At 46.5% G+C, this 106,793-nt stretch overlaps 2 protein-coding genes across 3 annotated transcripts; both read right to left on the reverse strand.

Annotated features, from left to right (window-relative positions):
* Positions 1-6,669: 6,669 nt before the first annotated feature.
* LOC117060948 (caM kinase-like vesicle-associated protein) lies at positions 6,670-61,470 on the reverse strand. Of its 2 annotated transcripts, none has more exons than XM_033173563.1 (11): positions 61,286-61,470; positions 20,447-20,542; positions 18,451-18,582; positions 14,967-15,041; positions 13,975-14,113; positions 13,657-13,777; positions 13,233-13,308; positions 12,586-12,722; positions 11,275-11,353; positions 8,817-8,904; positions 6,670-7,820 (listed from the first exon to the last, which is right to left on the reverse strand). In XM_033173563.1, the coding sequence occupies exons 2-11, from the start codon at positions 20,539-20,541 to the stop codon at positions 7,632-7,634; spliced, it is 1,131 nt and encodes a 376-aa protein (XP_033029454.1). In that variant the 5' UTR covers position 20,542; positions 61,286-61,470; the 3' UTR covers positions 6,670-7,631. The 2 variants fall into 2 exon arrangements, with proteins under 2 accessions (XP_033029454.1, XP_033029456.1); XM_033173565.1 differs by lacking the exon at positions 61,286-61,470 and adding an exon at positions 24,970-25,071.
* Positions 61,471-68,256: 6,786 nt separating this feature from the next.
* On the reverse strand, positions 68,257-105,708 carry NDUFB11 (NADH:ubiquinone oxidoreductase subunit B11). Its single transcript, XM_033173298.1, has 3 exons — positions 105,476-105,708; positions 80,963-81,093; positions 68,257-68,448 (listed from the first exon to the last, which is right to left on the reverse strand). Exons 1-3 carry the CDS (start codon positions 105,671-105,673, stop codon positions 68,319-68,321), a joined length of 459 nt encoding a protein of 152 aa, XP_033029189.1. The 5' UTR covers positions 105,674-105,708; the 3' UTR covers positions 68,257-68,318.
* Between the last annotated feature and the right edge of the window lie 1,085 nt (positions 105,709-106,793).

A 106,793-nucleotide genomic window follows, 5' to 3' on the forward strand; every position in this document is an offset into this window, starting at 1 on the left:
TCAATACGAATCCAAGGCAGACCTTTTAACATCACAATAATCCAAATTTATGCACCAACTACCGGTGCTGAAGAAACTGAAATTGACCAGTTCTATGAAGAATTACAACACCTTATAGCAATGACACCAAAGAAGGATGTTCTTCTCATTATAGGGGATTGGAATGCTAAAGTAGGGAGTCAAGAGATAAAAGGAACAACTGGCAAGTTTGGCCTTGGAGTTCAAAACGAAGAAGGGCAAAGGCTAATAGAGTTCTGTCAAGAGAACAAACACTCTTTTCCAACAGCACAGGAAATGACTCTACACATGGACATCACCAGATGGGCAGCATCAAAATCAGATTGATTATATTCTCTGCAGCCAAAGATGGAGAAGTTCTATACAGTCAGCAAAAACAAGACCTGGAGCTGACTGTGGCTCAGATCATCAGCTTCTTATAGCAAAATTCCAGCTTAAACTGAAGAAAGTAGGAAAAACCACTGGGCCAGTAAGACACAATCTAAATCAAATCCCTTATGAATACACAGTTGAAGTGAGAAACAGGTTTAAGGATTTAGATTTCGTGGACAGAGTGCCTGAAGAGCTATGGATGGAGGCTCGTAACATTATACAGGAGGCAGCAACGAAAACCATCCCAAAGAAAAGGAAATGCAAGAAAGCAAAATGGCTGTCCAATGAGGCCTTACAAATTGCGGGGGAGAAAAGGCAAGCAAAATGCGAGGGAGATAGTGAAAGATACAGGAAATTAAATGCAGATTTCCAAAATATAGCAAGGAGAGACAAGAGGGCCTTCTTAAACGAGCAATGCTAAGAAATAGAGGAAAACAACAGAATGGGAAAAACCAGAGATCTGTTCAAGAAAATTGGAGATATGAAAGGAACATTTCATACAAAGATTACCATAACAAAGGACAAAAGTGGGAAGGACCTAACAGAAGCAGAAGACATCAAGAAGAGGTGGCAAGAATACACAGAGGAATCATACCAGAAAGATATGGAGGTCTCATACACCCCAGGTAGTGTGGTTGCTGACCTTGAGCCAGACATCCTGGAGAGTGAAGTCAAATGGGCCTTAGAAAGCACTGCTAATAACAAGGCCAGTGGAAATGATGATATTCCAGCTGATATTTTTAAAATTTTAAAGGATGATGCTGTTAAGGTGCTACACTCAATATGCGTCTTGAGATTTCTGAATTAACTCTACGTTGGCCATCAGGCACTGCCCGTTTTTAAATGTGGTGTCATTTTCTGCCTTTTCTGGAGGTATTTGAATTTCCGGGTATTGGTTTCCCTGAGTACAGGTTTTGGCAGTGTCCAGCTGGGTTGGCTTGGGGATTTCTGCCTCACTGTGCTTTGTGAATCTAAATTTGCATCTGTCCGTCTTGCATTTCTCTAGAAGTGGAGGGGGGGTTCCAATGTTTTCAAAGAGGCGAAATGTCCGTAGCCCAGTTCTCCACAGTTTGTCTTTATTTGCCAGTACTTGCTTTACTGCCCTCCAGTCCTTAAAGGTCACCACCACCCTGTTGTATATCTTGTCATATGGGAGAAATGTTATATTGCTGATGTTTTCTGCTCGTACGAGGTCTCTAATAGCGTGGTCAATTTTCATCCGAATATTGCCTTCCTTTTGTCTCTGCCTTGAATGGTATCCGTAATTATCAAAGGTTATAAAAACCAGTTTGTATTTATTTAAAGTTAGATTCCATCCATTCTGCAGAGATTTAGCGGGCGTCTTTTTGGATTGTATAGAATATTCACTAAATCCCACAGCCCTCTTGTGTAAGGTTGACCGCTTGGGCACCAAGAGATCCTTTCGCTTTTCCGGGGCTTTGCTTGGCGTTAACGTACATTCTGTCATATTTTGGAGCACTGAGGGAGTCTTTAGCTTTTCCGCGGCTTCATTTGGAGGCAGTATGAGTTCTGCTGTATTTTGGGACACAGCCGCAGATTGATTTATTGGGGTACTTGGTTTTTGGATTTTTTCCTTTATTATTGTGGAAGAATTCTTTGTCATGGAGTCCTCCAGCAATTTGAAGAGTTTTGAGAAGTTCATTTTCCTGCACTGAGAGTACAGATTGCCAGAGCGGCGGCCCATTTTAATGTTTTTGGTCTTTTTCTTTTTTTGTGTTTGACGTTTCCTCCTTAAGAATGATTTCCTGGCTACGTGGGTACTTTTCGTCTGACCTGTTATGGGGAGATTTAATTCCCTAAATTCAGTGTCTGGTTGTAACTTATCGCTGTTAGGGGCATTGCTGCTTGTTTCATGAGGTAGAAACATTTCTTGACTCTTAATTAGTTCAACTAAGGTGGAGAGGAGGCCCAGGCTCTCTGACAGAAAGTCTTTGACTGACTCAAGGTCTTTGCTTATCTGTGCAGAGTAGTTGCTGAGCAAATCTTCAAACATCCCAACTATGATATAACGAAGATTGTCCATAAATTGTAGCCCGGTGCTGCCTTGTCGTTCTTCTGAATCAGACGAATGAAAACCCCTTAAGTTCTCTCCAGAAGGGGAGGGTATAATGGCTGTGTTTGACTCATTTTCGGAGCTCCCAAGTGGCAATCCCTGCTCCTGGGCTGGATCTTGATCTGAGCAGGCAGCTTGATCCTCGTACCCCTCGTTAGCCAGCTCCGCTTGTTGCAACTCAGTTGCCAGGTCTATTGCAGCCCCTCTATCATCTATTTTATCCTCTCTCCTATCCCAGAGGTGGTCTACAGACCATTCGTGTGGGTGGGGGAGGGGATTTTCTAAATTTCCACATCCTTTTTTTTCCAACTGGAAAAAAGAGGGGATCTTGGTCTGCTTTTTATTTGGAGGGATATCCTTGTCACATAAGGGTAATATGCCCAGTTCTTTATAGCATTGCCTTGTCAGAACCATGACTAATTTCAAGGTGGTCAGAGCGACTTTAACGAGTTCACGGTTAATCTGACGGGCTGCAAGGAGGGGGAAAGATTTAAAGTTCCTTCTAACAGCGTCCTCCTAGCAACTCCCGGAATTTTTTGCTGATAAGACTGCTGGTTTATAGTTATTATTTCTGAATTGAGACTCTTCTCAGTCTCTTTATCAGCGTATTATTGTTATAAACGCTCTTACTCACGCAGACAAAGCGGAGGGATAGCTTGCCTTGACGCCATTATCCCGGAAGTTAATGCCACACTCAATATGCCAGCAAGTTTGGAAAACTCAGCAGTGGCCAGAGAATTGGAGAAGATCAGTCTACATCGCAATCCCAAAGAAGGGCAGTGCCAAAGAATGCTCCAACTACCGCACAATTGCGCTCATTTCACATGCTAGCAAGGTTATGCTTAAAATTCTGCAAGGCAGGCTTAAGCGGTATGTGGACCGAGAACTCCCAGAAGTGCAAGCTGGATTTCGAAGGGGCAGAGGAACCAGAGACCAAATTGCGAACATGCGCTGGATTATGGAGAAAGCTAGAGAGTTCCAGAAAAACATCTACTTCTGCTTCATTGACAACGCAAAAGCATTTGACTGTGTTGACAACAGCAAGCTATTGCAAGTTCTTAAAGAAATGGGAGTGCCAGATCACCTCATTTGTCTGCTGAGAAATCTCTATGTGGGATAAGAAGCTACAGTTAGAACTGGATATGGAACAACTGATTGGTTCAAAATTGGGAAAGGAGTACTACAAGGCTGTATATTGTCTCCCTGCTTATTTAACATATGCAAAATTCATCATGCGAAAGGCTGGACTGGATGAATCCCAAGCCGGAATTAAGATTGTGGGAAGAAATATCAACAACCTCAGATATGCTGATGACACAACCTTGATGGCAGAAAGTGAGGAGGAATTAAAGAACCTTTTAATGAGGGTGAAAGAGGAGAGTGCAAAATATGGTCTGAAGCTCAACATCAAAAAAACTAAGATCATGGCCATTGGTCCCATCACCTCCTGGCAAATAGAAGGGGAAGAAATGGAGGCAGTGAGAGATTTTACTTTCTTGGGCTCCATGATCACTGCAGATGGTGACAGCAGTCATGAAATTAGAAGACGCCTGCTTCCTGGGAGGAAAGCAGTGACAAACCTAGACAGCATCTTAAAAAGCAGAGACATCACCTTGCCGACAAAGGTCTGTATAGTTAAAGCTATGTTTTCCCCAGTAGCGATGTATGGAAGTGAGAGCTGGAACATAAAGAAGGATGATCGCCGAAGAATTGATGCTTTTGAATTCTGGTGCTGGAGGAGACTCTTGAGAGTCCCGTGGACTGCAAAAAAATCAAACCTATCCATTCTTAAGGAAATCAGCCCTGAGTGCTCACTAGAAGGACAGATCCCGGAGCTGAGGCTCCAATACTTTGGCCACCCTCATGAGAAGAGAAGACTCCCTGGAAAAGACCCTGACGTTGGGAAAGATGGAGGGCACAAGGAGAAGAGGACGACAGAGGATGAGATGGTTGGACAGTGTTCTTGAAGCTACCAACATGAGTCTGACCAAACTGCAGGAGGCAGTGGAAGACAGGTGTGCCTTCCATGCTCTGGTCCATGGGGTCACGAAGAGTCGGACACAACTGAACAACTGAACAACAACATGATATATAAGGTGAGCGGATGATGGTGGCTGATGTGTTTACTCACCACTTATAGATAAAGGTAAATGACCCCTGGGAAGTTAAGTCCAGTCAAACTTGACTATGGGGTGCAGCACTGGATCTCGCTTCAGGCTGAGGGAGCCAGTGTTTGTCCACAAACAGCTTTTCCAGAAATGCAATGAAACACCATGAAGGAAACCAGAGCTCACAGAAATGCCGTTTACCTTCCTAATGCAGTGGTACCTATTTATCTACTTGCACTGGTGTGCTTTTGAACTGCTAGGTTGGCAGGAGTTGGGACAAAGCAACGGGAGCTCCCCAGTTTAAATCACAGTGCCACCTGCTCCCTCACCACTTCCACAACATCTACCAGAGCTTGGATCGGGGCCTGGATGTGTTCATGCAACTACCTGCGCTCTGGATCTTTGCCCCTCTTGGCTAATAAAATCCAGCAGGGAGCAGATCTATGTGGGCCCAGGGGGTGGTCAGTGCCTTTTTATGAGAGGGGTGGTTCCTGCCAAGCTGAAGGCGGCAGTGAAAGGAGCGCTTCTTGAGACACCATCCCTAGATCCTGAGAACTTAAGCACCAGTAATTACCAGCCAGTTGCCAATGTCCCTTTCTTAGGCAGTGTTCTTGGGTGGGTGGTCGCTGACCAGATCCAGGAGCTCTAGATCCATTTTGATCAGGGTTTAGGCCTGGTTTTGGCACAAAGTGCCCTGGTCACTTTATATGATTACCTCTGTCAGGAGAAAACTAATCCTCCTTGATTTCTTGGTGGCTTTCCATACCATCGACCACTGTATTCCCCTGGAGAGGCTATCTGAGTTGGGATGCTTGGGGACTGATTTTCAGCAGTATGGGACCTTCAATATGAGGTCCCTCGAGGCTCAATTCTATCCTCCATGTTGTTTAATATCTATATGAAGCTGCTGAGTGTAGTACTCTGGAGTTTCAGAGTGTGTTGTCAGCAGTTTGACACACATAATGCTGTTTCTTTCCCCTGCGACCATAGCCAACCACAATCTATCTGGGATTTCTAAAACCAGCCCTCATAGTAGAAGAGGCAGCTTCAGTTGGTCCCAACCATTTTGTTTAGGGAATTTGTGTTTCAGATAAGAGACTGAAGTGGCAGGGAGACAGCTTAATTTGAGTCAAGAGTCTCTGGCTGTCCATTTTCAATTACTGAGTTTTACTGTATAACATAAGGAGAAAGTGCCCAGGAGCACACATAGGTGTGCTAGTCAGACCTCATACATTTGAGAAGAGAAGAAAGAGCAAGAGAAGATGCCTGCTGGATCAGGCCAGGGACCATCCAATCCAGCTTCCCGTTCTCACAGGAGCTAAGCAGGTGCCTGGGGGGAGCCCCCAAGCAGGACCTGAGTATCACAGCCGCCTCCCCATATGTGATTCCCAGCAGCTGATCTTTAGAGGCAATACTGCCTCCGACAATGGAGACAGAACGTCATTGACATGACCAGTAACCGTTGTCCTCCATGAATTGGTCACATCCTCTTTTGAAGCCACTCAGATTGGTGACTCCCACTGTGCCTTAGGAGAGCAAAGGTCATAGTTTACCAGTGCCCTGTGTGAAGGACTTTCTTCCAACATTCAGCTTCATTGGATGGCTCTAGTATTATGAGAAAAAACTTCTCCCTATCTGCTTTCTCCACACCAAGCATCTTCTCCACACATCTTCTGTACCTCTGTTGTGGCCCAACCCTGGCTTCTTCTTTTTCTGAACTAAAAAACTTAAAATGTTGCACCCCAGAGTGGCTGGGGAAATCCAGCCAGATGGGTGGGGTACAAATAATAAATATTATTATTATTATTATTAACCCTGTCTGCGTGGGAGAGTTGCTCTTGAGAACTTCATCTGGACCTTTTCCAGCTCTACAATATCCTTTTTGAGGTCAGGTGATATACCAAGTGTGGTTGCAGCATAGTTTTGTATAACTGCATTATGATATTGACAGTTTTATTTTCCATTCCTTTCTTAAGGTTAGAATTCAAATTAGGCCCTTCTCCCACACTTTGTTTAAGGTTTCCAATACCAACAACCTCAATAATAACACTCACCATCAACAAAAAGAGATCATCAGTAACCAGAGACTCCGTTCATTTTTTTATTTCCCAGAGCTGCCCTGGGAGAGGGGAAAGACAGCACCAGGGAAAGGGCAGCTGGGAGGTTTCTGTATTAAAATAGCATCTTCATAAAACATGCAGCTGACTTAGACATGCACCTCTCTTGCCCCTCCCCTGCACAGTCCAGTTGAGGTTGGGGATCCAAACCAGGAGGGCAGCAGCCATCTGTAGCAAGTTTCCCACCTGGCTGCTGTTGCTGCCCCTGCTAAAAGTGAAATGCAAGACTGGGCAAATAGAACAGGGGGAGGCTGGGAAACAGATCCTTTCTCCATGTAATGGATTCTTCTCCAACACTTGCTTCACTAGCCTGAAACTGCTTCCCATTCCATTATTGGCTGATGTTTGCAAATGCTTGGCATATCCCAAGGCCCTGCAAATAGGAGGACAAGGTTTCCCCTTCTTCCAGCTTCTTTGTGGAGGAAGGGAACTTCTCTGAAGCCCCTGTGACATCGCAAAGGCAAGGATGTGGATGTGTGGGATGTGGATCCGTGAGGCCTGGGAGAGACGGTCACCCTGCAAGGCGTTCCGCATTTGCGTCGGGGTGGTGGATGCAATATGGCAAGGGGCACAGCTGGCACCCACTACTGGGGAAGGCCTAGGAAGAAGTCTCCCCCCTTCTGCTCAGACAGGTGCATTTTCCAGGGAGCTGGGGGTGGGGTAGCCGACCACCCCCCTGTCCTACCATACTTCTTATGCTCAGTCCTCCCTTCCCATACACATCTCTGTGGGGTCGGTCCATCTCTCCTTCTGGTTGCCTGTCCAAATACCGGTAGCTCCTGCTCCTGACCAATGGCAGGGGTGCGGGGAGGGAATAACACTGCTAAGGGTCTCCCAAGGTCCTTGCCCCATAACTACCCTAACTACCGTCCCACAGACCCCACCCACCCCTTCCAAGAGCAAAGAAGGCATCAGAATATGGGATTGGGGAAGCAGGGGCCATTATTCCTCCACCTCCGTGACTTCCTCTGTCTTGTTCTGCTGCTCCTGCTCCAAACGTTCGGGCAGCCTGGGTGCCTCAATGGTGACCTCATGAGCAACGCTCATGGAGGAACGGGGAGTCACGGGCAGACGGCCTCCAGCATCAGGAGCCCGGAGACGTTGCATGAATGTAGTAACACGAATGGCTTTCTGCAAAGAGAAGAGCAATGTCAAAGATTGGCCCCCCAGTTTTTCCTGAGTGTCCTGGTGACAAGGGGTACGACAGGCAGAGATATTGCTAGCCTAGGCTGCCAAAACTGGTAAGCAGGACAAAGCACAGCGCCAACTCTGACCCGCTTGCAATGGTTGCAGGGAAGCTGTCTACAGATTTCCTGGAACCATTGGCTTTGAAAAACACATCACGTCACATTGAATGGGGTTGCTGATGCCTAGGGAAAGACTGAAGAGCCTCAGACTCAGCTAGCTCATCCTTCTCCTTTCACCCTGAGCTTGAGGCCGGAGCCACAACAGCGTGCTCTGAAATGGAAAGGTCCGTCCCATAGGCCTGGCCAGCACTTCATGTCAACTTAGTCTGTGCCCCAGAACACTTCCTGGTTCCCTAGACTCCCCTGCAGTATCTGCTGCCTGCAACATCATAATTCCTATTACTGCCTAGATCAGAGGACTTCAGCCTGTGGGTCATGAGGCAGCACCAAGTGGGTCATGGTAAAATTGTTGCTGCCCAGTTGAATTCCAGCTAAGACTGACTGGACCAAAGAAGCACCACATGCAGTGTCTGGGCCAGGACACATTCTTCACACGGGACACTAATCTTGTCGATTTCCACAAGTGCTGTACTATTTCAGGAGAAAGGCATGAGCTGTTTTAATTATTATTATTATTTATTTATTTATTTATACCCCGCCCATCTCGCTGGGTCTCCCCGGCCACTCTGGGCGGCCTCCAACAAATATTAAAATACAATACAAAGTCACAATAAGATACATATTTCTGACTGATCCCACACCCTTCTTCCTCCAACTCTGCCTCTGGTGAGGGAGCTGCATTTGGAGGCAGGGGACTCTGATCAAAATTGCTGGATTTCAATAGCTTCTCAGCCTTTTGGCTAAGATAAAGTGGCTGACCACTGCTCTCTACTCCCCTTCCTTCCCCACAGCACCACCATGTGACATGCGACTCACTCACCCTCCATTTGGCCTTGGCAAAGTTCTTTTCAATCTGGGCGCAGACCCCTTCCTTGAGGTTCTTTTCAGAGGCAATGTTTCCAGATATCCTGACAGGTAAAGAAGGTAGAATTGCAGGTGAGAGAGTGTAGGTTTTCAATAATACAGGGACAATGCGGTTTTTTTTACCACCTGGTTTTCCTAGTGTTCTTACACAAGAACCAGAAAGAAGAAAAGGGCTTTGGGGACACCTGCAAGGTTGTGGAAGGCATGTTTAGTTAGTATCCTGCCTCTCTACCAAATGGAATACTGTAGTAAAAAAACAAACAGACAGACAGTGAACACCAATGACTACATACAGCTTATGGGCCAAAGGCCTATCTAAATGAAAATGTATTTGCTAGCAGAACCTGGGAGCAGCCATTGAGGAATCCCTCTCCCTCCCAAGGTCTTGCCAAATTCAGATGTTAGCAGGTCAGAAAAAAGCCTCTCCCAAGGATCTGTACACCTGAACATACCTTATGGAGCCCCAGAGAGAGGCTGGATTGGATGGAGGCTGGATGCACTGATTGAAAGTCCTAGGCAGGAAACCAGATTCATATCCATTGCACAAGTCTGTCACTTCCAGAGAGTGGTATGTACTTGGGTATGTTATTTGAGATCAGAACATAACTGCAGCGACAAGGAGCACCTTGATAGGTCTCAAAATAGTGGGCCCTTGTCCAGGCTGTACAATGGGCATGCCAGGCTGAGCTTGAATGATACAACAAAGTGGGTTGCTCTCTCAGAAGAAGCATTCCCAAACATGGGAATGCCTCACATGCAGAATAATCCCAGGCATGCCTACTCAGAAGTATGCCCTGTTCAGTTCAACAGGGCTTACTCCCAGGTTTGTGTGCCTTGGACTGCAGTACTAAGGCAGTGTTTTGTTTGACTATGGCCCCATTATTTTATTATTATTATTATTATTATTATTATTATTATTATTATTATTATTATTAACATTTGTTAGTCCCACTTTGGTCTTCTCTTCCTAGAGCAGGAACACACACAGAGTGGCTAGTTCACCGCCATGTGCAAACCAGCACTTGCAGTTTGTTTCTCTCTCAAAAACAAAAAACACCACCAGGAGTGGAAGCCACTGATTTTTCTTGGCTTCCTGCTTGCCAGGGCAAACCCAAGTCATTTGGCTGCCTCAAATGGACAAAATAACACCCTTCCATGTTCAGAGGTCAGCTAGTCTTACTTCAATGCTAGTATTGGGATAATATGCTCTGCCATACCTGCAGGGAGAAGGGTAGTTATGAGGGTAGGCCTCCTGGCACACTCAGTTCACAAAAGAAGGGTATGTCCAGGGGGCTCAGGGGGAAGAGCTGCAGGGCCGTTCCCATTGCTCCTCAGAACCTGCTGCCTGAAGCCATTGTCTCACTCTTCCTAATGGTAGAACTGGCCTTGTGGCTCATAGTTCTTTCAGCAGAAACAGCTTATAGGTGCTGGTTCACACATAGTACTAAGCCAGTCACTCCAGTTTGTTAATGAAAGGCAGGAGGAAAATACGGATGGGGAAGAAATGGGGCAGATTATAGGCATGTTTTCCACACACATCCTGCTAGTATTGATAGAATTTAGTTTCATTCATAGTCATCTAATAAATGCTGCAATATGTAACAAGCAAACAGGGGCGTTGCTGGGGAGGGGCGGTGGGGGCGGTACGCCCCCAGTGACAGGGTGAGCAGCGGCGGGTGGGGGTGACAAGCGGCGGCCCCTCCCGCCACTCCCACGCGCCGCCGCTCCCTCCGTCACCCCGGGAGCAGCAGCACACGGATGGGGTGCTTCTGCCGCTTTTTTTCGGCGGGGGGGGGCCGACCAGCGAGGTGGGGGTCACGCTTGTCACCCCCTCCTCGCTGGTCACCACCCCCGCCGAAAAAACCGCGGGGGGGCGGGGAAAGCCTGGAAAGGAAGCAGAGCAGGCGCGTTTAAGCGTCACTCTGCTTCTTTTTCCGCTTTCCGTCGCTTTTTTTCGGCGGGGGGGGCCCGACCAGCGGGGGGGGGTCACGCTTGTCACCCCCTCCTCGCTGGTCACCACCCCCGCCGAAAAAACCGCGGGGGGGGGGGGCGGGGAAAGCCTGGAAAGGAAGCAGAGCAGGCGCGTTTAAGCGTCACTCTGCTTCTTTTTCCGCTTTCCGCCGCTTTTTTTCGGCGGGGGGGGGGGGCCCGACCAGCGGGGGGGGGTCACGCTTGTCACCCCCTCCTCGCTGGTCACCACCCCCCGCCGAAAAAAAGCCTCGGAAAGGGGGAAATCCCCCCTTTCTGTATACACGTGCGTCGTGACGTCATGCCCCTCCCCCAGGGGGTGCCTCTGCGCTGCCGCCGCCCCCAGCAGCGCAGAGGCTAGCGACGCCACTGCAAGCAAACAATTTCCCCCCATGCACATGTATGTTCAGGGCCTGGGGAGGGCCTCATGAATGGTGAATTCTCACCAGATATGTCCCAGTGCCTCCTGGGCAGTGATTCGTTGGTCCTGGTCAACTTCCATAAGCTGTGACACCAACTTTTTGGCTGCAAGGGAAGAAAGGAAAAGGGTGTTTGGTGGGAAACATTAAAGAAAGTGAACAATTGTCTTCTCTGTCCCCCGTCCCCTGTCCCCCGTGACCCAGAGCAAAGCTGGAATACACGTTCCATGGTAGAATGGACTTTTTGTTGTTGTTGTTGTTGTTGTTGTTGTTGTTGTTGTTGAGTCGTTCAGTCGTGTCCGACTCTTCGTGACCCTCTGGACCAGAGCACGCCAGGCACGCCTGTCTTTCACTGCCTCCCGCAGTTTGGTCAGACTCATGTTGGTAGCCTTGAGAACACCATCCAACCATCTTGTCTTCTGTCGTCCCCTTCTCCTTGTGCCCTCAATCTTTCCCAGCATCAGGGTCTTTTCCAGGGAGTCTTCTTTTCTCATACACATTCCATGGTAGAATGGACTTTACCATTTCAAGTAAGAAGAGGAGCATACATTTTGAATTCTCCCTTATGTATTTTTTGTGGGTGGATAGAAGACCAGCACTGTGAGGAGCGTGTGAGATACCCAGCCTCATATAACCAACATGCTTAAGTCTAATTAATGCATGAAGGGGTTAAGACCATAGAGTAAGCTGTCCTGCCAGGCTTACCGGTATATTAGTCTTGCACGTTTTGTGATTTAAAATCTGCTGAGGCTCTCTTGCCAAAGAGTACGGTCATACCTTAGCTCCCGAATGCCTTGGGAGTCGAACGTTTCGGCTCCCGAGCGAACGAAAATTGGAAGTGAGCGTTCCGGTTTTTGAATGTTCTTTCAGAAGCCAAAAGTCCGACAGGGCTTCCACAATCCTGCAGCCAATCAGAAGCCATGCTTTGGAAGTCGAACATTTCAGAAGTCGAACAGATTCTGTTCAACTTCTGAGGTATGACTGTACTTGCCCCAAACCTGGATCTTGGCATCCAGGGAATTCTCCTTTTATTATACCATATCTCTTTTCCTTTTAACCAAATCAAACCACACAGAAGATTGTGCTAGAAGTTGCTCTCCCCGTGTGTGCTTTCTTCGTTCGTTCGTTCGTTCGTTCGTTTGTTCATTCATTCATTTAAACAAACAGGCAGAGTTTTATATTAACAACCAATGTCCTTCCCACTTGAAGCCTGAAGTCACCCACTTTTCCATCTTGGGATTCTACTGTCTCATTCATTTGCATGCCTAGACCAGGCTAGAGGAGTCGGGTCAGAATCCAGTCAGTTCCCAGAGTCCTGGCCAGGCCTCCTTCTCTTACCGGCAAGAGAGATGTCATCCCAATAGGGGGAGTCAAAGTCGTAGTCCCCAGCCAGAATTTTGCGGAATATCCGGCGGTTGTGGCTGTTGCTGTTCTCATCGTCTGTGTCGTCGTAGAACGGGGGGTTCCCAGACAGCCTGTTTGGGGGGGGCAGGGAATGGGGGAGAATCAAAGCATTGCAAGGCAACAGAAGACTTGGACCCAAGCAATTCTGAATCCAGCACATCATGGAAATAATAATGTATTCCACCTCTCAGGGAATAGCCTCACAAGGCAGCATATAACTAAAGGAGACCCAGTGGGGGTAGAGTTGAGTGGTTAAAAAAATTAAATAAGAATACAGGATCATAAGGAAGCACCTAGTCTCAGGAATCAGTGGTAAAAAATGTGGCCCAAAAAAGGCAGACGGGAAGAAATGAGTCTTCAAGGAACATCTGAAGACCAGCCCTGAAGGCCCTGTGCTTTGTGTCTGCCAATCTCAGAGGCTGTACCTGTGGGTTGTACCAGTATGGCTAACCATGTCTGTCAGGCTTGTGAGACTGCCACTTTGGCCATTCCAAGGTTCCTTTCTGCTTGCCTTTTCACACACACACACACACACACACACACACACACACACACACACACACAATGCTAGTGGAACTCACAGAATAAACATGATAACTCCAACAGCCCAGCAGTCAACAGGACGTCCATAGCGTTGCCGAGCAACCACTTCAGGAGCTGTGGGGAGAGAGACATGGGTCAGAGGGGGGAAAACATTTAAGAGCTGGTTAAGATAAAACTAGTGGCATGAGGAGGCAGGGGCTGCTTTTCACCTTCCCAGCCACCCCCACCCAGCCAAGGCAGAAATGCAAAAGGCAATGTCTTCTTTGTCATTGTGTCTCTGTTCCAGAAGGACAGCGCTATCTGTTGAATTTTTGCCTGCGAGGGGAAAAGTGTTGGGCAGCCTACAAAGCTCCTAGTTTCTGTGGATGTGCCACGAAGGCCAGTTAGAGCTGTGCAGGGGAGGAGAAATCATGCCTCTTAGCTTTTAATCCAGCTCTGGGAAAGGGAAAGACATATCCATACCCAAATATTCAGGGGTCCCGCACGGTTCTGTGATGGCCCCGTTCTCGAAGCGTGAGAGGTAAAAATCCCGCAGTACCACCTTGGAGCGATTGTTCTGGTTGTAGTACATGAGATTCTCCAGCTGGAGGCAGCAGAGACACAGGTGAACAAAGTTAGCCATCATCTCTCCCCAGCCCTAAAACAGCACAGTGCAGTACAAATGTATTCAGGGCATTTTCTGGGCATTTTCCTTTTGTTGGAAGAGTGAAAGGACCATCAGAGGAAGGGAGGTCACTCTGAGCATGTCACGCCTCCTGGGATCCAGGAATCTTTCCTTACCTTGAGATTGCGATGAACAATGTGCAGGTTATGTAAATAGGCCAATGCCTCCAGCACCTGCCGGACAACATTGCTGGCATCCTTTTCCGTGTAGTAGCCCTGGTCCAGGATCCAGTCAAAAACATCCCCACCAGTGGCCCTGCAGGCAACACACAGAATCCAGCGTGACTTGTGGAATCAACGGAAATAAGGCAACACACCCCATTCCCTGCTGGGCACTGCTGGATTCGGAGTAGCCAAATAACAGCATGGATTGCAGAAAGGTGACAGCCCAAGTAATTCTTACTTTGCTCTTCCAAAGACTAGGACCCTGGGAGATCAGAGTTCAAATGCTGCTCACTCAGCCACAATGCTCACCTTAAGCGAGGCAGCCAACCTGACCTACTTCACAGGGTTGTTGTGAGGGTAAAGTGGACAAGGGGAGGACCATGTTTGCTACCTTGAGTTCCTTGGAGTCAAGGTGGGATATACAAGTATTAGAGATGTGCAAACATTCAGAGGCAAAAGTGGGCAAAGCAGCTAATGCAGATGTTACTTTTGCAGTTAAAAGCAGATTAGGCATGATTCCTGCTTGGCAGGGGGTTGGACTGGATGGCCCTTGGGGTCTCTTCCAACTCTATGATTCTATTATTCTAAATATGCCCCTGTCTAGCCTCCACTTGGGCAAGTGAGAGGCATTATCAGAGTTCAAAGACACAGCCCAACCAAGCAATTCTCAATACCCAGTCAAGTGCACACAAACGCCTAGCATGGTATAATCAGCTTTACCCAAATCAAAATGGCACTGGCATTATTTCTGTGATGGTAAGTTGTTTTTAACTGCTTTTAACATTGTACTTTAATTGTTCTAACCTGCCCCAAGCCCTTCAGGTGGGATGAGGGTGATGATGATGTTCAGGGCAGGTAGAAGGGCTCCTTGCCCTCTCAACCAGCTGCTTCTTGGGCACATTTGTGCCTGACATAGTACGTCTCCACCTCCCAGTGAAACTTACAGTTCCTGGATGATGTAGAATTCCTTCCTTGTCTCAAAGGTGTCAATCAGTTGCAAGATGTTGGGGTGACTCACCCTGGAAGAAAAATGCAGAGATGCATGAGCTCCTGTCCTGCTTCCTCCATGAGTATCCACTCCCCACCCCTCCAAACTGCTTCAGCACCAGCCCAGTCCTCAGTCTCCTCTCTCTCCTGATCTGACTCCTTCCACCATTCTCGCTGCCTGTCCCCTGCCAGTTTGTCTTTGTTGTTTGCATCAGAGGGACATTTGTGCAAAGACCAAGTCAGCAGAAATCCCAGCCAGCCCCCAAGGCCCTAGTCAATAATGCATGCCTGGCCTTTAGATGTCTAAAGAGGCTAAAACTAGCTCTGATGATGTGAGCTTGAGCAGGGAATCAAGTGCACGGCTTTGAGGGTGGCAAACAGAGATGCAGTGAGGGGTTGGCTGCTTGCAATTTGGGATGGAGACAGGTGAGGGGCTGCCACCTTTTCCTTTTGGCTCCCTCTGCCTTAGGCTTCTTTCTTTCTTTCTTTCTTTCTTTCTTTCTTTCTTTCTTTCTTTCTTTCTTTCTTTCTTTCTTTCTTTCTCTTTACATCAACCTGCCTTGCAGAAACACTTAAAGAGAAATATTAATATTCCTCCTTTTCCCCCTGGCAAATGCTAGCACAAAATGAGGGTGAGTGTTGTGTGAGTGCTCACCTGGGTTGGGCTGTGCAACTACAAAGCAGAAACAGGGATATTTTCCAAATGATTTGGCAGTTAACCAAGTTAAGGTGGTTGTTATGTACTGAGTTGAATAGGATTCAGAATGCAGCAGTCTGATTGGTCCGCAGGAGCCACCCAATCCAGCTCCAGGTAGAAGTGAATCCGCAACCCAATTGGCATACAGGAGTATCCCGGAATTAGCCAATCACGTGGAGCCCATTGTGTAAATAGTATATAAAGCAGATGTTTTGGGGAAACTGCATTCCTCGCCAGGGCCGTCTCGTCATAGATGCTGGGTGGCGCGGCGCGCCAGGGCGCCGGGCACCCCAGGGGCGCCCCCGCGAGCCCGCCGGAATACCGGGCGCCCCCTCCCCAACCCGTCCCCATGGGCGGGCGGGCGGGCTCCGGCAGGCTGGAGCGCTGGGAAGGGTGCGCAAAGCCCCGTGCCGCTCCAGCACCACGCCCCTCATAACCCTTCCTTCTCTGCTCTGAATTTTAGCTTCCTTGCTTGACCCTTACCAGGTAAAGGTAAAGGTAAAGGGACTCCTGACCATTAGGTCCAGTCGTGTCCGACTGGGGTTGCAGTGCTCATCTCACGTTACTGGTTGAGGGAGCCAGCGTACAGCTTCTGGGTCATGTGGCCAGCATTACAAAGCTGCTTCTGTCGAACCAGAGCAGCGCACGGAAATGCCGTTTACCTTCCCGCCGGTGTGGTACCTATTTATCTACTTACACTTCAACGTGCTTTCGAACTGCTAGGTGGGCAGGAGCTGGGAGTCACAGGGATTCAAACTGCCGACCTTCCGATTGGCAAGCCCTAGGCTCTGTGGTTTAACCCACAGCACCACCCATGTCCCGCCCTTACTAGGTAGGATAGATATATTTCCACCATCACCCCACCTGCTGCAGTTTTCAGAAAGTGGTGATTTTCTCAGCATGCAGAACTGGTGAAGGGAAAGCTTTATCTGTGGAATTTCTGCCTCATCGTGCAGCAGTGTGTATACACACCCATATACTGTATATAATTTCTTAATTAGAAAATGTTTCTTAAACCGATCAGCCTTCAAACCATATATCATAAGAGAGATGTTAAAGACCAGAGGAGCCTTCCCAGTGGAAAACCGCCGCCCCCAAACAAAGGGCAACCTTTTTGTACTGATGCATCTGCTTTCATGAATATTTTTATTCTCCTTTCATGTCTCCCAGTCTCCCTGTCTCATTTCCTCACAATCCTGGAGCTCCCCAGCCCTGACGCCTCACTTCCGTTGCTATAACTGAACATTTAGCTGCAAGCTTAACTTTGGCTCGGTGGCCATGAACTCGCTCCGCAGCCTGTCAACTTGGCAGTTTGCTGAAAAGAAGCTACAGGGAGTGTTATGATTTACAGAAGCACGGCTTCTTTTCCCCAGAACAGATAGATAGATAGATAGATAGATAGATAGATTGTCATTGTCCGTATATACACAGTATACACAACAACAAAAATCAAACACCCAAAGACCGGATTTACCATACACATTTGCACATATCTCCAACACTCTCATCCTTATTAAAACATAATCTATTAAAACATAACATAATCCAGAGTATAACATAACCTATTAAAAGCATAGCATAACCTAAAAGCCTGTCTCATTCCTTACTACTCACTACTTACTATTACTTACTACTGACCCTGAGATCATTATTAAGTGCAATCAAAGCTCTTGGATAGAAACTATTCAGAAGGCGTGTGGTTCGAGTTTTCATTATCATGTATCTTCTGCCCGAAGGCAACAGTTCAAAAAGGTTGTGAGCAGGATGGGTGGGATCTCTCAGGATGTTGTGTGACTTCTTCAAACAGCGAGACGTGAAGATCTCGTCCAGGGTTGGTAGTTGGAGCCCAATAACATTCTGGGCAATTTTAATTATTCTCTGTAAAGCTTTTTTATCCGTTACAGAGCTGCTCCCATACCACGATAGTATACTATAGGTTAAGACACTCTCAATGGTACTGTGATAATAGGACAGGAGTAGGTGCTGAGATAGATTCAATCCCCTGAGCATTCTCAGGAAATACAACCTCCCCTGCACCTTCCTCACAGCCATATTAATATTTACAGTCCATGAGAGGTCCTCGGAGATGTAAATGCCCAGGTATTTAAAACTGCCAACCCTCTCCACCTCCTCGCCATTTATGTGCAATGGTAAAAATACACTTTTCTTTCTCCTAAAGTCAATTATAAGTTCTTTGGTTTTTTTGGTGTTAAGCATAAGATTATTTTCTTTACACCATTGAATTAACCCCTGTACTTCTTTCCTATAAGCAGACTCATCATTCTCACTAATGAGCCCCACCACTGTTGTATCATCCGCAAATTTGATGATTGTGTTGGAATTATACAGTGGGGTGCAATCACATGTGTACAGGGAATAAAGAAAGGGGCTTAAGAGCAGAGAAAACACACGAGCTTTATACACAGATGAGGGCCAGGGAGCACCCAGGAGTTCCCTGGCACAGGCTTGCCAACTGGGGCTGCCTGCAGGATGGAGGGACCCTTGGCAAAGGGACTTTGGGGAGGTATTATTATTATTATTATTATTATTATTATTATTATTATCATATTTCTACCCCACCCATTCTGCTTACCCTGCCACTTTCCCTGGGAAAATCCACATTCAGATTTCCTTGGGGGAAAGCGGCAGGGTGAGGGCAAGTGTGGATGACTCCCAGCACACACACACACACACACACACACACACACACACACCACTCCTAAACCCCCATCTCAGGCACGTACATCTTCAGGATGAGGATTTCATTCTTGGCCGCCCTTCGCACCTTGCGCCCGTCTTTCTTGAGAAACTTCTTGCAGATATACAGTCGGTCTGTCTGGCGTTCACGGGCCACACAAATCTCACAGAACTCCTTCCTGTGGGACAATGGAGGGCAAAAAAGAAACCCACTTTCGCTGTGAGAACTGCTCTGTTGCTGCTAGATGAGCCGCCCAGGCTGCCTCGTTCAGCATCTTGCTTTCTCTAGTGGCTGGCCAGATCATGTCTTGGGGAAGCAAGCAAGTGGGGCAGAAAGGTGATAGTCTGTGCCCTGTTGCCTCAGACTTTACAGGGCCCTTTCAGCTGTCATGGCTGATAAACATTAATAAATCAGTTCTCCATGCTTTGGGTTGGGGACCACTTTTTGGAGTGTAGCATAGCGATTAGGGGAGGGATGGGGAACCTGTGACCCACCTGATATTGCTGGACTACAAGTCCCATCATCCTTGACCTTTGGCCATGCTGGGTGGGGTTGATGGAACTTTTGGAAGATACCCCATTCCTACTCTCAAGTGGTGGACTGGGACCTGGGAGACCAGGGTTCAAATCCTCATCAGCCATGAAACTCACTTGGTAACCTTGGGCTATCACTATCTCAACCCATCCTACCTCACAAGGTTGTTGTGAGGAGAAAGTGAGGACATGGGCTGCCTTTAGCTCCTTGGAGGGAAGGCATGAAGTAAATGCAATGACCAAACCAAGTCCAGAGGCACCCAGGCAAGTTTGAAAAATGGTTGTGGTGCATTGAAGATGCCAAATAGGCTGGTTGGACATTTGCTGCCTGTGCTGTCCTGAAGGGACTATCCTCTGGCCTTCAGCTGGTTTCTCCCAGCAGCCAGTTCATGGATCCTTCCCAGCCTAGGAGGCCATTTTGGAAAAGCCTTGCTCTTCTTCTTGTTGCTCACTTGTGGCAAAATGGCAGCCAGGGCATGGGCTAAAATGAGAGCAACGACTGCTGGAGCTGCTAACCGTCCCTAGCTCACCGGCTGTATATGTGCCATGCATTTAGAGCACACCCTACATCCCAGGGAATCTTGGGAACTGCCTTTGTTAAGGGTGCTGGGAATTATAGCTTTGTGAAGGATAAGCTACACTTCCCAGCATTCTTTGGGGGGAAATGTGCTTTAAAAGTACATAGCCATTATGTGCATCAGGGGTGCTGAAGGCCAATTTGAGCAGAGCATAGGGAAGGAAGGAGCTAACGGCTAAAGGGGTGGGCAGCCACAAAGCAGTGGCGTGAGAGACATGAGGCCAAGAGCTCTGTCCTACTGCCAAGTGCCAACTTCCACGTGCGCCAAGCAAGGGTGAGAAGATGCTGCAGCTGCTCTGAGGATGGCAGTGCAAAAGAGAAGAAAGGATGCAGCAGCTGTGCCAGAAATGCCAAAGGGCGCCTGGCTGGCTGCTGTGACAGGACATTCCAAATAATCACTAGGGGGGGCAGACCGCCCCAGGTTCCAGGGGAGGGGGGTGACTCTCAGCATGCCCACCCCACAACTCATAAGTTGCTCAGTGCAGCAGCTGGATTACACAGCAGCACACTTTGCTTTTTCCTTCCTGCTGGGAAGAGCCACAGAAGCACAGCTCTGCCCAGCCAGGGCTCCACCCAGCAGCCTGGCACATTTCACCAGGGCACTGCCCTCTCAGGGGGCACAAAGGTGCCATCTTCAAGGGGTGGCATTTGGCACCTCCACCTAGAGCCTCAAGCACAAGCCAGAGCAAATCCAGTGGCCTTCAGCTTAAAACTCACCACAGCATTGCAAAAGCATTAGCTGTGCGTGGTTTACTCGGTCCACCTGGACCTGGGGTACCATCCGCCCACACCCCTTCAAGTCACAGTGAGCGTTGTGCGTTCTCCCCCCCCCAATGCTTTGTGGCACCTCATTTGCATGAGGCTCATTTGCACGCCTCATTTGCATGAGGCTCATTTGCATGAGGGGCTCTTCATCCTGCTACCCTACTTACGCCCGCAGCAGCTGCCCAATCTCATACTTGTCCGTGATGTCAGCCAGGCTGTTGTAGTTCTTGTCATCCCGAAGTCCGATGCAGCCAAACGGCATCCTGAGGAAAAGCAAAGTAGGCTGAAATGATTCCCGGTGTAATCTGGGGACAGAGGGAGGAGGGTGCCACCATGCCAGGCCACTGGCACGTGATCTAGCCCCAAATCTTCCTTCCTTAGATTTCTTACCCACCCTTCACCACAAAGTCTCACATACCCTCCAACATTTCTCTGATGAAAATAGGGGTGTCATATTCCATAATAATATAACGATAATTTGCCACAGCCACTCTGGGTGGCTTCCAACATATATAAAAACATAAGAAAATATTTTTAAAAACTTCCCTATCCAGAGCTGCCTTCTGATGTCTTCTAAAGGTCTCCTTGGCTCAGGAGTCCCCTAACTCCCTACCCGCTAACATTTCTCCAATGAAAATAGGGACATCCTAAGGGAAATAGGAACATTCTGGGATCAAATCAGAAACTGGGTTGGCTTCCATAAAACTGGGACTGTCCCTGGAAAATAGGGACACTTGGAGGGTCTGGTCTCAGGGCAGGTTGCCACAATCTAATTGTACAGTTCCAAACAAGAGCAGAGCAGCCTGGATGAAAGAAAAGAGGTGGGTCTCACAAATCAAAAGGCCAAGCTAAAGAGGAGCATCTTGAGCGTAAGCTGTAGAGTGAAGATGCTAGCTGCACTTCCGTGGGAAGTCACTTCTGCAATGTAGGAGCTGCCACAGAGAACTAGCCCCCTCCCAGGCCAAGCTTCCCCAAGCTTCTGAGGGTAGTAGAAATACCGAGGGAATCTGCGTAACATTAAATAAGAATTAAGGAAACTTTTTGTTCTTGCAGCTGTTCGAATTCTCTGCAGCCCCTAAATATTGGAGTCCGAACATAAACAGGTCAGTAGGTTTTGTTTTAAGTCAACAACTTGAGTTTTGTGTGTGCAGAATTTAGCACAATGTTTTAACATGTGTTCTTTAACTTCCTAGGCTCCCTTCTAAAGAACTGCAAAGTGCCTATCACCCCATGACTGGCATACACACACCCCACGCCAGATCCATTCAACCAGAACCCCTCTTGCAACCCTCTTCACAGCATGGGTGGCTGTCCGGGGCCCCTAAACCTGCTCCTAACTGGAACCATTGCCCCTTTGTAAGGGAGGAATAGGGGTGGCGACACACAGAGGCACCTCCTGTTTCCATGACCCTTTCTCCTGTCAACGTTCCCTTCATGCTTCGTTAGCATGGCCTTCACACTCCAGAGGCAAGGAGCAGCTAGAGCGGAAGAGCACGCACATCTCCTTTCAGAGCTGGGGACAAAACCCTTGAGTTCTCTCTCACACACACACCAGCCCAAATACACCTGTCTACATGCTGTGTGCACATTTCTGGCTTAAGAGGCAGCTACGTTCTTTTTCTCAATCCAGATCAAAGCCGGTTTGAGAGGGAAATGCATAAAAAGGCAGAATTTCATAAGAAGCAACAGGATAGATATAGATTGTGCCTAACATGGTGTGTCCACCGCTCCCCAAACCAGAGGTGGGAGTGCATAGGATGCAAAGCACATAGGAAGCACATAGCCTCCATCCCATGCCTCTCCCAAGGCTAAAGAGAGAACCAGGGGTCCTGGTTCCCTCAGCACCATGGAAAGCATGGTGACACATCAGACAGCACAAACAGCACCCATTCCAGGGATGATATGTGGGGGACATGTTCAAATGATGCTCTACTGTAACTCCCATCATTCCTGGCCATTGGCCACATTTGCTGGCACTCATGGAAGTTCTAGTTCAGCAACATCTGGAAGGCCAAAAGTTCCCCATCCCTGACATGACATCTCCCTTCCCCAAGGATCCCAATCCAGAGAAGACGAATTGTGCAGAAGCCTTGTGGAAATTAATGAGACTTAAAGTAACATAAGAATAGACCTACTTGATCAAGCCAGTGGCCCATCTAGTCCCACACCCCAGTCTCACAATGTCCAACCAGATGCCGATGGGAAGCTCACCAGCAGGACCTCAGCGCAGCAACCATCTCCTCACCTGGGATTCCCAGCAACCAGAATTCCAAGACAAATGGCCTCCAGCGGAAACAGAAGATGGCCATTCTGGCTAGTAGCTATTAATAGCTGTCATGGACTGGCTGGATGCAGAGCTTGTTATTCCTAAAATCCCAAGTTCTTTTTCGTAAATGTGGTTGTGTGTTAAAGCACATTGTACAAAAGCAACACTTTTGAACAGAGAGATAGCTCTGGGGCATTTCAAAAGGGGGCGCTATCTTTTTCTTTGGTGATCCCTCGTAGCCGAGTAAGATTGTCTTCCATGAACACGGTCTTAACAGTGAGTCCATAAGTGACTGTGGAGGCCAATTCTGGATCCACACGTCCTTCCACAGTGGGTACATTGGTTTCCGGGCGCGAGTTGATCACAGTGTGGATTTGCCAAGCGTGCCTTCCTCTTAGCACATTTCTCCCTTGCGTTCTGAGTTCGAGTGCCTTCAAACCCAAGACACCTTTGGTAAAGGCTGTTCTCCAACTGGAGCGTTTGCAGGCCAGTGTTTTCCAGTTGTCGGTGTTTATACTACATTTTTTAAAGATTTCATTGAGAGAGTCTTTAAACCTCTTTTGTTGACCACCAGCATTACGCTTTCCATTTTAAAGTTCTGAATAGAGTAGTTCCTTTGGAAGACAATAATCAGGCATCCAAACAACATGACCAGTCCAATGAAGTTGATGTTGAAGAATCATTGCTTCAACACTGGTGATCTTTGCTTCCCTAAAAGGGAGGCTTTTAATGTTTAATAGATTATTGCATTTTAATGTTCTGTTGGAAGCCGCCCAGAGTGGCTGGGGAAACCCAGCCAGATGGGCGGGGTATAAATAATAAATTATTATTATTATTCCAGTACACTGGCACAAGTTTACCTGTATTCCCAAGTCATGTGTAAAAAATTTCAGTGACACCATTGATGGAATCTTTTGAGAAGTTGGAGATGGCGTTTAAAAGTGGTCCATGTTTCACAAGCATACAGTAAGGCTGGCAGTACACTAGCTTTGTAAACAAGAATTTTGGTTCCCCTGTGAATGTCCTGGTCCTCAAACACACTGCACTTCAATTGGGAAAAAGCTGCAGAGCTCAGGCAATGCTGGATTTCAGCATCAATGTTGGCCCTTGTGGAAAGATAACTGCGCAGGTAGGAAAAGTGATCGCCATTTTCCAATATAAAAAAATTCCTTCTAGTAGCACCTTAGAGACCAACTTAGTTGGTGCTACTGGAAGGATTTTTTTTTATTTTTTATTTTTTTTATTTTGTTTCGACTATGGCAGACCAACACGGCTACCTACCTGTAACTAGAACATTTTCCAATGTTACAACATTAAGTTGGATTTGAGGTGCTGCCAATGGGTTGTTTGTGCTTGTTGGTGCAACACTTTGATTTTTGGATATTGAGCAATAGCCCAAGCTTTCCGTAAGCTTCTTCGAAGATATTTAGGGTGGTTTGGAGAGTGTGCACACACAACGTTGTCATCTGCATACTGAAGTTCTATGACTTAAGTTATGGTAACCTTACTCTTTGCTTTCAGCCTACCCAGATTAAAGAGCTTTCCATTTGTTTGATACAGTATATGATTTCTACCCCGGTGGGGAGTTTCCCTTTGACAAAGTGTAGGATCATGACAATGAAAATAATAAATAGAGTTGGGGTGATAACACAACCCTGTGAATGGTTCACTTAGGGAGCCATTGCTATCTGCAATTGTTGCTGTCATATTATCATGTTCACAAATTTATCTGGGCAGCCAATTTTCAGAAGGACAGTCCACAGGGCATTGCAATTTACAGTGTTGAAGGCCTTAGTCAGGTCAATATACAGGGGTTGGTTTTGCTCTCTGCATTATTCTTGAAGCTGTCAAGAGATGAAAATCATATCCACTGTCCCTCTAGAAGGTCAAAAACCATTTTGGGATTCAGGAAGGGTCACCTCAGATATTGTTAAGAGACAGTTTGCTAAGATCCTTGCAATAATTTTGCCGGCCATGGCTAGTAAAGAGATGCCTTGATAGTTTCTGCAATCCGTTCTGTCACCTTTTTCATGATCATGATAATTTTGGCATCCCTAAAGTCTTCTGGGATCTCCAATCTCTCCAAGATATTTTTGATGAGCTTGTGAAGTTGTTGTGTAAGTTCAATTCTGCCCACTTTGAAGACTTTGGCAGGTATCCCATCAGGTCCCCTGGCTTTGTTGTTTTTCATTTGGTTAATAGCTGTATACAGCTCTACCAGATTTGGAGATAGTGCAAGCTCATCTCTAATTTGTTTTTGTGGAATTTGTGAGAGCAGCTACGGGGGAGTTGTGGTTAAGGAGATGCTGGTATATATAAACCTCCCTGTTATAAGTGGCCATGATGGCGGGAAAGGGAGACTCTGGGATGCCATGGCCCTTAGGCATGGTTATTATGGGGTGCCAGCTGTATGATTTTACTCACCCTTTTAGTCCACCCTTATGCTCTGCTCTCTGGGCACCACACTTACGACTCAGATACTTTCACCCCTGAGTTCTTTATCACTTTCCAAACACAAGAAGACACTAACTTCTGGAAAGATGCATGGCATTGTGCCTCTGCTTCAAACCCTGCAGAGGGAGGGAGAGAATGTAAGAGGGAGACCTTGCCCGGGCCTCTGGGAGCAATGACAAACTATAACTTGGAGGCATAGACATGGATCACAAGGGCAGTACTATGTCCCATGACAATAACAGGGCACAGCCTCCCCCCCCCCCGCCGGGTCTTCCTGCATCTTTGCTGTCGGTCTAGGAGAGCTCCCTCTCTCAAACGCTTGCTGTTAAGTCTAGACAACGCTAAGCTGGATGGGCAGTAGAATAGCATTGATTCAGGGAACTTGCAGACCACAGAGCTATTTTTTTTTGTTGAGATTCATTCACACACCTGCAAATTCAAAAGATACAATTAAAGGTGATTTTTGAACTCTTGCACAACAAACTTGCTTCCCCAAAAGATCAGACTTTTCCTGACAAAGTAATGGAGAAATGCATTAGAAAATGGGGTGAAACACTTGCTTTGATGGAACTGTAATCTAACCTCCCCACAAACAAATCAGAACAAATGTTCATTAAAGAGCCAACATCATCTAATATCCCTGTAAAAAAATCAGGTTGAATGCTCAATAATCAGGTTGTCTGGAAGCACTCTCAGTATAAGGCCGCATCCTGCACACCTATGCTTTTCAAATTGCCTCTCAGGACCAATGTTTATTAGTTGGACTGTGTGGCTGAGCTTAATTGTGTTTTCTTCTGGCCTTCTTAATATTGGGAGGAGAATGGATAAGTTTCCTTTTTCCTTTTTTTGTTTGGGGTTTTCAGAAATGGAAGAAACAACCTAAATATATTTTCCAATATATGAGTGAGTAAAATCTCCAGTGCTCTTTCTCCAAAAGGTGGTCAGACTACCAGTTGTAGATCTGGCAGCCAGTGGGCTCTGTTTACAAACTCCTTTCCTAGCATGGGCCCCTTGCTCTCCAGCAAAGATTATCAGGGTGTCATCGGTGATTGGCATGGCCTTCCTTTCCGAGCAGAGGGGCAACAGATATGATCCATCTCTTTCTTCCCCCACTCCCTTGCTGGAAGTCAGCCAGGCTGCATTCCTGCATCAGTTCTCGGTGAGTCATCAAGAACCTGAGGAACAGATCCATATAATTTCTGACTCCAAACTTATATAGTTGGATATAATATCTGGAGGCAGTTGCTTCTTACACAGGAATAAAATGTCCCAGTTTTCCAAATTCCTCACAAGCAAACCAACTCCTGCCTCAGGCTTGTTTTTTGACCCATAACCCCTTTTCCTTTTCAGTAAATCTATTCTTTTGACAACAGCATTGCTAAATACCTTGTAAGGGGTGACATAACTGCCAGAAATAGTTGCAGAAGCAGCCTGCATCAAAGGAGGGACCTGCTTGCCACTCTTAGCAGCAACTCATCTGTCAGCCACCAGGCTCAATTCTTTTTGTTCCAAATGGCTACTCGGCACTTTGAATTTTGTATTCTTGGATTTGTAGTTTATTTCTTCTGAGCAGGGTGACCAATGCAGGAGGGCCACAACTCCATCATCCTTGACCACTGGCCATGCTGACTGGGGCTGATGTGAGTTGGAGGAGGAAATTATGGAGACGGGTGCTTTTCTCACATAAGGGCACCAATGAAAAAGATGCTTGAAATGATCAGGGTGGACAGTAATCTGTGCAACACCCACATCTCTTCTGTTGTAATATACAGTTACTGACTCACACTTGCGTACATGAAAGGCTTAACCTGAGCTCAGGTTGCAAGTGGGTGTGGCATAGCAGGCTCTCAGCAGCTTCTGCTCCCCACTCTCACCCTTTTCCTTTTGTGCTTCCTAGAACAAGGAAGAAGGAGCCGTGCACCTGCTCACTGCCTGAACAAACGGAGCAATGCATCACATGAGTGGTGCACACATGTGACCCATGCTGGAGTCCATGGTCTCAGCAGGACTCACCAAGCCAGGAACCTTCCCCAAGGGCACAGCCAGCAACCACCAAGCGTCAGCACTGCCAGATAATGGCTAGATGGCTCAAGGGGAATGTCTGCTGAGAGAGCTGCCTCACTTTACCTAATAGTAGAGTCATCTCATTGACAAGTAAGGCATGCACAAGAAATAGAGTTTGCAGAGAGGTCATTTAGAACAGAGCAAAAATGAGTGTCAGATCTTAATTTGAATTATGCGCTGGCAATAGAATGTTGAGAAACAGTACAACTTGGGGTCAAACTGGACAGCATGTTAAATTTGTATTTGCATTTAAGATGTGCATTTAAAAGCTGCAAACAGAAGCTGCTTTGCGGGGGGGGGGGGCTAACCAATAATTAGCAGGGTTGCAGTGTGCAGGGGAGCACTTTCCTCCCCTGCTGGAGGCCTGACAAAAAACCCTCTGCAGAAACCGCTATTTGCATTGGAATGAGATCCAAGAGATGGGAGAAGGTATGCATTGCTGAAAGGAAGCAGAAACAGAGCCCAGGGATGATGGGCAGGAGGACTGAGAGGGGGCAGAATAGGCAGAGTACTTGAAAAACAGAGACCTTGTGGGGTTGGGAGGAGAAATGAGTGGGGGAGCTGGAAGCCTGAGAAAGAAAGAAGGGCAAATAAGAAAGGAGCAGAGAGAATGGAAATAAGCCCTCAGATGGGATTGGACCAGAGTAGAATTTCCAGCTTTTTCATCCCCTCATGTGTCTCTCTCTCTCTATCTTTAGCAGCAGCTTAACCTGCAGTCAAAGCTTATCACCTTATTTATTGATTTATTGTTATATTTATATTCCACTGGTCTTCCAATGAGCTCAGAATGACACACATAGGAGACTTCCGGTTGGCCGCACCTCCATTTCGGACGGGGGTTTATTTGAAGGCATGGGGAACCGCAAAACTCAGATCGGGCGTTCTGAGGACTTAGTGATCTGGCGGTTGCCCAGGGGGACTCTCCCCCTCCCTCCCTTTAAAGAGCCCTGAGAGTGAGGGTGATCGGAGACGTGGGCACTGTGGATTCAATGCTTCAGTCTCTGCGCAAGGCTTCGTGTCCGGGGGATGCTAGTGACCAATTCTCAGAAAAAATAGAAAAGCCTTTTTGAGGCTGTGAGTATCTATGATTTGGACATTAATTGGAAAAGAAATTGGCTACGAAAGGGATTTAAATTAACAGAGGTCAATCCCTTTCCGCAGAAGTATTTAAGTGGCAGCCTCCATTGAGCTGAAGCAACAGACTTTAAAACTGCTCTTTAACCATCCCAAAGGCACTTTTGCTGCCCCCCCCTTTTTGGCAGGGAAAGGGGAGGTGGTGTTTGACTGCATTTATGATCCTGCAAAGCCTGAGAATTTAATTTAATCAGCCGCTCTCCTTCCAAAAGTGGGCAACCCGGTCCGGAGGCGAGATCCCTTTGTTATACTGCAGCCTGATTGCTACAAAGTACTTTCATTTTCCACTCTGGGGATACAGTGTTTCTGCAACAGTCTAAAAGATTAAATTACAGCACAATAGTTATTTAAATTTCTTCCTGGACTTTCTTGCATGACTTTGGAGAGGTTTGGGGACATGCTTTTGAAGAGGAAGTTATTCTGAAAATTTTAAATGCTCTAGCAAGGGCAGAAATCTTTGCCTTGATGCTTGTTTGTGTCAAGAGACTTTGTTTATCTTTCCATTTCCTGTCTTGCAAAGAGCCTCGGCAGTGACCTTGGAGGCTGACTGTTGGTGGTGGCATCAGGAACAAGAAGTGAAAAGGGGGGCAGAGAGAAGAGGATCTAAAGCAGCCCCTGCTGAAGAGTCAGTAGTGCAATTATTATTGGACATCAAACAGGAAATCTTAGGACTTAAACAAGAGTCCAAAGCCAATAGAGAAGGAGTAGGCAAGATTAATGCCAGATTGGATGATTTCCACAAGGAATTTGGAAGCCTGAAAAAAGAGGTCAATGAGGTGAGAATAGAGGCTAAAAACTTGGATGTAAGGGTAAAGGCTCTTGAAGAAGGTGACCCTAAAGTGGATGTCAGATTAACGGATGTGGAAAGAACTCAGGAAGCCACTTTAGACTCAATTGCATTTTTGCAGATGAAAGAAAAAGAGACACATCTGAGACTGAGAGCGGTGCCTGAGAAAGAGGGAGACAATCTAAGGGATTGGCTAATTAAATAATTGGCTTCTTTTGGGGATTTGGAGAAGTTGGAGCTTGATTCCTGGATCCTGAAGGCCTTCAGATTTGGAGCTAGAAGGAAGAAGGAAGATAAAATTCCGAACGATCGTTTGATAATTATCAGTACAAAGGAACAAAGAGATAAGATCCTCGAGCTTCATTATACCAATAATCTTAAAATTCAACATCAACCAATAATCCTTTACAAAGAGATCCCCAAACGCTTCTTGGACTTGAGACGTCAATATTCAGATCTTGCTGGTGCTCTTAGACAGAAGAAGATTCCCTTTTATTGGGAATTCACTCAAGGACTCTCCTTTAGTTATTTGGGGAGGAAACAAAGAGGAAAAGAAGAGGTTCTTAGACAAAAACGTCAAAGATTTTGAAAGTGAGCGATAACTGACAGGAGCAGGAGTAGCAGAGTAAACTTCCAATTTTTTCCTCTTTTCCAGGACTTTAATCCAAGATGGCACTGAGGGTGTTTTCTTGGAACGTTAGTGGACTTAATTTACGCACAAAGAGGAACCAGGTACAGCATGCTATGTTAAAGCAGAAGCTGGATGTTATCCATCTACAACAGGGGTGGCCAACTCCCAAGAGACTGTGATCTACTTTCAGAATTAAAGTCTGGCAGTGATCTGCTCAAAGTTGTTGACCTTTTCTGGGATGAGGAATGCCCGGTTTTTTTATGGGAATCAGTTCGTTTTTAGTTGTTGAGCATTTTTTAGGGAGAAGGAAAGGGGGGTGACCAGATTTGGTAACCTTTTTGGGGGTAGCACTGCCCAAATACTTTTCTTACGGGGGACAACAGAAACTTTTAGAGATTTATTGGAAGAGAGTTGCATAAAAGAACTCACAAAACTGTATGCCGCACTTTACCCACTACTTTAACCTACCTATCAAGATTTCCTTTAAAAATATAGGCCTTCATCCATTGTTAGTGTGACACCTACGTCACTATTTCGGTAACCAACTGTTCGATATCAGGTGAGTACTGTGTCAGGGCCAGTTTCAGGGAATCCTTAAGGTGCTCATCTGTCATGTTTGAACGTAGCTTACTCTTCGTCATTTTAAAATATGAAAATGCAGATTCACACAAATGTTGTCTCTTCTCAGGAGGTGGCCAAAGTATTGGAGCCTCAGCTTCAGGATCTGTCCTTCTAGTGAGCACTCTGGGCTGATTTCTTTAAGAATGGATAGGTTTGATCTTCTTGCAGTCCATGGGACTCTCAATAGTCTCCTCCAGCACCAGAATTCAAAAGCATCAATTCTTCGGCGATCGGTCTTCTTTATGGTCCAGCTCTCACTTCCATACATCACTACTGGGAAAAACATAGCTTTAACTATACAGACCTTGGTAAGGTGATGTCTCTGCTTTTTAAGATGCTGTCTAGGTTTGTCATTGCTTTCCTCCCAAGAAGCAGGTGTCTTTTAATTTTGTGACTGCTGTCACCATCTGCAGTGATCATGGAACCCAAGAAAGCAAAATCTCTCACTGCCTCCATTTCTTCCCCTTCTATTTGCCAGGAGGTGATGGGACCAATGGCCATGATCTTAGTTTTTTTTTATGTTGAGCTTCAGACCATATTTTGCACTCTCCTCTTTCACCCTCATTAAAAGGTTCTTTAATTCCTCCTCACTTTCTGCCATCAAGGTTGTGTCATCAGCATATCTGAGGTTGTTCATATTTCTTCCCGCAATCTTAATTCCGGCTTGGGATTCGTCCAGTCCAGCCTTTCGCATGATGAATTCTGCATATAAGTTAAATAAGCAGGGAGACAATATACAGCCTTGTCGTACTCCTTTCCCAATTTTGAACCAATCAGTTGTTCCATATCCAGTTCTAATTGTAGCTTCTTGTACCACATAGGGATTTCTCAGGAGACAAATGAGGTGATCTGGCACTCCCATTTCTTTAAGAACTTGCCATAGTTTGCTGTGGTCAACACAGTCAAATGCTTTTGCGTAGTCAATGAAGCAGAAGTAGATGTTTTTCTGGAACTCTCTAAGCTTTCTCCATAATCCAGCGCTTGTTCGCAAATTGCTCTCTGGTTCCTCTGCCCCTTCGAAATCCAGCTTACACTTCTGGGAGTTCTCGGTCCACATACTGCTGAAGCCTGCCTTGTAGAATTTTAAGCATAACCTTGCTAGTGTGTGAAATGAGCGCAATTGTGTCGTAGTTGGAGCATTCTTTGGCACTGCCCTTCTTTGGGATTGCGATGTAGACTGATCTTCTCCAATTCTCTGGCCACTGCTGAGTTTTCCAAACTTGCTGGCATATTGAGTGTAGCACCTTGACAGCACCATCTTTTAAAATTTTAAATAGTTCAGCTGGAATATCCTCACTTCCACTGGCCTTGTTATTAGCAGTGCTTTCTAAGGCCCATTTGACTTCACTCTCCAGGATGTCTGGCTCAAGGTCAGCAACCACACTACCTGGGGTGTACGAGACCTCCATATCTTTCTGGTAAAATTCCTCTGTGTATTCTTGCCACCTCTTCTTGATGTCTTCTGCTTCTGTTAGATCCTTTCCACTTTTTGTCCTTTATTATGGTAATCTTTGTATGAAATGTTCCTTTCATATCACACAAATAAGTAGAACCAAAACGTGAGTGGAACATTTCGCTGCATCTTTTCAAATTTGGAAATTTCTGTCTAGGCACAAACTTCCAAAATGATTCTTCTTCTACATGGGCCCTCAGAAAAATGTCATTTTTCAGAGTTAATATCTCATTTCCAAGAGATGTTTTGCACAATGAGTAATTTGTACTGATAATGACTGCATTTTTTTAAATGTCCAAATCAGATTTGAATGGAAATGACATGTACTCTACAATTCAATTTTTTTGGAAGTCACCAAATCTTTTTTCTAACTCCAGAATAACAGAATCAATTTCAGCCACATACTTCTCTGTTTGAAAAACAAAGTCAGGATTTTTTTCCAGAAGGTCCTGCATATTAGGACCACGTTATGTAAACAGCAAACAAAAACAGCTTCGAAAAACAGCTTTTCCGCCAACAGAAAAGCTTTTCCCCACACAAACACAGAAAGCCCCAAATGGCTGAAAAACTCAGTTTCCCAGGATCCTCAGCCCATGCAAGGGAACTCAGTTTCCCAAGCTCCCTTGCAACAATGAAGCCTGGCAAATGCAGAAACTGGGACAGACGACTGTTCCTCTCTTGCCAGCACTATGCAGCGTGGATACAAAAAAGCGGGCAGACGAGGAAGGATGAGATCCAAGGCAAGGTCTAAGACCTTCCTAGTCACAATGCAGGAGGCCTACAGATCTCCACACTGGAAAGCAGGGTGGCAGGCTAGGATCCGGTCTCTGATAGGCACACCAGCTCTTTGTCGGCATGAGGGAAGGAGCTCATTGTTATTTTCAGATTTTGGGAGGGGGAGAAAGATGAGTCATTGAGCTTTTTTTAGGGGGAGAGCTTTTTTCCCTTTTAGGCTGCTGATCACTAAGGAAACCACGATCTACCAGCGATCAACCAGAAACTTCCTGGCGATCTACAGGTAGATCATGATTGACCTGTTGGACATGCCTGGTCTACAAGAAACACATGTTATGAGAAGCCACAGGAAAATTTTGCAAAGCAAAAGATTAGGCCAAGAGTTTATTTCATCAGATACAGTTAAGAAAAGAGGCATCGTGATCTACGCCAAAGAGAGACTTGAACTTAAACTGATTTTTAAGGATGAAGAAGGAAGATGGATCACAGTGGAAATCACGGCACAAGGCAAAAAACTTTTAATGGTGGGAATTTATGCTCCAAATGATGGTAAAGCTGAATTTTATAAGAACCTGGAAGCAAGGTTACTGGAATATTTGGATTACAAAATAATTTTGATGGGGGACCTAAATGGAGTAGTCTCCACGTTGATGGACAGATCACAGAGACAAAAGATTTCAAATGATGGAAGGCTACCAAAAACATTCTTTGATTTAGTGGACAATTTTGATCTGTTAGATATAAGGAGATTGAAAAACATGCACTACTTAATACAGATTATAAAATATTCACTGATATATTGGCGCAAAGATTTAAAGTAGTGCTTCAGGACATAATACACAAAAATCAAACTGGGTTATTGCCCTGGCGTTATTTACATAATAACATACAGCACATTATCGATATAATTGAGAATTATCGATATTATTGAGTACCTGGATTACAAAATAGATAAACCGGCTGCATTTATGCTCCTTGACGCCGAAAAGGCGTTCAACAAAATCTCATGGACATTTATGAAAGAATTAATGACGCAGATGGAATTTGGAGACACCTTTTGTAAAGGAATCAGTGCCACCTATAAACATCAAAGAGCAAATCTAATAATCAACAGGACTATAACCAGAAGCTTCCCAATATGTAAAGGCACTCGACAGGGGTACCCTCTCTCCCCACTAATTTTTATATTTGTAATTGAAGTTCTTAACAATCAACTTCCGCTTGAGCACGGATGGGTGATGGCCGACTATAACATCGCTCCAATTCTCACGGGGTAATTGAAGGCTGCGATGGGAGTAAGCAGCCTCCTCAATCTTCCCAGGGGCTGTGGGAAGACACTGCCTCACCCGCAGATGCCCATTAACCCTGCTCTGAATTCCGAGGAAGAAGGAGTGGGGGGGCCCTTTTGGGTGGAAAGCCCCTGAGAGAATTTTTGGCACTCCTGGAAGCTACCCCGCCTGTGCTTGAGTTCCAATACTTAAAATGAATACCGGTAATTTGATAATAAGTTTGGACATGCTTCGGACAAGAAGGAGAAAAAGTATTTTGCTAAAAAAATCCAGCCACTGAGAAGACAAGAAACATCAAGAGGAAGAAGATTTCAACACCCTATCGGTATGTGGGAGCGGAACGAAAGGGGGAGGGGAGCCTTTCTCTTTGTGATTGTACTCTGTTATATATATTAATATATTAATGGGTAAAAAAAAAAACCTAGAAGAGCTGTTTTCACTATTTAGAACAAGCGAGATCTGAAAGTTTGAAAGTGTGATATATGTGGACATAATATGGCTCCTAAAATATAAACTGTGTGGAAATGAAAATATGATATAATAACACCATTCCTACAAATAAGACATTACATTTCAGAGTAGTTTGGAAGAGGATAAAAGGTGCTTTAATCTGTTAATTGGCAGAGCATCCCCTTGCCACTGGATGTTTTCTTTTTTCTATAAGAATTTAGGACGGTTTCCTGGAAGGGTCTGGCTTTGATTTATGTCTAATTAGGAACCACCATGTTGAAGAGAATGGGCCGTGAATCATCAAAGTCAGAGGGGGAGAGAAGCCAATAAATTACCCCTTATATATATGAACTCATAGTTTGACAGGTGAACCTCCCCTGGAAAGACTTTGATATAGTCGGTTTGAAAAGATATTGAGCAGAACGCACTGTTTGGATTATATCAGGACTAAGTGAAGATGGCGGCTGCTGCAGTATGGACTTTTGGATTTGGACTTGAGAAACACCAGTGTGTCAGGGGGAGCTGCAATTTATGGTAGAAGATTACAGACATAAAATCCACACAGAAATGTCATTTTTTAGCTGTTTTATCTCACTTGTGTGGCGTGAAAGAAGAATGAAGGACAACATCAGAAAGGGTATGGAAAACATTGGAGGACTATAGAAGGCAACGGAAATTCGATGTTGATTAAGACTCTTAAAACTTTGAAGCATGGGAAGTCATATAAAATTAATAATTTGGCAGTTTATTTGGACTTATTTTGATTATTTGGATTATTCGATATTCATATGTAAAATTGGAATATTTGATGTGATTATTATAATTGAAAAATTTAATAAATATAATTGGAAAAAGGCAGTTCTTAACAATCAATTAAGAGAAGACCGAGATATTAAGGGAATGAAAAAAGAAGGAAGAAGCTACAAAATAAAAGCTTTCGCAGATTATTTAATTATCACCACAGAAAATCCTGGGGGAAGACTTCCGGCGAGGACGCCATCGCGGGCGGTCGTGGGTCGCTTCGGCAGCGAAGCGACTCAGGCCGGCCCGGGGGTAGGAGCCCCGCTACCGCAAAGCGGGGCTCCGCTAAACCGCGGGTCGAGCGTCCCGCGGCATGGGCTCTCCGGCGAGCCCGCTATGGTTCTGAACCCTTCCCTCGTTCCCCCTGTAAAGGGGGAGTGGGGGTGAAGGGACCACGGAGCCGGGCTGTGGAGGCATGCCCCAACTGGACCGGCGAAGCGGCGGCCGCCGCTCGCGATGAGCGAGATCGTTCTACCTGGCAGAAGCAAAAAAAAAAAAAAAAAAAAAAGAAGCCCGTTGGCTGTGAGTACGAGAACAATGAATTTATCTTTGACATTTGGCGCTCCGGGAGATACGACGGAAAGGAAGCCCGTTTTTCTCCCTTTGGTGGAAAGAAAGTAACTGTTTTGATGGTGACTGCTGTTGCAGTGATGGATATATTGTTTCAAATTTGACAAGTGAGACTGATTGAATCCCTTTTGGGGGACTTAAGTTCATGAGAATATTTCTTCTTGAAGTGGGCAGAATGTGGTCTTTTCGCCCTGACTTCAGGGAAAATGGCTGCGGAGTTTTGTGACTGAGATGGAAAAGTACTGTGATTAAGATGGAAAAATACTGAAACCTGATACCCTATGCCCACTTCTACCATGTTGGGTTTCGCTTTCAAGCTGGCTTTGGACTCTGGTTTGACTTACGAACAAAGGATTATTTTTCTGAAATTAGAATTGTTGAACCAGAAATTAACTTTGTTGAACCAGGATGTCGCAAGACAGTTATATCCCACAAAACAGACCTTTCTGAACATGGCTAAAATGGAAGAGAACCTTGGCAGGGAGCTTAAGGGAATTATTGAAGTACAAAGTACAATGTTTTTGCAACTCTGAGAAGGTGAAAGGTCCTGTGGGGGTGAGAGACCCAGGATCGGAAGACAAATTATATCCAATTTCTGGGGTGAGAGCCCAGGAATGATGGGGAAAAGATTTATTTATCTACAATCAAAAGATGAACGGAATTTTGAAGCGGAGATGCTGGAATGTGATGATTTGTGTACCCTGATGCTCCCTGCAAGGACTGTTGTAGACTACGTCTGGAACTGTGGACTTATAAGAAAAGAGGACACTCTGAAAAATGGTTTTGGTGTAAGATGGAGGAATGTCTGGGGGGAAACCCCGAGATGGCGAGAGAAAATGGTCAGAAAAGGGATAGGGTGAAATATACTAAGGATAAAATTAGGATGGTTTATTATGGTACCCTGAAGCCGGTGTGTTAAGATTTTAAGTTTTTTGAACTAGAGAAGAGATATTTGAATTTTTTTTATTAGCAGCAGTTTGAGTGAAAGAAGATGTTTGATATGATTTGATACAAGAAGTAATATGTTGTGTTATGAAGCTGTATTATTAATTATTATGAAGTAATATTTGGAATAGATTTGATAAGATAAGAAGTGATGGATTATTTTGGAGTAAAAATTAGATTTTAAGAAGTATGTTTAGTTTAGTTTTGATTTTTGAATGATTTAATTTTAGAGATGAGAAGTTATTAAAGTAAAATTAGAATTGGAACCAAAGGAGAGAAAGCGGGGGAAGTCACCGAGTAATGATTCGAACAAGAAAAGTTTTTTTTTTGTGCAAACAAGAAAAAGAATTATTGGTGTGATTTGTTTTATTATGTTTAATTGTGGGGTTTGTGTTAATGTATGTGTTATGTGTTATGCTGTTCTTTGTTTTGTAAAAATCAATAAATTCATTACAAAAAAAGAAAAAGAAAATCCTGGGGGAAGTATCTTACGGGCCATGGAGATAATAGAGGACTATGGGAGTTTGGCGGGATTTAAGCTAAACAAAATAAAAACAAAACTTATAGTCAAAAATATGATGGAAAAAGATATAGAGTCACTTGGAAAAAGCACAGGTCTAAAGGTCTGCCAAAAAGTAAGATATTTAGGAGTGAGGATTAGCCCGAAAAATATAAACCTATATCAGGACAACTATGTCCCAATTTGGAACGACATCAAACGTAGCTTGGATAAATGGAACAATATCAAACTTTCCCTATTGGGGAGGGTGGCAACAATCAAAATGATGGTACTTCCAAAACTTCTATTCTTATTCCAAATGATACCAATACTGGATGGAGAGGATAGACTGAGGGAATGGCAGAAACATCTATCAAGGTATATATGGCAAGGACATCATATTATGAGGTTCTTTATTAAATAATAATAATAATCATATTATGAGGTTCTTTATTAAAAGTTTGGTTTAAACATCTAATTGAGCAACGTGTGCCATGGTGGAACTCCCCCTTGGAAGCTCTTGCAGCTAGACATGGAAACACTGGAACTAGTTGGCCCACATATTGAGCATTGCTGAAAGAAAAAATAAATAAATTTCAATTAAAATCCTACGAACAATTGAAAAATAAAGTAAATGATTGGTTTCAATACTATCAGCTCTTTGAAAGATTCAAATCTGATATTAAGATAGGTTTTGAAAAAGAAGCAGCAAAATTGAGTTGGAAGTGATAAACTCAAAAGTTAAAACCCCCTTGAAGGCCTACCGTCTTTTATTAGACTGGAAGGCAATGGAGGAGGAAGTTAAGTCCGCAATGACTCGTTGGGCGCAAGATATAGGGCATAATATATTGATGTTAAGGTGGGAAAATCTTTGGAGAACGAGCTGGAATTTCATCTCCTGCAGTGCAATTAGAGAGAACCTAATAAAAATGTTTTATAGATGGTACATTACTCCACATAAGCTCTCTAAGATGTACAAGAATGTGTGAAACACCTGTTGGAGATGTGAGGAGGTGGGAGATCTATACCATATCTGGTGGAAATGTAAAAAAATTGAAACATTCTGGAACGAAATCCACCCAGAGTTGGAAGTAATTCTGTCAATCCAATTTTCTAAGACACCAGAAGCATACTTGTTAGGGATTACAACTTCCGACATACCCAACAAAATAAAGAACTTTTTCTTATATACCTCTGCGGCAGCAAGAATTCTGGTGGCATCTCACTGGAAGAGTGATAAAATCCCTAGCAAAAAAGAATGGCTGAACAAAACTGTAGAATACATTGAGTTGGCCTTTCTTTCAGAGAAAAGAAAAGAAAATCCGAGAAGCAATTTTATTCAAGAATGGAATAGTTTCTTATGTTATTTAAAAAGGAGGTGAAACCTAAACATGGTTCACGTGCTGGAATAACTCTTGTATAAGTTGAAAAGAAATAGTGATAAAATAATTTGTGAGGTTACATGATTTATGAATAGGGGTACAATAAGGGGTGCCAGTGTTATGTGTTCTTTTTTCAATTTTTTTATATGGAATCAGTGGAGAGTTGGATATATAATTTAGTTCCTTTTTCTGTGATGAATGGAATGACTAAAATGAATTGGATATAATTTTGACATAAATGTTATTACTATAATTTTATTTTTCTTGTTATTGTTTATTGATAGAAATGGAAAAAGACTCTATGTTCTTCTCAGATGCAAACCAATCATTCAGTCATTTGGACTACATTTGGCTAACCAGAGACCAGAGATATTCTTCCTAAGACCTGTTCAGACCATAATGCAGTTATGTTGGAATTAAAATTACATCTGAAGGGACCCTTTAGATGAAGAATGAATGATGCTTTATTTAGGAACCACCAGATTGTTAAGAAGGCCCAAAAGACCCTAAAGGAATATTTTGATCTAAATATAAATGCTGACACAGATTTGAGGGTCATCTGGGATGCAAGCAAAGCTGTTATGAGAGGGTTCCTAATTCAGCAAAATGCAATTAGAAAGACGACCCAGAATGAGAAAAAGGAAAATATTCTGTCTCAACTGAAGGAGAAAGAGAGGAAACTCAGAGGCAACCCTAAAAACCAACAAGTCCAAAAAGAGATTAAAGCTCTACAGGTGCAATTTTCACAGATTATCAATCAGGAGATAGAATGGAAAATTAAAATGATGAAACAAAGGACTTTTGAATTAGCTAATAAATGTGGAAAGTTGCTGGCATGGCAATTGAAGAAGAGACAGAAGCAAAATACAATTATTATATTGTGGTTGATGGAAAATCTATTGAGAACCCAGCAGAGATTAGAATTTCCCCCCCAGAAATATTAGAAACAATTATATAAAATAGAAAAAGAAGATGATGAAAAAATACAGCAGTTTTTGAACTCAAAAGGATTGCAGAAAATTCCCACAGGTAAAAAGACCCTACTCAATGATATGATATTGAGGCAAGAAGTGGAGATGGCAATAGGTCAAATGGAAATTGGTAAGGCCCCAGGACCAGATGGTCTTACAGGCAAATATTACAAAACATTGAAGGATGTCTACAATAAAATATTGAAGGGGGCGAGCACCTGAGACCTGGAAGGATGCTTTTATTACCCTGATTCCTAGACCGGATTAGGATAGAGCTCAAGTGAAGAATTATCGACCAATCTCATTATTGAATGTGGATTACAAAATCTTTGCTAATATTTTGGCGAGAAGGCTGAAGATGGTTTTGAGTGAATATATAAATAAAGACCAGGCAGGGTTTCTGCCTGGGAGGCATATGAAAGATAATGTTAGAAATGTTATTGATATATTGGAAATGTTAGAAGTTAAAAAGGATTGTAAAGCTATTCTAATGTTTATTGACACGGAGAAGGCCTTCGATAATGTCTCTTGGAGTTTTATGAAAAGATCTTTAAATAATATAGAGGTTGACCTTTTTTTTTTTAATGGTATCAATGCGATCCATTCAAACAAAAAGCTAAAATTATTGTTAGCAATGTGGTTTCAGAAGAACTTAGAATTGAAAAAGGAACCAGGCAAGGATGTCCTCTCTCCCCTCTACTATTTATTTCTGTCCTGGAGGTATTACTGAATATGTTAAGAAGAAATGAGGAAGTAAAAGGTATTGCTGTAGGGTCGAAACAATATAAATGAAAGGCCTTTGCCGATGATTTGGTGCTGACATTGCAGGAACCAGAATCCGGTGCTAGTAAAGCACTGGATTTGATACAAGAATTTGGACAAATTGCAGGTTTAAAATTGAATTAGAGTAAAACCAAAGTTTTGTGTAAAAATCTTTCAATGGAGGAGATTAAGAGATTAGAGGAAACCACTTGTTTGAATTTTGTTAAAAAGGTGAAGTATCTGGGTGTGAATTTGACGGTTAAAAATTTGAATTTATATAAAGATGATTATGATAAGCTGTGGAATGAAATTAAGAGAGATTTAGATATTTGGTGAAATTTGAAGTTATCTTTGTTAGGCCGAATTTCTGCTGTAAAGATGAATGTATTGCCAAAAATGTTGTTTTTATTCCAACTGATCTCAATTATTGATAATATGAAATGCTTCAAAGAATGGCAAAAAGTATTGTCCAAGTTTATCTGGCAGGGGAAGAAACCCAGAATCAAGTCTAAATTAATGATGGATGTGAAAGAAAGAGGTGTCTTTGCTCTTCCAGATTTATTTTGAAGCGGTGGTATTCTGTTGGTTGAAGGAATGGTTTTTGTTGGAGAATACTGATCTTCTAGACATGGAAGGTTTTGCTAATGTATTTGGATGGCATGCTTATTTATGGTATGACAAGATAAAGGCTCACAGAGGATTTAAAAATCATATAATTAGAAAATCATTGTTTAATGTTTGGATTAGGTATAAAGATTTAGTAGAAAGAAAAACACCCAGGTGGATTTCACCACTAGAGGCTAAGGCCCATAAAAGGTTAAATATGGAAACCAAGTGGTTGAAATATAGTGATTTGCTGTTGGAAGATGATAATAAATTCAAATTGAAATCTTATGACAAACTTAAAGATAAATTGAATGATTGGTTACAATATCATAAGATTAATGAAATGTTTAAGGTAGATAATAGAAATGCAGGTTTTCAAACAGAAATCCAGATTGGAAGTGGAATTGTTGGAAACAAAGAGTAAAAATCTTTCTGAGATGTATAATTTGTTATTGGAGTAGCATACGAAAGATGAACAAGTGAAATCAGTTAAGAGCTAGAGATGTGGGGCATATCATGCTTAAAGACTAGGAGAGATTGTGGGGAAAAGGTTATAAGTTTAGGGCATGTACAGCTTTGAGAGAAAGAAAATATGATGAAAATGATGTACAGATGGTAGTTAACACCTGTTAAACTTGTGAAAATGTACCGTACTTCTGATAATAAATGCTGGAAATGTAAAGAAAAAGAAGGAACCTTTTACCACGTGGTGGACCTGCCCCAAAGTAAAAGACTTCTGGGAACAGATTTATAATGAGATGAAAAAAGTGTTGAAATAAAGAAACCAGAAACCTTTTTACTGGGAATAATAGGGGAAGAAATTCCCAAGAAATTCCCAAATTACTTTATTTCTGTATGCCACAGCTGCTATGTTATTATTAGCCAAGAACTCAAGATATTAGAATCATAGAGTTAGAAGAGACCACAAGGACCATCTAGTCCAACCCCCTGCCAAGCAGGAAACACCATCAAAGCATTCCCGACAGATGGCTGTCAAGCCTCCGCTTAAAGACCTCCAAAGAAGGAGACTCCACCACACTCCTTGGCAGCAAATTCCACTGTCGAACAGCTCTTACTGTCAGGAAGTTCTTCCTAATGTTTAGGTGGAATCTTCTTTCTTGTAGTTTTTTTTTAAATAAAATTTATTGGTATTTCCACATAAAACAACAAATAAAAAACATACATTCTACATATAAAAACAAACACAACACAAAATACAAATAACAATCAAATAAAAACTAATACATACCTCTCACCCTACAAAAACACAGGAACACACCAATCTACTTATTATAATCTTATTTCAAATCTTATTTAAGGGACTTCTTCCGTTCTCTCTTCTGCGTTCAATTCTAATTTACTTTAGTAACTTTGTAACTATTTTAACCCCCTTCATGGATCACTGCCTTGTCGTGGCGAAGGGGCTTGAATTACTCAGGCAAGCTATGGACAGGTCAAGATGGACAGGTCATAGCGGAGAGTTTGGACCAAACGTGATCCACCTGGAGAAGGAACTGGCAAGCCGCTCCAGTATCCCTGCCAAGAAAACTCCATGGACAAAGACAACAGGCATATAAAAGATATGACGCTGGAAGATGAGCCCCTCAGGTCGGAAGGTGTCCAACTTGCTACTGGGGAAGAGCGGAGGACAAGTACAAGTAGACCCAGAGCTGATGAAGCGGCTGGGCCAAAGCCGAAAGGACGCTCAGTTGCGGATATGCCTGGAAGCGAAAGGAAAGTCCAATGCTGTAAAGAAAAGTATTGCATAGGAACCTGGAATGTAAGAACCATGAACCTTGGTAAGCTGGATGTGGTAAAAAATGAGATGGCAAGAATAAACATTGACATCCTAGGCATCAGTGAACTAAAATGGACAGGAATGGGCGAATTCAGTTCGGATGACTATCATATCTACTACTGTGGGCAGGAATCCCGTAAAAGAAATGGAGTGGCCCTCATAGTCAACAAAAGAGTGGCGAAAGCTGTACTGGGATGCAACTTCAAAAATGATAGAATGATCTCGATACGAATCCAAGGCAGTCCTTTTAACATCACAGTAATCCAAGTTTATGCACCAACTACCAGTGCTGAAGAAACCGAAATTGATCAATTCTATGAAGACTTACAACACCTTATAGAAATGACACCAAAGAAGGATGTTCTTCTCATTATAGGGGATTGGAATGCTAAAGTAGGAAGTCAAGAGATAAAAGGAACAACTGGCAAGTTTGGCCTTGGAGATCAAAATGAAGCAGGGCAAAGGCTAATAGAATTCTGTCAAGAGAACAAGCTGGTCATCACAAACACTCTTTTCCAACAACACAAGAGACGACTCTACACATGGACATCACCAGATGGGCAACATCGAAATCAGATTGATTATATTCTCTGCAGCCAAAGATGGAGAAGCTCTATACACTCAGCAAAAACAAGACCTGGAGCTGACTGTGGCTCAGATCATCAGCTTCTTATAGCAAAATTCCAGCTTAAACTGAAGAAAGTAGGAAAAACCACTGGGCCAGTAAGATTCAATCTAAATCAAATTCCTTATGAATACACAGTTGAAGTGAAGAACAGGTTCAAGGATTTAGATTTGGTGGATAGAGTACCTGAAGAACTGTGGATGGAGGCTCGTAACATTATACAGGAGACAGCAACGAAAACCATCCCAATGAAAAAGAAATGCAAGAAAGCAAAGTGGCTGACCAATGAGGCCTTACAAATAGCGGGGGAGAGAAGACAAGCAAAATGCGAAGGAGATCGTGAAAGATACAGGAAATTGAATGCAGATTTCCAAAGAATAGCAAGGAGAGACAAGAGGGCCTTTCTAAACGAGCAATGCAAAGAAATAGAGGAAAATAACAGAATGGGAAAAACCAGAGATTTATTCAAGAAAATTGGAGATACGAAAGGAACATTTCGTACAAAGATTACCACAATTAAGGACAAAAGTGGAAAGGACCTAACAGAAGCAGAAGACATCAAGAAGAGGTGGCAAGAATACACAGAGGAATTATACCAGAAAGATATGGAGGTCTCATACACCCCAGGAAATGTGGTTGCTGACCTTGAGCCAGACATCCTGGAGAGTGAAGTCAAATGGGCCTTAGAAAGCCTTGCTAACAACAAGGCCAGTGGAAGTGATGATATTCCAGCTGAACTATTTAAAATTTTAAAAGAGGATGCTGTTAAGGTGCTGCACTCAATATGCCAGCAAGTTTGGAAAACTCAGCAGTGGCCAGAGGATTGGAGAAGATCAGTCTACATCCCAATCCCAAAGAAGGGCAGTGCCAAAGAATGCTCCAACTACCGCACAATTGCACTCATTTCACACGCTAGCAAGGTTATGCTTAAAATTCTACAAGGCAGGCTTAAGCAGTATGTGGACCGAGAACTCCCAGAAGTGCAAGCTGGATTTCGAAGGGGCAGAGGAACCAGAGACCAAATTGCAAACATGTGCTGGATTATGGAGAAAGCCAGAGAGTTCCAGAAAAACATCTACTTCTGCTTCATTTATTATGCAAAAGCATTTGACTGTGTCGACCACAGCAAACTATGGCAAGTTCTTAAAGAAATGGGAGTGCCGGATCACCTCATTTGCCTCCTGAGAAATCTCTATGTGGGACAAGAAGCTACAGTTAGAACTGGATATGGAACAACTGATTGGTTCAAAATTGGGAAAGGAGTACGACAAGGCTGTATATTGTCTCCCTGCTTATTTAACTTATATGCAGAATACATCATGCGAAAGGCTGGACTGGATGAATCCCCAACCGGAATTAAGATTGCCGGAAAAAATATCAACAACCTCAGATATGCTGATGATACTACCTTGATGGCAGAAAGTGAGGAAGAATTGAAGAACCTTTTAATGAGGGTGAAAGAGGAGAGCGCAAAATATGGTCTGAAGCTCAACATCAAAAAAACTAAGATCATGGCCACTGGTCCCATCACCTCCTGGCAAATAGAAGGGGAAGAAATGGAGGCAGTGAGAGATTTCACTTTCTTGGGTTCCATGATCACTGCAGATGGTGACAGCAGTCACGAAATCAGAAGACGCCTGCTTCTTGGGAGAAAAGCAATGACAAACCTAGACAGCATCTTAAAAAGCAAAGACATCACCTTGCCGACAAAAGTCCGTATAGTTAAAGCTATGGTTTTCCCAGTAGTAATGTACGGAAGTGAGAGCTGGACCATAAAGAAGGCTGATCGCCGTAGAATTGATGCTTTTGAATTATGGTGCTGGAGGAGACTCTTGAGAGTCCCGTGGACTGCAAGAAGATCAAACCTATCCATTCTCAAAGAAATCAGCCCTGAGTACTCACTAGAAGGACAGATCCTGAAGTTGAGGCTCCAGTACTTTGGCCACCTCATGAGAAGAGAAGAATCCCTAGAAAAGACCCTGATGTTGGGAAAGATGGAGGGCACAAGGAGAAGGGGACGACAGAGGATGAGATGGTTGGACAGTGTTCTTGAAGCTACTAACATGAGTTTGGCCAAACTGCGAGAGGCAGTGAAGGATAGGCGTGCCTGGCGTACTCTGGTCCATGGGGTCACGAAGAGTCGGACACGACTGAACGACTGAACAAACTATTTTAACAATCATTCACCATTATTCTTAATCTTCAAATAACATCTTGTAGTTTGAATCCATTGCCCCGTGTCCGCTTCTCTGGAGCAGCAGAAAACCACCTTTCTCCCTCCTCTATATGACATCCTTTTATATATTTGAACATGGCTATCATATCACCCCCTAACCTTCTCTTCTCCAGGCTAAACATACCCAGCTCCCTAAGCCGTTCCTCATAAGGCATTGTTTCCAGGCATTTGACCATTTTGGTTGCCCTCCTCTGGACACGTTCCAGCTTGTCAGTATCCTTCTTGAACTGTGGTGCCCAGAACTGGACACAGTATTCCAGGTGAGGTCTGACCAGAGCTGAATACAGTGGTACCATTACTTCACTTGATCTAGATGAATTGCATTGGCTTTTTTAGCTGCTGCATCACACTGTTGACTCATGTCAAGTTTATGGTCTACCAAGACTCCTAGATCCTTTTCACATGTACTGCTCTCAAGCCAGGTGTCACCCATCCTGTATTTGAGCCTTTCAATTTTTTTTGCCCAAGTGTAGTACTCTACATTTCTCTCTGTTAAAATTCATCTTGTTTGCTTTGGCCCAGTTCTCTAATCTGTTACAGTCATTTTGAAGTGTGATGCTGTCCTCTGGGGTATTAGCCACCCCTTCCAATTTGGTGTCATCTGCAAACTTGATCAGGATGCCCTCAAGCCCATCATCCAAGTCATTGATAAAGATGTTGAATAAGACTGGGCCCAAGACAGAACCCTGTGGCACCCCACTAGTCACATCTCTCCAGGATGAAGAGGAACCGTTCATGAGTACCCTTTGGGTTCGGTCAGTCAGCCAGTTACAAATCCACTGAATGGTAGCATTGTCTAGCCCGCATTTTACCAGCTTCTTTACAAGAATATCATGGGGCACCTTTTATTTCTACTATATAGTATTCCTACTATAGATGAATGGCAAATGAAGATGATGGACTTTATGGAACTTGCTGAACTGACTGGAAGACTCCACGATCGGGATGAAGTGACGGTGGAAGAAGATTGGAAGAAATTTAAATTATATTTCAATAAGTATTGTTGTATTTAATATGCCTTAGGGAAGATGTTATAGGCTTTTGGTGTAGATCTAGATTTTAGGTTAAGTTTTTTCTTTAAAATATTTAGGATTAGTTTTAAGCTAAGCTTGTAATGCTTTTTTATTTAGAAACTGTCAAAGATGATTAGAAATGGAATTCAGATAGGGGGGGGACCGGGGGAAGTCACCCATGGTGTTAAGAAAAAGGTATGGTTGGATAAGAGATATTTGTGTTTTGTATGTTGCTTTGTATGTTTTTTTTCCTTATAAAATGAATAAAAAGATTTAAAAAACAAAAAAACAAAATGACACACATAGCATAGAATCATACACTCCAACATTTCTCTGATAAAAATAGGAATGTCCTATTATTATTATTATTATTATTATTATTATTATTATTATTATTATCAGAAACTACAATTAATCCAGAATGCGGTAGCTAGACTGGTGACTGGGAGTGGCCGCTGAGACCACATAACACTGGTCTTGAAAGACCTACATTTGCTCCGAGTACATTTCTGAGCACAATTCAAAGTGTTGGTGCTGACCTAAACGGCCTCAGTCCAGTATACCTGAAGGAGCGTCTCCACCCCCATCATTCTGCCCGGACACTGAGGTCCAGCGCCAAGGGCCTTCTGGCAGTTCCCTCACTGCGAGAAGCTGCGTGGTGCCTGCCCTGTGGAACACCCTCCCATCAGATGTCAAAGAGAAAAAACAACTACTGGACTTTTAGAAGACATCTGAAGGCAGACTTGTTTAGGGAAGCTTTTAATGTTTAATAGATTATTGTATTTTAACATTCTGTTGGAAGCCACCCAGAGTGGCTGGGGAAAACTATCCAGATGGGTGGGGTATAAATAAATTATTATTATTATTATTATTATTATTATTATTATTATTATTATTACCCACCCATCTGATTCGGTTTCCCTAAGACATATTCACAAACTGGCAATAATCTACCAAAAACAACAATATAGAACAATATAGAACTACAGTATTTTCACAAGCAGTGTTGCAAAATAAACAAAGCAGGAGGGAAATGAACACAGTAATCATACATTTTAAAAGTCTGACAGGAGGTCAGAGGAAGAGGTCACGGGGGCACTTTTATCAACTCTCTGTGGTAGCTTACAGCTCACTCCTATGCATGGTTACTCAGCAGTAAGTCCCACTGGGTTCAGGTGGATTATTTATATTAAATATGTCCAGGGCTGCAGCCAGCACTCCTGGTGCAGCAAAAGTGAGCTGCAAATAAACCAGCCTTCACCAACCTGGCCCTTTCCAGATGTTTTGGAACACAACTCTCATCAGTGCATGCTTGCTAGAGCTGATGGGAGTTGTGGGTGAAAACATCTGGAGGGCACCAGGTTGGTGAAGGCTGCTCTAAACACTTTCATGTGAGTAGACCCTCTGTAGACACCTAAGGATTGCACTGTAATGCCCATTAAAAGCAGTGGGATTTAAGTCAATTGCAATCACTTGCTCAATTGCTTTCAATAGGACTTATCTTGGGGGGAAACATGCTTAAGATTACGGTGTAGGGACTTTCCCCCTATAGTTCCTGCCTTGATCATGGCTTACTTTGGCTGGATCACACACCCTTCCACATTGCACAGGCAGAAACAACTGCACATCTGTAGAGACAGCATTTTTAATACCACAAATGCATACCTGAACTCCCCCCACTGGGCAGCACACACAATTGCACATCACAGAAGGCTCTACTGTGCCTAATACAGTCATCTGTTCTGCAAACAGTTTTAAAGCCTAGCCAGTGTCTGTGCTTTGAGTTAAAGACATACCAGAAACCATGAGCCCAGCCCCACAATATGTCATTCACAGTTCAAAATACGATTTTGGCAGGTGCAGTGTGTGAAACAGAAGAATGTACTGTGCATGGTACCCTGTTGCAGTGGTTTTCAACCAGTGTGCCATAGCACCCTTGGGTGCCTTGAATGATGGTCAGGGGTGCAACACTGGTCTCTGTCCCTCTTTCCTCCCCTCTGATGCCCTCTCTTGTCTCTGCCTCCCAAAGGCTTGCACAGCTGTTTGTTGCGGCAGCCCTGGCTACAAGCTCCCCAGGCAAAGGGTGCCTCTGGGGCTGGCCAGGGGGTGCTTCCCAGGCCCCTGTCGGGCAGTGTAAGGAGGCACCTCTGTTTTGGGCAGGGGGGCAGCTCAGGAAAGGGGAGAGGAGGCTGAGGTAACACTCCGCAAGGGAGGGTGTTTGAAAAAGAGTGAGGGGCTGCCGGCTTTGCAGGCAAGGGGTGGCAAAACTGGGCTCCTGAGCCCCACAGGGGTGCTGCAGAAAGACTGTAGTTGGTCAAGGGAGCCGTGGACCCAAGAAGGCTGAGAATCTCAGCCCTAATGTATAGGCATGCATGTTCACTGGAGATCGGGTACATTATCCCCTCCTCCATACAAGCCCTGGAAAGGGAACTGAAGCCTGAAGATGAAGGACAACTGCAGACCCTCCAAGTGTCCCTGATTTAGCAAAGCCACCCCGATTTCTGATTTGATCCCAGAATCAGAGGGGTAGCAAGCCCAGAGGGTACCGGCCGGGGGGCGACAATTTTTTTGTCACGCCCCGGGATCCAGGGCGGCGTCTTACAGCACCCGGTACAGAGTGCACATGTGTGGAATTCTGCGCATGCGCACTCCGTACGGTGCGGCTCCGCCCAGCCGAGCGCTGAAAAAAGCTCTTAAAAAGAAAAAGGAAAAAAGAAAGGAAAGCAGCTGCCGGCCAAGTGAGCAAGCGGCTGCTTTCCTTTCCTTTTTTTTAAGGGCTTTTTTCAGCGCTGGCCCAGGCGGAGCCGCAGAAGCGAGGGGTGGGCCAGCGAGGAGGGCCCGCCCCCCCCCGCCCCTGCTCAGAATGTCCCGCTTTTCCTTGGGACTTCCCTATTTTCATCAGATAAATGTTGGAGGGTTTGGAGTTATCCAACTCCCGAGCCGTCTGAAGGCAGTACTATTTAGGGAATTTCTTAATGTTTTTTAAAATGTTTTATATATGTTGGAAGCTGCCCAGAGTGACTAGGGCAACACAGTAAGATGTGTGGGGTATAAATAGTAAAATTATCATTATTGAATTGGATGTCCCTATTTTCATCGGAGAAATGTTGCATGCAGCTGTTGCGTCTCATGCAAGCAATTTTCCATCTCCCATTTTAGGTTACAAACCTTCCACATTTGGCAAGGAAATACAGTATGTTCAGCTCTCAAGCCCAGCCTCAGGCAGCAAATTTGGAGCACAGTTACTCCAAAGTTTCAGTCAGGGCTGGCCCTACCATTGGGCAGAGTGAGGCAGCAACCTCAGGCAGCAGGTGCTTTGGAGCAAGGACTGGTAGTTGTGGTGTTGAAGGCTGGAGCTCCATCTGCCATTGCTTGCCCTTCTCTACACTGCTGCTCTTGGGACCAGGGCCGGCGCGTCCATTTAGGCGAACTAGGCAGTTGCCTAGGGCGCCAAAATGGAGGGGGCACTGGCCAGCCTGCCCCTCGCCCCCGCCCGGTGCCACTCCGCCAGCGACAGAGTGGCGGGGGAGAGGGAGCAGCCCAAAATTGGGTTTCTCCGCCCCCTCCGCCAGCGGCAGAGTGACGGGGAGGGGGGAGCAGCCTGAAATCGGGCTTCTCCGCAAGGCCGGTGCTAGGGATTGGCTGGGGGGGGGGCGCCAGAAGGTGATCTCGCCTAGGGCGCAAAAAACCCTAGCACCGGCCCTGCTTGGGACAATGCTTTCCTGTAGCCAGCATTGCAGTAATTCACAACAGCCTGTCTGTCATCTTCTGCGTGTGCAATGACTGGGCTTCTCGAGATGGCAACACGCATGGATGCACTAAGAGTGCTTTAGGGGTGGGCATATTGGACCACCTACATATCACTCCGCCCAATTTATTGTTCCATGATCTTTCCCAAATGATACCATCTTATTGCCCTCTGGAGGGGCACAAGGAAAGAAAGACAAAGTACGGTATAAACCAGAACTTTTGTGGTATGAAAAGCCACAGGATTTCCGCAGGATGTTCCAGCACTTGCCCTGGTTGGAAGAGAAGCAGGATGCCTGCCCCATAGAAACACTGAAAGTGGCCTCATGTATAACCTCCCAGATATTACCACAAGCACATAACATCGTGAATGCACAATAAAAAGGTTGTCCGGGGTGGCTGTGAATGTGTGTGTGAGAGACACGTCCCTTACCCAAGGCAGCAAAACGTTAGGCTGTGTCTACCACAAATTGCTGTTTATTTTTTAACTGCAGAATGTGCCAGGGAATTGAGGAGAAGCTGTTTGGATTTTCATCTTTTGATGTTGAAATGTCCAGGGACAATCCTGGCAGATCTAGTACTGGAAGATGTGTCTTCTCCTGGCCCCCTGCGTTTTGCTTTTTGAGGCAATCTTGGGGAAAGCGAGGACACCGGCGGCTTGTTCGGATACACTTCACTGTTAAGTTTGATGGGCTACAATAGAGTGCAGATTCCATTGTCCCCTGTTACGGGCAGCCACAGAAGCCCAGGGCGGAAATCAGGAGCAAAAGAGATATAATGGAAAGGAATAGGGTTTTTTTTTTTAATGAAGCTCAAATGAGGAGCTTCGGAGAGATGCCGCTCTTCCCCTCTTTCTGCCAAACCAAGGCACAGTTTCTCCTCCATTGCTTGCTAGCGAGACATCGCATCACCGTCTGCAGCTGCATGTGCAGAATCTCTTCCGCGCACTTCACCATATTTGGGACGCTGAAGCAGAAAGCATTTCTCTGTTTCCATCGCTCTGCTGTCACAACGATTACACAACGCTCTCCTCTCTACAAAGTTCCTAGGGGTGGCTGTGGAGTTGCTCACATGCCACTAGGGGGCAGTGCCACACTTGGAAGACAATTAGCTGTGGGTTTTATTTGGGGGCGGTGTGATCACCGTGTGGGCTTGGGATCGAGGGAGTGTGCATGGCTGCTTGCGGTGTATGCGCGCATCTGGGGACTGATAGCTTCATCACTTTATGACTAGAAGAAGCAGAGGAGAAGGTACCCTCTTAAAAAATAATGAAGGAACCTGGAGAAAGCTGCCAGGGATGAATTTGCAGAAGAGGGAGCGCAGGAGAGAGAATAAGGAGGGGAAGGAAGAGAGGAGATCAGAGGAGCTTTTGATGTGATGATCCCCACAGGGCAGCCAGAGTCTGCATACGATGCTGAGGGTGAACTGCTGTCTGCTGCTTAGATGGAGACAAAAGATTGTGCAGCCACGCCTGCCCTCTATTCTGCTCCCCCGTCCCATCAGACAACCTCCTTCAACGTTTCCTGCTGAAGGCCCCCTCCCTCCTTTGGGTTTCTCAGCCTCAGCTGCTCAGAACCTGTTGCTGCCAGAGAGAGAGAGCCTGTGGGAAGTTCTTGTAACCCTGTTATCCAGGCTGTAACCTCCAAGAAAGCAGGCATTGCCATGGCAACCCAGCAAAGCAACGTTAGTGTCAGGTAACTTAACAGGCGAGGATGGAAGGAAGGCTCAGGCACACCCAGCAGGAGACACACGCAGTCAGCCGAGAGTGGCAGGCATATGCTCACACCCTACCTATGGGGCAACCATGTGTTGTTTACACAGCTGTGTAAGTATGTGCAACAGGAGGTGCAAAACCAGTGGTGGCCCACCTGACACACAGATAGGGAACCAAGGAATGCCTGTGAGTTTTTTCAGTCAAAGTGCCAAGGTGCGGGGGGGGGGGCCCTCAGGCACACAAATGCCCACACACAGCCACACAGCGTGAACGTCTATGGCAAGACTGGCATCTGTGCCAGTGCCACATTCACATGCACCACAAAGTGCACACACACCACTGAAGGCATCACATGCCACTGCGCACATACCAGGCTTCGTCCCGTCTCAGGCAGCGCGAGGGTCTCACGGACAAAAAAGCAATTTACAAGCAGATAGGCATAAGCAAACATGCTCAGCTGCACAAACCTGCCACGTCACAAACCCAAGGGAGGGTGCACTGAGGCACCAAGCCGTGAACATTTTCCGGATCTCAAAATGAACACACATAATGTGGTGCATCTGTATATAGATATATTGCACACACAAACACACACACCCCCACTGGAGACAGAAATGCAAGTCTGCAAACTGGCACAACCAGCAAGTATATTGTAAGCAGATGGCTGCATTTTGTGACTAAGCAGGGGGACCTCTTCATTAGGCATGTTATGACTCCATTGGAAAACATAAACCCTGGGATACAAAGGTGGCAAAGGCACACCATGGCACGGGGGATCCCTTCCAAACCTGGGCTCCCTTACTATCCACCCTCCTGCAACTTTATGCATGCACACACATACAGAGGCACCTCCTTGACCACCTTCTGCTGGGGCCACAGAGGAGACAGCGTGCAAACCCTTCTGTGAGGGATGATGAGTGGCACGTCCCATTCATGAATCTGGGAGACAATGGACAGGAAATCTCCCAAAGCTGCTCAAGTTCATACAAAGAAGCTGTATCTAACCAACTGGAATTCTAAAGCCTTTTCTCTCTCCTTTGAAACAGCTGACCCTCTTGCACCCTCTTTCGAAAGCGGTTTGACATATCACAAGGAGGGGTTGCAGGCACTGCTGCTGCTGCTCTTGGAGGAAAACAAAACAAAGATCACGTGGTAGGCCCCCCCCCCCCCGAACATCGATGGTGCTAAGTAAACAAGCAGGGACCTTGGCCTTTGACTTCATATGGTTTGAAGTCGGGCTGTACATGTTTCTTGGCTTGTATTATCTTTTTGTAAAATACTTTGTGGGTTGATTTTCTTTCTTTTCTTACAATCAAGCAACATATAAATTTTATGTAATAAATAATAAATAAAATGTACATTTAATCGCCAAATATTACAAAATTTCAAGTTCTCTATATTGTAGGGGGTGGGTGGGGGTGGAATCTAGTACCAGAACACTGTATTGAGTGGATGTATTCACCACAATTATAGCAGACAACAACTAATATGCAGAAACAGAAAATAAGATTTTCTATTTATATGCCAGCTTTCTCCTAATGCATCCCCTGATTCTCTCATTCTCTCTCTCTCTCTCTCTCTCTCTCTCTCTCTCTCTCTTTCTCACATGCCTTTTCACATCTATATGATTGGGAGAGATCATCAGGGGGTTTGGGCTGGGTGTTCATGAGTATGCGGATGATAGCCAGAAATCGGAACCAGTGAAGGCAGTGAAGATCCTGTCTGGAGGCGGTTGGAGGATGGAGAGTGGCTAACAGATTGAGGTAGAATCCTGACAAGACAGAAGTACTGTTTTTGGGGGACAGGGGCCGGCGTGTGTGGGGGACTCCCTGGTCCTGAATGGGGTAACTGTGCCCCTGAAGGACCAGGTGTGCAGCCTGGGAGTCATTTTGGACTCACAGCTGTCCATGGAGGCGCAGGTTAATTCTGTGTCCAGGACAGCTGTCTACCAGCTTCATCTGGTACGCAGGCTGAGACCCTACCTGCCCACGGACTGTCTTGCCAGAGTGGTGCATGCTGTGGTTATCTCCTGCTTGGACAGGATCAATAGGAGTATTAATGCCATGGCTTCTTCCAACTCCTGCTCAGCCTATATGTCTATGTGTAGAAAACCCTTCCTAATGCAGCAGGAAACACCAGATGCCTATAGTGACCTTTGTTCCAAGAGAGCCAAACCCAAGGGGGATGCTGAGACCCCTTGGATCTCTTACTGCTCCAAAATTGAGGTGCTTATTTTCCTTTCTAGCCTTCTTAGCCAAGCTAGCCAAATCTTTAGTTTCAAATCCTGCCTTTTGTCATAAGTTCACCAGATAACCTTAAAGAAACCACCTTCTCTAAGATGGGACAGTCAGAAGTTTTGAAGAGACTTAATAGTGGGATTCTGGTTAGTTTTACTTCTTGTGGTGCACTCATACATTTCCTTTGTCCTTTTGGTTTAAACAGGTGTTGCAAGCTTTTCAAACAATGCCAGAAACCTCCCAGACCTGTTCAACAGAAGCAGAAGTGGGGGAAATGCACACACTATGAATAGTGATCCCTCTTTCTTTTCTTTTCTTTTCTGATAACAAAATAAAACTTCATGAGACAAACACATAAAAACTAAACCAAACCAAGGCTGACATGAAGAAATGATAAAGCTGCTTATTTGGATATTTGCAATAAGATGCAGACATATAAGTGGAGAGTACAGTCATAAGAAATGAGAGAGCAAGAAGTGTGGCGCATATTAATTTTAAAATATTCAGAAATATAGACCTATAGCTGAAACTATCAGAGGCATAAGGCATACCAATAATAAAAGGCTCTATATTACATCAAGAAACTTTTTCAAGCAATTAGGTGTCCTTATCCCAAATTTATTGAGAGGCTTGTAAAGGTAAAGGGACCCCTGACAGTTAAGTCCAGTCATGAACGACTCTGGGGTTGCAGCGCTAATATCGCTCTATGGGCCGAGGGAGCTGGCGTTTGTCCGCAGACAGTTTTTCTGGGTCATGTGGCCAGCATGATTAAGCCGCTTCTGGCAAACCAGAGCAGCGCATGGAAACGCCGTTTACCTTCCCACCAGAGTGGTACCTGTTTATCTACTTGCACTTTGATGTGCTTTCGAACTGCTAAGTTGGCAGGAGCAGGGACCGAGCAATGGGAGCTCACCCCATTGCGGGGATTCGAACCGCTGACCTTCCAATTGGCAAGCCCTAGGCTCTGTGGTTTAGACCACAGTGCCACCCATGTCAAGAAGAGACAAATGTAATTTTTCTTTTTTAATGTATTCATTTAAATCCCACCAAACTGAGACAAAATATTTTTCCTTTCAAAAAATGGTTGTACCATGTAAGTTTTTAATGTCCTGCAATTTTCCATATATTACTCCACCACAATGAGGTGTTGATTTCAGAATATGTTTTCCATATTTTGGCAGTTGGTGGACATGCAGCAATAAGAAAGTAGTTTAACAAATCTTTCAATTTTATATTTTTATTCTCTTCTTTAAAAAGATAATAGTGATCTCTCAAACTGCCTTCAGCTCTCTGGAAAAACAATAACAGGCTGTTGTTTATTTCTGGCCTTAACCTCATTCTGTTCCTTGTTCAGAGTGGGGATTATAATATTGACCTATCTTACAGAATAGTTGTAAGGATAATGTCTGTGAAATATTTTTCATTTTCTAAGTGCAATGAGTGCCTATTGCTACAACCAGAACTACTTTCTACGACTATATTCTGTTCAAATTCCCATCTGAGTCCTAGATCCTAAAAGAGAAATTGAATAATTTGTTTGTTAGACAAAGTCAAATCCACACCATACATTTAAAGCCCATTTATACCACTTTAACAGTCATGGCTCTCCCCAAAAGCATCCTGGGAACAGTAGTTTACCCTGCACAGAGCTATAATTCCCAGCACCCTTAAGCCACTACCTTAAGCCCAGGATTATTGGGAGCAGGGAAGCCAAGTGCTTTACATACAGGTATATGATGGGAGTGTGCCTTGAAGACCACGCTTTCCCTCAAATATGAAGCCCAAGATGACTTACAACAGGCATGAAAATGTGTGTGTGTGTGTGTGTGTGTGTGTGTGTGGAAAACAAAAAAAGAAACATAAATAAACCCACTATAAAATCAATAAAATTCCATGAGCTACAGAGTAGACAAGAGAGTAGCAGATCAGTTAAATACAATAGTAAAAACTCTTCAACCAAATGCCTGGTGAAATAAAACAATCTTTACTTGTTTCAATCCACATTGGAGGCCATGGTATTTCCCCAAGGAAGAAGTTTCAGAATTGGGGAGCCACCACAGAAAATGCCCTCATGGGACAGGGGTGAACAGGATAGGGACAGACACCCAATTAGGTACCTGGGTCCCAAGTCATTCAAGGCTTTATAGGCTAATAGCAATATCTTAAATAATGCAAGTTAATTCATAGGCAGCCAGTGAATAGATTTTGGAATTGGTGTTACATAAATCCCTACAGGTTGCTCCACTGGCCGCCCGGTAGCAGAATTCTGTACAGTTGAAGTTTCCAGACCATCTTCAAGGAAAGCCCTGCATAGACTGCTTTGCAGTAATCTATCCCAGATAGGTCACTGAGGCCAGACTAGCTCAGTCCAGGAACAGCCCTAGTTGGTGCACCAACCGGAAGTGAGCTAAGGCACTCCTTGCTACTTGGGCTTCCAATGGTAAGTTGGAATGAGGGATACCTCAAACCAGACACTTGCTCCTTTGGGTGCTGGCAGGTATGCTGCCCTCCCAGCCCTGGACAAATAGATCTCCTCAGTTCTCTCATCAGGATTCATCTTCAATTCATTTGCCCTCATCCAGACACTGACTTCCAGGCATTGATCCAAACACTGAACAGCCGCTCTGGATTAGAGTGGAAAAGCTGAGTTGGGTGTGATCCTCACTTTTCCTCAAAACTCCAGAATACAGTTCCCAGCAGTTTCATTTATCATCATCATCATCAGCTTGTGACCATGGATTTAATTTGCTTTGCCATTTAACCTAGTATCACATCCATAAGCCAGGGTTGGCCCTCCAGATTTTGCGCCTATCACCCCCGGCCATTGGCCATGCTGGCGATAATGAGACTTGGAGTCCAACAAGGTCTGGAGAGCCGCTCAAATTCCCCACCACTACCATAAGAGAACATTGATATCTAAAATGCATACTCGGCCCTTCAGGCATTCTCAGGATGGCTTATAAAATAATCATAGAATTGCAGTGTTGGAAGGGACCCCAAGGGTCATCTAGTCCAACACCCTGCAATGCAGAAATCTTTTGTTCAACATGGGGCTTGAACCCACGACCCTGAGAGTATGAGTCTCATGCTCTACTGACTGAGCTATCCCGGTATAAATTTTACAGATACTAAAAATAAAATTTACAGGTACTACAGAACAATAACAGAACAACAGCACAGCCAGGCCCAGCAGCAAGATCCACCATAGTGCGCATTTGCCAGGGCCAAGCACCTTGGCCTGGTCCAGCAGAATGGACACTGCCACTCCCCCCAAGAGTTGTCTGGCTCCAGCCCCCAGCTTCCCTGCATGTTCCAGCTTGCTCCTGGCCTTACCTGCTAACAGCACTTGAATGGGTGATGGGCTGAGGGGATGCTCAGTTCTCTGCTCCATTACAACAAGGCTGCTGGGCAAAGCTTTTCCCTTGCAAAGGGGAGGCTGAGGTTGGCAACTGCAGCAGTGGCAGCCCTAGGAGGGGGACGCTGTGGGGGGCACAGTGTGGGGCAGGGGTGACTGCTTGGTGCTGGAGGGGGCTTGCTAGCACACCCACACCCACACATAAAATTGGGGGCTAGGTGTGCTCACGGGATAATTCTGCATTATGTGAACATGTTTTTCCATTTGGTTTGGCCTGAATTCCAGCAGATGGACTGGTTCGCACATGTGTCTCCATTTCTCAACACTTGGTTCCTCTGCACTTGCTGACTGGCAGCAGTAAATGTGAGAATTGACTCAGCCCGAAAAGCACAGTAGCCTTGGAGGAGACAGGAAAGTTCTCCTCTGTGGATGTTAGATCTGTGGTGGCCAAGGCATGCGAGCATGTTGTGCTTGGGGTGCCTATGGGGAGCAGTGCCTGGTGCTCTGAGAGAGAGAAAGTAACTCATTCACTCCTAATTTTATAAATGGCTATAAACCCCTCAGCTGGTTGTCTTCCCACCCACCTCCAACCTAAAAATCCCTGACCTCTTAAGCCTTTTCCCCTAAGAAAGAGGCCTCATTGGGAATATTATCCGCACGCCATATGTGTGAGGTATGTTCCTGGTCCCAGAGAAGGAGCCTTGGGGTCTGGCTCCTCTCTTGCTGACTCTGCAGGACCACTTGCTCATGGCTGAAGTGTGAACGCATCTTCCTCATGGCGATTCATGCCCAACCTTTCTCTGCTTTGAGCCTGGACCAGATTGTCACAGTTGCAACACCAGTTAGGATACATTATCTGTGTGGGTTATTCTGCCCCGAAGAAGATCTAGCAGGAACAGGGATGGCTGAATCTGGAGGGCACCAAGGCTGCTGCTGTGGACAAGAGAATCAGGCTCATCGGAAATCCCTCCAAGGGGAAGAGAGGCAGAACATCCTCAGGCTCAGTGCAGTTGGCACCTCCAGGCAGGGCTAAGAGGGATTCCTACAGAAACCCTGTAGAATCACACCAGTCAGTGCACAATGTGACTGGGAAACACTTCAGTGAGGTCGAGAAGGAAACCATGATCCAGGGTGGAAGGCGAAGCAAAATTAATTTTCACCTAGAGTGACTAAATAGGTTGTGCTGGCTCTGAGTGTGAATGCGCTCACAGCCTACTGTCTAAAAACCAGAGAGTTTAACTTCCTTTCACCCCTCAGAAAGAAAGAGAGAAAAAGAAAGAGAGAACAAGCATTATCCCATGAAGGACAGAAGGTGCAAATAGGATTGTTCAAGAGAGTTGGAGACCATTCCGAGAATTATTGGGGATTTCCCAAGTTTAAGGAGGTCCATTCTTATTCTACCACCCAGGTGAACCCAGGTAAGTGATCTGCTGAGCATTTGGTGCATCAACTTGATATAAGGGGTTTCAAGGAAAGATCCCCAGACTGCATAACTCTGACTTTGGGGGAAGGGATGGGGGAGATATAAGGATGTTTCCGCTTGGATGAGATTAGTTTTGACATTTCCATACATGGAGCACAGGACTGAGCAGGTGATGCTTCATGAGAGCCTAATGGAAGCCCTGGCCAAAAGTCCACTTAGTCCTGCATCCTATTTTCCATAGTGGTCAGGCATAGAGGAGGCATGAGCCCCCTCCTGATTCTGCCTCCCAGCAACTGACCTTGCGTGGTGCACTGCCTCTGAACATGGAGGTTTTGTGGAGCGTTTTCTGTCATGGCCACTAGCCTTTGATAGATCTATCCTCCCTGAATTCATCTGATCTCCCTTCAAAGCTACCTGTGACAGTGAACCATCACGTTATCCTCCAGCAATGAATTCTGTAAATTAATAATGTGACAAGTGCTTTCTTTTGTCTGTCCTGAATCTACTGTCAATCAATTTCATTGGGTGATCCTGAGCAGTCACAGCATTATGGCGAGGGAGAGAATATATATTCAAAAGTCCCCCATCATCTTATCCTCTTTCAGAGCCGAGTTAGTTTAATCCATGCGCTTACAACATGCAGTTGTGCAGCACACTCACAAGTCTAAGCGCACACGCACACAACAGGGCACATGCTCAAGATCTCCTAACAAGGAATAGAAGGCATTACAACCGCCCTTATTTTTAGTATATGTGCTGCCGAAGCGAGCACTACAACCACCCTTATGTGCCAGAAGGGTTACAGAACAGGATTTTCCTATTCTCCATGCATGTTTAGTCCTGATATAACTCTACAAGCAGAATTGTGTGAGAACAGAGGGGTTAGGGAATTGGAGACCTCAGTTTGTTGCACATCCAAGCTTCACAATTGACAACTGAGAATTATTGGAACAGAATGTGCAATGCAGTTTAGACATAGGCACACACACGATATTGCAAATATTATTTGATCTAATGAATCAATCAGATGTTATTTATGCTACACAGATCCCATGGGCTATCAGCAGAAGCGCTAACAGCTTCTTAGGAGACAAGGTCAACTAGGTAGTCTGCCCTATTTTCAAAATAGTGCAACAGAAGTCAATGTAGAAATGGGACTCATAGGAGGTGGAAGGAAGAGGATCTCAAACCCTTGAAGGAAAGGGCAGGGAGTGTCAGGGAGGAAGCCGATCACTCACTCTGGCCACTGAGATCATGTCCCAGGTCTCCTGGAAGCATCTTTCCACAACCATGAGGATTACTGATTCTCAGAAGCCCACTAGACTTCCCATATACAACGCTGACTCCACCACCACAACTGAATTTGGTGGTCCTTATTCTGTAATAAACTGTAGTAGCTGAGGACTGTTATTTTGAATCCAATAGTTTGTAGTAAAAAACTATGCTTATGGGGTGTGGGTGTGTGTGTTTGTGTGTGTGTGGAGGGGGGGGGGAGAGAGAGAGAGAGAGAGAGAGAGAGAGAGAGAGACCCTGTGAGCAATGCAGCACACACACACTTGTAAAGTTCCTGCCAGGAAAGAACCCTGTGACTTGCATGCACATGCCACCTAAACACACATGTAGCTTGGTGAGAACAACGGCCTATTGATTCACACATGCGCTTGCTCAAAGACACATAGGTGGCCATATACCAACCAATAGCAAAAGCATACAAACAGGAGATACGTATGCATTAGTGCACATGAATGCATTTGCAGAGATCGCTGGATGCATTATCTTTCACAGAAACAAAAGATTCAATATAATGTGGATACATACACACACACACACACGTTTGAACCCACTTCTACTGTGTAAATTATATGTAATTACAAACACACCAATAAAGCTATATTGTAGTCCATTTCCGCCTGTGTGTGTGTGTTTGAGAGAGAAACGTTCAAATGTAGAATGAGCTTTTACAAAGCTCCCACTGCCCCTGCCAGGCATTTGAGAGCCTAAAAAACCCCTTTCTTCTGATTGTGTGCACGTGTGCTCTCTTATACGGTGCTGCCGGTGCCTTTTATTCACCGCTTTCCCTCAGCAGCACCCAAAGCGCCTCTGCTCTCTCTCCTTTACTGTGCAGCCCTCTTCTCACAGCCCTGTCCTCAATCCAGAGGGAACTTCTGCCCCGTCCCAAAGATGCTCCTAAACTTTCTGGGTGTCTAAAAAAATATAATCACTTGGGCAGTGGCCAGGTCAGAATCCTAGCTGACCCTTGTATCCCAACTTCTGGTCCCTGCGCTTCTGCACCCGTCTCCAGTCACAATCTTAGCTCCGTGCACGCCCTGCGCGCCACCTCCGGTCCATCCATTCATGCATCCTTCTCCCGCATACTTGCGCGAAATGCAAACTCCTCCACCCCCCCCAGCCCTCCTGCTGCCCCTCCCGCTTCCTACCTGGGGGGAGCTGCGTGTCCCTCCCCCACCTGGGGCTGGCAGGATGAGTTCCCACGTTACAGCTTGCCACGGGGCACAGGGTCGGCAGCTTGGGATGGCTCAGCCATGGCACGGAACTGCCTGCCTCTGCGCTCCCTGGCAGAGTGTGTGAGCACTGCCTGCCTGGCAGAGAGCCCAAGGAGAAGAAAGCAGGGGCGGGAGCGGCTGCTGGGGGGGGGGGCGCCGAGGGAGGCGAGACCCAGGAACACATGGAGAGCCCGAGGCTGGGGACATGTGATTTAGGCAGAGAGAGGGCAAGAGGGAGGGTGGACGTGTGTGTGTGTTTAAGAGGCAGTGTGCCTGCCCTGTGTAATATTGCATGTTTTGTGTGTGTGTGTGTGTGTGTGTGTGTGAGCGCGTGCGTGCGTGCAAATGCACGCACATCAGCACATGTGAGAATGGTCCCCCAGTTGCTGCGCATCTTCGTTGCTCTGCCTGCCTCTGGGGCCCTGTACTTACCTGTGTCACATCCTTTACATCTGCTTCTCTCTGACGTTTGCACAGCAGGTGGTTGTGGCTGCCGTGGGGGGGAGGGGAGTTTGGTACGTTGGCAAGTATTTGCAGAGCTGCCCGGGCGTGAAGCGAAGCGCCACGTTGCTCCTCTCCGACCACCGCAGCTGTGGAAAATGAGGGCCAACGGGTGCAAGTTTGTGTTTGAGAGCCGGTCGCTGATGCATTTGTGCCTTTTCACCACAAAGGAGGGGTGGGGCTGCGTGTGTGTGTGTGTGTAAGAGAGAGTTATAGTCCTGTTATCCCAGCTGGGATCTGCAAAGTGCATTGCCTTCCTTTAGACTAGTACCTGTATATCAGAGACGCCCCCCCCGTGTGTGGGTAGTAAGTTTTGGGGTGCATCAATGTATGCTCCTGCGAATTGTCAATTCTGAGGACTCAATAGATTGCTTTTGTTTTGTGATCAGCGTTTGCCTCTCATATTTGGGATTAGCAAGCAGGTTTTCTCCAGATCAGAAGAGTGATCATGTTGTTGTGCTGCTCTTTATCTTCTCCACCCACCCACCCCGCCACCTCCATTTCTGCTTCTTTTGTAACAGACTTCTTGGTTTGCCAGCATTTCTCCTCGTTTTTGCTTCCCATCTGGCATATTGGTCACACAGGTCAAGCGACATGCTGGGGGCTGCCTGACACCTGAAGGTTCCCCTCTTGGACTCAGCACACTGTAAAAAGGAAGTCTCCGCAAGCCCTTCCTCCCCGTGGCAGCAAAGGAAAGGGAACAGGACACAGCCAGGATAGGATGGTGGGCTGTGAACATCATACCAGAGAACCCTGCTTATGGAGGCAGCTTGGAAACAAATAAACAAATGTGTGTGTCTGTATACATGCAGTGACGGGTGAATCAAGTACAACTGGATAGCAAGATACAGGGATGGATGGAAGGGGCTTGGAATGGAAGTCAGGAGGCTGGAGCAGGGGGAAGTGATGGGAGCTGGGAGACAGAGACAAAATGACCAGGGACTGCAGTGATGCAACTGTTCCCAAGAAATTCGGTGCCTTCCCATATCTTCTCTGTATACAACTGTGCATTTTTATGTAGCTGATTATTTGCATGGAGCTGCAGAGCTGGAAAATTCTAGAACCGAATGCATTTCCTTTAGGTGTGTGCATATATGCAATGGCCTGTTTGCAGTTCATTCTATTGCTGCAGTTGCATAAACCTCTGGTCTGTTATGGAGCCTGGGTTTATAAAATCACCAGGGGGGAGTTTAACTCTGTGCACTTGTGGGTTTTTTTTTTGCAGAGTTTCTTCCAGAAAGAGCAGTATGTGTGCATGTGCAGAATATTTCCTAAGGGGTGTGCAGACCTTTGTGATGGTGCCCCACCCCATGCACAAGTGCATCAAAAGTGCCAGTGGCCCCACAGAGGGCAACGTCTGTCTGAATGTGTAATCTGCAAATCTATTTGCTGCAGCAGAAACCTCTGTGGGTGTGAGATACACCATTTCCACCGTGGAAGGAGGGGGGTGGCAGGATGCTTGGGTTCTGCTCAAAGCCCTAGGCCACACAGGTTGGGCACGCAGCCTTATTTGGTAGTGGCAATTAGGAAATGTCAAAACTCTGGACTTAAAATGGACTTCCCCCATGGCAATGCACTTCACTTGCTTCAAAAAGTGGTAAGCCAGCCCTGTGGCATGCCGAGTGCAGCTTGGCCTTCTGACCCCAAACCCTGCCAACTGCTATTAAGGAAACCCATTTCCTGGAAGAATGGAGGCGGAAGCAAGAGAAGCAACCGATAGCTATGTCCTACTCATTTTGCCACCGAGGAGCCATCCCTGGGAACTGCCCAGTGGGGAGTGCGCTGCTGCGCTCAGGTCCTGCTTGGGAGCTTCTCCTGGGCAACTGGTTGGACAGTGAGACCAAGATGCAAGACTGCATGGGCCTTTGGCCAAATCCTGCAGGTCTCTTCTTACAAGGAAGAGGAACGGGAAGGAGGAGCAGAGGCTAAGGTTAAGGGAGGTCACAAGCTGGAAATCCAAGGGAGGGAATAGCAGGAGCCAAGCATTGGGATACATTAAGAGAGAGCAAACAGTGGCCTTGTTCCAGCAGGAGAGCAGACAGGGCAGGTCCCTTTCCCTTTGTGGCTTTAAGTGGGGCATAATCTACATCTGATCCTATTTGTGGCTCCTCATGTAGCCAAACTGGTATAATCCAGGCCAAAGAGGAATGTATCAGCAGGCTCAAGGGAAACTCCATGGCTTTGTTGTTTACTGAATTCTGATCCTGCCCTTCCTCCTGAAGAAGCACAGGGAGCAAACACTGCGGTGCAAGTCCTTCTCTTCCGCTGATGCCAGGCAGCCAATGCCGATCTCTGTTTGGACCCCCTTCTCTCTGCTGGACAGGGGACAGGGGACCTGTGGTCCTCCAGCTCTTGCTGAACTAGCCAGCACGGCCAATGGTCACAGCTGTACAGGGCAATATTTGGAGGGTGCATATTCCCCCGTCCTGCTCCCTGCATTCTCAGACCTGGCATTGTGCCCTCACACCCCACGGCTCTTACATGTCAAACTAGCACCAGGGAGACTCAGGTTCAATTCCTGCTCAGCTATGAAGCTCACCGGGTGGCTGTGAGCCAGTCAACCTATCTCAGCCTAACCTACCTTGCAAGGTCGTTGTGAGGATACACATAGATGGTGGTGGGAGGACCTTGTAAGCTCCTTGGGGGTAAGAGAAGGATAACCAGTGTTTCTTCAAAATATTAATAATAGTTTCATCTCCCGAGGGGCTCACACTCCTCTGCCCCTCCCTCCAGCCAGCATCTCACTTGGCTTTACTTCACCAGTGGCAGCTTAGAGCTTTCTAATCCCTTTACTGGGCCCTCCTAACATGGACACCAAATTTTAACAAAGAATACAGGGATGAACTCCCCACCCCAAAGTTGGGGAACTCATCCCCCTCCCCTCCCTAGCCTACATCCCTTCCTCAGTTCACCTCCTCTTGACTGTCTGTCACACATACAGGATGCAGCCACCTCTGGGGTGGGACTAATAAGAGAACAGCCGTCCAGAACACATCGGCACGCTTGACAAAATGCAATCACAGCTCTGCTTGGGCTGTGAATGGAAATTAGCACCATTTGCTGAATGGGAGCAGCCGTACCCGATTTAGGAACTGCTATTCCCAGAGCGACTGTCAAATGCTGATGAAAAGCAAAGAAGGGAAGGAGTTCCTGGGTTCTGGTTGGAGCTCTGAAGGGAGAATAAGCGATTTTAGTGCCTGATGGGGCCAGGGCCATAGCTGGGGGTGGTGATCAGGTGGGCAACCGCCAGGGGCTCAGGCGATGGGGGGAGGGCACAAAATCAGCTAAAAATATGTCCATAAATATAAGTATTGATTATTGTCTCATAAGAAATGGTTTTTAATAGAGGGTGAATTGAATGCGGGTTGGAGTTGGAGGAGAGGCAGAATGAAGAAATAATTTGTCTGTGGCTAGGGGGAGCAATCTGGACAGTTCTGCCAGGGGCGCAAGATCACCCGGCTATGGCTCTGGATGGGGCAGGGGAGCAGGAGACTCCCAGGCTATAGGCTCAGATTAGAGCAGACAAAGTGGGGGAGGTATGGGGCTGGAAGCCAGGGGCCCCAGAGTGCTCTGCCTAAGCCTCCCACTGCCTGCTTGCAGAGGGTGCATGTCAGCAGCAGGATGAGCGTGAGTCACATCTGTTCTTTGAGACTTTGCTTCTCTCCCCTCCCCTCCCTCCCTCCCTCCCTCCCTCCCTCCAACAGGATAATGACTTCTCTTCGCTGCTGTAAACCCTTAAAGATGTGCAACTCAGAGAAAGCTCTGGCCATGCACGGCATTATGGGGAGCAGGCGCGGCTGAACAAAGCTCCTTGTAGAAGGCAGCAAGAAGAAAATAAACTCAAATGAGATGTGTGTTTGTGTGTGAAAATGTTAACTCCAGAGGGGCTGCGGAGAAGGGCAGTGGGAAGGAAAGCAATGGCAGCCAAGGGGTGTGTCTTGACAGGTGCTTCCAAGTCTGGTGATAAAGCACGAAGGGAACATCCCAGAGGAAGGAGGCCTTGCCGAGCCCCAGAAGGCCACGGCTCATGCCAAATGGCAGCCCAGTGAAGCAGCTGCTGGGAGTTCAGCTTTGGTCTATGGAAGTGGGGCAGAATCACCAGGGAGGAGCATCACACACACACCAACTCTACTTTCTTCTTCGTGTTAGCCAACACTACGTAACTAGAAGGCTGCAGCAGTGTGTCAAATGGTGAAGTTGGCCTGCAAGGGGAGCTGGAAGGTGCTTTTTCTCTCTCCAAGTGCTTGGCCTTAGAACTGTACCTGTACCTTGGGGTGGGGGTGGGGAGACTGAGGCAGGGAGCAGAGAGAAATCAGGGGCAAAGGAAAGTGGGTGTTTCATATGCAGGTGGTGGCAGAAGGAAGATGCTGTACTCTACAAGAGGCTAGCCAATGTTTTGAACTGCAACTCCCATTGTCCCCAACCAGCATGGTCAGTGATCAGAGATTGCAGGATCCATCGGCTATCCCTTCTTTAGACTATCTGCATTACAAAGCTGACACAGAGAACAGGTATAGGATCTAGAAAATTCTCCCCCAACCCTCCACATCTGCTCCTTCAAATGGTTGCCATTTGCTTGTCCTCTTCAACAGTGAAGTACTTTGACCCTGCAAACAGGTGCAAAAGCACTTAGTGAGGACTGAGCATCATTGGTGTTCCTCTTTGCTTGGTGCAACAAGGAAAAACCACACACCAGCCACCACCTGATAGCACTCTCCATCCAGTAAAGGTACAGGGGAGGGTACTGCTTTTGAAAAGGACTCTCCAACCCATAAGCCCGTGGTGAGTGGCTCAGGGCACCTCTTCTCTCAGAAAGCTTTGCTGGTTGCCCTAGTCCTGTGGCGCATGGAACAGAGCTCCACTCTAATGCAACATGCCCCCCCCCCGTTCCCTCACCACATTGAAGTGACTGCAAAGAAAGCCTAGAGCAGGGGTCAGCAAACTTTTTCAGCAGGGGGCCGGTCCACTGTCCCTCAGACCTTGTGGGGGGGCGGACTATATTTTGAAAGAAAATATGAACGAATTCCTATGCCCCACAAATAACCCAGAGATGCATTTAAATAAAAGCACACATTCTACTCATGTAAAAACACGCTGATTCCTGGACCATCCGCAGGCCGGATTTAGAAGGTGACTGGGCTGCATCTGGCCCCCGGGCCTTAGTTTGGGGACCCCTGGCCTAGAGCTTTTCAAGCCATCCATTCCCGTGCTATTATTTACCAGCATCCAGGACTCAGGGAGGGAGGACTGTCACTGCAACTTTATTGTTACGGCCAGGAAAGAAAGGCAGTATATCACATGACTAATGGGGAAAGGGGGATGGGGGCTTCCTCCCTAAAGGAATATCTGAAAAACAGAACAGGTGGTAGAGATTCAGGAACAGAACCACAAGTGCCCTCAATTTCAAGAACACAGATAAAAAAATGTGCATATTTCCTATGGTCAATTGTAAACTCTGAAGGCATAAATTGTCTTCTGTGATTAGCAGGAGTTGCTGAATCTCACCCTCCCCTGCCAGTGAGAGTGCTTAAACACTTCCAAAAACTTTTGCAACAGGCAGAAACCCAACAGGCACAGTTCCACTTTAGCATGGAGGCACAGACACAGGAAAGCTTAATCTGTTGGACTTCTGACCCTGACATAGCTGCAAATGGTAGAAGAAGACACTCTGCTGGAAGTGTCTTTCAAAAAAGCCAGAAAGCTAACAAGATCTCTTTCCCTTCACATGGTGCACATATCTGCTTTTGTGCTGGGATCCTGGAGGGCTATAATCCAGACTAATGGCCAGTCCTGACAATACTGAGCAAGAGGGACACAGGATAGGCTCTGTAGATACACAACTGATACACATACAAGCATGGGCAGCGATACACAGGATAAATATAGCACTCCACTGCAAGGCACCAGGAGGACCATCTGCTCAAGGCCTGGCTTCAGCCAGGAGTGTGTGGTGCTGCCAAATTATACTATATCCAAGGCAGGGCCAAGGAAAGGCCTGGCAGAAACCGAAGAAGCCCTCAGGCCCCCAATTTCCCTTTGTGACAACAGCAGCTATGAGTCCAAAGGCTGATGTTTCCCTCTCCTTTCCAGCATTAGCCTGTTTCTCAACAGGCAACGCACAGGCTAACTCTTGATTGTGTGTAGTGTCTGCCAGCATCCTAGGGCTCACTGTCGTGTTTCCTCACAACGACACGCACATGCAGCATCTCGACAACACAGCAGCTGGGATATGCAGCAAATGCAATCGCCCTTGAAGCAGAACATCAAGGGAGTGGGGTGGCTGGCGCCTGGCCTACTCTACTGTTCAGATAACACACCCCTTTTAGGTGGCTGAACTTTTGCTTCCAGAGAGAGAGAGAGAGAGAGAGAGAGAGAGAGAGAGAGAGAGAGAGAGAAGCCGGCAGTAAAGACAAATCATCTTGGAGGTTTATTCTCAGCTTAGCCAGACAGGCAGACATCATGGAACTTATTCCTCATCCTCTGGAGGCAGCACAATTTTGCTGGGGTCATAATAATTAGAGTCAAGCACAGGAAGCCCCTGTGCCTCCCGCTCTTTAATTTTCCGTTCAGCTTCCCGACGAGACCACTCTTCCATCCTGGGGGAGAGACAAAAGAAAGACCAAAGCAGAGCAAGTTATTGCAAGGTGTCAACAGTGCCCTGAAAATACAGGAAAGGGCTATGGAGCGCTGGGCTCCAACCTTCCCCAGAGTGGGGTCTTGGGACTCTCCTCTCCCCATAGCCCTCTGCAATGTGGCCAAAGGTCAGGGATGATGGCAGCTACAGTCTGGCTACATTTGGAGGGCACCAGGCCAAGGGAGGCTGTTCTACTGTAAAGGGACCTGGCTCCTGCTATGGACCAAATTCGGCCGGAGGGGGCCAGCAGCCAGGCTGCAAAAATGAGAAGAGGCAAGCTGCAGCCACTGGATGGACTGTAGGAAGGCAAGGTGCTGCAGAATTTGGATTTCTTTGGAAGGAGGAAAGGTGCAGGGGTAGAAACACAAGGACACCTAAGTCAGGGGGAGCAGTTTCCCTGAAAGAGACAGAGATGGCCAAGCAGGATGCAGAAGCCCATTTCATTGAGGCAGAGAAAGTGCAGTGTTTGCATGACAATGAGGGCCAGAAGCTTGCTTAAACTACATTTCCTTAGGAAGCCAGGTTCTGCATTAGACATTGAATTCCACTCAAAGTTCAGCATGTGTTGGAGCACAGAAAATTCATCAAAGGCCAAGACTGTTTGTGTCTTCAAACCAGAGATGGGATTCATATAGAATATTTAGGGGAGATAGATACTGCATGGCACTTCTACAGAACTGCTCAAGCCCCACAGCACATTTATCAGCATGCTTTCTGCTGCTCTAGCACAGGGGTGGGGAACCTTGTGGCCCCTTCAGATACTGATGGACTGCCAATGCCTCCACCACTGGCTGTTGGCCGTGTTAGCCGCGGCTGATGGGAGTTGTAGTCCAACAACCTCTGGAGAGTAACTAAGTTCTCCAGTTCTGCTCTAGCAATGCATAAAGGCACATCTGATCAAGGAGCACTCAGAGCTGTTTGAGTGTTATATCCTGGATGTACCACATCGGCACAAGGAGTTAGGAGTGTGAACCCAATCAAAGCTGCAGCATTAATTATACTGTGCTGAGATCAAGTGCAAAGCAGCTTGCCTTAATTAGTGCTTCATTAAGGAGTCTCCAGCCTGCTGCTTAGCTGGGCTCTATTCAGTTTTGGGCTTCCTGTGAAAACATCAGAATCGCTGTGTGTGTGTGAGAGAGAGAGAGAGAGAGAGCGTGCAATCCTAGTCCAATTTCCTTATTAAGTTACTGACTGGCATGGCTCTGCCCAACAAAGTACCTTTTGCCCCCTGCCTCAGCTGACCAAACACAGACCAGTCAACCCAGTTGATCAGGCATGGCTCTTGCCTGCATTCGCTCTGGGACTTCTTGCCTGAGGCTTAGTCAGTGCTCTTAGCAAAGGGCAAGTCCAATACACACAAGCAGCTGATTCCACACATACAAACACAAACCAGACAGCTGCTTTGGTGGCTCATAACGCAGTAATGGGGCCTGGCCTAGTTTGCAGCCACCCCCTGCTATTTCCTTCTCTCCTTCCAACAGACAGCATGAAGTCAGGCACATTTAACAGAGGGAGGAAGGGAGGATCCTTTGAACTCTCCCTGCTCTAGTGGCAAACAGGAGGGAGGCAATGGCAGCAGCATCACCCCCTCCTTCCTAGTCCAGTGGCAGGAGCGAAGAACTCCGCCCTTCTTCCAAAACATCTTTCCACACAAGCAGCGGCCCTCCCTTTGGCAAGCAGGCACACAAGATCCTCGTGCGCAACTGCACGTATGCAGCCCAGTGGATCAAAATGTGTACATGCGGGTGCTCACTACTCTGGCCCAGGGAAAAGAGGTGTGTGTGGGGGGGGGATAGCTACAACTTCATAAGAAAAGATTGATGTCAGAGCATCCATAGTGGGGGGAGTAAGAATGGAAGAGTACACTCTCCACTCCTAGTAGAGGGCACTAGAGGGGAACTCAGAAACAGGCTTCATTGTGCCATTAGCATTTCATTCAAGACTGATAAACCTGGGCCATAAAGTGTATTTATCAATTAATGTGCTCTCTGTTCCCTTTTGCCCCACCCCCACCCCACACTTCAGATGTTGTGCTGCTGCTATTGGACAATCCCTTACATGAGAGAACACCACCTGATCAGCACCTGAAGGAGGCAGGAGAGGGAGGGGAGGTTGTTGCCCAGAAATGGCCATTCTCATGACCTGCAGCGAGGACAATAATGCAAAGAATCAGCCTAAAATAAGTTTAATTATTATTTCCCACTCCGCAACCACAGAGGATCTGCTTTGTCAGCTCATTAAGCAGAATATTAACGGGAAACAGGCTTTCATCTGAAGCTCCCTGGCTGACAAATGGGACTGCAGCAATTCCACAGAGAAGGGGAAAGGGGCAGTCATAAGAGGAGCCAGGGAGCAGAGCTCTTTCTCTGTGTAGGAGGGGAGGCCTTCTCCCTCCTTCCTGGAAGGAGTCCGAAAGAAGAGTCTTCAGAAAAGGAGAAATAGAAATGGGAGCAGTAGCCTCACGAGATTGCTCTTGTGCTTTTATGTCAGCAGATAGGGTAAGAGGGAGTGGCATACTTCTGCCTTGGTTATTGGCTTTTAGTGTTTGATTGTCTTCTCCGATTGCTAAGCAATTTTATTTGCTCTTCACTCCAATAACATTGTTATTGAGTGGATCATAAATATAAGATGATATAATAAAATGTAAATAAAATGTAAGCAGCCCTGGACTTTCAGAAGGGGAGGGAGGCGGGGGAGAAAACCTAGGCCCTAAGGGTATTGTCAAACAGCAACAGACTAAAGATGGACCTCACCCGCCCCTTGACACCCACCTGCCCAGTTGCTGCCAATGTTTGGGGCCTATGTGTGTACCACAGCTACCATTTCAAAAATGTATTTAGTACACACGAGCAGTACTACCTCAAAATCAGGCAGACTATGGGGAACACAACAGCAAAAGGGGTGCAGCTGGATGAGATGAAGTTCAGGAACAGTCCAGTGGCTGGAACAATGCAGAACAACATTGCAGAGTGGGGGAGAAGCTGCACTTTCAAGCCCCAAACTCAGCCACAGACACAACTGGAAAGGGCATAAGCCGCTCAACGCTCAGTCTCAGTTCCACATCTGTAAAACGGGAAGAGTGGGCTGTAAGGTTTCTGTAGTGGCTTCTCGCAAGTAAAAAGTCCTGACTCCAGATCCTCTTATTTACAGGATTTATTGTACAAATATATAACGGTACATTGCAGAGCTCAAAAGTTTGTGACCGTCTCAGTCACTCTCAGATCCCGGAAGTGGCGCTTTTCGAGAGCACCCCAAGTCTCCTCCTTTCATCCCTGCGTTTCACCCCTCTATGCAATTGGGGCAAAGGAACTGCCGTTGCCCCCTCCTCCACCGAGCCCCTTGGTCGGTGTTGGGAGTCTGGAGCATCCCACAGCCCCCTCCCCACGGAGCTCTCTTCCTGCCTGTCGCTCCCACAGGATGTCTTCCTGCTGCTCCAGGGGTGTTGGGAACCTTCAGACTCGCAGAGCTCCAGCAGTTCCCTGACACGGGCTGCTTCCAAGGCAAAGCAGCATGTCTGTGATCTTTGTCCTAAGACTGCAGTTATAACTAAGGATACCCAAAAGAGCTGAGATGCTCATTACAATATGCATTCATCTTTCTCCACTGCCCTCCTCTCCTCTCCTGTCTGGTCCTCTCCTCTGCCTAAATGCTGTCAGCTCAATTCCCCTGTGTCCCCCTCCCCAACTCCAGCAAGCAGAGGATCCTGCTGTCGCAACAGGAATTCGTTAGAGGCTCCCCAAAGACCTCGCTAATGAGACCCCATCAATTAGAGAAGAGTTATGTCTTGTGATTTGGCGCCTCCCCAGAACACCAAAAGGAGACAGGCAGGCTCCCAACACTGACAATCAAGACGGGGAGATGGACCTAGGCCTTTTCCGAGGTGTGTGTGGAGGTGGTAGCAGCAGCAGCAGCAGCAGCAGCAAGCCAGACTATTGGTCCATCTATCCCAGCACTTTCACAGTCAACATAACTAGATGCTTTCAGAGAATGAGGGATGCAAAGCAATGACAGATTTTTGGCTGTCACCCTAAGGAGTTTAGGAATGCATCGCAAGAGAGAATCTGCAAGCCTGTGCCTCAGAATTTTGGCTATGATAAATAGGCAAAAAGGTTTCAACTGTGCACTCAGTTTTTTTCACTGTGCCCAGAAGAAAGGATCCTATGTGGACTGACTGCCAGTCACTGAATGAAGGTCCTAAAGGATTACTTTGTACCTTTTCCATTCTATTTCCAAGAATTCTAGCCTTCAAGGTTTGTTTTTTAACACAAGTTTCTAGTCCCCATTTTTCCAGGATATGGAAGCCAGTATTTTCTAAGAAGAGTCCATTACCACTGGGTGTATGGAGTATGAATACATCACATTGCTTTACCCCTGTCCCCCGCAAACCACCTTCATTTGTCTTTCGCTTAAAACGATTGCATTGATTCAGAGTTAGTGCAGAGTACCTAGTATGGGTAGTAGCCAACTCTGTTAGTAATGAATAGACTGTGTCTGACAAACAGGACTTTGATAGAACGCAGGTGCTGTTTGCTCAGAATTACACCAAATATACTCTGCCTGCTAAGTCTTGGTCTTTCTGTGGTTCCTGGGGTCTGATTTGCAGCAGCTGTGGGTGAAACACCATGAAGGCAGAGGCAGGACTTGTGATGTACACAGTAATGGTGGGAGAAACCAGTAGTGGGGGCTGGCAGAGAAAAAAGCCAAGCCAAGCAAGCGAAGAATTAAACAACACCCCCCCCATCTGCACAGGAGCCCAGCAGCACCAGGAGGGCCACTGCTTCCCCCAGTTCCCAGTTCCCAGTACCCAGAAAGCTCTGCAAGGGTACAAGTTCTCTAAATGCTGAATTCTGCACCCAGTTCTAATTTCTGCAGTGCTGCAGTACAAACCATGGAATACGTTCCCTGACTACGTTGCTCTCAGTGTACAGCTTTGCCCTTTCAACTCCCAGTTCACCTGTCTGTTTGCCCAACAGAAGCCCCCCACCCCCATTCCTTAGTAACACAGGACAACACAGGCCCCGAACAAGGAGACAAACAAAGAGCTGGCTCTAGTCTTAGCTGTAAGAGAAATGTGTTGTCTCAGAAGATGAGAAGGAGGAAGCTGCACATGAGGACTCCTGGGTTCCCATCTCAGCTCAAAAGCTGGGGGCAAAGGCTTGCTCATTAGCAATGCTCCTCTACAGGGTCTATTGCAGAGCCAGAACGGATGCGAGCAGGAGCTGCGCAAGCCGCTTCTGATCAGAAGGTTCGATGTGCGTCAGCAGCAGAGAGAGCCAGGCTGTAACCTGCCCCTCCTTGCCAGCCAAAACAGCACGACTCCCGGCTCTGGACCTCGGCTCCTCTATCTATATCCCATAAGCTAAATATACATGCGCACACCTAGCTCCAGCTAGTGCACCGCCAAAATAACTTCTAGTGGCTCTTGAGCAGCGGTGAATTTCCACAACTCACCCTCTAAATAGCCTGCCCTGTCTGAAAAGAAACCCTTTCGCAAAGCCAGGGCCAGGCTGGGGTTTGGAAGGCAGACTGGGAGGGCTGCTGGGAGTGGGGATAGAGAAGAGGGAGAATAGGAGGGTGTGGGTGCTCTTGCACAGGCCATGGCTAATGCCTTTAAAGCCAGGGTGGGGGACCTGTGTCCATCGGAGGCTGCTGGGCTCCAGTTCGCATCAGCCCCAGCCAGAATGGCCCAGTGGCCGGAGATAAAGGGAGATGGAGTCCGGCAGCACTGGAGAACCACAGGCTTCCCCATCCCTGGCTTTAGAGGCACAGAGGAAGAAGGAAGCTTGTCGTGGATGTTGGACCACCCACCAGCTGCCACTCAGGCACAGCCTCGCTTTGACTCACAAGCAACTATAATCCATTATTCATCCAGCATCCTGAGAAATGCAGCTTCCCTAGAAGAAAAACAAACTATTTTTCTAGCCCTCATTATCACAGAGAAAACACCTGAAGTGTGCAGGAAATACCTTGCAAAGGATAGGAAAGGGCTTCAGCAGGGTGGGGGTGCATTTCTGTTACTGCTCAGCTCACCCAACCCAGCCATCTACCTTCCTTAAAAAACAAAAACAAAACTGAGCTGAAAAACTCAATCAGAAAGCAAAATATATTATGAAAAACTGCTTGTAGACATATCATTTTAAAATTATCATTAGAGGGTCTGTGTCTTCTAGATGTAGAATTTGACTGGTGGGTTGTTGTTCTTGAGAGGCACTTAATATGGCTTGGGGCAGATGTAACACTTTTGGTTAAGAGGCTAGAGGCGGCTGCAGGACTGTGAGCTTTCTCCCCTCCAGCCTGATTCAGATGTTACATCTATACCAGTTAGCCACAGTTAAACAGGAGCCCTCTAGTCAAGGTGGTACAGGTGAAACTCAAAAAATTAGAATATCGTGGAAAAGTTCATTTATTTCAGGAATTCTACTTAAAAGATGAAACTAATATATGAGATAGACTCATGACATGCAAAGTGAGATATGTCAAGCCTTTATTTGTCATAATTGTGATGATTGTGGCGTACAGCTGATGAAAACCCCAAATTCACAATCTCAGAAAATTAGAATATTAAATGAAATCATCAAAACAAGGATTGCAAATAGAATAGTAGACCTCTGAAAAGTAGAAGCATGCATATGTACTCAGTACTTGGTTTGGGCCCCTTTTGCATCAATTACTGCCGCAATGCGGCGTGGCATGGATGCTATCAGGCTGTGGCACTGCTGAGGTGTTATGGAAGACCAGGATGCTTCAATAGCGGCCTTCAGCTCTTCTGCATTGCTCGGTCTCATATCTCTCATCTTTCTCTTGACAATGCCCCATAGATTCTCTATGGGGTTCAGGTCAGGCGAGTTTGCTGGCCAATCAAGCACAGTAATCCCATGGGCATTGAACCAGGTTTTGGTACTTTTGGCAGTGTGGGCGGGTGCCAAGTCCTGCTGGAAAATGAAGTCAGCATCCCCATAAAGCTCGTCTGCAGAAGGAGGCATGAAGTGCTCCAAAATCTCCTGGTAGACGGCTGCGTTGACCAACACAGTGGACCAACACCAGCAGATGACATGGCTCCCCAAATCAACACAGACTGTGGAAACTTCACACTGGACTTCAAGCATCTGGCATTGTGTGCCTCCCCATTCTTCCTCCAGACTCTGAGTCCTTGGTTTCCAAATGAGATGCAAAAGTTGCTCTCATCAGAGAAGAGGACTTGGGACCACTGAGCAACAGACCAGTTCTTTTTTTCTGTAGCCCAGGTAAGACATCTGAAGCCCATCTCCAGGATCCGTCTGTGTGTGGCGGCTCTGGATGCACTAACTCCAGCCTCAGTCCACTCCTTGTGAAAGTCCCCAACACGTTTGAATGGTCCTTTCCTAACAATCCTCTCCAGGCTGCGGTCATCCCTGCTGCTTGTGCACCTTTTTCTTCCACACTTTCCCCTTCTGCATAACTTTCCATTAATGTGCTTTGATACAGCACTTTGGGAACATCCAACTTCTTCTGCAATTACCGTTTGAGGCTTTCCCTCCTTATGGATGGTCTCAAAGATGGTTTTCTGCAGAGCTATCAAGTCAGCAGCCTTCCCCATTATTGCGATTCCTACTGACCCATACTGGGGGACCATTTAAAAGCTCAGGAACCTTTTGCAGATGTTATGGATTGAGAACCGCACCTTTTCACAATATTCTAATTTTCTGAGATTGTGAATTTGGGGTTTTCATCAGCTGTATGCCATAATCATCACAATTATAACAAATAAAGGCTTGACATATCTCGCTTTGCATGTCATGAGTCTATTTCATATATTAGTTCCTCCTTTTAAGTTAAATTACTGAAATAAATGAACTTTTCCACTATATTCTAATTTTTCAAGTTTCACCTGTATACCTGCTTCATCTGTCCCACTCATTTTACCTTCAGAAGAAGCTAGTCTAGGCTGAAAGACAGCAACTGGCCACCCAGGGAGGCTGAATCGTAGTCTAGCACACTTACCACTACAACGGCTTGACTGGCTCCTGGTGGTGGATCATATTGATGCCAAAGGAACACTTCACTTTGGTTTAAAAGTGGGCCAGAGGGGTTCACACCCAAGAGGTCCTGCAGCCTGCGCCATTCTGTTGTGAGAGCAAGAACATCCCATCTGTACCAGCCTACCTGCCAACAAAGGAGGAAAGGGCAGAAGCAAGGGCAGGCCAGCTTACAAACACACACTGTTCCAAGCAAGCCATGTCCCTTTGATTAGGGGCTGCAGTCCCTTCTGAGCAACCTTGGAAGAGTGATGGTTACAGGCAAAGGTAAGCTGAGCAAAGAATGGACACTTCAGTGTTGCATTGTTGCTCAAGGACACATTGCAGCCAGGCAAAAACATCTGGGATTTCAGCAGAAATCCAGGGTCCCAGTGAAGGGTGTGGCCTGGGGAGCAGAGGTATAGCCAGTTCAGATAGTAAGACCCAGAGGGACACAACTGGCCACCAGGACTGAGTTTCCCCACTCCTTCCCTACTCCTTCCTCTGAAACATCCACTTTCTTCTTCCTTTTCCTCTTCTCCTTCTTTCTATACCACTTTCTATTAGCAACACACCCCAACATAGTATTTCCTAGTTCTCTTCTTACCATTTATCTAGTTGGTTTCTACTAAGAGCCCTTTGCAAGCCACAAAACTCTTCTGTATTATTCAGAGGCATTAGCTGCCATAAACTCCCAGGATAGGACATGATATAAATAACCTAAAAAGCCAAGAGCACTCATTAACCACTGGCTCAGGTTACCCCTCCTAAGGTCACTTGGTCCAGATTATTCTCACACACATACAAATGCAGCAAGGATAATGTTGCTGGGGGTGGGGTGGGGGGCTCCATTCAGAATATGCAGCCATTTATCAGGGATATTCCATCCTCCAACCACCACCCTAACTCCATCCCAACCAGATCCTCTGAACCCACAACAATTTTTCACCTTCCTACTTATTGAGGAAAAAGGATTACAGTCCAGAAACTAGACTTAAGTCCAGGAGGGTATTTTAGTTGGCATGGGAAGGGAAGCGTCTAGTTCCTAATACACCTCCCTTCTCCTAGAAGGCCCATTTCCCTCTACTATCCAGGGTCCTAAGGGGGGGGGGGCGGAGGGAAAGAAGTTGGCCAGCTTCCCACCCTAAAATAATGATGGAAGACTACAGCATCCCTCTCAGTAGCCTTTCCCACTTTTGTTTCCTCTTGCAACATGTTCTTTCCTTGTAAAGCTGAGGGAAGGACCTCCACTCTCAGTAAAAGTGGCCTTCCTATTACAGCTGTTTCTCGGGCACTCTAGCTTTGCAGGGAGAAGCACCCACTGTGGCTCCCACAGTCATGGCCAAGGTAAGAGAAGACCAAGAGGAGCTGCTTCCACCTTGGAATGGTTGTGGTGGAAAGCCTGGCATGCAGAGGAGGGCAAGAGGAATTTCGCTCGTACCAATCTGGGAAGCAGAAGGCCTATCCTGACTTTTGGGTGCCTAAGTGTTGTGCAATAACATTTCATCAGTCAGATTTAGTGGCAAAGCATTCTGTGTTCTCCCCTGACCCCCAAGAATAACACCAAGAGGAAGTGGCAATGTACTGGATGAATCCACTGGTGTTCTGACTGGTTAAGCGTGCACAAGCTTGTTGAGGATCATGTACAAGGAAGGGGATTAGGTCCAGAAGCCTCACAAATTCCTTCCCAGCTTCACAGCCCTCTCAGCTAACAGTTGCTGCCTTCTTCATACTCAAGACCTAGGGAGATTGCTGTCAGGGCAAAGCTGCCTCAGTGCCAGAGGCAATTCTGCTAGGCAACTTTTCATCGGGATAAGACTCCGGAAGCCACTTCGGAGAGGGATGAAGAGGGCAGCTATGGGCGCAGAGCATATAGGACCCTCAGACAGCAGAAAGGTACATCAAATGCAGCAAACTGTGTTTTTAACCAGGAGCCATGATCCTTGCTCCTCGCTGGGTGGGAGAGAAGCTGCTTTGACAGCCTGCTGTCAGTCAAATCCACCTACATCTCCCGAGGATCTTAGACCTCCCACAAGCAGCAGACTCAGGGCCTTGGATTATTTCCCTCTAATTGTCTCCATCTCTTTCCTAAACCTTTCCCTCTGAGCTCCTCAAAGCAAGATCTCTACCACACCATAAAAAGGGTACAAAAATGAAGGGAGACAGCTCCAAAACATTGTTGCAAAGCAGACCGTTAGGGGTGCATGGAAGATTTATTGAATCACAAAAATGTCCAAAGTTCTAGTGTGTTTCAGGCTGCACAGTCTTTCTTCAGGGAAATACCTTAAAATAAAATAAAGCTCTCGTTAAATTATAGGAGGTTAGTCATATCTAGAGGTACAAATGGTCTAATACTCCATCCTGTACAGTTCTAACAAAATCTTGCCTCTTGAAGTAGGAAAAATACACATGCACAACAAGATGACTTAAATATGCCCAAATGGTTAACTGCACAGTAACAGAAAGACTGAGAAAGCTCAAGAACAACCACACCAAGAGAGAAACCCCCTTTCCAGGGAGATCTGAGGGCAAGTCTTATTTAGGTGGGTGATAGCTCAGTCAGGTGTGACCAAGAAAGCCCTGAGCTAATGTCTGGGTGCAGGGCTGCCTATTTGCTAGCAGGCGCAAGGCTGAAGGTTTCGCTGCTGGATTTATAAAACTTAAACAACATGGAACCTGGTTATCTGCAGGAACACCTTCACCCATATAGGTATGGCACAGTTCATCTCTTCTGTGACATTTTAATGAAGATTCTGTTCATCTCCCCAGAGATGTCCCCCCCCCCCCCGCCTGGGCTAAACAGCCTCACATATGATGGAATTATAGACGCTCTTGTTCAACACATCTTTGGTGCGCCTCTAAGAGTTGGCTTTGCATCACCATTACATGTGTACACCCTGCGACATACCCAACGCTTACTAAAAGAGGATTTACATTCTTCAAGATCTGAATGGCATAATATTGTTATATTTGTTCACCAATGACACTTCTCTCCCTGGGCTACTGGAGTTCTGCATGAGAATTTCACCTCTGGAAAGGAGGAGGGTGGAGAATGCACAATACAGGGCTAAGATAAACATCTGTGGTCTGGTGCTGATATGTGTAAAAGGAAGGTTGAAGAAGGAAACAAGATACACAAAGTAAAGGGTTTCCTCTCCAGCTGTTCTCTGACTAACTGCAAGTACTGAGATGGATTCTTATAGGCTTATTCCTTCCCACCACAGAAAACACTTGGGTTATTGGGAAGGGAAATGACAGATATATTCCTTTTGGTTTGAAGATGTTACTTGCATTAATTTTGTACTAGCAAAATCCTTGATGTTTACAGAGGTTTGTGAACTCTTAAAACATATCCTTGTAGATTGGGGATTAACATATGGGCAACAAAAGTGGATTTTTGTGAGCCCTTATGGTGGCTAAGGAACGTCTACCTTGAGCCTTGGCTGATACATACCCAACACCTATTACATAATGCTCTGGCGGCTTCATTCTCCTGACTACATTTGAATGTATTTCATATGGGCATAAAGTTCGTCTGGATACTGATTTGGACTTCTGGAGGGCTTATAATAATTTATATGTTTAATTTAAGATTTGTGTACTGACAGTCATTGTATCAGCAATGTGAACTGATGGTGATCTACTGTTATTATTAGCATTATTTGTGTAATATTATTATTCCCAACTCTTTTTAAAATTGTCATTTGTCTTCTTTTTTCTTTTTCCTTTCCTTGTCCAATTTGAAAATAAAACAACAACAACAACAACAACAACAACAACAACAACAACAACAACGAAATGTTTGGTCAAAACAGACCAGAGATCAGAAGGAGTCTGAAAACAGGGACAGAAGGGGTGGATCACTTCATGGGGAAGCAGGATGAGAGGAGGGGGTTGGGAGATCCAGGATGTGCTTCAGGAAATGAATGGACTTATGGGGAAACTACAGGTCAGAAGCAGATAAGTTGCTGTGCTAGTGATGATGCTGGCTGCCCTGCCCTGCCCCATAACATCTGGACTGAAGGAATGGCCCAAGACGTTTTGGTGCCTGAGGCAAACCTCAAAATGCACCCCCCACACACACCACAAAGGGGGGGATAAAGTAGATCTACAAGGAGGCAAGTGAAGCTCTACATCAGAAAAAGGGCGAGGAATAAAATCAACCTCACTCAATGGCTGAAGTGAGAAACAAAGGCTGTTGCAGGGCAGGGAGCTGCTCTGAATCATGCAAAGTGGGAGCAGAGCCCAGAAGACTTTGGAGGGCAGCCACCACGCTTTCCTCCACAGGGGTGGGATGAGACCAGCAGTGCCTCCTATTCTCAGAGAGACTGCATGGTGGAAGGCTACTCTGGTGGATCCTGCTGCCCGAGGTGGTTGCCTCATCTTGCCTGATGAGTGGGCTGCCCAGAGTCTCTGTGTGAGGGATGAAAAGCCTGCAAGTCTCAGCACAGCTTGGAACAAGGTTTCCCAAATGGACCTTACCCGTAGTCCGGCAGATAGCACACGAAGGTGGAGCCCAATACAATGGTAATGGATATGCCAAAAAAGAAGGCTACGCGCATGCTCCAGGCGTCAATGACAGGATCTGGGTCAAAGCCGTGGTAATCTGGGTTCTGGAAGGGAAAGATGCAAACAGTCAGCCATGGTCAATGATATCAAAGGCTGCTGAGAGATCCAGCAGAACTAGGAAACAGCTTTTGCCTTTGTCCTTAGCCCGCTGCCGGAGATCATCAACCAGCGCGGCCAAGGCAGTTTCAGTCCCATGTTGAGGCCTGGAAGGGATCCAAATGATCTGCATCCTCCAGGCGTGCCAGGAGTTGCTTAGCATCTACGTGCTCAATCACCTTGCCCAATACAGTGGTACCTCGGGTTACATACACTTCAGGTTACATGCTCCACTAACCCAGAAATAACGCTTCAGGTTAAGAACTTTGCTTCAGTATAAGAACAGAAATTGTGCTCTAGCGGCAGCGGGAGGCCCCATTAGCTAAAGTGGTGCTTCAGGTTAAGAACAGTTTCAGATTAAGAACAGACAACCGGAACGAATTAAATACGTAACCAGAGGTACCACTGTAATGGAAGATTTGAGACTGGGTGATAGTTGGCCATATTGGCTGGGCCCAAATAAGTTTTTTGAAGAAGCAGTTTTATAACCGCTTCTTTAAGCAGGTCTGAGAAGGCTCCCTCACAGAGGGAGGCTTTCACCACCCTGCAGAGCCCATCGCTTCCTGACCTGCTTTTATGAGCCAGGATGGGCAAGGATTAAGGAGACAGGTATACGGTTTCACTCGTCCAAGTAGCCTGACCACATCCTCAAAGGTAACAGATCAGAACTTATCCAATGAACTTGACTAGACAGGACTCTAGCACTCTCCCAACCAGGCCATGCTACCATGGTGGAGTCTACATCTTTCTGAATATGAGCAACTTTATCTGCAAAAAACTTTGCAAAAACATTGCAAGAGGTCTTGCGGTCCTCACCAGGCCCTGATGGCGAAGGTGGTTCCATTAGATTGCAAAACACCTGAAAGAGTCTCCTGCTGCTGTTTTCTGCAGATGCAATAGAGGCGGTGAAGAAGGTCCTCTTCGCCATCACTATCACCACTTGGTAGGCTTAACGTTGAACTCTAACCTGTATCCGGTCTGATTCAGAATGAGTTTTCCGCCACTGGTACTCTAGCTGCCTCAGTGATTGTTTCATCGCCCTCATCTCTGGGGAAGACCAGGCTCCATGCAATCGGAGAGGGTGCTTGGGAGACAGACAGTCGATAGTCCTGGTTAACTCCGCATTCCAGCGGGCCACCAGGGAATCAGCTGAAAGGCCATCAACATGGGATAAAGCATCCCCTACAATTCTCAGGAAACCATTTGGCTCCATTAAGTGGCGGGGGCGGACCATCCAAATCGGTCCCACCTCCCTGCAGAGGGGAAGGGTCTCTGAGAAATCCTGTTGCACCAGGAAGTGATCTGACCATGGCACTTCTTTTGTTTTGCTTTTACTTAGTGTCAGATCACCCACATCTATAGAGGTGAACACCAGGTCTAAGGCATGTCCGTGGCTATGAGTTGTGCCACACTTATTCAGGGACAGCCCCACGGAGGCCATGCTTTCCATGAAGTCCTGTGTGGTTCCTTGTAATGTCGTGTTGGCATGGATGTTAAAATACCCTAGGACAACCAAACTAGGTGTCTCCAGGAGAACATCCACCGAAAGCAGCTCAGGCAGGGAATCCTTGGTGCAGCGGGGAGTTTGGTACACCAAAAGGAATCCTGTACTGCCCCTATTGCCCAACTTCCATAACATGCACTCAGAAAACTGGGTCTTCCTGTTAGGATGCCTGGTGCAAGCTAATGACTGCATTCCCCCCTCCCCCACTGCATCCCACCTCCCCACCCACATGGCCTGGGGTTGCGGTGCATAAGAAGAACCTGGTGGACAACCAGCAACAAGAACAGGACCATACACCTCATCCAACCAAGTCTCTGTTACACATGCTAGGTCAAGTCCTCCATCCATGATCATGGATGGCAGTGGTCTTATGAATCATTGACCTAGTATTGCACAGCACCACCTTACGGTCATGTGGGTCGCCCTTGTTGATTCCAGCATCCTTCTGGTCAAGACCAGACCCGGAGGCAGGGATAGTCTTCAAACAATGACTAACCCTGCCTCCTCGGTAATGACGTGGTCTGGTCTTAGCGTAACTCCTCCTCCTGTCCGAGATCACTGAGATCAGGTGTCCCAGTACATCCCCTCCATGGTAAGCTATGATGTTTAGTGATGATTACATCCCTAGATTTTCAGCCTTATGGGTTATATTCAATCCTGCTGTTCCACTAGCACAGCAGACTTGTGCTTGCAGAATGGAACTTTCCCCTCTTCTACACTGCAGCCCCCATGCACCCTTAATATATGCTCAAGAGAGGTGGGGGATCCTCTGGAGATGATTTTAAGGACATGTGGGGAGAGCAGAGCAGAGTAAGTCTTTTTGTGTGACTGGAACTTCATGCATGCAATGTTGCATACAACCGCAAAGGTATTAATGATTTACAGTGCGATCCTATTTATGTCTACTCAGAAGCAAGCCTCTCTGAGTTCAGTGGGGCTTGTTGTTGTTGTTGTTGTTCAGTTGTTCAGTCGTGTCCGACTCTTCGTGACCCCATGGACCAGAGCACGCCAGGCACACCTATCCTTCACTGCCTCCCGCAGTTTGTCCAAACTCATGTTAGTAGCTTCAAGAACACTGTCCAACCATCTCATCCTCTGTCGTCCCCTTCTCCTTGTGCCCTCCATTTTTCCCAACATCAGGGTCTTTTCCAGGGCCAAAGTACTGGAGCCTCAACTTCAGGATCTGTCCTTCTAGTGAGCACTCAGGGCAGATTTCCTTGAGAATGGATAGGTTTGATCTTCTTGCAGTCCATGGGACTCTCAAGAGTCTCCTCCAGCACCATAATTCAAAAGCATCAATTCTTCGGCGATCAGCCTTCTTTATGGTCCAGCTCTCACTTCCGTACATTTCTACTGGGAAAACCATAGCTTTAACTATACGGACCTTTGTCGGCAAGGTGATGTCTTTGCTTTTTAAGTTGCTGTCTAGGTTTGTCATTGCTTTTCTCCCAAGAAGCAGGCGTCTTCTAATTTCGTGACTGGACATGGCTCCTTTAAAGCCTCCTCCTCTCTCTCAGCCTCTCCCCCCCCCCACCACTCCCTGCTCCGTCCCATCAACTCCCTCCCCGTCTCTACCTGGCCAGCCTGCTGCCTGCGCCGCTCCCCCTCCCCTCTCCTCCTTCCGAGTCGCGACCGCAGAGCGTCTCTAGCAACGCGGGGCAGCAGGCGGGCCAGCAGTGCGGAGCAGCGCCGCCTATATTTCGCCCCTAAATGCCCGCCCTGCGGAGCCGTGCCAGAGTTGCTAAAGAGCCGCTTGCGCCTCGAGAGCCGCGGGTTGCTGATACCCGGTCTAGCGGAAGGCTGCCCCGCAAGACGAAAAAGTCTATGGGGCTGCCTCGCAAGACGAAAAATTTTTGTCTTTTTTTTTGTCTAGCGAAAACCGCGGCTTGCATTGCTGCTTCGCTAGACAAAAAACCCACTAGACGAAAATACTCGCAGAACGAATTATTTTCGTCTAGCAGGGCACCACTGTACTTGCACTTGCAGCCTACTGTGGCAGTGTGTGCTTTCCTTGTCATGTCAACCAACTTTCTGTGCCATGAAACTTTGGGTTTATCTCCCCAACCATACACACACACCCCAAAATTGAGGGAGGGAGAGAAGGAAATTTCAGAGAGCTAACAAAAACAGGAGAGATGAGATCTCATTAGGCTGTTGCTTGGATACTCCTTTTTGCCCAGTTCCAGGCACTGGGGCTGTGAAGGATGAAGTGCTTGGGTAAGAGCAGTCTTCAAAAGGAGCAAATTCTCCTGGAGCAGCCCACACGCATGCATACAGGCACACTTGTTTTTATTGCCTCCTTGGAACCATACAGAAGCGACATGTCTGCAGGCATGCTGACCTAGTGATGTACAGGACCCTCAAGACCTCCAGTGGGGCTGGTGGTGAGGAGGTGTCAAGTTGGTCAAAGGACCAGTTTGGGCACTTTGAGCTTCCCTGCTTCATGCCACCCAACTCTCCTCTTTCTCCCTTCCCACCTCCCTGCGCAGCGGGGGGGGGGTATTTTTCTTTCGCCCACTTACTGGTTCAGGCTGAGTCACAGCAGGCTTCAGAGAACAGGCGCCCCTCCTCTCTTGCACATCTAGGGAGCTATATTTGCAACCAATTCTCTCTTCCTCCCTCCCTGCTTCTGTAGCAGAGCTGGGACAATTCTCTCTGTTTTTGGTTTGTTTTTTAAAGGACACATTATTGGCATGGGATATATATAAAGAGGGAAAGGTTTGTGAGAGCAACTTTCTTGCCTGGTCCGGATCAGCAGCCTTTCCAAATACCCGTTCCTGCTCAGGAGGCACAGTGATGCATTCATGAGTCCTGCCATCTTTCTCTCTGCTTTGAAATACAGCAGAGGAGAGACAAAGGACCCCCCGCCCCATGAGCCCTGCTGGCTGGAGCTGATATGCAGGGGGGTGGGAGCTGCCTGGGACCACAGATTCCCCATCCCTGAACTATACCATATTTGTTGTTGTTCAGTCGTTCAGTCGTGTCCGACTCTTCGTGACCCCATGGACCAGAGCACACCAGGCACGCCTATCCTTCACTGCCTCTCGCAGTTTGGCCAAACTCATGTTAGTAGCTTCAAGAACACTGTCCAACCATCTCATCCTCTGTCGTCCCCTTCTCCTTGTGCCCTCCATCTTTCCCAACATCAGGGTCTTTTCCAGGGAGTCTTCTCTTCTCATGAGGTGGCCAAAGTACTGGAGCCTCAACTTCAGGATCTGTCCTTCTAGTGAGCACTCGGGGCTGATTTCTTTGAGAATGGATAGGTTTGATCTTCTTGCAGTCCATGGGACTCTCAAGAGTCTCCTCCAGCACCAGAATTCAAAAGCATCAATTCTTCGGCGATCAGCCTTCTTTATGGTCCAGCTCTCACTTCCGTACATTACTACTGGGAAAACCATAGCTTTAACTATACGGACCTTTGTCGGCAAGGTGATGTCTTTGCTTTTTAAGATGCTGTCTAGGTTTGTCATTGCTTTTCTCCCAAGAAGCAGGCGTCTTCTAATTTCATGACTGCTGTCACCATCTGCAGTGATCGTGGAACCCAAAAAAGTGAAATCTCTCACTGCTTCCATTTCTTCCCCTTCTATTTGCCAGGAGGTGATGGGACCAGTGGCCATGATCTTAGTTTTTTTGATGTTGAGCTTCAGACCATATTTTGCGCTCTCCTCTTTCACCCTCATTAAAAGGTTCTTTAATTCCTCCTCACTTTCTGCCATCAAGGTAGTGTCATCAGCATATCTGAGGTTGTTGATATTTTTTCCGGCAATCTTAATTCCAGTTTGGGATTCATCCAGTCCAGCCTTTCGCATGATGAATTCTGCATATAAGTTAAATAAGCAGGGAGACAATATACAGCCTTGTCATACTCCTTTCCCAATTTTGAACCAATCAGTTGTTCCATATCCAGTTCTAACTGTAGCTTCTTGTCCCACATAGAGATTTCTCAGGAGACAAATGAGGTGGTCCGGCACTCCCATTTCTTTAAGAACTTGCCATAGTTTGTTGTGGTCGACACAGTCAAATGCTTTTGCATAGTCAATGAAGCAGAAGTAGATGTTTTTCTGGAACTCTCTAGCTTTCTCCATAATCCAGCGCATGTTTGCAATTTGGTCTCTGGTTCCTCTGCCCCTTCGAAATCCAGCTTGCACTTCTGGGAGTTCTCGGTCCACATACTGCTTAAGCCTGCCTTGTAGAATTTTAAGCATAACCTTGCTAGCGTGTGAAATGAGTGCAATTGTGCGGTAGTTAAAGATTTTGGAGCCATATTCTTAAGGAGGAAGAAGACAACAGCACCGTGGTCAGGTCCAGGCATTAATCCTGGGGCTTAATCTGGGGGCACTGCAGGAGGTGGGACTTCCAACTCTACAATTCTATGGTTTTATGAAGTATGGAACCAAAGTGTGGGGGTGGGGGTGCCTGTGCCTGTGTGTGTGTGTGTGTGTGTGTGTGTGCGCAGCTTCAAAGGGCTTCCCTCCCAGTCAGCCTGGTGCAGAAGCTCTTTGCACATCCTTTCCCCCCTGCCTGCTCCCTTTCTGTCCTCTCCGTCTTGCTATGACCAGCAGCAGTGTCAGCCACCTTGCTCTGGAGCTCCCCTTAGGCAAGACAGCAGTTTCAGGTCACTATGATTTATTAAACAGCACAAGCAGCTTTGCCGCTGCTTAAATATTTAAAGAGTCTTTGTACTGAGAGAAAAAGCATGCTGCTCACACACACACAGAGAGAGACAATTGGCAGGTGCTGCAGAAAGCATGGTTCATCCTTCCTGAAGACTGAAGTCATGAAGTAGATGGGAAAGGTTGTTGGTAGCAGCTGCTGCTCTCTGGACTCCCAGAGCTGCCTTCCAAGTCTCCTTTCTTATAAGGGTGGGGCAATTTGGGCTCAATTGCACATGGCTCCTTAAGGGAGACTCTGTTCCATCTTGTAGAAGCAAGAGGTCACTTTCTTCCCAGTCCCATGTATCTCGCAAGGCCATGCCTCCACCATGACCTGCAGCCCTCACTGGCTACGCGGGTCAGCCCATCAGAGATCAGTCCACCCATGCACTTGTAGTGCCTGCCTAGGGTAGTGGTGCAGGCCTGCCTTAGGTTATCTGAGAATGCCCTCTTGACTATTTCAGCCCGAAATCATTTTCTCAGCCTAGCCTACCTCACTGGGTTGTTGCAAGAAGAAAATGAGACAAGCACAGGCATACTGCCCTGGCCTTTTTGAAGGAAGGGCAGAATGCACACGTGAGGCATGAAATAAATAAGTAAGGAGGTAGTACAGGAATACTTGGCTAATTTAGATGTATTCAAGTCTCCAGGGCCAGATGAACTACATCCAAGAGTATTAAAAGAACTGGCAGAGGTGATTTCAGAACCACTGGCAGTAATCTTTGAGAAATCCTGGAGAACAGGAGAAGTCCCAGCAGACTGGAGGAGGGCAAATGTTGTCCCTATTTTCAAAAAGGGGAAAAGAGAGGACCCAAACAATTACCGCCCAGTCAGCCTGACATCAATACCAGGAAAGATTCTAGAGCAGATCATTAAGCAAACGGTCTGTGAGCACCTAGAAAGGAACGCTGTGATAACTAAAAGTCTGTCAGCCATCTGTCAGGAATGCTTTGATGGTGTTTCCTGTTTGGCAGGGGGTTGGACTGGATGGCCATTGTGGTCTCTTCCAACTCTATGATTCTATGAAATATAAGCAAGATCCAGGCAGGTGTTTGGCCCAGGCTCAGGCTCCTTTAAAATGTGTGTCAGATTTCAAGGGATATTCTATTTGCATTTTTAAAAGCTATAATCACCAGGATCTAGATAAGAGTGGATTTGAAAATATCCTACCATTTTGTAATAATAGGTAAAGGTAAAGGGACCCCTGGCCATCAGTTCCAGTCGTGTCCAACTCTGGGGTTGCGGCGCTCATCTCGCTTTATTGGCTGAGAGAGCCGGCGTTTGTCCGCAGACAGCTTCCGGGTCATGTGGCCAGCATGACTAAGCTGCTTCTGGCGAACCAGAGCAGTGCACAGAAACGCCGTTTACCTTCCCGCCAGAGCGGTCCCTATTTATCTACTTGCACTTTGATGTGCTTTCGAACTGCTAGGTGGGCAGGAGTTGTGACCGAGCAACAGGAGCTCACCCCGTCACAGGGATTCGAACCGCCGACCTTCTGATCAGCAAGCCCTAGGCTCTGTGGTTTAACCCACAGCGCCACCTGGGCCCCATGTAATAATAGGTACCGGTAGGCAGCATCACTAGTCAGTAAGGCTCTGGGTGGATTTTTTTTTTATTAATCGGATTTTTTAAAATTTAAATTCATCCTGAGCCTTACTGACTAGTGATTTAAATCAAATCCACCCTGGTAGGCAGTACAATTCAACTTTGCCCCCCTAATTTCTATGGTCTTTTTCTCCATCACTGTAGAAATTATACAGGCAGCGTGGAACACAAGAGATTCTGCTGCAATGATGGAGCAGGAAAAGGGACAAAACACAAAAAACACATACATCTGCACATGATCCTAAATGAGGAAGGGTTAGTCAGTGACTCAAACGTCCCTGTGGCAACGAGTGGTGCCTACTTAAAGGGAAATCACCCAACAAACCTCTGTAGGATGTCCACATATAAGCATTAACAAGCAGATGTAAGCAAGGAAATGTGAGCGGTTGTATTTTAAATTATGTTATCTTTGGTATCAAGGGGCTCCCCACTCCCCCTGTGCTGTACAGTATCATCTTTACTGCAGACTCTGCTTCCAGAGACACAACCACCCTGTGCAAACTCCTTAGCCAATAGGTTTCATGCTCCACACCAACATGACGGCACAACAGTGAAGTTTCTTTGTGGGTGGTGCAAACAAGGAGCTGCGCGCAGAGCCCTGACCTGCTTCCCCCTCCCAAGCCCATCTTTGTGTCAGGCATCAACTTGGCAAGCTAGGAAGCGGGGGTGTCAGCCCTGACAAGCTGTCAGTGGAGGCTTATTATTCCATTATTGGCAAGTGGCACCTGACCCCACCCCCTTGCTCAAAGCAGGTGTGTGCTGCCTGCCAACCCAGTGCGGAAGATGTTAATGCAGTAGCAATGGGTAGATGGGGCTTGGAGCTGCCTGTCTCCCACAGTCCTCCTTTTGGGGCATCAGAAATGATGTCATTCTTGCAACCATCCCAAAGGATATGCTAACAGACCACCTGATTTCTTAGCACACACCCTATTCAAAGGAGAGCGGGGGCATTTTAAGACGTGAGCTAGAAGAAGAGAAGCAGCTTTGGGGGGGGGAGGCCTGAGCCACAGAGCTGTCTGGAACACGACATACTTAAAAGCGTTCCTTGAATTCTGCTCATTCCTCTTTGGAGTATGCGTGAGAGTGGCCCCTACAGACTTCTTTTCACGTTGGAATAGCTTGCCTTCCTCAACACTTTCATGGATTAAACACTACTCTCTATTTCTGGAGTTCAATGTCACCGCCAAGGGCGCTTGGAGCCAAAGCATTCTTATTCCATAAATATGCACCCTGGTACCTCAAGAAACTAAGCTTCCAAGTTGCTGTTTCCTTAAGAATGAAACCACAAGTTATCAAACCTCATAGTTGCAAAGGGATGTTTGGATTTCTAATGCTTAGTGGATAGATAGGATTTCAGCACTGTTGCTCAATCAGTCTTTCCCGGGAATGGATGCATTTGACCAAATTCAACCAGCTCCTACACTTTGATTTAGAGCTCAACACCTACCAGTTTGGTGGGCAGGGGAGGGCTTATCAAGCACAAGGCTTCCACAACAAAGAAACTCCAAAATCCATATCCAGGTTATGTAAATAGATAGCCACACAGTAAGACAGTGCACAGAAGCAGAATGCAAATTCAGCAACTTGAGCTGACATTTCTTGGCAAACAGTAGTATTTTATATATACCATCTTTTTATTTATTCCACTTATAATCCACCCTTCATCTCAAAGGTTTCCTGGGCGGTGCACAGCCAAATTCAATTAAAAAACAAAAAACAAATACATTAAAATATAACCTACAGCTTTGCATGGGAGCATAAAATCCGTAAACATCATAAAACCACAATGCAAGCAGCAGGAGACACCAGGTATTCAGCTCAGCCTTCCCCAAATGCCCAACATGTGGCAGCATCGAGAGAAGAAACAGCAACAAAGGAGCATATTGGGGCCATGAAGAAGACAGTTTGGCCAGTGCCACATAGATTACTGGGATGCCACACTCTAAACAACACAAGCTCCAGCAGACATTGCCAACATCCTTTCAGCTTAGCTCTATAAAGGACAAAAACTCACTCACTAATAAATTAAAAACCCAAGTTTATTGGAATTCAACCATGATCACACCTGACAACTCTGCCTGCCATTTACTGAGAAACAACAGCACACACATGCAGCCATAGCTGAGTCAGCAATTCTTTTTTCAGGCTCAATTGAAAAGTCCTACCAAGGTTCCCAGGGAGCCATGCTGCTACTGAACTCGGCCTTGTATTCTGCAGGTAGTCAGACGGCTTGTGGGAGAGACACTACTTCACTTCACCTCATTCCTCTCTGCAGATAGGAAACCAGATGCCCCCTAGAGGAACGCAGACTAGCATGGCTGCAGAAATCACTTCCAATCAATCAGCCACTTGCTGGAAAATGTATTGCCCCTAAGAACGCCAAAGCCCCCCCCCCCAACAGCAGATGCTGCACCCTGCATCTGCCTAGCTCAAGGAAGCTCAAGTTTTACTATTCTGCATGATTTAGATATGCTGTTTGAACTTCCTTAAAATTTTTAATCCATCCCCATATTCAATGTGAAACATAACCCACTGGCCCTGTGCCTGACACAGCTTTACTTTTAGCCCCTGAAAAATATGTCTTAATGCTAAATGCCCTTTTATGTACTTTGAAATCTGATATCCCCAGAATTCCATCTTCCTCATCCACTATGGTTCATGTCTAACATAATGTCTAACTAGAGTCTTTCATTTTTTAAGAGAGTCCCAAGCATGAAACTGCCCCAAGAGAGAAAAGTGAAAAGGAGCAGAGACTGGAACCAGGAAGCTAGCTTTTCCTGTTAAAGGAAAACAAATTGTAACAGCTAGAGATGGCAGGAGGAAAAGAGATCAAGCCGTAATCAGGTTTCCTGCTACAATGTGCAATACCGAGCTATTGTTGTAGATGCAAACTGCTCAGAACATAAAGTCTCAGTGTATTTATTAGTTTTGATAGAGGTCCTTAAGAGCAGTTAAGGGGAATTTTCATTGCATCAAGAATACCATCCTATTCAGCATGAATGCATTTCAAATGATTCCTCAAAGGAGCAGGTGGCACAGAAAGTCATGGAATCTGTTTCCTCAAACATTTCCCAAGAAAGGCTGGACTAAAGGCCACTAATCATGCATCAGGAATAGGACACATTGCCTTTGGATTGCCTGAATGACTAAGGCTACAAGTTCAGATCTGTTTAAATTAATTAACCCAAACCTTTAGCTGATTACCGTATTTTTCGCTCCATAAGATGCACTTTTTCCCTCCTAAAAAGTAAGTGGAAAGGTCAGTGCGTCTTATGGAGCGAAGGCACTGGACGGCAGCGGGACCCCTCGGCTGCTGTCCAAGCGAGAGCCGCACACAGCATTTAAGCAGCTCTCCCTCCACTTCCTTTACTGCTCCTGCCGCCGCCTCTGTCCCCCTTCGTCCGCAGGCAACGACTCCTCTCCTGCTGCAGCCACCGCCGCTGCCACTTCACCGGACGTTGGCCCTGTGCCCTTCCCCCGCCCCTGGGGAAAGGGGAGGAAGAGGAAGCCGACACTGGGCAGGCAGGTGGAGGGCAGCTGAGAGGAAGTTTTGATAGCTCCTCCAGCTGCTGCTGAGGGAAGGGAACGTACAACTGGAAAGTGCCCATGTGGTGGTGGTGTGTGTTCAGTGTCAGGGAAGGGGGGTGGGACCGCCCTCTCCCTCCAAGCGCAGAAGCAGTGGCCATCCTTGCCTTCCTCCCGGCTCTTGAATGCTCGACCAAGGAGGCAACTTGGTATACAAAACAAAGCCTATCACTTGCTGCTCCCCCCCCCCACAGGTTTTCAGTGCTTAAACCTCTCCTAAGCACCCCCCGCCTCTTTCAGCCAAGGACAGGTGTTACCTGATCCTGCAACTGTCGTTGTGGTCTGCGGAATCTGCAAGCCTCCAGACCGCCCTCCCTCCACCCACCCAAACGGGCTGCACAGATTCTCCCTTCTCCCGAAAGAAAGACAATGTCTGCCCTCTGAAATACTGCTTATATTCACATTTATGTAAATATGATGTAAAAAGGGGTAAATTTAAAAGGAGAGAGAACTGTGGCATTCATGCGGCTGCGGTACGCATTGGAAACCCTGAGAAAGAGAAGTGGGTGGGGGAATCCTAGAATCCTAGAGTTGGAAGAGACCCCAAGGGCCATCCAGTCCAACCACCTGCCAAGCAGGAAACACCATCAAAGCATTCCCGACAGATGGCTGTCAAGCCTCTGCTTAAAGACCTCCAAAGAAGGAGACTCCACCACACTCCTTGGCAGCAAATTCCACTGTCAAACAGCTCTTACTGTCAGAAAGTTCTTCCTAATGTTTACGTGGAATCTTCTTTCTTGAAGTTTGAATCCATTGCTCCGTGTCCGCTTCTCTGGAGCAGCAGAAAACCACCTTTCTCCCTCCTCTATATGACATCCTTTTATATATTTGAACATGGCTATCATATCACCCCTTAACCTTCTCGTCTCCAGGCTAAACATACCCAGCTCCCTAAGCCGTTCCTCATAAGGCATCATTCCAAGGCCTTTGACCATTTTGGTTGCCCTCCTCTGGACACGTTCCAGCTTGTCAGTATCCTTCTTGAACTGTGGTGCCCAGAACTGGACACAGTATTCCAGGTGAGGTCTGACCAGAACAGAATACATTGGTACTATTACTTCCCTTGATCTAGATGCTATACTCCTATTGATGCAGCCCAGAATTGCATTGGCTTTTTTAGCTGCTGCATCACACTGTTGTAATCTTATATCTTTTGCTGCCGGGTGAATCAGGGGTTGCTGCCACTGCGCCCGGAAGACCAGCTGACTACAGCTAAGCAGGTGGAGATGCTAGGCACCAAGGGTGGCACCCAGACATCTCCATCCAGTCGCAAACGGTTGGTTACCAGTCACAAAATGTGACTGGCACGCAGCTAATTTCAAACGCTGAAACTAGTCCACCCCCACCCACATGTTTTAGCTTGGGAAGGGCAAACCCATGGAAGACAAGATCTGTATAACACACAGGTTAGAAGGTTATCCCATATCTGCTTAGTTTACAGATACTGCGAATGCTGCACATGCCATCATCACATCCAGGTTAAACTACTCCCAGCACATTCTACATGAGGCAGCCTTTGGAATGTGTTTGGAAACTGCAGATGCTACAGAATGCTGCAGCCAAAGTACCGATGGAAGCCTTTTCTCCTTTTGCAAAGCATAAAATGCCATGTTATGTGACATTCGCTTGACCACTGGATTCTTTCCGTCCCAGTTCAAAAGGCTGGCTATCACTGAATGCTCTAAATAGTTTTGATGAATGGTGCTTAAGGACTACTGCTTTCTCCAGCATGATGCTGGCTGACTGCTAAGGTCTTTGGGGGAGTCTCTGCCCTGTCTCACAACATTGTCAGAACTACATGGAACAGGATACTGTCAGCTGCAACTGCGCTACACTATGGAACTTCTCTTTTCTCTGGCCTTGCTCCCACTTGCCACACATGGTTGTAGGGATTGCGGCATAATACACTGCCCTTTGGAGGCTGACCCTTTGGCAGAGGATGGATCAGTGCTGAAGAGAAGTCACTGAAGACATGGGGCTACTCCCAGAGCATGGCTCCATTTCTCCACAGCCCTCTGCCGAGTCAAAGACAGCACTCAAGCACACAGCCCTGTGATCGCTCTCCCCTCTCAACCTCAAAGTTGGCCTCCTAGCAAGCCCAGCCAAGAACCACCCACCAAAAGCCATAGCAGAGAAGGCTGGAGAGTGGCTTCAGCTCCTTGCGTTCCACAAGCCAATGATTTCTAAAAAACGCTGAGGCAGGAAGTGAAGCAAGGTGCCACGTAGAGAGATCTTCCCCCAGAGATATCAGCAGGCAGTTGGTGCTTCTCTACCCCTGAAGACCAGCCCCCTGGTGGGCAGGGGGGGTGGAACCCCTCTCTACTTGGTGAAAAATTCCTCAAGTGGAAATTTATTCTCTCCTTTCATCCTGGCCCCTCCCAACCCATCAGAAATACAGCAGTCACTCCTGTTAATTTCCCCTGGGTCTAATAAATGGCTACCCCCAGGGCTCCACAGTTGCTGCCTTCTCCAGGCAGCATCAGTGCTGACACTCATAGAGCCTGTGTAAACCACCGCCTGGAGCTACAAAACCCAACTCCTGCCTACAGACACAGCAATCAATGCCTCCTGCTCATATGCAGGCAGCCCCCCTTCCTTTTCCCAGCCCCCCCATGTGCTGGGTGCTAATTATGGAGCCAGGTTCAAAATTGCTCCCAAGATGCTCAAGCGTCTTATCACATTTCCATCCAGCACAGAGTATGAGTCTGTTCCAGCTCCTGGTTAATGTCACTTCAGGGTATACAGAGAGAGCGGCTTCTAAAGTGAACCTGGCAGGAGATTTATGGCAGCGGTGCTGCTAGGCTGGGAAAATCTCATTTCTCTACAGCTGGGGCTTCTTCATCATTCACTTATTGGGAATGGAAGTGGACTGTGGTCCCCGCACTACTGCTATATAGGGTGAAGGCACTCAGAGACAAATTAACTGTCACTGCTCAATGCACACATGTGAACGTCCCTCTGTCCCCCACCTCAGTCCAGTGGATTTGCAAACCATGGTGTGGACTAACAACAATCAGCCAGCAGGTCTGTGGAGATGCAATGTAGCCCAAGCAAGCTCTGAAAGTGAGAGGAAGGCAGGGCCAGGAGGTAGCAGGAGCGTGAGAGGCCATGGACTCCTTACCTACTGAACCTTCCTGATGACACGAGCCTAGAGAGCTCCCTCTTCCTATGGCAAAGTACCAGAAGGTCAATGGCTACACATGCCTGCAGCCCACACTTAAATCAGTGGTGGTAGCAGCGGCTGGATGTTTCTGGCAGGGCTGTGCTCACTGTCCCAGCCCGACCCAGGGGGCAGAGAGAAGAGATTGTGATCCCTCGTAATTTTCCTTCCTTCAGTTCTCCCATGCCTCGCTTTTGTTATTTCCCCACCCCCTGATATTTAGACCGTAATCTCTGCAGGGCAAGACTTGCCTTTTCTGACTTCCCATGTACCAGGAATGGCCACGGATCAGTGGAGGAGAGCCTTCGCTATGTGCGGAACGTCTCAAGTTCAATTCCTGGCACCTCCAAGCAGGGCTGCCTCGGAAAGATTGCTGTGAAACCCCAAAGAGCCATTACCAGTCGGCGCTGACAAGGACTGGGGAACCCGGTACCCTCTGGATGTTGCTGCTGGACCACAACCCCCACCATTTCTGACCATTGGCTCTGCTGGTTGGGAAGGAGGGGAGGGAGTTGGAGTCCAATACCTTCTGCAGTAGCACAACCTCTCTGTCTTTGGTATAGACAACCCTGAGCTAGATGGGCCAAGAAGCAAGGTAACAATAGGGATAAATACACGCTAAAGCAAGACTATTGTTGTAGTTCCTCTGAAACCAGGATACAAAACATGCAAAAATAAAAGTGAAGCCTATACAGCCAGCTTAAGATCTTGGGAGTGGTGGAGGGTGTGTGAAGACAAAGATGAATACACCACAATCGGGACAGGGGAACCTCAGGCCCAGACAGCCAAATGCAGCCGCTTCCAGGCACCTCTACAGTTCTTGTGCCTCTCCCTAGACTACATTTCACCCCCAAAGTGCTCTTTCCCCACTATGAGTGCTCCTGCCTGTCTGAAAGGAGTTCTTGTACTGGGATAATGTCTCTTACTTCCCTGAATGGAGGACAGAGAATGCAGAACCCTCTGGTTTTTGTATGGGTGCAATGTAACCCATTGTACAGGTTAAGAGTCACCCATCACTGAAAAACCACACCACACAAAAACCAGAGGGTTCTGCATTCTCTGATTGGCCATGGCTCCCTGGCACACATAGGATGATGGGAACACAGGATGGCAGTCAGACATTGTGCTAAGCTCCTCTTTTAAGGGGTGACTATGTTGCCTTCCCTTGACCCTTGTTGCCTTTCTACTGCTTTCCTCTTTGCTATTATCCTCCTATTTTGTCCATCTGTCTATCCTGCCACAGGGTGGTGACCACCTCAGGGTGACGGATTTGGGATGTCAAAGATGGCTGAGTGGAGGCACTGGTTTGCATTCAACGTAGAGCTGTGGCTAAATTTCCATCAGTTCAAAGATTTTTCTTGCACTACAGGACCTTCTCCCACTCTCTTCCCCCATGCCCCATTAATTCTATTCTGGGCTTCCCCCAATCTACCAGCTTGGGGCACATGTGGAGGGGGAGTCTCTTTGTGCTAGAAGAATTATTTGCACTGGCTTTAGTTGAATATGGGCCATTCCATGAAAAATGAGCCTGATAAGAATGCTAGATGAGCGCTGGACTTTGGTGAGGAAGATTCCAAACATGCAGTCTAACCATTTTTTTAAAAAGCTAAAGACAAAAGAAGTTTATTTTATGGACCTTCTTTTCAAAAGTCTACCCACGTAGTCTTCACAGAAGTGTTCAAGTTAAAAGTTTTCTGATGATTGTCCCATTTTTTCCTTAATTTTGTATCGTTTAATTTCTTAAACTTAATTCCTGATTGCATAGTTGTAACCAATAGACATTGATTTAAATAGATATGCTGAGTTTATCATTGATTCACCTCCCAATTCACAGAGTTTTTCCATAAATCAAACTTATCTCAAACTCCATGTCCTTTTTTTGTCCCACCCGTGACAACACTTTTAACATTTAATAAAATTGTCAAAAATATCCATAAAAATAATAATAAAAAATGTAAAATGTTCAGCATCTTATTAAGAACATAGTTTAAATTTTGGTTGTTAATTTTTATGTATATTTACATTGTTACACATGTGTGAATACCAAAAAACATGGTCAAAGTGTCCCACCCGTGACAATGGAATGGCCCATATGGCTCACGTGCTTCTTGGAGTTTCCATAAGTTACACTTGAATTGGGTCTTGAATTGTACAGGAAAAGCCCATGCCGAGTTTTATGAGCTTCCAGCCTCCCATGTTAAGAGGTGAGGTGTTGTGTCTTGCACCAACTACATTCTGTACAGCCATCAAGACCTGCTCTGTACACCGTGCTGTGCAATTCCACAGAGCATTATAAAAATAAAGGAAGTAGAAGGGCTGGGATAAGTTTAAGGGTAGAGGTTAGTGGTCAGCTAAAGCAAGAGAGAACATGGGTGGTTGGAAGGATGCCAAGATTACCTTATGGTTTCAGGGAAGAGAGGATAGTAAATTGCAGGGAGAGGATTTGCATCTGGGTTTCAAATTCTTGACTTCCCCAACCCCCTCCCCTTTCTATGTTAATAGAGCTGTGCAGTCTGCTTATTGTGTCTGATGCTACACCTGTGAGCACACTTCCTCTCCTTCATTCTTTAAATCTGGGCCCAGCAGCAGCTGCATCTGGCACCACTCTTCCACATTTTCATTTTTAGAGCTCATTGGATAATCCCTGCCTGGAACTATTGGGCCAGAAGGAGCATGGTGCAGCAGTGCAGATGCATGCTGTGCCAAAGGGACCAGGGAACTGTTTGCCCCTGTCTCTTCCCTTGGGACTAGGGCCAGATTTATTAGACAGGAGAGCTGTTTGCATTGTGAGGCACCACCGGGACCACTGTGTCTGGTGAAATAAGGAGAGCTATTTTGTCCACTGCTGAAGCCTTTCACATCTTTTTCCCTCCCTCCTAGGAACTCTAGCTCCAAGGCTGTGCCCCAGATGAGAAGAATCCAAGCTGCAGAGCAGCTAGGGCTTTGCAGGGTATGATGACAGCCTCAGTTCTGGCTTTGGCAGAGCTGTATGTGCTCTGATGGGTTGGGCTCTGAGCCAGCGCATCTGTTGAAAGGACAGATGGGATATCTGGTCCTAGAAGGCACTGAGCAGCTGGCTGCTGGATGTACCTTCTGCAGGGGCAACCTTTGTGGGTCATTGCCTGCTGCACCTTGCTCTGTTCTATCTCCTCCCTACTATTCTGTTGTCTACATTCAGAGCGTCTTTGGTTCTTTAGACCTATCCTGGCTCTGTTTCTTTCCTGCCAAAGATAAGGGAAGAGCAGGATCAGGACCAGCCCAATACATTTTTTCTATCTAGATTGCAAAATTCAGATGGCGCCACCTTCTCACTAATTAGCTACAAAGTCACTGTACTACCAACCTTACTGTATGCTTGTGAAACATGGACCACTTATAAACACCATCTCCAACTCCTTGAAAGATTCCATCAATTCACATCACTTGGGAAAACAGGCAAACTAATGCCAGTGTACTGGAAGAAGCAAAGATCACCAGTGTTGAAGCAATGATTCTTCAACATCAACTTTGTTGGACTGGTCATGTTGTGTGGATGCCTGATTATTGTCTTCCAAAGGAACTACTCTATTCAGAACTTAAAAATGGAAAGCATAATGCTGGTGGTCAACGCTCCAGTTGGAGAACAGCCTCTACCAAAGGTGTCTTGGGTTTTGAAGACACTCAAACTCAGGATGAAAGGGAGAAACATCCTAAGAGAAAAGCACATTTGGCAAACCCTCACCATGATCTACTCCCACCTGGAAACCTATGCCCCCACTGTGGAAGGACGTGTGGCTCCAGAATTGGCCTCCACAGTCACTTACGGACTCAGTGTTAAAACCGTGTTTATGGAAGACAATCTTACTCTGCTACGAGGGATCGCCAAAGAAGAAGAAGAAGAAGAAGAAGCATGGGCCACCCCATGCTCTTTCTCAATCCTCAGTCATTTCTGTGGTGCTTGTACAGGACTACTGCACAACTGATGGTAATTTGGGGTCAGATCCTATGCCCTGAGACCTGTGGGTATAGGGATGTATACAAATTTTAATAATAATAAGAATGGGAGCTATACAAATTTTAACAACAACAACAACAACAACAACAAATTGTGTGCCTCCACTCATCCATCTTTGACATCCCAAATCCGTCACCCTGAGGTGGTCACCACCCTGTGGCGGGATAGACAGGTGGACAAAATAGGAGGATAATAGCAAAGAGGAAAGCAGTAGAAAGGCAACAAGGGTCAAGGGAAGGCAACATAGTCACCCCTTAAAAGAGGAGCTTAGCACAATGTCTGACTACCATCCTGTGTTCCCATCATCCTATGTGTGCCAGGGAGCACCTAGTTTTTAGAGCAGGAAAACAAGAAAAAAGTAATATTCTGAATCACAGCCTCCTCGGGAGGAGAGCAATCCCCACAGAGGCTTGGGAGGTAAGATGCGCGCCCGCCAGCCATATGGTTGGTGGAGCGCAGCTTCCATCCTAAGCCTCTGCAGGGATCACTCCCTGGGCTTCAGGGGACAGAGGAGGCTGCTGGCAGAGCAGCGTGGCTCTGCCCCCACCCCCAAAGAGCAGCCTAGGAGCGGAGCAACGGCACACAGCCTGCCCACTGCTCATAAACCTTCCTGGGGCTTCAGGGGAAAAGGGAGGCTGCCGCAACCAGCATCCCGGGAGGGTGGGGCAACGACGCCTGCCGGACTCCAGCAATTTGGCTCCAGGGACCACACACTCACTCCCTAAGACGCACAGACATTTCCCCTTTCTTTTTAGGAGGAAAAAAGTGTGTCTTATGGTGCCCTCTGATTTCCACTTGTGCAATGGGATGTGCCCTTTCCTCCTCCTAGAGTTCCACCCCCCCAAAAAACCACATCATCTCCAGAGGTTCTTCCAACCTTCCAGAGCAGTGTGCACAGATACATCACTACAATGGCACTTGAAGTAGTAAATTGAGACTTTGTTTAAATACTGATGATTAATATAAAGAGACAGCAGACAGGAAACTGGGGGAGGGGGGAGACTTGTCTAGCATAATGGGGAAATGGTAAGGTAGATAGGAGGATTACTTGGTGAATTTTCTGATGAAACTTCTTCCTAAATTGCCCAGAATACAAATCAAAGTGGCAGCCCCTCTACACACAGACAATAATACACATTGCAAATCCATGCAGCCTCTGTTCTTTCCATGCTGCTTTGTCCAGATCTGTTCACCCTGCAATGGTACACCTCCTCTGCTGAGGGACGCTAAATAGCTAATAACAGGTTAAGAAAAAAGAAACCGCTGTGCCCAATTCTGGAAGAGACTGCACCAGCCTATGCCTGTGTTCACACTTTGCCATAGGCTTACTGCTTCAATACACAATTCTCATCATAAACATTGACAGAGAAAACATAATGTCAAAAGAACCCTCCCAACGCACATACTCTCTCCCTCAACCTCATTGGATTGGAGCTTGGCTTTTTATTAAATGCCAAAGACAGGTAAAAGGTCAGAAGGGGAAAAAATGCCTCCCCCTGCCCCACCAGCACCTACTGCCCAAAGAATGCTGCTTCACACCATTTTTTTGGTATGGCCAGCACTCAAATCTACTGAAGCGCCCCTCCTATTTGATGAGTCCTTCGCTGGTGCAAGTTCCAACAAAGGACTCAAGATAGGGAAAGGTAACAACTGGTGGCCTAAGGACTTTCTGTTTGGCTTGCAGTAGAGACCCACATTGCTAGGGTCCTTCTGATTATGCATCTCAGCTGCTTCTCCCCATATAAAGCCAGGACACAAGCACAAAGTCAGACTTCCAATCTGCTGCATGCAGTGAGAACAACAATGGAGGTTTACACACAGCTTTTTCCCTAATGCACATCTTAGCTGTTCACTCATGGAGGCAGGCCAAAGGCTCTTCAAAGCTTCCACCCTCCCATGTGAAGAGTAGCAGAGGGTTTCACAAGGCTCCTCACTCACCATTTGCCCGGATCTTGGGTTTCACTGGGAGCAACTTCTGATAAGAGTCCTGATACCAAGGTCTAATGAAGGAGGGATTTAATGGGCCTTTGCTAGACTGGCCAGAGTCAATTCCAATGGTTCACAACACTTACTCAAGACAAAAATGTGTTCCCCTTTCAACATTACTTTGCCTGAAATTGAGCAGAATCATGTTTCCACCTGAGACAGAAGACAATGGATAGATTGCCCTTGTCACATGCATCAACCTCTGTATAATTTTAATCCAATCTCCCCCAACCTGGTGCCCTTCAGATGTCGTGGGACTCATCAGCCTTAGCCAGCATGGCGAGGGATGATGGGAGTAATGGTCTAGCAAGATCTGGAGAGCACCAGGCTGGAGAAGACTGCTGTAACCCAAGGAAATCCACTCATAGAATCATAGAGTTGGAAGAGACCACAAGGGCCATCCAGTCCAACCCCCTGCCAAGCAGGGAACACCATCAAAGCATTCCTGACAGATGGCTGTCAAGCCTCCGCTTAAAGACCTCCAAAGAGAGACCTACCTACTCGTGGCAAGCCAGTGAAAACCAGGAGTAACTGAAGTTCAATAAAAAATGAGAGAGGATACTACAGGTGTATAGCTAATGCAGAAGTGGTGGCAAGGGAGGAAAAAGTGTTCCCATGTGTGATGCCAGCGCAACCTCGAGGACCAACCCCTGCCCAGCTCCTGGGTTCCCACCCGTACACCACAAATGGCTGCAAACCTACTTCAGACAAAGCAGGCAATAGATTTTCCTCTTAGCCTTGACCTCACTTCACCAGACAATGAAACAACATTGAACTGAACATTGCCATAAAGCTCATGGGGAATGTGAATAACACTAGCTCTCTTGCCCTGATATTTAACATTTCCCTGAGGCACCACAGCTACAGAGGAAAGAGAACCGGCAATACATCTATGAAAGAGAACGCCTGGCCTAGCTATGGCATGTGGATTCACAGCACCACCTAGTGGCAAGATGGTGCATTGCACAAGCCACTATTCCCATAACGCAGACATGTCCAAGTAGATCAGGCAGGATGGATTTTGGTTGATCACACTATGGCCAGGCAGCCTTTGCTCAGGGCTCAGCTGCGGGAAGGAGCAAGCTACACCTCCGCTTTCACCATCCCGTGAGCTCCGGAGGGCGCGCCTCTCTCGCTTCACTCTGCTAAGGAAGCCACCCTCGGCCCACGCCCCTAAAGCAAAGAAGTTGAAGAATGGCAACAGGAGTGTGGTAGATCACTGCCAGTTTTTAATACTAGATAGTAGATCACAACCAACTTGAAGTTGGACATGCCTGCAATAATGCATTGTGGATACTGAAGAACTAAGAACTCTGTATTGTGCTTCAGAGCCTCAGCTTTAGAACATGCATGACAAAATAAGGCCTCAAAATAAGACTTTGAAGCAGACAACTGTAAGTGGAAAGCTGCCTGTGTGCTGTCGGGAACTGGTCCTCAGTCCTGTTTTCTCGAATGCTTTGAAACATGGAAGAAAGGAAGAGCTACTAGGCAAGAACCTTCTATGCTGGTGCTTCTCAAACTCTTTTCTCTCCATGGACCACCAGAAAACTGCTGATGGTCTGGGCAGACCACTTACCGGTAATGATTTTTCTGTTTGCTGTAGCAACTGTCATGCACTGTGTTACATGCTGTTTGATTTTTAATCACATTTTGTTGCTTATTTTCTCTCTTCTATTTTATTTTATTGTACTACAATTTACATTCCAGAGTTTAAACACAATATAAGAACTAAAAGCCACAACAAAAATACAATAAAAAAATCTTTGAATATTTAATGCCAACATGCTGTAACCCAAGGAAATCCACTCATAGAATCATAGAGTTGGAAGAGACCACAAGGGCCATCCAGTCCAACCCCCTGCCAAGCAGGAAACACCATCAAAGCATTCCTGACAGATGGCTGTCAAGCCCCCGCTTAAAGACCTCCAAAGAAGGAGACTCCACCACACTCCTTGGCAGCAAATTCCACTGTCCAACAGCTCTTACTTTCATGATATTGAAGTGCTATCCTGGGCTAGTGTGCACATAGCATTAGCTAAGAAACGTAATGAATCTTTCACGTTGACGGAGCTCAAGTGACTCTAGTTTTAGTCTGTTGTAAAATAAATGATTAATTTGGGCAAAAATTAATCACCAAGAAAATGAACCTGCTACACTTTTCAAAAATTAAGAAAGCCCCAAAGATATCTTCAGTGTGCATTGAACTGGCAGTTGTACCCAGTACAACAGTGATACCCACAACTGAGTCTGAAGCATTCACTGAAAGTGAACCACAACCACATGGTAGAAAATCTGCTTTCCACTGAGAAGGCATCATGCTCAATCCCTGACACTTCCAGGTAGGGCTGGGAGAAACTCCTCTATCCTACAGAGCTACTGCCAATCAGCGCAGACAATACTTACCTGGATGGAACTGTGTATCTGATCTCAGTATAAGGCAGCTTCCTGTGTTCCTATACCACTGTTGGAAGCACCTACCACTTAATGCTTCTCAAAGACAGAGGAAACTCCCTGTATCATTGATGTGTCCCTTGCTCTCTGGCAGTGGCACCATCCTGCATGCAGAGGCAAGAACACAATAGAATCCTAGATTCTCGTAGGTAGCCGTGTTGGTCTGACGCAGTCAAAATAAATAAAAAAAGTAAAAAAATTGTCCAGTACCACCTTAGAGACCAACTAAGTTTGTTCTGGGTATAAGCTTTCGTGTGCATGCACACTTCTTCAGATACTTCAGACACCTCCTGGCAAATAGAAGGGGAAGAAATGAAGGCAGTGAGAGATTTTACTTTCTTGGGCTCCATGATCACTGCAGATGGTGACAGCAGTCATGAAATTAGAAGACGCCTGCTTCCTGGGAGGAAAGCAGTGACAAACCTAGACAGCATCTTAAAAAGCAGAGACATCACCTTGCCAACAAAGGTCTGTATAGTTAAAGCTATGGTTTTCCCAGTAGCAATGTATGGAAGTGAGAGCTGGACCATAAAGAAGGCTGATCGCGGAAGAATTGATGCTTTTGAATTCTGGTGCTGGAGGAGACTCTTGAGAGTCCCATGGACTGCAAAAAGATCAAACATATCCATTCTTAAGGAAATCAGGCCTGAGTCCTCACTGGAAGGACAGATTCTGAAGCTGAGGCTCCAATACTTTGGCCACTTCATGAGAAGAGAAGACTCCCTGGAAAAGACCCTGATGTTGGGAAAGATGGAGGGCACAAGGAGAAGGGGACGACAGAGGATGAGATGGTTGGACAGTGTTCTTGAAGCTACTAACATGAGTTTGGCCAAACTGCGGGAGGCAGTGGAGGATAGGGGTGCCTGGCGTGCTCTGGACCATGGGGTCACGAAGAGTCGGACACGACTAAACAACAACAAAAGGTTCTACTGGGCAATGGAATCCTGCAACACAGCACAGGTGCAGTTCCCTGAAGCATTCATGCTGCCCAGAAAACACCCAACAACAGCATCCCAGGGAGCAGGGTCAGCAAGGTGAGGGAACCGCCTCCCACAGCATGACCCCCAGGGGCAGCGGATCCCATTGCTGATCTTTATTCCCTGCTTGTTCCTGATGTAGATCTTCACTCACTCCTTCTTCCCTGGGTGTCTGTGTGTGTGTGGTTCGCCCCCGGTGACAAGATGTCTGCCTGGGACATTCAAAAAGCCATGTTCTTTTGCCCCTTGCAAGGAAGCCTCTGGGTTAGGTAGGCAGCTCCGTCGGCAGAGTGGGGAACTCTTAACCTCGGGATCTCTTGTACTCTTCCATGATTCCAGGATCCCCGGGGGCTCATGGCCCTGGGAACTGACGGACAGGATTCGCGCGTCTCTCCCCCTCCCCCCCCCGCGCTCACCTTCATGAAGACGGACACTTCCTCGTCGTCGTCGTCGTGGTGCTTGCGCGGAGGCGCCACCTGCGCGGGGCTCGGGGCGGGCGGCACCTGCACTGTCGCCGAAGAGCTGGCCGGTCCCCCGGAAGAGACGGCGCGGGCCGCCCGGGCCGGTAACCCCAGCAACCTCTGCACGCCCGCCAGCCGCCGAAGGGCCGCCATAGTCGACAAGCGCTGCCGGAAGCGGAAGTCTCGCTAGGCGGAAGGGGCGGGGAAGGAAGGCGCGTGGGAAGGGACATTTATCACTCTCCTGGGGGTTTTCCCCTCCTTTCCCTTGGTAGGGCCAGAAAACGTCCGCGTTGTTCAGCAGAAAAAAAGAAAGGATTTTGCTTGGCATCTCACGGAAAACCCCCACCCTGCTGGACTCTCTCCTGCAGCCCGAGGTGTTCCGCTGAGCCCTAAAACTTGTTTCAATGATTTTCATCGGTTCGGTCCTAATAAAGAGGTTACTGTAACTGGTGTACCGGTAAAAGAACCTGTGGGGGGAGGGGTCCCCCTAAACACTAAAATTAATAAATGCTAGGATTTGGGGTTGTTTGCGATGTGAAGAGAGAATTTAAGCTGCCTTTCGCAAACCAGTCTAGCTGGCGGAGGGAAGAGCAGAGCTGTCAGCATTACAAGAGAACCACCGAAGATCGTCCACAACTCCTTGTCCCATGTGTCACCAGGGTAACTGCTCTGAGTGAAGGAAGGACTGCCTGCCATGTTCTTGGCCATGCTGTAAGATCTGGACTCCCTACACACAGACGAATAAACCCTATTTCTGAAAGCACGAGTGTCTCCACAGTGTCGTCTATTCTCCAGAGAAATTTTCTTCTAACGAAAGGGACACATACCCTGTGCGGGCGCCAGTGACCCCATGCGATCTGGCCACTGCTTGGCAGAGAGAGGGGGCAGGGACAGCTCTTGCCCCAGGATATCTGGAATATATGTTAGCTAGAGAGAGATAGAGGATCTATATCTGTATTGAAAGTCCAGGCGCCTCCTGGCGAAAATTCCAGACAGTTGCCCACACAACGGCTTCTGAGTTTTCAGCAAGGAAGGATGGGAGTCCAATTCAATTCTAGCTGCCTGCCCTCTCCAAAGGGGCACGTGCGGATTAGCATGCCCGGGACCAAACCTATGAAATGACTGGCAAGGCCGTGGTGCTCCGCTCCTCGTGGATCTTGATGTGCCTCGGCACCCCGTCCTTCCTGGAGGGAACGCGAGCTGCTTGGTGCCCGTGGCGGCTCCCAGGCTGTCCTGCCAGCAGCCCCGCGAGGCAGCCTCAGGCCAGCTTGCC

The sequence above is a fragment of the Lacerta agilis genome, chromosome 16 (assembly GCF_009819535.1).
Source record: "Lacerta agilis isolate rLacAgi1 chromosome 16, rLacAgi1.pri, whole genome shotgun sequence".
NCBI lineage: Eukaryota > Metazoa > Chordata > Lepidosauria > Squamata > Lacertidae > Lacerta > Lacerta agilis.

Bases quoted from the DNA above. Each gene is read 5' to 3' on its own strand.
- NDUFB11 (XM_033173298.1), bottom strand. From the start codon at position 105,673: ATGGCGGCCCTTCGGCGGCTGGCGGGCGTGCAGAGGTTGCTGGGGTTA. The intron at 81,094-105,475 runs GTGAGCGCGGGG...TTTCCCTTCCAG, and splicing joins AAGTGTCCGTCTTCATGAAG to AACCCAGATTACCACGGCTT. The intron at 68,449-80,962 runs GTAAGGTCCATT...TCTCTCCCCCAG, and splicing joins TGCTATCTGCCGGACTACGG to GATGGAAGAGTGGTCTCGTC.
- LOC117060948 (XM_033173563.1), bottom strand. From the start codon at position 20,541: ATGCCGTTTGGCTGCATCGGACTTCGGGATGACAAGAACTACAACAGC. The intron at 18,583-20,446 runs GTAAGTAGGGTA...ATTGTCCCACAG, and splicing joins ATTGGGCAGCTGCTGCGGGC to GAAGGAGTTCTGTGAGATTT. The intron at 15,042-18,450 runs GTACGTGCCTGA...TTTTTCTTCCAG, and splicing joins GAAATCCTCATCCTGAAGAT to GGTGAGTCACCCCAACATCT.